Below are 144179 nucleotides of genomic sequence, written 5' to 3' on the forward strand. Positions count from 1 at the left end.
ACATCTTGCTCACCAGATGGTAGAGTTTTGTCAGGACTGGCTCTCCCACGGCCGTCAGTAGTTCCAATGGAATATTGTCTACTCCGGGGGCCTTGTTTCGACTCAGGTCTTTCAGTGCTCTGTCAAACTCTTCACGCAGTATCATATCTCCCATTTCATCTTCATCTACATCCTCTTCCATTTCCATAATATTGTCCTCAAGTACATCGCCCTTGTATAGACCCTCTATATACTCCTTCCACCCTTCTGCTTTCCCTTCTTTGCTTAGAATTGGGTTTCCATCTGAGCTCTTGATATTCATACAAGTCGTTCTCTTATCTCCAAAGGTCTCTTTAATTTTCCTGTAGGCGGTATCTATCTTACCCCTAGTGAGATAGGCCTCTACATCCTTACATTTGTCCTCTAGCCATCCCTGCTTAGCCATTTTGCACTTCCTGTCGATCTCATTTTTGTGACGTTTGTATTCCTTTTTGCCTGTTTCACTTACTGCATTTTTGTATTTTCTCCTTTCATCAATTAAATTCAATATTTCTTCTGTTACCCAAGGATTTCTACTAGCCCTCGTCTTTTTACCTACTTGATCCTCTGCTGCCTTCACTACTTCATCCCTCAAAGCTACCCATTCTTCTTCTACTGTATTTATTTCCCTCATTCCTGTCAATTGCTCCCTTATGCTCTCCCTGAATCTCTGTACAACCTCTGGTTCTTTTAGTTTATCCAGGTCCCATCTCCTTAAATTCCCACCTTTTTGCAGTTTCTTCAGTTTTAATCTACAGGTCATAACCAACCTATTACACATTACGACCCTCTTCAACTGTCGTTGATCTCTGCTAGTCAGCAGACGACGTCGGCCACGCTTTTGTGCTGTACGTGTCCCTTCACGTATCCACTTCACTATCGCATCACAAACAGTGGATCTAGGGATGTTTGGGAGTGTGGAAATCTCGCTTACAGACGTATGACATAAGTGACACCCAGTCACCTGACCATGATGAACTGTGATCATTCCACAAACGCATCGGTGAAGAGAACGTGTTGCCAAACCTGAGCGGTCCATTCGACATGTCGTTGGGCCCATCTGTACCGCGCTGCACGGTGTCGTGGTTGAAAAGATGGACATCGCCACGGACGTCGGGAGTGAAGCTACGCATCATGCAGCCTATTGCGCACACTTTGAGTCTTAACACGACGTCCTGTGGCTGCACGAAAAGCATTACTCAAGATGGTGGCGTTGCTGTCGAGGTTCCTCCGAGCCATAATCCGTAAGTAGCGGTCATCCAGTGCAGTAGTAGCCCTGGGGCGGACTGAGCGAGGCATGTCATCGACAGTTCCTGTCTCTCTGTATCTCCGAACAACATCGCTTTGGTTCACTCCGAGACGCCTGGACACTTCCCTGGTTGAGAGCCCTTCCTGGCACAAAGCAACAATGCGGACGTGTTCCAACCGTCTAGGCATGGTTGAACTACAGACAACACGAGCCGTGTACCTCCTTCCTGGTGGAGTGACTGGAAGTGGTCGGCTGTCGGACCCCCTCAATCTAGTAGACGCTGCTCATGCATGGTTGTTTACATCTCTGAACAGTCAAAGGGACTGTGTCTATGATCACAATATCCACAGTCCACGTCTGTCTTCAGGAGTTCTGGTAACTGGGGTGATGCAAAACTTTTTTTTATGTGTGTATATTCTTCTTCATTATTTGCAACAGTCTACCAAATCTAGAGTCGCTTCTCGATTTTACAACTATAGAAATCACGTGGTTTTGAGGCGAAGAACCTAACGAGGCACGTTCGGGGCGCGTTTTCATCAAGAAAGAAAGCTTTTCGACAGAAAGCAGGAAAAGATTAAAATCTGTAGACGCAAGATGAACAATGTGGGTGCGATATTGTACGACTTTACAACCCAACTCCGGTATAGTCGCAGATGTGTTTGGAGGCAAACAGATCAGGCTGAATGCCTTAGACACACTGTCCAGCGAGTGCAACAAGATGGAGGTTCCCTGCTGTTTCGGTGTGGCATTATGTGGGGCCGACGTACGCCGCTGGTGGTCATGGAAGACGCCGTAACGGCTGTACGATACGTGAATGCCATTCTCTGACTGATGCTGCAACCATACTGGCAGCATATTGGCGAGGCATTCCTCTTCATGGGCCGGCCGAAGTGGCCGTGCGGTTAAAGGCGCTGCAGTCTGGAACCGCAAGACCGCTACGGTCGCAGGTTCGAATCCTGCCTCGGGCATGGATGTTTGTGATGTCCTGAGGTTAGTTAGGTTTAACTAGTTCTAAGTTCTAGGGGACTAATGACCTCAGCAGTTGAGTCCCATAGTGCTCAGAGCCATTTGAGCCTCTTCATGGACGACAATTCGCGCCCCCATCGTGCACATCTTGTGAATGACTTCCTTCAGGACAATGACATCGCTCGGCGAGAGTGGCGAGCATGTTATCCTGACATGGACCCTATCGAACATGCCTGGGATAGATTGAAAAGGGCTGTTTACGGACGACATGACGCACGACCACTCTGAGGGATCTACGCTGAATCGCCGTTGAGGAGTGGGACAATCTGGACCAACAGTGCCTTGATGAACTTGTGGATAGTGTGCCACGACGAATACAGGCATGCATGAATGCAAGACGACGTGCTACTCGGTATTAGAGGTACCGGTGGGTACAGCAGTCTGGACCACCATCTCTGAAGGTATGGAGTTACAACATGCAGTGTGTGGTTTTCATGAGCAATAAAAAGGGCGGAAATGATGGTTATATTGATCTCTATTGCAATTTTCTGTACAGGTACCGGAACTCTTGGAACCGAGGCGACGCAGAACTCTTTTTGATGTGTGTATTTGTCGACAGCTGGTAAATTTGACTTCAACGACGTAATCAATCAGTTTGCTTCGCTCAAAACAAAGAAATGCAATTTTAAATTACAAGAAAAACATAGTTCCTGCAAAGATATATTTTTCTCAATTATGAAGTACGGCGCTTATCTTTTATTTATAATTCATAATTTGTAAGAAGGAAGTAGAATCTGTCATTTTTTTTATTTGTAGTTCACTGTTCATTTTGTCATCGGGAAGTAGTGAGTGTAGCTGTGGACGCTAGAAAATGGGAGTCCCAAATGTAGAAATCGAAACATTTTCGACGTATTCTTCTTCTTGTGTTCAGCAGAGAGGAGAGAGCAGCGGAGGAAGCCAGAAACATTTGCGCCGTGTATTCGGATATTGCCATCTGAAAGAGCACGACAAGAAAACGGGTTTCTCGTTTTTCAGGAGGATCGTTTTGACATTACTGACTCTCCACCTTCTGGGTCACCTTCGGGGTTTGGAAAAAATTGGTGGTAAGTTCCTATGGGACCAAGCTGCTGAGTTCATCGCTCCCTAGGCTTACTCACTACTTAACCTAACTTGAACCGTGGCAGGGGCCCATTAGACCGGGTAGCAACCCAGCGCGGTTTCTTCGGGGTTTGATGAAGACCGTTTAAATGTATTGATCCACAACGATTCACGTCAGTGGACTCGAGAGGTGGCAAATGTGATGAACTGTGATCATTCGACCATCGTCCGACGTTTGCATGCAGTGGAGAAAGTTCAAAAATCGGATGTATAGGTACCACATGCTTTAAGCGTGTGTGTGTCTGTGTGTGTGTGAAATCTTATAAGACTTACATGCTCTAAGCCAAAATCACGCAAATCAACAGGTGACTACACTACTGGCCATTAAAATTGCTACACCAAGAGGAAATGCAGATGATAAACGTGTATTCATTCGACTAGAACTGACATGTGATAACATTTTCTCGCAATTTGGGTGCATAGATCCTGAGAAATCAGTACCCAGAACAACCACCTCTGACCGTAATAACGGCCTTGATATGCCTGGGCATTGAGTCAAACAGAGCTTGGATGGCGTGTACAGGTACAGCTGCCCATGCAGCTTCAACACGACACCACAGTTCATCGAGAGTAGTGACTGGCGTATTGTGACGAGCCAGTTGCTCAGCCACCATTGACCAGACGTTTTCAGTTGGTGAGAGATCTGGAGAATGTGCTGTCCAGGGCAGCAGTCGAACATTTTATGTATCCAGAAAGGCCCGTAAAGGACCTGCAACATGCGGTCGTGCATTATCCTGCTGAAATGTAGGGTTTCGCAGGGATCGAATGAAGAGTAGAGCCACCGGTCGTAACACGTCTGAAATGTAACGTCCACTGTTCAAAGTGCCGTCAATGCGAACAAGAGGTGACCGAGACGTGTAACCGATGGCACCCCATACCATCACGCCGGGTGATACGCCAGTATGGCGATGACGAATATACGCTTCCAATGTGCGTTCACCGCGATGTCACCAAACACGGATGCGACCATCACGATGCTATAAACAGAACCTGGATTCATTCGAAAAAATGACGTTTTGCCATTCGTGCACCCAGGTTCGTCGTCGATTACACCATCGCAGGCACTCCTATCTGTGATGCAGCGTCAAGGGTAACCGCAGCCACGGTCTCCGAGCTGACAGTCCGTGCTGCTGCAAACGTCGTCGAAGTGTTCGTGCAGATGGTTGTTGCCTTGCAAACGTCCTCATCTGTTGACTCAGGGATCGAGACGTGGCTGCACGATCCGTTACAGCCATGGGGATAAGATGCCTGTCATCTCGACTGCTAGCGATACGAGGCCGTTGGCGCGGCGTTCCGTATTACCCTCCTGAACCCACCAATTCCATATTCTGCTAACAGTCATCGGATCTCGACCGACGCGAGCAGCAATGTCGCGTTACGATAAACCGCAATCGCGATAGGCTACAATCCGACCTTTATCAAAGTCGAAAGCGTGATGGTACGCATTTCTGCTCCTTACACGAGGCATCACAACAACGTTTCACCAGGCAACGCCGGTCAACTGCTGTTTGTGTACGAGAAATCGGTGGGATACTTTCCTCATGTGAGCACGTTGTAGGTGTCGCCACCGGCGCCAGCCTTGTGTGAATGCTCTGAAAAGCTAATCATTTGCATATCACAGCATCTTCTTCCTGTCGGTTAAATTTCGCATCTGTAGCACGTCATCTTCGTAGTGTAGCAATTTTAATGGCCAGTAGTGTATTTGGGCACCTCTGCTTGCTTGCCACCAAATGGCTCGTGAACAACACTTACCATTTCAATCCTTTTTGTTACTGGTGACGAGAAATAGTGTTTACTTTAACATTAGGAAAAGAAAAGAATGGTTCAACCCAAACAAAGCAGCAACTCCTGGTACGAGGTGCATTCAAGTTCTAAGGTCTCCGATTTTTTTTTTCTAATTAACTACTCACCCGAAATCGATGAAACTGGCGTTACTTCTCGATGTAATCGTCCTGCAGACGTACACATTTTTCACAACGCTGACGCCATGATTCCATGGCAGCGGCGAAGGCTTCTTTAGGAGTCTGTTTTGACCACTGGAAAATCGCTGAGGCAATAGCAGCACAGCTGGTGAATGTGTGGCCACGGAGAGTGTCTTTCATTGTTGGAAAAAGCCAAAAGTCACTAGGAGCCAGGTCAGGTGAGTAGGGAGCACGAGGAATCACTTCAAAGTTGTTATCACGAAGAAACTGTTGTGTAACGTTAGCTCGATGTACGGGTGCGTTGTCTCGGTGAAACAGCACACGCGCAGCCCTTCCCGGACGTTTTTGTTGCAGTGTAGGAAGGAATTTGTTCTTCAAAACATTTTCGTAGGATGCACCTGTTACCGTAGTGCCCTTTGGAACGCAATGGGTAAGGATTACGCCCTCGCTGTCCCAGAACATGGACACCATAATTTTTTCAGCACTGGCGGTTACACGAAATTTTTTTGGTGGCGGTGAATCTGTGTGCTTCCATTGAGCTGACTGGTGCTTTGTTTCTGGATTGAAAAATGGCATCCACGTCTCATCCATTGTCACAACCGACGAAAAGAAAGGCCCAGTCGTGCTGTCGTTGCGCGTCAACATTGCTCGGCAACATGCCACACGGGCAGCCGTGTGGTCGTCCGTCAGCATTCGTGGCACCCACCTGGATGACACTTTTCGCATTTTCAGGTCGTCGTGCAGGATCGTGTGCACAGAACCCACAGAAATGCCAACTCTGGAGGCGATCTGTTCGACAGTCATTCGGCGATCCCCCAAAACAATTCTCTTCACTTTCTCGATCGTGTCGTCAGACCGGCTTGTGCGAGCCCGAGGTTGTTTCGGTTTGTGGTCACACGATATTCTGCCTTCATTAAACTGTCGCACCCACAAACGCACTTTCGACACATCCATAACTCCATCACCACACGTCTCCTTCAACTGTCGATGAATTTCAATTGGTTTCACACCACGCAAATTCAGAAAACGAATGATTGCACACTGTTCAAGTAAGGAAAACGTCGCCATTTTAAGTATTTAAAACAGTTCTCATTCTCGCCGTTGGCGGTAAAATTCCATCTGCCGTACGGTGCTGCCATCTCTGGGACGTATTGACAATGAACGCGGCCTCATTTTAAAACAATGCGCATGTTTCTACCTCTTTCCAGTCCGGAGAAAAAAAATCGGAGGCCTTAGAACTTGAATGCACCTCGTACAAGACCTTTATGCACCCGCGAAAGATAATGCCATGCATCTTCTGGAACAGCGACGTGTAGTGCACTACGAATTGCGTCCCCGGGGTGTAAACATCACTGAGGCGTCGCCGGCCGGTGTGGCCGAGCGGTTCTAGGCGCTACAGTCTGGCACCGCGCGACCTCTACGGTCGCAGGTTCGACTCCTGCCTCGGGCATGGATGTGTGTGATGTCCTTGGGTTAGTTAAGTTTAAGTAGTTCTGAGTTCTAGGGGACTGATGACCTCTGCAGTTAATACCCTTAGTACTCAGAGCCATTTTTTGAACTGAGGCGTCTTGCAGACGCAGTCGGAGAACAACGATCAGGAAGATTGCCACAAGTGATGTTACTCCACGATAACGCCCGCTTGTATTCTGCTAGATTGACAGAAAACACTATACCGGAGTTGCGTTGGAAAGTCCTACAATATCGCACCCACATTATTCATTTTGCGCCATCAGATTTTCACCTTTTCCACTTTCTGTCGAACATCTTCCTTTCTGGATGAAAATGCGCTCCGAACGTGCCTCGTTACGTTCCTCGCCTCAAAACCTCGTGATTTATGAAGTTGAGAAATCAAGAAGTTACTCCAGCATTGGCAGACTTGTAAATAACGAAGAAGACTATTATTGCTGACTAAAGTGTCTGTTCAAATGGCTCTGAGCACTATCGGACTTAACTTCTGAGGTCATCAGTCCCCTAGAACTCAGAATTACTTAAACCTAACTAACCTAAGGACATCACACACATCCATGCCCGAGGCAGGATTCGAACCTGCGACCGTAGCGGTCGCGCTGTTCTGGACGGAAGCGCCTAGAACCGCTCGGCCACTCCGGCCAGCTGAAGTGTCTGTTACGTATATCTAATGTGTTTAATAAACTTACGAAAAAACACTATGAACTTACACAGCAACCTAATATATATCACAGTAAAACCAATACTATAAATAATAAGATATCGATTTTGTTTTACTATGAATTTTTTTAGGTAGTTGATATATTTTCTAAGAAACATTTAATCTGTTGTGAGCAATATATTTGTTAATTAGTAACACTTTCAAGAATGCTTAAGTTTTATTAATTATACGTACAAAATTCGCTAAACCAGCGCAGAAAAATATTCAGTGTATAGTTATAATCACGTGATACTGAGGGAACTAGATTAGGAAACGAGACACTTAAAGTAATAGATAGTTTTTACTATTTAGGCAGCTTTAATAACTGATTATGGCCGAAGTAAAGAGGATATAAAATGTGGACTTAGCAATGGCAAGACAAGGACTTCTGAAGAAGAGAAATTTGTTAACATCGAGTGTAGAGGTAAGTGTCAGGAAGTTTTTTTCTGAAAGTATTCGTATGGACTGTAGCCACCTATGGAAGTGAAACAAGGACGATAAACAGTTTATTCAAGAAGAGAATAGAAGCTTTTGAAATGATGATACAGAAGTTGAATGTGATGCTACAGAAGAATGCTGAAGATTACGTAACTAATGAGGAGGTACTGAATAAAATTGGGGAGAAAGAAATTTGTGGTGCGACCTGATTAGAAGAAGGGATCGATTAGTAGGACCCATTCTGAGACAAGGGATCACTGTAGGGGGTGACCAAAAGATAAATGCAGTAAGCAGATCTTGGGTGATGTAGGTTGCAGTAGTTGCTGGGAGATTAGGGCTCCACAGGAACGGGGAATATGGAGAGATGCAATAAACCAGTATTCGAACTGAAGACCACAACAACAGTTATAATGAGGGGTGGCACCTTTGACAGTTCTCCCAGTCGCTCAGAATTACTTCGGTACGGCTCTGATTGTGTGGCATGTGCCAGACCAAAATTAGAAAGCTCAGTGGACGAGAAAGGGAATTTTTTAAGGGCATGCAACCACCATCACTTGCTCATTGTGCACAGTCTTAACTATACCTCTGTTCATCGCTGGTGATAGCGTCAGACACGGCTAGGTCCGAAACTATATTACGTATATAGGGTAAACAAATCGTCCATTCAATAAAAGCGTAACTGATTGCAGTTTTCTTTCATTGATAGAACTCTATCTTTAGAGACAAACATGAAACGCCTGTTCGGTATTTACTGTAGTCACTGAATGCTACACGGAAAAGTGTTCTACAATAATCAGCCTATTGCGCAGTCTGACTTACGATCATCTCGTTTTCAATCGGATATCGGGCTGTGCAGTACGAAGTGCGAACATCCACCCATCCTTCCATTTACAAATTACGCAGCGAAACGACGCGAGATGGCACCACGAAGCAGGTAAACTAACGCCCCTAGCGGAGATCATGACAACTTGGTAAGATGCCATACTCCGGAAAGAGACGTTGAAGTTTGCGACAATTGCCGACCGATAAATTTAACACTTATCTCGGAATCTGCGAATTATTAACAGATGACTCGCTGGGTGGTTCAGTGCGCCGTTATGACGGATATATTATGGCGGTTACAATGTTTGTGTTGCAGTTGTTACCTACATACGACAATTAGTGTCTGCAGCAACAATTAAAAATCAAGAGCACGATAGTGTGTGCAAAGTGTTTATTATTCATACAAGGTAATTCCAGTGTGCATGAATATGTAGTGCTGAATATATTACCTGAAATATTCAATTGGATTCACAACTTATAATAGCAGTTCGAGCGTCAACCATCAGAATCTACACGATGCAGTGTAGAAAGGCAGGATTCGTAATTTGTAGAATTTGCACATGCGTTTAATGTTATTTTGGATGCGGTATGGGAAGAGGCGCTGTTAATTCGTCTTATGTGATGATCTTCAAATTATGGTCGGGCGACTTGTGACAGTTAGGCAATGCCGGTAAATATTGCTGCTGTCAGTTGTTCTGATTCACTCACATGTTTACATGTCGAGTCTTTGTTTTGGTACTTGAAGCCTGTTGGAGGCGTGTGTCTGAGAGGATTAATATTACTGAAATTTATCTGAAACAATGCATGTAAGTTCTCTCGGTGTTCGAAAGTAGCAGTTATCAGTTGTACTTTTCGAAATTTAGGAGAGTTTTAGCTGGAGAATATGTGTGCTGCAGATTTTGTTTGTCACTTTCTCACTGAAAGTACACAAACTGTTTACAATGGAATTGTTTAACAGTTGAAGAAAGTGTGCGTGTGTTTTTTATAGAATTACTCAATTCATATGTTGTAGCGAACTGCTCAGATGTGTTAATTTCTTTCTTCAATTTTTATAGCGCACAACGTTTCCATAAACATATAATTACTTAAGGATTGATCAATATACAGTGGCATCATGATACAGTTGTACAGCTGTGAATGTCCACAGTACAAAATTTTGTTCTTCCTTCATTTTTAAGTACTTTCAACAAACAGTACACACAGCTTCACACCTGTACAAAAATTTTCTCACTGACTCCTGCCACAAAATGAAGGAAGGAAAAAAGTGTATCACTTAATCGCTGTTCTAGCAGTACAGGTTCAACATCAGGCGTGATATTTTAATTTATTACGTATTAACTGTCGAGTGTATTCTCAGTGCATTTTGCAGACTGTATTTTCACATACTGGTGGATGTACCTGCAAATTTATATTATTTCACGACATGTCGTTCAGATGATATCAAATCATAAAGACTGAGATGCATGGAGAACTAGCTTTTGCTTCAAAGTCCAAATTACCAAGAATATACTCATCCAGTGTTTGATAATAATAGTAGAGCACTTTCTAACAGACTTTAAACATAATTTCAAACCTTCTCTAAAATGTTTCTCACTTGCATGATTAACATCAAATAATTAACACACAACTCATTTGTAATGTCATTAGAATTTTGGAACTGTTTCATATTTAACAGTTGGGTTTATTGGTGGATGTAGAATGCCATAGTTATGCAGAGATGAAGGGGGTTGCCCAGGATAAACTAGGTTGGAGGCCTGCATCAAACCTGTCTTCTAAGCGAGGACAGTAAGAACAACATCATATGCTATATGGTTATGTTTCTCCTTGTATTAAACTGAGATATCCAATATCAGTGTAAAATGATCCCCTTATGAATATGCTTTATTTCAATGCCAAGATCGCGTTCAGGTCAGTATGCCCAGCAACAGGTGACTGTACTTGCTTTATGTTTGCCAGAGTCAACAGCAATGTCTCACCTCTAGCGACCATTTTTTTCCGTCCTTTATCCATATGAATTTTTGAGAGGAAGCATGAAATGTTTGAATGGAAACTCTGAGCACCACCAATCACATCAAAACAAGACCTAAAAACTTGCCATTCTCACAAACTAAACTCCGTGCCGTCGTGACGTCACACACCACAACAGCCTTACGTCACGGGTCAAAGCTGACGAGTGGAATCGGACGCTTCCGTTGACCCAACACACTGTGGATGCCCACATATATTTGTCTAAGAGGGGGCAAGATTCCAAAAGTTCCATTTTTGATACAACTGTTTAATTGAATTTGGCAATATGTTGTGCCCCAAGAGATAAACTTGACATGAAGTTGATTGTATCTTGAATGTTAGAGAGCTATCCAGTGAAATTTTTTAAAGATACATTATTACTTCTTTTACTTATTTATTAATTAATTTATTTTTTTAACTTTACTTTATATGGGCCATCTCTTACATCAAACCTGAGTTTCGCACATATATTACCTTTATGTAATCATAGTTACCAAAAAATTAATTTTAATGTGAGAAATAGTATTTATTTGAATGTCTATAGAGACAGTGTGAGTAAATAATACTGACTGTGAACTAATAAAGTTGGGGCCGACAGAAGCGTCCAATCCCACGTATCGGCTTTGACCCGTGACGTAAGGGTGTTGTCGTGTGTGATGTCATGACGGCGCGGAGTTTGGTTTGTGAGTGGGTCCTAAAGTTAATACTGGCAGGACTTCTGCTGTCACTAATGGTGGTAATAGTAACATAAATAATAATAACAATAACAATAATGATAGTGGCAGATATAAAAAGAATTTATAGCTATACGAAACAAATGTTTTCTGATAAAGCAAGTTCTGGAGTAAGGAAATTTAAGGAGACTGCATCAGCATCAATGTTGGGAAATGAGGAAGATCTGATTGGAAAGAAGGATGTACATGGTTAATAGATATGTCATAAATTGTCTTCTGGGGCTGGACACGGTAATCAGTTCTCAAATACAATGCTGGAGGTTATTCGAGAGTCAGGTTCCTGCTACTGAGAAGGACTTCGAGAAAGTGGCTAAACAGTGGAGTGGGTTTGAAAGGATTTTGCTCTGATAGGAATGGGTGTTCCTGCCTTGTAGTTCGGATAAGAGTGTTAAGGTTGAGGAGAGAGATGACGGACAGTGGTTGTTGAAAATACAGTGGAGACGACAGAGGATATGGAAATATCTTATGTTATTTTTGAGATCAATAGGGAAGAGCTTTTTATATTTTTCTAGGGCGTGGAGAGACGCTGATACCCTCTTGCGTAATGCAGTTACATGCTCAGTACGATTTAGATTTTCATCTGTTGTTACTCCTAGATTCTTTGCCAAGAAAGGGAAGTTGATATTTGTCCCATTTAGGACTAAAGATGGGAGGGATTCCCAATATTTCGGACAAAGTAGCCTAGAATGACCAATCAGTACCACTTGGGTTTTGGATGGATTGAGCTTTAATCCTACCTTCTGCGCCCATTTTGATAGTCCACACAGTCCGGTATTGAGATTCGTGATAGCTGTCTTTAGGATAATTGGTTTTGCACTTAGATACAACTGGAGATCATCAATTTACATGTGGTATTGGCAGTAGGACAAAACTGACGACATATCATTTATGTATGGTGAAAAGAGTATAGGACCTCATACTGAATGCTGGGAGACACCTGATACTGTCTGCCTCCATTGTGACTCTGTGGTGCCGGACATGATGCAATGCTGGTGAGATGTCGGCTACGAGTGAAAATGTTGCACTGCACTTGGCAAGACGTTTAGGGTGCTAAGCTTGGCAAATAAAATGTCAAAGTCAGCAATTTCAAAGGCTTTGCTTAAGTCTAGAAAGCACATGATTGTGCATCCAAGGCAAGCTTCAGGCCAACTGTTACATTTATTAGAACAAATGGTGTGCTGCAGTGTTTGCAGAGACCTGATTGGTGTTAGTCTAAGTTGTTTCTAGTTAGGTAGTTTCTTAGCTGGTCATGGGCCATATATTCTAAGGCCTCGAACAGCACGGGAAGAATTCAGATAGATCAATAACCAAAAGGTGGTGTGGCAGCCTTTTATGTAGTGGCTTAGTTAGTCCCAGTTTTCAGGCCTCGGGGATAATGCTTGTAGTTAATGAGTGGTTGAAGATACCTGTTATAGTGGGCAGTAGTAAGTCAGTAATGAGCTTCATCATTTGGACTGTGATGCCATTGTGTCCAGTAGAGCTGATATAATATACATGATATGTTTTTTCATAGTGTTGCAAATAACAGAAATTACATTGAATTTTTTTATGTCTTCAGCCGTTTACTTCCATAAAGTAATCAGTGATGGCCCACAGCCTTCTAGACAGCCAAAGTTTGGCTGCTGTGTGGTGATACCTTAAACTTCCTGACACACTACCTCTGTCGCCAGCAGATGATGCCAAAGCGGCTGACCTGGTTTTATGTTTCACCCGCAGGTGCAGATGGCAGGTGCTCTATCCGACTGAGCCACCAAGGACACAGAGGATATTGCGAGTGCAGGGACTTATATCTGGCACACTCCCTCTGAGACCCACACTTCCAACTTATTGTCCACACGCTACATTTGTAATGCTCTTGCCCACTATACTCATTACTCACAGTAGTCAATCTATCGATTCCCATAAGAGTTTGAGCAATGTGAGTGTAACTGCACTAAAGAAGATCATTGGCCAGTAAGCCTTAGTATATGAAGATGGTATCTGTTCTATCGGACAAACTTCTTCAGTGTGAGAGGTACATTCACATTGTTCTAATTCTTACGGGAATTGGTAGATTGACTACTGTGAGTAATGAGTATAGTGGGCAGGGGCACTACAAATGTAGTGTGTGGACAATAATTTGGAAATGTGGGTCTCATGTGAAGCATGCCAGAGATAAGTCCCTGCAGTCGCACTATTCTCTGTGTCCTCGGTGGCTCAGTTAGGGTAGTGTGTCTGCCGTGTAAGCAGGAGATCCCGGGTTTGAGTTCCAGTCGGGGCACAAATATTCAACTGTCCCCGTTGATATTCATCAACGGCAGTAAGGAGCTAATGGTCTGAATGTCATTGTAATTTCATTCTTCGAGAGTTGCAAGATCACTAATGGTATCTATTTTTTTGCACATGTCTGAAAGAACGGATACCATTTTCATATATATAAGGCTTACTGGCCAATGGTCTTTTCCAGTGCAGATGCAGTCACATTGCTCAGTCTCTTACGGGAATCGGTAGATTGACGGCCGCGAGTAATGAGTACTACAACTTTAATTTGCGGACAATAAGATGGAAGTATGTCTCTCACAGGGAGCTTGCCAGAAGTAAGTCCCTGCAGTCGCACTATCCTCAGAGGCTCAGTCAGATAGTGTGTCTGCCATGTAAGCAGGAGATCCTGGGTTCGAGTCCTAGTCGGGTCACACATTTTCAAATCTCCCCGTTGATACTATCAACGCCTATAAGCAGCTAATGGTCTGGATTTCATTGTAAATTCAACCAAGTAATCAGTGAGTCTCTGTTTTGTTTGTGGTTAAATCGTGGTTATCGGTAATGTGAAGTACCGATTCAGTTCTTCAGTTGGGACAATGGGATCAACTTCAGCTTTTACTCTGCGTATATTGAATTTAATTGATGAAAGGAGAAAATATAAAAATGCAGTAAGTGAAACAGGCAAAAAGGAATACAAACGTCTCAAAAATGAGATCGTCAGGAAGTGCAAAATGGCTAAGCAGGGATGGCTAGAGGACAAATGTAAGGATGTAGAGGCCTATCTCACTAGGGGTAAGATAGATACCGCCTACAGGAAAATTAAAGAGACCTTTGGAGATAAGAGAACGACTTGTATGAATATCAAGAGCTCAGATGGAAACCCAGTTCTAAGCAAAGAAGGGAAAGCAGAAAGGTGGAAGGAGTATATAGAGGGTCTATACAAGGGCGATGTACTGGAGGACAATATTATGGAAATGGAAGAGGATGTAGATGAAGATGAAATGGGAGATATGATACTGCGTGAAGAGTTTGACAGAGCACTGAAAGACCTGAGTCGAAACAAGGCCCCCGGAGTAGACAATATTCCATTGGAACTACTGACGGCCGTGGGAGAGCCAGTCCTGACAAAACTCTACCATCTGGTGAGCAAGATGTATGAAACAGGCGAAATACCCTCAGACTTCAAGAAGAATATAATAATTCCAATCCCAAAGAAAGCAGGTGTTGACAGATGTGAAAATTACCGAACTATCAGCTTAATAAGTCACAGCTGCAAAATACTAACACGAATTCTTTACAGACGAATGGAAAAACTAGTAGAAGCCAACCTCGGGGAAGATCAGTTTGGATTCCGTAGAAACACTGGAACACGTGAGGCAATACTGACCTTAAGACTTATCTTAGAAGAAAGATTAAGGAAAGGCAAACCTACGTTTCTAGCATTTGTAGACTTAGAGAAAGCTTTTGACAATGTTGACTGGAATACTCTCTTTCAAATTCTAAAGGTGGCAGGGGTAAAATACAGGGAGCGAAAAGCTATTTACAATTTGTACAGAAACCAGATGGCAGTTATAAGAGTCGAGGGACATGAAAGGGAAGCAGTGGTTGGGAAGGGAGTAAGACAGGGTTGTAGCCTCTCCCCGATGTTGTTCAATCTGTATATTGAGCAAGCAGTAAAGGAAACAAAAGAAATATTTGGAGTAGGTATTAAAATTCATGGAGAAGAAATAAAAACTTTGAGGTTCGCCGATGACATTGTAATTCTGTCAGAGACAGCAAAGGACTTGGGAGAGCAGTTGAATGGAATGGACAGTGTCTTGAAAGGAGGATATAAGATGAACATCAACAAAAGCAAAACAAGGATAATGGAATGTAGTCTAATTAAGTCGGGTGATGCTGAGGGAATTAGATTAGGAAATGAGGCACTTAAAGTAGTAAAGGAGTTTTGCTATTTGGGGAGCAAAATAACTGATGATGGTCGAAGTAGAGAGGATATAAAATGTAGGCTGTCAATGGCAAGGAAAGCGTTTCTGAAGAAGAGAAATTTGTTAACATCCAGTATTGATTTAAGTGTCAGGAAGTCATTTCTGAAAGTATTCGTATGGAGTGTAGCCATGTATGGAAGTGAAACATGGACGATAAATAGTTTGGACAAGAAGAGAATAGAAGCTTTCGAAATGTGGTGCTACAGAAGAATGCTGAAGATTAGATGGGTAGATCACATAACTAATGAGGAAGTATTGAATAGGATCGGGGAGAAGAGAAGTTTGTGGCACAACTTGACCAGAAGAAGGGATCGGTTGGTAGGACATGTTCTGAGGCATCAAGGGATCACCAATTTAGTATTGGAGGGCAGCGTGGAGGGTAAAAATCGTAGAGGGAGACCAAGAGATGAATACACTAAGCAGATTCAGAAGGATGTAGGTTGCAGTAGGTACTGGGAGATGAAAAAGCTTGCACAGGATAGAGTAGCATGGAGAGCTGCATCAAACCAGTCTCAGGACTGAAGACCACAACAACAACACAACAACATATCAACACCATGCAGATTTTTCCATAGGGTAGCTGGTCTACTTCTCTTGACAATTAATGTATGGACATGCCTGAGTTTTACACCTCTCACAGCTTGACTGACTTTGGTCTACTTCTGTTTGTAAGCAGTACGATTTTCAGGAGTGGGGTGCCGTATGTATGCCTGATGTGCAGCATCTGTGATTCACAAGCTGTTTCAGTCCATCAGTTAGCCAAGGTGCAAGTTTCCTTCTTAGTTTTCTGGTCTTTAGGGGAGCATGTGTGTCATATGGTTGAGTAAGTTTGTTAGTAATTCCACAAAGGTGTTTGTTTATATCCGAGAAGGGAATAGAAGACATCCTCCCAAACTATTTCTTGTGCCGCAGTTGAAAATTCAGATAAATTAATGTTTGAAGTCATTGTATGGAGTCAGATGTGGTTTCTTCCTGGGACACTCTAGTGAGTATATTACGAAGATTTCGCCACGGGCATGTGGTTTCCTGCCCACTCGTGTCTAATAGGGTGCCTAGGAAGCTCTTTTCTTGTATAGCTAGACAACATACAAGCAAATCATATTAATGGAGTTTATTACAGTAAATGAATTGACAGTACTTAACTTTGTATTTACAACAAGTTGTCACAAGCGATGGGTGACATACGAATAATCAATGTCTTTCACTATACACAATGTTCGTGCAAGTAATGGATATGGATCACAAGTCATGACTCTTCTAGTCCGGGTCTACTAGTGCGCAGCCGAGGCTGGTGGAAGCGGCACTTATATTCTCTTCAGATAGAAACCGCTCCTGTCGTGCTGTGGTCCTAGTCAGCGTACTATTGGCTATCATCTTCTCACTGCCTTCCCTGTGGTTACATTTTCGATCTTCGTATCGGCGCTTGTCGTTACGCCGGAACAGGGCGGACGTGCCAAGTGCAGATATTTGAAAGGTATGAATTACTCTGTTTAAAGAGCCAGGTATAATTATATGCTCGTATGCCCTTCAAGACTTGGAAAAGCAGTTTCGAAGCAGGCAAACCCGCCTGCCTTAGGAGGTTCGTAGAGGACGTGTGTTGGGCACTATCTGTTAAGGGTCTTGATCTCTGTGAACATATATTCCACTTGTTTGTCTTCATTGCTGTTGGATATATGTAGCACACTAGGTGATAAAATCAGAGCATGTATACGCCCCTACTCCAATCCCCCTCATTTGTTATGTCTTACCTTAAAGGTAAGCATATTACACTAGTATATCCAAATTACATATTTTTATAATATGGAAATGGATACAGGAAATCTTTGAAAACAATTGTCAAATTGGTCAGTAGTACTCAACCAAAATGCCCTTTGTCTGCCTGGTTTGGTATATTATTGTGTAAACATGGCAACTGGACTAAAGAACTCGTAACTCTGTGGTGGATGTTGCACAGGGTTGCATCTCGTATACTTTAAGAACCTCATACACCGTTTTGCCCTCGATGTTTCACCATTTTTCCTTCTCATCGAGTGCAGAAATTTTATTTTTTTCTTTGTTTTTAGCCCGCAGGTGTAGTATAGGTAACTGCACCTACGGTATAGTGTGACTGTGTTCTTCATACACTACTACACTCACTCAGCTTTGTAAAACAGAGTGAAGTCTCAGCAAGCCTCGATGGATCAGCTGTCGAGATTAAGATATGTGTAAGCAAATGGGTTGTTCTTTTGGGAATTGGGAATGGTGTCAGGCCTGTTACAATGCAACCATGTTCATACTGTGCTAGATGTTGGAAGTGTCACGTTTTGTAGCTCATTAACAACCAAGTGACAGAGATGAGATCGGGTTCTCTGTTACAGGAGTGTTGTGTAAGGGTTAGCTTCCATCTTGACTGCAGAACAGTGCCAAAACTGAAGCCCTACCATATAACTGATATGATTTCACACAAACAGCTTGACAGCCTTAAAATCCAAGGCATATGGTGACTGCAAAAGTCACACTATATCGCATTGCAATCCTCAGCACCATTCAACTGGTCTCTCTTGTACAATACTCTTTAACACACAACGTGCTTCAGATAACTTAATCAAACATGGTTTTGCACTCCATCACTGAAGACACAAGTAACACCAACCATTTACTTCTGGACAATGAACATACCACTATGCCCCTTGCTCTATTTCCTGTCAGTTCTGAAAACTGACTCCAAGCCCATCAACATGCGACTTTAGGTATAATTTTATTTTTCATTTAATAATCAATCTACACAGAAGAAAGGTTAACGAAAAGTTGAGTGGAATTGGTCACTTCAATAAAGGTGTGTTTGTTTATTTCTTAACCAGAAATATATCATCTGAAAAAAATTAACAAATGCAAGAGGGAAGGAAATGAAACTTTGATTGGCTGGGTGGTATTTTATGTTAATAATATTGAACAAGTTAAACTTTTAGTTTTGGCTTGTAGTGAGGCACACATTCATTAACCTGGTAAAATACTGTTACTTGTAAAGTGTCAGACTATGGTTCCAAAGCTCCTGGGTTTGACCCCTGGTCAGTCCTGGTATTTTAATCCATCACTCTTCACTCTCTTTCACCTCTAGCAATGTTTGTTAATTTGGAAATTGCTGATTCCACTGTCGTTTGTTCCAGCATACAATAAACTGTAAGTGTCCCTATAACTGGATGGGAAAGTCAGTTTGAAGCTGGGAGAAAGAGAATGGCAGACCACCGTGTCTATAGAGGGTGTTTCAAAATTATCCTATAATGGTATGCCTGGAAACCAGTACTTGAGACTTGGGCCATTTTATTTGTTGTGGTGAGTAATTTGTGGTATTATTTGGTGTAGGCAGGACTCACAGGTTGAACTTGCAATTCAAAATCTGAAAAATCCATTCTCCATCTTCTGTCAATAGAACTGGTAGAAGTGCTATCTAAACCACATATTCAACTGAACTGACAGCCATTGACTGTTTTCCATGTGTTTAGTGACTTCCTCAAGTAGAATGGGATACAGATGGTCCTAGTTAGTTCAGAACCACTGTTCACAGGAGCAGACAAAAAATTTATCTCTACTGTATTAACAATAAACTAATTACTGTGCTACTAAATACTATTTGTACTTTTATCAGCCAAATGTAGAGGAATTAGAGGAAAATCTACTATCTTGTGAAAAAAATTGCTGCTTCCATATTTATTCATCCAGTAATTATCTCACATTGATATAGGATTTGTCATCACAATAAAATGAAAACAAATAGCTTAAAATGTATACCCACATAATATATAAATGTTTTTAAATGCAAATATTTTAGGTTTGCCTTTATTGTGACTGTTATTTACTCTAATTGAAACAACAAGTTTACTATTAAAAAATCATGATTTTTCTTTTCCACAATGCATTTAAAAGGTTGAAGCTTCTGTCATCAGGTAGATATTTTTGTGTGTGTGTGTGTGTGTGTGTGTGTGTGTGTGTGTGTGTGTGTGTGTGCATATATATATATAAAAAAAAACAAAGATGATGTGACTTACCAAATGAAAGTGCTGGCAGGTCGACAGACACACAAACATACACACAAAATTCAAGCTTTCGCAACAAACTGTTGCCTCATCAGGAAAGAGGGAAGGAGAGGGAAAGACGAAAGGAAGTGGGTTTTAAGGGAGAGGGTAAGGAGTCATTCCAATCCCGGGAGCGGAAAGACTTACCTTAGGGAGAAAAAAGTACGGGTATACACTCACACACACACACATATCCATCCACACATATACAGACACAAGCAGTTAAATATGTCTGCTTGTGTCTGTATATGTGTGGATGGATATGTGTGTGTGTGCGAGTGTATACCCGTCCTTTTTTCCCCCTAAGGTAAGTCTTTTCGCTCCCGGGATTGGAATGACTCCTTACCCTCTCCCTTAAAACCCACTTCCTTTCGTCTTTCCCTCTCCTTCCCTCTTTCCTGATGAGGCAACAGTTTGTTGCGAAAGCTTGAATTTTGTGTGTATGTTTGTGTGTAAGTCATAACACAACACACCCATGCCATAATATGCATAAATCCTTCAAATGAACGAGGTTTAAACCTTTTGAAATGCATTGTGAAGATAAAAACACAGTGACTGGTAACAGTAAACTTGTTGTTTTCATCCAATATATCAGTATGCTTTTAAGAGGATGTGGCAGATAATTTAATGTGGCGTTGGAGGAAATCGTGTGGACAGTAAATGAGCTAGGAAAATGATTGGAAACTAAAATCAGGATGCCCGGACAGAACAGACTCTTTTTGTATGTCTATCCTTTTGACTGGAGGTCTGGGGGACCACGGCCATTCACTATTGTAAGAAAAGGAAATGCCTGAAGCCGTCTCTATGATCTTACTTATTTTGTAGCAGAGGCAACGGAAAAAGCATGCGAAGTTCAGAAGAACGCGAAATCCCGAAGATTGGCTAAAATTTACAGACGCGCAAAATTTGGCACGGGCTTCAATGCGAGATGACTTTAATAGGTTCCGCAACGAAACATTGTCTCGAAATTTGGTAGAAAATCCGAAGAAATTCTGGTCGTATGTAAAGTACACAAGCGGCAAGATGTAGTTAATACCTTCTCTGCGCAGTGCCGATGGTACTGTTACCGACGACTGTGCTGCTAAAGTGGAGTTATTGAACGCAGTTTTCCGAAATTCCTTCACCAGGAAAGACGAACGGAATATTCCAGAATTTGAAACACGAACAGCTGCTAGCTTGAGTCTCTTAGAACTAGATACCTTAGGGGTTGCGAAGCAACTCAAATCGCTTGATACGGGCAAGCCTTCAGGTCCAGATTGTATACCGATTAGGTTCCTTTCAGATCACACTGATACAATAGCTCCCTACTTAGCAATCATATACAACCGCTCGCTCACCGATAGATCTGTACCTACAGATTGGAAAATTGCTCAGGTCGCACCAGTGTTTAAGAAGGGTAGTAGCAGTAATCTATCTAACTACAGACCTATATCATTGACGTCGGTTTGCAGTAGGGTTTTGGAGCATATACTGTATTCAAACATTATGAATCACCTCGAAGGGAACGATCTATTGATATGTAATCAGCACGGTTTCAGACAACATCGCTCTTGTGCAACGCAGCTAGCTCTTTATTTGCACAAAGTAATGGCCACTATCGACAGGGGATCTCAAGTTGATTCCATGTTTCTAGAAAGCTTTTGACACCGTTCCTCACAAGCGACTTCTAATCAAGCTGCGGGCCTATGGGGTATCGTCTCAGTTGTGCGACTGGATTCGTGATTTCCTGTCAGGAAGGTCGCAGTTCGTAGTAATAGACGGCAAGTCATCAAGTAAAACTGAAGTGATATCAGGTGTTCCCCAGGGAAGCGTCTTGGGACCTCTGCTGTTCCTGATCTATATAAATGACCTGGGTGACAATCTGAGCAGTTCTCTTAGGTTGTTCGCAGGCGATGTTGTAATTTACCTTCTAGTAAGGTCATCAGAAGACCAGTATCAGTTGCAAAGCGATTTAGAAAAGATTGCTGTATGGTGTGGCAGGTGGCAGTTGACGCTAAATAACGAAAAGTGTGAGGTGATCCACACGAGTTCCAAAAGAAATCCGTTGGAATTCGATTACTCGATAAATAGTACAATTCTCAAGGCTGTCAATTCAACTAAGTACCTGGGTGTTAAAATTACGAACAACTTCAGTTGCAAAGACCACATACATAATATTGTGGGGAAGGCGAGCCAAAGGTTGCGTTTCATTGGCAGGACACTTAGAAGATGCAACAAGTCCACTAAAGAGACAGCTTACACTACACTCGTTCATCCTCTGTTAGAATATTGCTGCGCGGTGTGAGATCCTTACCAGGTGGGATTGACGGAGGACATCGAAAGGGTGCAAAAAAGGGCAGCTTGTCTTGTATTATCACGTAATAGGGGAGAGAGTGTGGCAGATATGATACGCAAATTGGGATGGAAGTCATTAAAGCAAAGACGTTTTTCATCGCGGCGAGATCTATTTATGAAATTTCAGTCAGCAACTTTCTCTTCCGAATGCGAAAATATTTTGTTGAGCCCAACCTACATAGGTAGGGATGATCATCAAAATAAAATAAGAAAAATCAGAGCTCGAACAGAAAGGTTAAGGTGTTCGTTTTTCCCGCGCTGTTCGGGAGTGGAATGGTAGAGAGATAGTATGATTTTGGTTCGATGAACCCTCTGCCAAGCACTTAAATGTGAATTGCAGAGTAGTCATGTAGATGTAGATGTACAAGTCACGGCACTTCAATGTGCCATCTTTGGGCCTTAGATGATGCTGAAGGGGTTAACACAGTCCATATATACAATGCATCAGTGGCCAATTTAACTGGTTTACACAGACTGTAACTGTGATATTGTCTCGCCTGTCAGCTCAACTGTTGACAGTTGATGGTTGGTGAGACATCACAGATAGAGATAGAACCTGGTAGCTACACAATAAATAAAATAATAAGGGCACCTGTAGCAATTTCGTTTTCTTACAAGAACAAACTTGTATCTTCCCAAATATGAGGCCAGTGTCTTAACATCTGTACTGCCTCATTCCGTTGGTCCCAGTTGTACATTGTTCTTTGATTTACACACAATTTTGTCCAGGTAAGGTATAACTTCTATTGATGAGCTGCCGTTTGTTGTCCACTGGTAGTTTAACATTTACTCGATTGCGTTGGGATCTATGAAAATAGTAAATCCAGGGTGGAATAATGACAATATTATGAAAAGAACTGATTGCTACCCACTATTTAGTGGAACTGTTGAGTTGCAGATAGGCACAACACAAAGACTACTAAACACAAGCTTGTGGCCAGAATGCCTCACACGCACATGGGCACTGTGTTTGGCATCTGGGGCCAGATTGCAAGCAACTGCAAATGACGGGAGAAGCAGTCTGGGTGGTGGTGGTAAGGAGGGGGGTGACAATAAAACGCTGCTTGTGGGAGCACATAGGGAGGAGGTAAAGAGAAGGTAGGGCAGTTAAGTGTAGTTGGGAGGTTGACAGATGGCAAGGGGGTGGGGGCACTGGAAAAGGAGAGAAGTAAAAAGACTATGAGTGTACTCGTGGAATAGAAGGCTGTGGATTGAGAACAGGGAAGGGAATAGGTGAGCGAAGGACAATAATTAATGAAGATTAAGGCCAGGAGGGTTACAGGAATGTAAGATATAATGCAGGGAGAGTTCCCACCTGTGTAATTCTGAAAGGCAGGTGTGGCTGGGAAGGATCCAGGTGGCACAGGCTGTGAAGCAATCATTACCAACCTTTATGACTGTCAGCAATAAATTAAATTTTCAAAACAGCTGAAAATGCAACCATGCATCAGGAACACGTGTTCCAACGAGATCAGAAATAAAAAATCGAAAATAGGATGTATAAAGCACTTGAAATAAAGAAATTCCTGTTATTTTTTGATCACATTTGTGTACAGAGCACTCCCCAGATGTGTTGCATATACTGGAACAGTGTGTTTGTACTGCCTGTGACGTCATTCAGTTGCAGGATGGCACAATTGAATGCCTGCATAAGTCAGGCACACTCAGAGGCCCACGGGAGCCACACTGAGCACCTTGTCTAATGGCGATCCCGTCACAGCGTGTTGTGCACTGCATTGCACTGTACAGGTGTGATGAATTATTAATTGTGAGAGTCTTTTTGTTGTGCCTATCTGCGATAGAGCGTCTCCGCTATATGGTGAGTAGCAACTATCCTTCTCATAATATTGTTAAATTCCACCCTAGATTTCCCGTTGTTTGATAAATACCTTGTAGCTCCTGTCAGGTCACCAAATTTAAGCAGTATCTGGCTCGGCTAGAACTCAGATAGCCCGTCGTAACTTTTTTATTGTTTCACAGTACACGTCTTGATTAATGGTCGTACCACGTTCCATGAATTCAACCAACAACACCCCTTTGGCATCCCAAAACACCGTTGCCATCAGTTTTCTGGCAGAAAAATCTTGCGAGGCTTTTCTTGGTTTGGTAGGCGAATTTGAATGTGCCCACATCTTTGATTGTTCTTTTGTCTCAGGGTTCACGTACTTAATCCAGGTTTCGTCACCGGACACGATTCTGTTCAACAATGGTTCTCCTTCGTCCTCATAACGTGACAGAAAGTCTAATGCAGAGGCCATTCTTTGAGTTTTGTTGTGGTCGGTAAGAATTTTGGGCACCCATCGTGCACAGAACTTACGGTAACCCAATCTTGCTGTCACTATCTCGTACAAGAGAGTCTTAGAAATCTGTGGAAAACCAGTAGACAACTCCGACATTGAGAAACGTCGATTTTCACGAACTTTTGCATCAACTGTCTGAACGAGTTCGTCAGTCACCAATGATGGTCTACCACTCCTCTCTTCAGCATGAACGTTTTCTCGTCCACTTTTAAATACACGTACCCATTCACGGACAACTCCTTCACTCATAACTCTTGGTCCGTACACGGCACAAAGCTCACGATGAATAGCTGCTGCAGAATATCCTTTGGCTGTAAAAAAAGCTTATGACAGCACGCACTTCACATTTGGCGGGGTTTTCTATTTCAGCACACATTTCAAACTGCCACAAAAACTAAACTAGCGCAGGTACGATGTTCACTCGACCACGGCTTGATGCCGACTGACCTGTTGAGTGCGTGAACGCACAGATGGCGTCGCTACTCCCCCCACAACCCGCACTGTGACCAATCGGAGGTTACTTTCTGAACCGCCCTCGTAGAATGAGAAGTAGCTGTTCTGGTCAGAAAAACTGACAACGGCTGTGAGAGCAATATGCTGACCACACGCACCTCCGTATCTGCATCCAGTGACGCCTGTCGACTGATTGCGGTCATTCGATACCGAAGGCCCTTCTGAGGGTTGCTCAGATTTAAAGTTGTAGTATAGACAGTCTATCTGCGTAGCTAATGTCAGTGTAAATGGTTTCCATGCGGAGGACGTGGCTTAAGTTCCCAATATACCGTATTTACTCGAATCTAAGCCGTTTTCGAATCTAAGCCGGACCTGAAAAATGAGACTCGAAATCGAGGGAAAAAAATTTTCCCGAATTTAAGCCACACCTGAAATTTGAGACTCGAAATTCAAGAGGAGTGAAAAGTTTTAGGCCTCACCTCCAAATCAAAACAAAGTTGGTCTATTGTAATATGAGACACAATTTAGGTCGAATGAATGACGATACAGCTACAGTAGTTTGGTTCGAGTCGTAAGCTTAGCAGTTAAGCTTTACCAGGTAGCCGTTGCTGTGCATCAGGCGCTCCGTCCGTATTTATACGGGTACCCTTCCTTTTTCACGTGCTTCGTCTGGTCTGAATAGGTTGCTTATTTTTCTTTTATCTGATAAGTGCCGTTCTCTTTGTTATAGGTGTTTACGTCACTCTAAGCTGAAAAGGAATTATTGTACTGTGTCATGCACTGTTTGTCGCATTCTGATAATGAGTGTTTATGACCTGTCGCCACTTGCGGCACGGCTTGCTTTTGTGCGCGCTACCGCCGCTTACAATTAATAAACAAAAGAGAGGAATCGTCTCATTAGCGAAACAATGGCAAGAGACTGCTAATTGTTGTTACTTACACTGCTGCTTTCTTCGATAACCATCAACAAGAACCAAGTAATACACTGCGTATGATAGATGTTCTGAACGAGAGTTTAGCTGAAATTTTTCTCAGTTTGAAAATCTTTGCAGGCGCCTCTCATGTACATTACATTCTGCACAGAAATTAGTCATCTTAGATTTAAAAATCTAGTCAATTGCCGTGCTTCATTTCTGATTGTATCACTATTATGCATAAGAATAATATGAATATAAACATGACACGATATGTATGTTCTTCCGCATTTGCTCTTGTCTCACGCTAGTTTCGTAGGTTATTAGGCAGACAGGATTTAAATGAGATAGCAGCAAACATGAAAGAATACATGGCAAAATGTTTATATTCCTATTGTTCTTATGGTGAATAGAATACTGCATGTGATTCACAATTCATAAAAATTCCTATTAGCAACCATCTCTTCTCACAGGTAGGAAAAAATTCAGAATGTAGAGTTGGCTATATTGACAAACATCGCAAACAGTCTTGCCAGTCGGATTTTCGTAGTAAATTGAAGTGCTGCTACATTCAAAGATGAACAATGCGGAATTTGTATTTACTTCGTCGGGTAATGTATGAAAATGCAGTGGTCGAAATTCTGGGCTGAGAAAAAAAGCTCGTCTTCCACTTTTTTTTTAAATTCATTTACTAAAGCAGAGGTTTTGGTGCCAGTATTTACCTTTGTGCCTGCAAAGCATGCCTGTGTAGCGCTACATATATTCGACGGCAGAAGTTAGTTGTGGTGGCACCTACCAACATTTTTCAGAACTTCCGTTTACTTTGCACTCGATTCTAAGCCGCAGGCGGTTTTTTGGATTACAAAAACCGGAAAAAAAGTGCGGCTTAGATTCGAGTAAATACGGTAGCTGCTATCCGAGCCTGATAGTGCTTAAATTTGGTGACCTGACAGGAACCAGTGTTACCAGTGCAGCAAGGCCGCTGGCCTCTTTGCTACAAGGTATTTATCAAACATTGGGAAATCCAGGGTGGAATTTAACAATATTATGAGAAGGATAGTTGCTACTCACCATATAGCCGAGATGCTCTATCGCAGATAGGCACAATAAAGAAAAATTATCAGAAGTAGCAGCTCAGAGGTCTGCACAGCCGACAGTGGCCAGCAGAGCATTTTACTGGTCCCATTTACTTCTGTGCCGCATCCAAGTGATACCACTGGCTGAGGAAGACACAGTGGTCGGTCGGTCCAATTCACCATTCTGGGCAGAATGACAGAACTTTGCTTTCCTTGTAGCATAGACACTGTGCATTTCTGTCTGTATGACCTTTTTTGCTCTTTACATTCTCGTGAATAATTTCCTGCAGTTTGACCGTTGCAGAGAGACCCGTATGGACAACCTAGGAACAAGCATCACTGGTGTAGAGGAACTACTGAAGGAGTTGAAAACAAACAAGTTGCCAGGTCTGGGTGGAACCCCAACTCGATTTTTCAGAGGGTACTCTTTGGAATGGGCCCTTACTTAGCCTGCATTTGTTTTGAATCTCCCGCCAAGCACAAAATCCGTAGCAACTGGAAAAAAATGCAGTCGGCGTCTGTATACGAGAAGGGTAAAAGAACCGACCCGCAAAGTTGCAGACCGATATCCCTTACATTGATTTGCTGCAGACTTCTATTCTGAGTTTGAATATAATACAGGGTGATTCAAAAAGAATACCACCAACTTTAAAAATGTGTATTTAATGAAAGAAACATAATATAACCTTCTGTTATACATCATTACAAAGATTATTTAAAAAGGTTTTTTTTCACTCAAAAACAAGTTCAGAGATGTTCAATATGGCCCCCTCCAGACACTCGAACAATATCAAGCCGATACTCCAACTCGTTCCACACTCTCTGTAGCATATCAGGCGTAACAGTTTGGATAGCTGCTGTTATTTCTCGTTTCAAATCATCAATGGTGGCTGGGAGAGGTGGCCGAAACACCATATCCTTAACATACCCCCATAAGAAAAAATCGCAGGGGGTAAGATCAGGGCTTCTTGGAGGCCAGTGATGAAGTGCTCTGTCACGGGCTGCCTGGCGGCCGATCCATCGCCTCGGGTAGTTGACGTTCAGGTAGTTACGGACAGATAAGTGCCAATGTGGTGGTGCTCCATCCTGCTGAAATATGAATTGTTGTGCTTCTTGTTCGAGCTGAGTGAACAGCCAATTCTCTAACATCTCCAGATACTGTAGTCCAGTTACAGTAGCACCTTCGAAGAAAAAGGGACCAAAAACTTTATTGGCTGAAATGGCACAGAAAATGTTCACCTTAGGCGAGTCGCGTTCATACTGAGTTGTTTCCCGCGGATTCTCAGTGCCCCATATACAGACATTGTGACGGTTGACTTTCCCGTTAGTGTGGAAAGTTGCTTCATCACTAAACACAATCTTTGAAATGAAAGATTCATCTGTTTCCATTTGAGGAAGGATAAAATCACAGAAATCGATTCTTTTAATCTTATCAGCTGCAGACAGTGCTTGAACCAATTTCAGACGATAAGGTTTCATAACTAACCTTTTTCGTAGGACTCTCCATACAGTTGATTGTGGAATTTGCAGCTCTCTGCTAGCTCTGCGAGTCGATTTTCCTGGGCTGCAAACAAATGCTTGCTGGATGCGTGCTACATTTTTATCACTCGTTCTCGGCCGTCCACAACTTTTCCCTTTGTACAAACACGCATTCTCTGTAAACTGTTTATACCAACATTTAATACACCACCTATCAGGAGGTTTAACACCATACTTAGTTCGAAATGCACACTGAACAACTGTCGTTGATTCACTTCTGCCGTACTCAATAACACAAAAAGCTTTCTGTTGAGCGGTCGCCATCTTAGCATCAACTGACGCTGACGCCTAGTCAACAGCACCTCAAGCGAACAAATGTACAACTAAATGAAACTTTATAGCTCCCTTAATTCGCCAACAGATAGTGCTTAGCTCTGCCTTTTGTCGTTGCAGAGTTTTAAATTCCTAAAGTTGTGGTATTCTTTTTGAATCACCCTGTAAGTTTCGTAGAGACCGATGAGCTTATGTTTCGAAGCGTGGTTTTAGAAAGCACCCACTTACCATTTTGTCACGTGACATACTGTGAACTATGGGTGAAGGGCAAAAGGCAGATTACATATTCCTAGATTTCCGTAAAGCATTTGACACGGTGCTACACTGCGACTGTTAATGGAGCTACGACCGTACGGAATAAGTCCCCAGATATCTGAGTGGCTTTAACACTTCTTAAGTAACAGGACCCAGTATGTTGTCATTGACGGTGAGTGTTCACAGAGACAAGGGTATCGTCAGCAATGTCCCAGGGAAGTGTGATAGGACCACTGTTTCCAGAATGAGGTTTTCACTCTGCAGCAAAGTGTGTGCTGATATGAAACTTCCTGGCAGATTAAAACTGTGTGCCGGACCGAGACTCGAATTCGGGACCTTTGCCTTTCGCGGGCAAGTGCTCTACCATCTGAGCTACCGAAGCACGACTCACGCCCCGTCCTGGTTCGCAGGAGAGTTTCTATAAAGTTTGGAAGGTAGAAGTAAAGTTGTGAGGACGGGGCGTGAGTCGTGCATGGGTAGCTCAGTCGGTAGAGCACTTGCCCACGAAAGGCAAAGGTCCCGAGTTTGAGTCTCGGTCCAGCACACAGTTTTAATCTGCCAGGAAGTTTCAGGACCACTGTTCTATATGGGTAAATGACCTGGTAGACAGGGTGGGCAGAAATCCACGGTTGTTTTCAGGTTATGCTATGGTGTACGGGAAGGTGTCAAAAGATGTGTGACTGTAGGATGATATATGATGATTTGGACAAAATTTCTGGTATGATGAATGGTAGCTGGCTCTGGACCTAGAAAAGTGTAAGTTAATGTGGATAAGTAGGAAACACAAACCCATAATGTTTGGATACAGCTATACTAATGCCCTGCATGACACAGTCACGTTGTTTAATTATCTAGGCGTAATGTCACAAAACGATATGAAATGGAACGAGCGTGTGAGAATTGTGGCAGGGAAGGTGAATGGACGGTTTCACTTTGTTGGAGAATTTGAGGAAAGAGTGGTTCACTTGTAAAGGAGACCACATATAGGATGCTGGTGGGACGTATTCTTTAGTACTGCTAGAGTGTTCGGGATCCGTACCAGGTCAGATTGAAGGAAGACATGCAAGCAGTTCAGAGGCAAGCTGCTGGGTTTGTTATTGGTAGGTTCGAACGAGATGCAAGTTTTACGGAGATGCTTCGGGAACTCTAATGGGAATCACTGGAGGAAAGGCGATGTTCTTTTCTTGGAGCACTGCTGAGAAAATTTAGAGAACTGGCATTTGAGGCTGACTGCAGAACGATTCTACTGCCACCAGTGTACATTTTGCTTAAGGGCTGAGGAGGTACGATTAGAGAGATTAGGGCTTGTACGAAAGCATACAGCCAATCGTTTTTCCCACACCTTATCTGCGAGTGGAACAGGAAAAGAAAGGGCATCCTCCACCACACGCTTTATGGTGGGTTGTGGAGTATGTATGTAGATGTGACTGTAATAGTTGCTATTATTATTCCATCTCCATGGCGAACATCAGTATGGATATGAAATGCTTCTGATGTTTCTCCCGTGAATTTAACTTTGTAGGTTGTATCTGTTAATGCCTGTTGAATAACTGACCTTGTTTTCCTGTCAATCCTGAACTCCTCTTAAGTGTGGAATAATGTTTGTCTGTCGATTGAATCGTAAGCCTTTTTAAAATTGACAAAAGTTACCACAGTATTTCTACATCTTCTCATTTGCAAAATTGTTTTTAAGTTCCATACCTGTTCGATGCAAGATCGACCTCTGCGAAACCCTGCCTGATACTCCCCTATTAACTGCTGTATGGAGCTTCACAAACATGTCTTGTTGTTCTGTTTGGCTACAGAATGTGATGTATGTGTTATGAATTGCAGATGTTTGAGATGCTTCTGAAAGTGGCTGCGGTGTGCGTTGTCGCATCGGTTCAGTGGGGCAGTGTGTCTGCTACTAACAGTCTGCCCGGGTGCTACGTAGATTTGCCAGCAGACACAAACATCTCAACCTTTTCGGAGATAGTGGGACGCTGGTGAGTACGTTACACAGATAAGACATTGTTTTACTCTTTTATTCTAACTCTTTATTGTGCACATTACATTGTAACTGTTTAAAGTTGCATTCATTTAGGTAGAGTACTAATAAAGTATGAGACTTTTGACCATTAATTACCAGGAAGTGACACATATAGTACTGCCAATAGATACATAAAAGTATGTCACATAAAGAATGTAGCTTTTGAGTGCATAATAAGATAAAAATTTATCAGTGAAATTAAGTAATATCAAACAATGGAAACTCCAGGCTGGAATATCAACAATGTAGGTAAAGATAGATTGCTACTTACCAGAAGATGACACGATAAGTTGCTTAATGTGTCATCTTCATGGCAAGTAGTGATCTTTCACTTCCTGAATTAATTAATGTATTAGGTCGATGCATAAGTTTGTGGCATTTTTGTTTTGCATGTTGGTGTTCCAATTGCTATGGGTTTATTTATAGACTGTTATATTTTATTTGTAGTGTACTGTTGCTATTTGAGTTTACATATTCTCATTTGGAGGTAGTGAGTGAAGCTGTAGGTGCTAGAAAATGACTTGACAATCAGAGAAATCAGGAAATTTCTGACATTCTTCTGTTTGAGGTCAATAGAAAGGTGAAAGCTGCGGAGACAGCGAGAAATATTTGCATTGCGTGTGCAGATAATGCCACTGGACAGAGCACAGCAAGAAAATGGTTTTCTCGTTTTGACATGAGTGACTCTCCACATCTGGAAGATCGTACGAGTATGAAGAAGATTGTTTAAACGGATTAACCCACAATGATCCACTTTAGTGTACCGTATTTACTCGAATCTAAGCCGCACTTTTTTTCCGGTTTTTCTAATCCAAAAAACCGCCTGCGGCTTAGAATTGAGTGCAAAGCAAGTGCAAGTTCTGAAAAATGTTGATGGATGCCGCCACAACTAACTTCTGCCGTCGAATATATGTAGCGCTACACAGGCATGCTTTGTAGGCACAAAGATAAATACTGGCACCAAAACCTCTCCGTTAGTAAATAAATTTAAAAAAAGGTGGAAGACGAGCTTTTTTCCTCCGCCCCGAGTTTCCACCACTGCATTTTGGTACATTATCCAATGAAGTAAATACAAATTTCGTATTGTTCATCTTCGAATGTAGCAGCATTTCAGTGTGCTACGAAAATCCGACTGGCAAGACTGTTTGGCATGTTTGTCAATATGGCCAACTCTACGTTCTGAATTTTTTCCTACCTATGAGAAGAGATGGTTGCTAATAGGAACTTTTATGAATTGTGAATCACATGCAGTATTCTCTTCACCATAAGAATAATACGAATATAAACATTTTGCCATGTATTCTTTCGTGTTTGCTGCTATCTCGTTTAAATCCTGTCTGCCTAATAAACTACGAAACTAGAGAGAGACAACAGCAAACGCGGAAGAATATACATATCATGTCGTGTTTATATTCATATTATTCTTGTGCCTAATAGTGATACAGTCAGAAATGAAGCACGGCAATTGACTAGATTTTTAAATCCAAGAGGACTCTAATTTCTGTGCAGAAAGTAATGTACTAAAGAGGCGTCTGCAAAGATTTTCAAACGGAGAAAAATTTTCGCTAAACTCTCACTCAGAACATCTTCTATCATACGCAGTTTATTATTTGGTTCTTGTTGATCATTATCAAAGAAAAGCAGCAGTGTAAATAACAACAAATAGCAGTCTCTTGGCAGTGGTTCACTAATGAGACGATGCCTCTCTCTCTCTCTCTCTCTCTCTCTCTCTCTCTCTCTCTCTCTCTCTCTTTCTTTTTTAAATTGTAAGCGGCGGTAGTGCGCACAAAAGGAAGCCATGCCGCGAGCGGCGACAGGCCGTAAAGACACATTATCAGAATGCGACAAACAATGCATGACACGCACAGTAATGCATTTTCAGCTTAGAGTCACGTAAACACCTATAACAAAGAGAATGGCACTTATCAGATCAAAGAAAAATAAGCAATCAATTCAGACCAGACGAAGCATGTGAAAAAGGAAGGGTACCCGTATAAATACGGACAGAGCGCCTGACGCATAGCAATGGCTACATGGTAAATCTTAACTGCTAAGCTTACAACTCGAACCAAACTACTGTAGCTGTATCGTCATTCATTCGACCTAAATTGTGTCTCATATTACAATAGGCGAACTTGGAGGTGCGGCCTAAAGCTTTTCTCTCCCCTTGAATTTCATGTCTCAAATTTCAGGTGCGGCTTAGATTCGGGAAATTTTTTTTTCCTTGATTTCGAGTCTCATTTTTCAGGTGCGGCTTAGATTTGAGTAAATACGGTAAATCAGAGGGTGGTCATATGCGCATTTCTGCTTTCACATCATCAGGTGGCTCGTAATCAACACTGACCATTCCTATCTTGTATCGTTACTGGTGATGAGAAATGGTGCCTACATGCTGACATAAGAAAGAGATATGATTGAGCCCAAACAAAGGACTGACTCACCATATGAAGACCTGGGCACACCCTCAAAAGATAATGTTATGCATCTGGTGGAACAGGGACAGTGTGGTGTACTACGAATTGCTTCCCTTAGGTGTAACAGTCACAACTGACATTTATTGTCAACAAGTGAGACATCTTACAGACACAATCTGAGAACAGGAAGACTACAAGAAGTGATGCTATTCCATGATAACACCCACCTGTATTCTGCTAGACTGACAAAGTCACTATACGTGAGTTGGGTGGGGAAGTCATTCCGCATCCCCCTTATTCATTTGTTCTTGCCCTCTGAGATTTTCACTTTTCACACTCTCTCTCGAACAAATTCAAGGGTCTCCTTTTCTGGATGAAAATGTGCTCTGAACGCGGCTCGGTGAATTCTTCACGTAAAAACCAAGTGACTTCTTTAATTGGGGAATCAGGAAGTTACCCCGGCATTAGCACACTGTTGTAAATAGTGAAGGAGAACATATTGATGAATAAAGTCTCTTTTATGTGTATGTGTTGTGTTTATTAAACTTATGGAAAAACACTACGAACTTGTGCACCACCCTAATACACATCATTACACTGTATGCTGCTACCTGTGATTATGTTGTAGTACGATACTACTCAAATGCCCTTCACAATTCTGTGGCACACTCCTGTTCTTTTGGTGAAACTTTCTGTATTTCTTTTCAGCATATATACACCTCTAGTTATGAAATTACGAGGAGGGATCAAAACGGGATTTATGTTCCTGAACATAGGACTGGCCCCGCACTCGCGATATGCTTAGGCGAAACCGTTAGAAGTGAGGAGAGTGTGCTGTTAGATATTTCCTGCCATTTTGTCATTAACGCTCACAATGTCTGAGCAACAGGTGCACCCCTCCATTGCACAACGCGTAATTATCAAATTTCTTTTTCGTGAAGGAGTTACAGCAGTGGAAATATGTCAAAGATTGACTGCTCAGTTCGGTGATAAAATGTTATTAAGGGCACGTGTGATTGCCTCGCATAAAAAGTTCAAGGAAGGACAAGAATGTACGGAAAATCAGCAACACGATCGCCGTCTTCGGACAAGTATTATAGACAAAAACATTCGTGCGATTAAAGACATTATTGACGACGATCACCGGGTGATAGTATCAGAAATTGCACAAAAAGTCGCAATCAGTTATGGGAGCTGTCAAGCAATCATCACAAACGACCTACAGTTCCATAAAGTGTGTTTCAGGTGGGTCCTTAAACTTTTGACCAAAAATCTGAAGTTGAGACATTTGGAGGTTTGTCAGAGGCTTACAGCAAGGTTTGAGGAAGAAGGTGATGCATTGTTGAGTCACCTGCGACGAAACGTGGGTCCACCACTACACCCCAGAATCCAAAAAAGGCATTAAGGAGTGGCAAAGGAAAGGGGAGCAGCACCAGTGAAAGCCAAGACTCGACTGGCAGCTGGCAAGGTTCTTTCAACCCCCTTTTTTTTTTTTAAATCAGCGAAGGATTTTGCTGATTGATTTTTTGCATGAATGATGCAACTGTTGGACAAGGCGAGAGTTGCATATCGCCGCAAAAGACAAGACCAATGGATTCGACAGGTCATCCTCCTTCACGGCAATGCGCGAACCCATATGGCAGCTCTGTCTCCAAGCTACAGGAAATGTACTGGACTACACTTGATCATCCTCCTTACAGCCCAGACTTATCGCCCTGCGATTTCCATTTATTCGGACCACTTAAAGATACTCTAGGAGGGCGACAATTTGAAGATGACGAGAGTGCGGAAGACTTCATGCACGACTGGCTGGTGACACGACCCAGTTCTTTTTATGATGAGGGCATCAAAAAGCTGCCCATATGCTGGGACAAATGCATTTCCAAAGCAGGAGACTGTGGAAAAAAAATTATAATTGCCTTGAGTATTTCAATAAATGAATTTAAATAAAAAATAAAATCCCGTTTATATTTGATCCACCCTCGTACATACTGAATCTCAGCCTTGAGCTCCAGAAGTGGTTTGTTGGGGTACACATGAGGTTTCAAATACCCCTACAGAGAACAGCCACATGATGTCACATCACAAAATTGGTTGAGAAATCACCGCCAGGGAACTTAACACATAACAGGTCACTGTTACAATCAGTGTGTGACAGGTTGCACCAGCATGTTGAAACCAAACCTATTTGGCATCCACATATTCCAGTTTGTAACACAAAACTCTGTTAACGTGTAGTGGTAGCATCTACTGTTCACTGTTAATGCCTCCTACGAAGAAGTACAGCCCAGTTACATCCTCAGCTCAAATATCATAAAACACAGTCACTCATGAATATACTAGTGTCTCCATAATTAGTCAAGGATTTCTATGTCTCAAATCTTATAATTTTACCATCCACCAGAAAGTGCATCTCATCAGCGAACATTATGTTATCGATGAAAGTGTTGTCTTTATTTCTCAAACACCCATTTCGCAAATGCTTGGTGCTTTTCATGATTGTTTGGCTTCATTCCTAGTGTCATGTGGATATTACAGGACCAACGGTTCAGATCATCTTTCAGAATTCGTTGCATGCTGTTTCTGGGAATATCCAATTGTCGTGAATGTTGGCAATTAGATTTCATCAGCCTTAACAGCAACGTTACAGCTCATGATGGGGAATTTTTTGCAGAATGACTAATTCAAGGAGTCAGAGAGTTTAATGTCCACAGTTGAACCAGTTTTCTCAAATGAAGCAATCAGTTTCATGCTGTCTACTTATTCAATGCATTATTTCGGCCAAACACTCCACAAAATTTGTGAATAGTCTGTACGATATTCACCACATTTGTTATAAGTTTTCACTATCACAACATACTTTTCCATTGCGAATTGCTCTGTTACTAACCACAAAGGAGGTAAACGAAAATCGTGCAATGTTCGGTGTTGTAAATTTACTATAACAGAAATGGTAGGCTTTTTGTAAGTAGTGTTCTTTACGGGACACCCTTTATAAAACTAGGACTCCACACTCTAGCAAAGGATTGCAGCAATCAGTGGCAGGGGCAGTTGTGACCACTTCATAGATTTCACAAGTGTGGGCAAATAGCAGAGATCGGTTGCCGGTTGTGTGGGAATCCCAGGCAATCTGATGGATCGCATATGCAATTTGTGCGTGCAGTAAGATTGCTTGGTTGGTTAGCAGCAATGTGTGGCATTACTGTTGCCTGGCTGTGACTCGTTTGTCTAGTTATAAAGCGTGCTTGTGTAGTTTTGTGTTGTTTCGCTTTGCCCATATGGAGTAAGAACTTTGTTACAATTTGTAATTATTCTGAGGCCACAAACCACACTGAGAAGTGAAATGCCTTTTATATTAAGAAATAATAGAAAATAACCGTGATTTTGCAGTGATAAGCATTTTGAACCTCCTGTTGTAGATACGGAATTGATGGGAAGTTCATAGAATAGTCAAAATACACTGGGCTCTGTCTGATGGTTTTGAGTTATTTGTGAAACACTTACAGGCATTATTAAAGTTTTTGACTTCTAAATATAGTGGCATACCATAATATTAAGTGGATATTTTAATTCAAATGTGGGCAAGTCCCTTATACAGCTGTACTAGAGTCCGTTGTCGCTACAATTTGTAAGAGGAGTTATGGTAATTAGCAATGCTGCTATTGACAGTGTTCCTATAGACACATTGAGATTGGAAAACAAATTGTGTAAATATTTGCACAAATTGTGTAAATATTTGCAGTTAAACTATATGTCTAATGGATGAAAGAGGACTTGAGGACTAAGAAGTGGAAAAACAAACTGAATTAGCACACTGGAAAAAGTCCACAATCCACATGGCATTGAATGAAGAAGTGATATCTTCTGTAAAGTAATATAGAGTTTCCAGGAAAAACATTTCAAAACAAGTGTAGTAAATTAGAATTCTGATCTTTTGTATTTTGTAATTTATTTTTTGCTAGTACCTGCAGGGAAAGAGAGAGAAAATGCCACTGCTGCTAAATGTAGCAGTTCATTTTTCATAGCTAAACTTCTTGGTGTGAAATTTTGTTTGGATTTTTTGTAGTTTGAGTGTCACCTGACCCCATTTTAAATGCTGCACAGGGTAAGGACAGCAATGGGGCTGTCATCTTTTATCTTCCTTCCCAGCTGATTTTATTTCAGACTTGATCTGCCCTAAGCATATTGGCTTCTCAACTATTTTGATATATGGTCTCCCATTGTGTTAGTTTTGGTCCACACTACTTATTTTATATTGTGAGCATCCCCTATCCGTCACCTGCGATGTGTCTGAAGGGAAACTAGCCAACTCCACAGATAAAACAAAAGTGATGGCATTTTAAGCTTTGGAACCCATAGAAGCCAAAACGTTTCTAGATATTCAAATAATTGATCAATGAGAGTGTTTAAAAACATAGGGTACAGTTTTAAATTTCCCAGGTCAGATGATGTAGAGCTAAAATTAGACAGATTCAGAGGATCAAGTAGGTAAAAAGACGAGGGCTAGTAGAAATCCTTGGGTAACAAAAGAAATGTTGAATTTAATTGATGAAAGGAGAAAATATAAAAATGCAGTAAATGAAGCAGGCAAAAAGGAATACAAATGTCTCAAAAATGAGATCAACAGGAAGTGCAAAATGGCTAAGACTGTTCCTTAGAACTGTTCCTGTGGTGAACAGAAAAAGAAAGCAAGACTGAAGTGCTTACAGCAAAATACAAGATCACATCAGGCATTATATAACGGAAAGAGAACAGAGGCAGCAAGGGTGTGTAAGAAAAAAAGTGGAAGCCAAAAGGAGAAAGATAGAGATGGAAGAGCACTAGCAAGGAATGAGAGCAGAAAGTTTTATAAGAAAATTATAGTAGTAACTCAGGAATATGGACCGTATATAACAGCATGTAAGGGAAAGAGGAGAATTTGTTGACAGATAAACAAGATGATGTGGATAGATGGAGAGAGTACTTCTGGGCAATCCTAGCAGGAGTGTGCAGCCACTGTACTACACGGCAGATCCGGAGATAGAAGAACCCACATTAGTGGAGGTACAGAATGTAGTGTAACATTTAAAAAACTGCTTAGAGGAGATACAGAACATAGTGAAGTGTCTTAAAAAACTGCAAAGTACCAGAAACTGATGGAATAACAGCAGAACTGTTAAAAATGGTGAATTGGTCTCTCTAAGAAAAACAACAAACTTATTAAACTGATATGGAACCAGAGAAGAATCCCAGAAAAGTGGACCTTAGGGGGTAATCTTACTAACCCATAAGAAAGGAGACAAGACTTGTTCTTCAAATTACTGAGGAATTACCCTGCTGGATGTAACCTGTAAGATTCTTTCTAGTATTATTTACAACAGGCTAGTTCCATATGCAGAAGAGATTCTGGGAGAATATCAGTGTGGATTTCTCTCATAGGTCAACAACGTTCCCTTTTTAAAAGCAGTTGATTTATCCACTACTGGCTTGCTAGGCCTATCGCAACTTCACCAGAGCCCCGTTAGCCGTCACGTTTCAGGGTTCCTATAGGGCCTTCCCAGCTACCGTAGCAGTCCTGGGGCACACGAAGTCCCCGCTGTACATCGCCCCTATAGGCAGTCCCCTACTTTGTGCCGTTGCCCATCTCCCACGACTTGGACGAGGGGTTGGACTTATGGGATGCATTAGGGGGCTTATTTGGAGCAAGGAGGTGCCACAGAAATCCAAGGGAATTATATACCGAACCTACTTTGTCCCCATATTGGCATACAGAAGTGAGACATGGGTAATGCACAAAAGCGACAAAAGTAGAATACAGGCTAGTGAAATGAAGTTCCAGAGGAGCAGGTTGAGTGTAACAAGACGAGACAGATTGCGAAATGCGTATGTGAGGGAAAGACTAAAGGAGGAACCAGTACAGGACAGGATAGAAAAATCAAGACTGCAGTGGTATGGGCACATGAAGAGAATGGATGAGGGAAGAATTCCAAAGAGGATGTTTGATCTGCAACTGGAGGGGAAGAGGCCCAGAGGAAGACCAAGAGATAGATGGGTGAAGGGAGTGAAGGAATGTGCGACGAGAAGAGGAGAGAACTGGACGAAGGTGGAAGAGGGGGAATGGTGGAAAGACAGAACACGATGGAGAGGCTTGTGTTCCCGACAGACCCAGCCAGTGGCTGGAAACTGTCTAAGATGATGATGATGATGATGATGATGATGAGGTCAACAACGGATCACATATTTGCGCTGAGGGAAATAGATGAAAAGGCAAAAGAGTGTATTATTGAGCTTCATAACCTCTACGTAGACTCCAAGCAGGCCTTCGATAGTCTTGATAGGGCAGAAATGCTAAATGATTCCTACTGCTTGGTATACCATCTAAGTATGTTTCACTTATCCAGGCAACATTGGCAGGTGCCAAGGTTGCAGTATGAGTGGATGGGGAACTCGGCCGTTAGCATTAGTAAAGGAGACAGACAAGGTGATGTCCTTTCCACACTACTTTTTAATCTGACTCTTGAATAGTCATTCAATACCATCAAATACCTGGTTACACACACACACACACACACACACATACACACACAGTCAACCACGACACACTATGTGATCAAAACTATCCGAACACTTGGCTGCAAATGACTCACAAGTTAGTGGTGCCCTCCATAGGCAGTGCTGGAATTCAGTATGGTGTTGGCCCACCCTTAGCCTTGATGGCAGCTACCACTCTTGCAGGCATACTTTCAATGTTTCTTGAGGAATGGCAGTCCATTCTTCACAGAGTGCTGCACTGATGAGAGGTATCGATGTCGGCCGGTGAGGCGTGGCGCAAAGTCGGCATTCCAAAACATCCCGAATGTGTTCTATAGGATTCGGTGCAGGCCAGTCCATTACAGGGATGTTATTGTCGTGTAACCCTTCTGCCACAGGCCTTGCATTATGAACAGGTGCTCGGTCATGTTGAAAGATGCAGTCACCATCCCTGAATTAATCTTCAACAATGGGAAGCAAGAAGGTGCTTAAAACATCAATGTAGGCCTGTACTGTGATAGTGCCACGCAAAACAAGGGGTGCAAGCCCCCTCCATGAAAAACACGACCACACCGTAGCACCACTGCTTCCGAATTTTACTGTTGGTATTACACACAGACTGGCACATGACGTCCAGTGGGCGTTCGCCATACCCGCACCCTGCCATCGGATCGCCACGTTGGGTATTGTGATTCATCATTCCACACAACATTTTTCCACTGTTCAGTCGTCCAATGTTTACGCTCCGTACACCAAGCGAGGTGTTGTTGGCATTTACGGGCGTGATATGTGGCTTATGAGCAGCTGCTCTACCATGAAATCCAAGTTTTCTCACCTGCCACCTAACTGTCATAGTACTTGCAGTGGATCCTGATGCAGTTTGGAATTCCTGTGTGACAGACTGGATAGTTACACATTACGACCCTCTTCAACTGTCAGCAATCTCTTGTCAGTCAACAGACTTGGTTGGCCTGTACACTTTTGTGCTGTACACGTCCCTTCAAGTTTCCACTTCACCTAGGGACGTTTACGAGTGTGGAAATATTGCATACAAACGTATGATGCAAGTGACACCCAATCACTTGACCACATTCGAAGTCTGTGAGTTCCACAGAGTGCCCGATTATGCTTTCTCACAATGACTAATGACTACTGAGGTCGCTGATATGGAGCACCTGGCAGCAAAATGCACCTAATGTACCTAATGTGAAAAATGTATGTTTTTGGAGGTGTCTGGATACTTTTGATCACTTAGTGTATGTATGTGCCTGTGCTGATAATGCAGCAGTTATTATCAGAAGAAGAGCTTCACTAGAGAGAATAATATGTGAGCTGAAAGAAGTCTCACTATCTAGCGAAAATGGAAAGAAGACTAAATACATGAATCTTACCAATTTGAGAAATAACAACTTGAATAAACTATCAGCAGCTGGTTTCAATTTTTAATAAATGTGCAGAACTTTGATTATTGGGGATCTAATGTTAGTAGGACAAATTCCGTGCCAACTAAAATAAAACAACACATTCTGTGGCAATAGATGCTTCTGTGTGTTTAAGAAACTTTTGGCCTCTAGTTTTTTAAATAGACAACTGAAACTTCAAATTTATAAGGTCATGATCAGGCCAGTTGTAAACTGTGGATCTGATACATGAACACCTGAATGCTGATGAGCAGCAGCTCAGGATATTTGAATGCATGGTTCTGTGCAAGATCTTCGCGACAGTTCAGGATAACATTGTTTTCTGGAGATCTAGAACGAACACTGAGCTGGATCACCTCGTACAAGGAGCTGATGATGAGCAATAAATAATAGGAGAATAGCCTAACTTGGACACGTCCTCAGGATGGATGCTGGACAAACTACTAGGAGGCTTTTGAATGTAGGCCAACTGGAAGAAGACAGGGAGAAAGGCCACGAAAGCAGTGTATAGATGACGTGGAAGAAGATATTAATCTCTCAGAGTTAGGGGATGGTAGAGAACTCCATTATAGAGGGCATAATGAAGGAAAATCGTTGAAGAGGCTAAGATAGATGCAAGGTTGTAACACTGTGAGCAGATTAGTATAAGTACATAGTCCCAACTGGACTCATCACGTCAGATGTGGTATATCGAGAGGTTGTAGCAATGGAAACTTGTACTGAAATGCAGGAGGATCTGCAACGAATTGACGCATGGTGCAGGGAACGGCAATTGAATCTCAATGTAGACCAGTGTAATGTGCTGCGAATACATAGAAAGATAGATCCCTTATCATTTAGCTACAAAATAGCAGGTCAGCAGCTGGATGCAGTTAATTCCGTAAATTATCTGGGAGCACGCATTAGGAGTGATTTAAAATGGAATGATCATATAAAGTTGATCGTCGGTAAAGCAGATGCCACACTGAGATTCATTGGAAGAATCCTAAGGAAATGCAATCCGAAAACAAAGGAAGTAGGTTACAGTACGCTTGTTCACCCACTGCTCGAATACTGCTCAGCAGTGTGGGATCCGTACCAGATAGTGTTGATAGAAGAGATACAGAAGATCCAACAGAGAGCAGCGCGCTTCGTTACAGGATCATTTAGTAATCGCGAAAGCGTTATGGAAATGATAGATAAACTCCAGTGGAAGACTCTGCAGGAGAGACACTCAGTAGCTCGGTACGGGCTTTTGCCGAAGTTTCGAGAACATATCTTCACCGAGGAGTCAAGCAGTATATTGCTCCCTCCTACGTATATCTTGCGAAGAGACCGTGAGGATAAAATCAGAGAGATTAGAGCCCACACAGAGGCATACCGACAATCCTTCTTTCCACGAACAATACGAGACTGGAATAGAAGGGAGAACCGATAGAGGTACTCAGGGTACCCTCCGCCACACACCGTCAGGTGGTTTGCGGAGTATGGATGTAGATGTAGATGTACATGTAGGGGTAGAGTTCACACTAGATATGAAATAAACATTGTTGCGACTGATTGCGGCATCCTTTACTACTCAAAATGAATACAGTCGCTGGGCACAACTGTTTCCTTTCAGAATCAAATCTGATAAAAGACTAATTTATCATGTTTAATAACTTTAAGTAACTGTGCTATCTAGTAATGCAGCTATGAACAAAAACAAATCATGGGATGATAGCTTGTATGCTGGCTCCTTTCACATCATATTCAAGAAGTTGTACCTACAGTGTATAGCTTATGGAATGACCGTCTTCGTCTCCCCAATCTGATGTCCCATCTGTCTCGCCACAGGTATGCCATCACCCACGACAGTGTGAAGTACAGCATTTGTGTGTGCTGCAACGTGACACCGCGGGACTTAAACGCCAGTGTGGAGGCGACACCAGTCTCCGGCAGCAAGAAGGCAACCGTCTACGGGCGGAGGAATTGCAGCCACCTCGCGCTAACTGGTAAGTATCGTAGCTCCCTGTTGTGAATCTACATTGGGAGAGCTCCTACAGACAGGCTGTTTCAAAAACAGGTGTGTGTGTGTGTGTGTGTGTGTGTGTGTGAGAGAGAGAGAGAGAGAGAGAGAGAGAGAGAGAGAGAGAGAGATAGTGTGGGTGAGTGAGAAGTCCCCCGTATCCCCTAATATAAAATGCTAATTGATTTAATTTGTTTTAGCACAAGTACTTACTTACACATTGTGTGACCAGTATATCAGTATGTTTCCCATCATGCTGTAAACACATTTCCATATGCCTCCATGGTTTTCTTGACACATTTTTGAGCATGTCTGGTGTTATAGTGAGAAATACATCCTCGGCAGCATTGCACAGTTCTTTCATTTGTAGCGTGACGATGGCAGGCACGTGTGCTGTAATGACTTCCCATGATGAGTTGTCAGATGTGATGGTATTAGAATTTCTTGATGGCCATTTCAAGGGAGCTGGTGTTGCTGATGAACCACGATGCTGCAACTGTTTGCGTTCTGTGAGGGAGGCCGTTTTCCTCAAGCTGAGGTATTAACCACATTCATAAAACATGTAGACAATTTGCACTATGAACGATCCCTTCAGAAAAGTACAGTCCGTGCAGATATTGTGATGTCATCACTCCCCATTTCATGATGTGAGACGAGTTCTTTTCTAACTCGACTGTGTAATGGGAGTTCTCTTTGGTCTAAACGACCATATTTCTAGCACGTGAGGTGTGATAAATGGTACATTCATCTGAGAACATAACCTTGGCACAGCTTTGTGCGTTTGGAAATTGAGTTAACAAATCAAGGCATGATAAAATGTGCTCATTCTGGTCTGTATCTGTTAACTGATTGCAAAAGGGTCTAACCTTAGGGTCTTTCTTTGTGTGACCTCGTATTGTTGCCCTCAGTATGCTGAGTTCCGAAACACATTTGTATGTTAACTTCGTAGGGGATTGTTTATTCGAAGCAGAGATTCCGACACTTGTTCCTCCTCGTGTCTTCTTCCTTCCACTCTGCAGTTTGTCTTTAACACTGCCAAAACCAAAAGCACGTCTTTCCCAGTACAGAAGTATTGCTTTTTGTCGTGGAGTCTCATTAAATCTTTCCTAGAATATTCCCATAATCTGTCTTGTTGTGGGCTCTTCATGTTGTTGTTCGCGCATCCACACACTTTTCGCTAAGTGCTACTCAATAGTGTACTATGACTGCTCACATTTGCCATGGCTACTTATTAAAAGTCAACTGCAACTGTGAAAACATGTTTACATGAATTCCCACAATTGGTAAGAAGTAACATTTGATATTAAACAGGGTTTACGAGGGTGTGGGGATTTCTTTCCCATGCTGTACATATATCAAAGAGTGAAAAGTGTTGGAGAGAGGTTGTAACCGTGGCATTGTGTGTGTTGTGTATTGAACCGGGGACTTAGAAATGACAGGAAGGCTTTGTCCTGCTGTAGCCCACAGTGGTTCACTACCCCATAACAGGCCACAGCAGTCCACCCACCTCACTGCCACCCCACGCTGAACCCAGGGTTATTGTGCGGTACGGCCCCCATTGGACAACCCCCGCCCCCTCTGGGAACATCTCATACCAGATGAGTGTAACTCCGATGTTTGCGTGGTAGAGTAATTGTGGTGTAGGAGTAGGTGGAGACAGTGTTTGTGCAGCAGTCGCCGACATAATTTAACTGAAGCAGAATAAGGAGAAGCAGCTCGCATTCGCCAAGGCAGATGGAAAACCGCCTTAAAAACCATTCACAGGCTGGCCAGCACACCGGACCCCGACACTAATCCGCTGGGTGGGTTCGTGCTGGGGACTGGCATGCTAATCTTGGCATACTCATTGATTAATTATAATTTTTTCAATTAACTTATACTGCAGATCTAAAACAATTTTTGTCTTTACGTACATATCTTGGATCAAGTGTTTTGGGGTATCCATTCTTTTTGTTTATGATCCGTAACTGCTCCCTATCTACCACACCAAAAACTGTTACATAATCAACATTTTCTCCTCTCCAGTATCTGTTTTAAGCTAAGTATGTTATCTGTGCAAGATCTCCCCTTCCTGAACCCTAAATTTTTGAAACTAAAAGTGTACTGAGGCACCGGTAGTAAGATGCCAGTTCACAGAAGTGTCAGTAGGGGGTCTCTCTGGGGGAGCCTTGCTTATTCATTACCTAACTTGCAGCAGGCCAAGTTGTCTTTTCCATAGTTGTGACAGGGTGTAAGTTTTTAGGGTTCTGCAATTCTTTCAGTGTTCCACTTTTCAGTTTTTTGCAGGAACTGATACACCAACAAAATAATTTTACTTTAGCCCGTACTGCAGCAATAAGACATAAAGGAGAAAATAGCGTCAAAATAAAACCTTAGTTGCAAAGAAATTGCACCATTTACAACAACAAAACACATTGCACACACAAACATCTTTTGATAGCAAAATATGTCAAAGGTTTTGGGATAAAGACTGTGCAATACTTCATAACAACAAACTTCTTTTGATGAGCGTGACTTCACAACTGTTACACTTCTAATAGATCGTGGGAAAAATATTGTGAATGGTGGTTTGAGAAGCATTTCCTTTTAGGCAAGGTGAATTATGTTATGTGAGAGAGAATGTGGAGTGGATTTCGTAAATCACAGAGCTTATGACCTTTATTCAAAACATTAACACTTTGAGGACCAGTCATTTACACCATTATGTAAAGTTTTACTGGTAAGTTTGTGTTCAATATAACTTCAAGGGAAACACACTAAAAAAGACTGAGGTTCAAGTTAATTTACAAATTTATTTCAGTTATTTCATATATTACAAATTGTGCTGTAATGATGGCAAAAAGTGTAATTACCCTTTAAAAAAAGTGCGAGGTGAGTTCTTGAGCAATATCACACGTAATTGGCTTTTCTATTGAAAAGTCAAACTGTCATGGCATGCAAAGAGACATGTTGCAATCAGAGAAATGCCAATTTGCTTCTTTTCTGCTTGTTTGGCCTGTGAAGTGCCTCATCTTCTCCAAACTGTGACCCAAACGGCTCTAATGTTTGCTACTGCTTCTCTCAAAATAATTCTGTAACTAGACAACAGAAGGCAGCACCTGTATATTGATTTAAACCGATAACTTTCACGTTTGTGTGTTCGCGCTACTTGAGTGATGTTGCTATTGGCTGACTACATCATGTGTCCTGTGCCCTGAATATCTGCTGTCATTGGCTGGTGAAATCACGTGACGTGACCTGTGGTTGGCTGACAATAGAGCGCTGCACAGCACCATCTCGATTTCAGTGCTTCAGAAGCTTCTGTGCTACATTTGGTGGAAACGGTATTTATACTTTTGTGATATTGAAATATGCAGTGTTAATCAAATATCTTTCTAAAACACATTGTTTTTTTGCTGGGTTTTATCACCTCAAGTGCCGGAAGTTCTAAGTCAGTGTATAAAATCTTTACCATCCAAAGGATTGGTAAGTTTTACAGCTCCAAGAAAAAGTATATTATGAAAAAATGTACTTTCATCCATGATAAGTGTACGAGGGGGGACCCAAAAAAACCGGAATTTCTTTCTAGAAAGCATATACTTTAATGTTTTTCAAATACAACCTAATCTCCTTCGAAGCATTAATACACTTGTCCAAACATTCATTCCAGTGTTCGAAGCGCCTTTTAAATTCGTCCTCTTTGATACCTGCTAGCACTTTCATGACATTACTTTTTACGTCTTCCACATCCACAAAACGCTTTCCTCTCAAGTCTCTTTTCATCCTCGGGAATAGGAAGAATTCCGAGGGTGCTAAATCCGGCAAATAGGGCGCGTGGGTCAAGGTAGTCGTCTTCGTTGAGGCCAAAAACTGGTGAAAGCTGAGAGCCGTGTGCGCGGGAGCGTTGTCGTGATGCAGGAACCACACGCCGGAATCCCACAAAGCCGGACGTTTTTGCAACAAACTTCTGCTGAGCCATTTCATAACCTCCAAATAGAATTTTTTGTTTACTGTCTGGTTTTCAGGGACAAATTAAGAGTGTATGATCCCTTTGATGTAAAAAAAAAAAAAAAAGAAAAAAGAAAAAAAAAAAACCAGACCAATATGGTTTTCACATTCGATTTCACTTGTCGATCTTTTTTTGGTCAAGGTGAGCCAGGTGACTTCCATTGTGATGACTGTTGTTTACTTGTAGTAAAAAAGACTTGTCCATTTTATGTTCACACAGAGCGAAGCGCGGAGATAGTAAGCACGTCCATACTTTCTCATTCTGGAAACATCCCCTAGGCTGTGACTAAGCCATGTCTCCGCAATATCCTTTCTTTTAGGAGTGCTAGTTCTGCAAGGTTCGCAGGAGAGCTTCTGTAAAGTTTGGAAGGTAGCAGACGAGGTACTGGCAGAAGTAAAGCTGTGAGGACGGAGCGTGAGTCGTGCTTGGGTAGCTCAGTTGGTAGAGCACTTGCCCGCGAAAGGCAAAGGTCCCGGGTTCGAGTCGCGGTCCGGCACACAGTTTTAATCTGCCAGGTAGTTTCACATCCATACTTGCTGACGTACTTGGACAACTGATTGTTGTGACCGAAAATGCGCTGACCCCCTTCTCACCCCCATGCCTCTACTGCGGCAAAGAATATATCTCTGCCTGCGGAGTCTTTCACTTTGCACTTGATTTCTCGATCAGCATAGTATTGATAGAAAGGAAATAAAATACGTTGCCTTTGAAATTGCAGACACACTTTTATTATGCTTCCAGGGGTTGCCAGAATATTTTTACTTGGAAAGGGGTAGTGTACTCAAAAAGGTTGAAAAACACTGCTCTGAGAGATAGCACATCGGAGCTACAACACATGAAATATTAGTTTACTTAATTGCATGAATAATGAAAAGGTTTACAATCCTTTCCGACAGCAGTTCTTGATAATGTACTACTGTCATTGACTATTAAAGCATTGCACGATGCACTAATTGTCAAACTGTTCTCTTGAAGTACAATGTTAGCACTTACAGAAATACATTTCCTTTTGAGACTTGAATAATGCTTTAGTCCTACTCGATGATGACTGCTTCAGCTGTGGTCGAGAATTTAGCGCTTCCGTGCTCGGCTCTATGTTGGCCTCTATGGAGGGTGCAGCTGTGCTGAGAGAGATGGTTTTCATTAACCTCTCCCATTTATCATTGCGGATTGCAGTGACATATCACTAATGTTTGTGACATCCGTGTACACAACTGTGGTGTGGCACTGTCATCTTTGGTGGACAGTACCACACTTTGGAACTAGTGAGTGGTTTCTTCTGCTGCTTTTATGTGATTATTTTTTACAACTGCCCTCCACAATGCTAGTGTGTCCCTGTCCACGAGTACACGATGTCTGCCCGGTATTGATTTATCCGTGGTTATTCCTTCACATTTCCACATCACGACCACATTATAGTGCGTGCAAAATCCCGTTGCTGCTAGATGTGCAGAGGGCAGGACACACTTAGGGAGAGTGGTAGTGGTGGAGTTTACGGACAGGCGCTGTAGGAGAAATGCCTGGTGCTAGTGGGGAACTGCTGTTCTAAACTGAAGCCTAAGCTCACATTTTCTGTAAATACTAAGCGGGCCACACCCACACTTGCACGGTGGCCGTTCAAAAAGATATTTTTCGCTGAAAATGCAGTGATTTATTTTTGCCTGGCTTGTTAGCCATTTGTAACTTTCAGAGAAGCATCAGGAGTGGCGAATTTTTGAATAAAACGTACACATTTCTGTGGTTGCCACGTTAAAATTTGTTTCTTCTGCCAAAACAACAGTGGAGTTTACACTGTCTCACCTCATTAACATCTTGTGCAGACACAGTTGCAAAAGAATTCTGAAAAAGTGGTTTATTAAGCAAGGAACTGACAAAAAGTAAGGTCAGTAGCTTACAAAAATGCACATTCTCGGTACAAAATAAACACCTAATGTCTTCATTTATGTTGTTCCAAAACCCGTAGCATTTCTAATTTCATCAGCTATCGATGGCCCTCAAAAATTGCATACTTTCATCAAAAATGTCTGTAGTTAGTGCAATAACATGGTAGATATTGAAAATTCCAAAATCTCGTTTTTGTATCTCCCATCAATTATGAAATATGAGGAATGTTGTGTATATTTCACTCTGGCTTTATCAGTGGGATGGCGCGATTGCAAATGAGTGTGCTACTCTCCTCTTTGCATTCTGTTATTTTCCAAAATCTCGTTTCTGTATCTCCCATCAATTATGAAATATGAGGAATATTGTGTATATTTCACTCTGGCTTTATCAGCGGGATGGCGCGATTGCAAATGAATGTGCTACTTCAGATCAATTTTCTCGAGAATGGTGACAGACAGAGACCTCTAGCCAAGTCTAAAGAAAAATTTAGTATCAATATAATGGAAGGAAACATTCCACGTGGGAAAAATTATATATAAAAACAAAGATGAGGTGACTTACCGAACAAAAGCGCTGGCAGGTCGATAGACACACAAACAAACACAAACATACACACAAAATTCAAGCTTTCGCAACAAACTGTTGCCTCATCAGGAAAGAGGGAAGGAGAGGGGAAGACGAAAGGAAGTGGGTTTTAAGGGAGAGGGTAAGGAGTCATTCCAATCCCGGGAGCGGAAAGACTTACCTTAGGGGGAAAAAAGGACAGGTATACACTCGCACACACGCACATATCCATCCACACATACAGACTTATTTCCGAAATATGTCTGCTTGTGTCTGTATGTGTGGATCCAAAATTTCCATACACAAAGCAGTTATGGTGATCCTACGATTTTCTCTAACCATTCTGTCAACTCGTTCGACAAGGTCGGCTGTAACGACAGACTTGCGTCCTCGGCCCCCTTTATCGTGCACGTCATTTTGGCCATCTTTCAACTTTCAGCACCATTCACACACAACACCATCAGTCATGAAGTTATCAACTTACACTAGGCTCATTCTCCATTGAATTTCTGCTGCACTATTCCCTTATGTTTGAAGGAACCGAATTACACTTCGTAATTCACACTGGTGGGAGCAACAATGACGGCAGCCATTTTTACGTGGCTGTAGTGCAATGCAAACTGAGTCGTTGAGGACGGCAACGGCGGAGTGTGTAGTACGAGAGTTGCGCAGTAGCCGACAGTGCATGTCCACTTTCTGCCGCTCGCATAGCTTCTATACTAAGTGATCAGAGGTTGAAAAAGAAACGGCCCTCGTATTATAAACATAAAATCATAGTGACCTCTATTTTTCATTGCAGACTTTTTCAAATTACTTCCATGTAAATATCACAATCAGTATGACCAATAACAAAATGATGGGCACGCTGTCGTGAACCTGATGTATAAAGCTATAAACAAACTTTTTTTATGGAATACTTTCTGTACACTGCAGTGTAGTTTCAGCTCTCTGAGACTGCAGATGTGTGTGCAAGTTGCGCTTGCATGTGTGTGTGTGTGCGTGTGTGAATGTGTGTCTACTGCTGACAAAGGCCTTAATGGCTGAAAGCTATGATTGTGTGAATCTTTTTATTGTGCCTATCGCGGCTCAACATCTCCACTATATGGTGAGTAGCAACTTTCCTTCTCTTGTATTGTTTGTTGGTAATCATGTTTAAAACAATTGATCGGCATGTGAGCTGTGAAGTGAGAGATGTTATCAAGTTTCCTATTGCAAGAAATGTTGGAGCTAATGACATTATTGTCAGATAATTGAAACTTACAGAGAGAACGTGGTGAGTGAACATATGGTGAAAATGTGGTTTCAGGTGTTTAATGAAGGAAGGCAAAATATTCACACAACGAGGAACGCAGTGAACACCTGTCATTGATCACTAAAGAATTTGTGCTCTGTATCGATGAACAAATTTGTTCCAGTAGGTGAGTAATGATTTCTGATTTGTCAGTGCATTTTCAAAACATTTTTAATGATCCTCATTACATGAAATTGCAACTGGATGCTTGCAGTACAAAAAATTGTGAGCACGGTGTGTACCGAAAACACAAATTGTCATTCAAAAACGGAAATGCGTGGAACAGCCTTGGAGTTTCTGCGGCACTATGCAACAGAAGAAATTGATTTTTTGAAAAGGATTTTCACAGGCAATGAGAGATGCTTTCATTATGAGACACTTGAATCGAAAAGACAGCCATTGGAATGACAGCACACTGGTTCGCCGAAACCCGAGCGAGCAAGCCACCTCCTTCTCAAGAGAATCGTGTCCCTGTGATTAGGGATGCCCGGCAAATTTTGGGATTGGTTGGAACGAGGCACAACATCAACACTGCAGCTTACTATGAGACACGGAAGGAATTATGGTGCACGATACAGAACAAAAGATGTGGACTACTCACTTGTATTGTGATTGAGCATGACATTGAGTGACCACATACCGCAGGCGTAACAACAGCAATGCTTTGATTCATTTCACTAGGAAAAATTTTGTTACTGTACTTACAGTCTGGACATATCTCCAACTCACTTTTATTTTTTTTCTCTCTTCAAGAAATTTGTTATTGGTCAGCAGTTTGCAAGTGATGAGGAGATCAAGGTAAATGTTCAAAACTGTTTCAGTCTCTGTTGCTCCACCATGGATATGGGACAGTGGCCGGTCAGCTCCAAGGTGTACAATTTTGTTTCTGCCATTTGCCAATAGGTGGCGACAACAGTAAGTAGCAGTTGAAAGAAACAGATCGCAGACCTCAGGCAGTTAGCTTGGACCTCGGTCAACATAACCTCATTCAAACATTAGTCGATTTATGTCTGCATCATAAAGTTGTTCTTGATTGAAAATGTCAGTTAATGAGCCTTAATTCTCGTCATTTGTGGGAGGTGTTACTGTTTTGTTTCAGTATGAAGAAAACAGCAGCTGAGTGTCATCGAATGCTCACGAGTACGTATGGTAAAGATGCTATTAGTGAAAGAACATGTCGTGAGTGGTTTAAAAGCTTCAAGAAGAGAGACGTTGAATGGCGTTTGTGTGTTTCTGAACAGTTGCTTCAGAGGCAAAAACGGAAGGGATTTCTGCATCGCATTGTGACTGGGGACGAAAAATGGGTTCATTACGATAACCCTAAATGCCAAAAATCGTGAGGATATCCTTGCCATGCTACCACGTCAACGGCCAGACCGAATATTCATGGCTCCAAGATCGTGCTCTGCATTTGGTGAGACCAGCTCGATGTCGTGTACTGTGAGGTTTAAAACCAAGTGAAACAATCACAGGTGCTCGTTGTCAAACGCAATTAATGCATTTGAGCAGAGCATTAAAAGACAAACGGCTGCAATACAGTGAGAGCCACAGTAAAGTGATTTTGCAGCACGACAATGCTGGACCCCACGTTGCAAAAGAGGTCAAAACGTACGTGGAAACGTTAAAATGGGAAGTCCTACACCATCCATCGTATTCTCCACACATTGCTCCTTCTGACTATCACCTGTTTAGATCAATGACGCATGGCCTGGCTGACCAACACTTACGATCTTATGAAGAAGTCACAAATTGGATCGATTCGTGGATCACTTCAAAAGGTGAACAATTTTTTCGATGCAGGATTCGTACACTGCCCGAAAGATGGGGGAAAGTAGTGGCCAGCGATGGAAAATGCTTTGAATGATACTTGTGTAACCAATCTGTTTCATTAAAGTCTCAAGTTTTGGGAAAAAAACGGTGGAAGCAAAGTTGTACACCTTGTATTTACCAAAGAAAAATCACAAAACAGCCATATGTTTTCAGAAGTTGTTATTCTAGGTATTGATGGTTCAAATTATGCATGCATCGATTTATCCGATTCTCTGTATGTGGAGTGCATAGGGACCTGAAGATGGCAATAATGAGAAGCTGAAACTGGTTGTCTACATAAAACACCTACATCTGGAAACATAAAACTGTTTGGTGATTTTCTAAAAACTGTTTCACGTCGCAAGTGACCAAATTCTACAAAGTGGGTATGTTACTATTAGTGCTGAGATATGACTTGTGCCTTAATTCTCTTGGTGAACATGTCAAAAGAAGTTTAAGGTGTGTAGATTTTTCTGTAATAAAATACAAATAAAAACAAATTGCTGATATTTTTTAACTTCTGAACACTACTTACTTTTTGGAAAAAATAACCTGGGAAGAAATTTTGGTATTTAAGAGGTAGTCATTTTCCAAAAGCGAATTGTGAAAATGATAAATAATAGCACTTATTTTCTGTAGGAGTGGTAGCAGAGCAAGTGTTAAGACTCTCCAAACTGCTTTGTTTGAAGTTACATGTGCATACTGAGATGTACTGTTGACAGAGCACTGGACGCTGCTGCAGTACCACGGAGGGGACAGCTACATGCCCAACGTGAGCTGCGCCAACGGCGCTTCGGGAAGCCGCAGTACTTCACTCGTCATTGTGTGCGACACTCAGGTGAGGCTGCCATCCTGGAACCCACTACCAGAGAAGTAACTTTTCTGCACTCACTATGGCGTATCAACTATCTCAGTATGGCATCTGTTCAGAAAATAACTGAACATTTTGAATTACACATAAATGGAAATATTTAGTGATATAGAGTTGGCAGCACTACCGTACGCATTACCTCCTTTTTAGTCATGTGGTTTTCAATTGTTGGTATGTTGCTCACTTTTTGTGATGTTATTTGAGTACAATGTGTTTAAGTGTTAGTAGTGATTTTTGATATGTACAATTTTCTGGAGCAATGATGCTACAAAAAATTTTGTGTGAAACTGGGTAAAACTTTATAGAAATGTTTCAGCTTTTGAAACAAGTTTATGCAAATGTGGTCAACAATCAGTGGAAGATCAGCCTCGGCCGGGAATGTCGTCCACTTTAACTTACGACTCACATATTTAGGAAAACAATAATCTGATGCACACAGGTCATCACACTGGACTCGCATTCGGGAGGACAACGGTTCAATCCCGTCTCCATCCATCCTGATTTAGGTTTTCCGTGATTTCCCTAAATCATTTCAGGCAAATGCCAGGATGGTTCCTTTGAAAGGGCACGGCTGGTATCCTTCCCCATCCTTCCCTAACCCGAGCTTGCGCTCCGTCTCTAATGACCTCGTTGTCGACAGGACGTTAAACACAACTAACCTAACCTAACCCACACAGGTCATCGATTTACCATTTTGCGATGATAATGTTAAAAATCTGCTAAAAGGGGCCAAAATTGTGATGACACAACTTGTGACTTTTGCACCCCGACAATGTGCAATATGTCTGCATGCTCAAGTCTGTCAGTTTGGTGCTAAAAATCAGGCGACTGTCCTCCCACCACCTCCTTACTCACCAGACGTGGCTCCTTGCAATTTCTTCTCATTCCTGAAATTAAAATCTGTGATGAAAGGATGCCATGTTCAGAATATTGATGACATCAAAGCAAATTTGTCACAGACATTAAAGGCGCCCTTGACTTAAGTTATCCAGGACTGCCTGCAAAATGGAAACAGTGGTGGGAAAGGTCTGGGAACAGGGTGAGGGTGCAGAACCTAAAATCAATAATAGATTTAAAAATAATGACGTTTGGTTATTTTCTGAACAGACTTGTGTATACAGCAAAACTATTCCTAAAAAGTTTAGGAGTAAAGGAGACAACTCACTGAGGTGTGTCAAAAAGTAATGCCTCTGAATTTTCTGTATGAAAACTCAAACTTTATTAATGTTGTACATCTTTGTTCCTCATATCTACATTTTTATTTCTCGACATAGTCACCATGGTGAGAAACAAATTTCTCCCAGCAAGATACTAGTCTGTTGATATCATCACTGTAGGATGTTTGACTTAATTGACGGAGCCACAACCTCATATCTGCTTGCACCTGTTCATCACTATCAGATGAAAATCAGATGTGGTCAAGTCGGGCCTGTATGGAGGAAGATCGACGACAATGAACCCCAGGTGTCGGGTTGTTGCAGGTGTCACAGTGCTCGTTTGTGGTCTGGCTGTATCATTGTGAAGGAGAGGGTGCTCAATGTATAGACGAACTCCTTGAATTTGTATTTTGAGTTTTCTGAGGGTCTCACAGTAAACAGTAATAGTTACGTTACACAACACCATGTTCCACGCTACAATTCGGATCCCTCTAACAGCAGAGGGTTGTAACTTCCGTCAACGGAGCAGGGAAGCTGACTGAGTAATATGCATGACATACAATACCTCAGTCGATATTGAGACCAGAAAGCCACGCAGAGTAGCTGCGCAGTTTGAGGTGCCATGTCATGTATTGCACCGCCCCTCTCACCGGAGGTTCAAGTCCTCCCTCGTGTGTGTGTGTGTGTGTGTGTGTGTGTGTGTGTGTGTGTGTGTGTGTGTGTTATCCTTAGCATAAGTTAGTTTTAAGTGGTGTGTAAGTGTAGGGACTGATGACCTCAGCAGTTTGGTCCCTTAGTCATTCACACACATTTGAACATCTAGTGAGAACAGAATAAAAAATTCGAGGGCATTAATTTCCAGCACACTCTCGTGGAACCTCTGAGTTCTCAACAGGCCAGCAAAAAATGAAATCTTTAGTTTTGGGCGGACGGAACACACACACACACACACACACACACACACACACACACACTTGTGTGTTTCCATCTGTCCAAAAGCAAAGATTTCATTCTTTTCCATGTGCCTGTCAACAACTTAATGCCTCTAATATTTGGTGGGTTTCTCCTGTACTCCTAAATTATTTATAGACTTGCATAAATTTCCTTACCTTATTTGCATAAATGTTTTATCGCATAAGATCAGCGAGGCTATAAGATTGTTCATTGATGGTGCCATAGCTTACAGGAAAAGATTGCCATTGGACGATGGATGGATGCCAAGGAAATGCTGAAGGATTTTATAGGGCCCTTATGGATGGCTTCCCCGTCCCCCAACACCTAGCATCTCTCTCCCTCTCCCCCCCCCCCCCCCCTCCTCTCTCTCTCTCTCTGTCTGTGTGTGTGTGTGGCGGCGCGTGCGCGCATGTCCAAACCCCCACCCCTCTCCCCGCAAATCAGTACAGTGCAATTTTATTTCTAGAGATTGATCAGAATTATTTATGTAAATTTTTTTGCATGTCTGTATCAAGTTTTAATTTACATTTCCACAACCCAAAAAAAAAAAAAAAAAAGAAATCTGAAGTCACACTGCCTGAGAAAACAACTAAAGCTTCCCGTATTCTCTCCCGGAGCTCTGCTACATCACGTGGTAGAGACAGTACATACACTGGATCTTTAATGTGTCCCCACAGAAAGGAGTCACCCGGAGTGAGATCTGGTGATCGGGGGGCCCATTTCGTGAAACAGCTGTCCCCTTCTGTAGCACGGCTGATGCGGCAGCTCCTTGTTCAGGTACCCATGAACTTCACGATGAAAATGGGGTGGATCCCCACCTTTCTGAAAGATGAATGGAGATTCCGATTGCATTTGAGGCATCAGCCATTACTGCAACATGTCCAAGTATGAATATCCAGCGACAGTGCTCTCGCCAAAGAAGAATGGCCCGTACAGTTTTTGACATGACAAGGCACAAAAAAAAACATTTACGTTTGGGGAATCTCACTCAAATTCAATGCATTTCTGTGGATGCTTTGTATGCCAGATTCGACAACTGTGCCTGTTCACTCTCCTGTTAGTGTGAAAAGTGGCTTAATCGCTTAAAATCAAGCGATCAACAATGCCATCACCATCTTCATTCAGTTGCTGCAACTGCAGACAAAACTCAGAACGCTCGTCTTTGTCATTGTCATTGATCTTCTGCACTAGCTCCAATTTGAATGGTTTCATAGACAGCTTTTGTTGCAGAACTTTCCACGCTGTCGTCGGAACCATTTCGAGTTCACGGGATCCACGAAGCACCAATTTCTTTGCACTCCTTACAAATGTCTCTCATACGTGCTCCACATTCACTTCACTCACACTGGGATGTCCATTTCTCTTTACCGGTCACGAGCAACCCGTCGTAACGAATTTATCGTACCAGTGGTTAATGACCTTCCTTGTTGGTGGCTTCTTACCATACTTGGTTCTAAAGATCTGTCGAATAGATGTAGCACACTTGTGTTTGTCGAACTCCAACTCACAGAAAGCTCACTCTGCACCTGAACTCACCATGTTTGCGACTAGCGCTGACTATCGGCAAATTACCAAACTATGCTGTGGCGGTATACGCGAAAATAAACTTTCAGGGTTTCTTTTCAAAATGACATTATGTATGATATCTGTACAATGTTTGAGTCTTGTGCAAGAAATAATTGAAAGTGATTCCGTACTTTGTGTACACCCTGTATTGTCATTTTCCATAGACATAAATAGTTCAGCCTGCTGGAAGCCTTGAAAGAGCTCCTGTCTGTGATGCAGTGTCAAGGGTAACCGCAGCCACAGTCTCCTTGCTGATAGTCCATGCTGCTGCAAACGTCGTCGAACTGTTTGTGCAGATGGTTGTCGTCTTGCAGACGTCCCCATTTGTTGACTCAGGGATCGAGACGTGGCTGCACGATCCGTTACAGCCGTATGGATAAGATGGCTGTCATCTCGACTGCTAGTGATACGAGGCCGTTGGGATCCAGCACGGCATTCCGTATTACCCTCATGAACCCACTGATTCCATATTCTGCTAACAGTCATTGGATCTCGACCAACGCGAGCAGCAATGTCGCGATACGATAAACCGCGATCGCGATTGGCTACAATCCTACCTTTATCGAAGTCGGAAACGTGATAGTACGCGTTTCTCCTCCTTACACTAGGCATCACAATAACATTTCACCAGGCAATGCCGGTCAACTGCTGTTTGTGTATGAGAAATCGGTGAGAAACTTCCCTCACGTCAGCGCGTTGCAGGTGTCGCCACTGGCGCCAACCTTGTGTGAATGCTCTGAAAAGCTAATCATTTGCATATCACAGCATCTTCTTCCTGTCGGTTAAATTTCGCGTCTGTAGCACGTCCTCTTTGTAGTGTAGCAATTTTAATGGCCAGTAGTGTAATTAAGATGTTGGTTGGTGTGCATTTTCAGAACATGAATTTAAAAATGATATTCTATTAACTATTTCTTTTGATTGATCTTGAATTGTAGTTTAATAATGTAATGATGATCTCTAAAATTTTGACAGAAGCTTGTTTTTTTCCCGGGTTCGATTCCCGGCGGGGTCAGGGATTTTCTCTGCCTCATGATGACTGGGTGTTGTGTGATGTCCTTAGGTTAGTTAGGTTTAAGTAGTTCTAAGTTCTAGGTGACTGATGATCATAGATGTTAAGTCCCATTGTGCTCAGAGCCATTTGAACCTTTTTTTTTTTTTTTTTTTTTTTTTTTTTTTTTTTTTTTTTTTTTTTTTAAAAAAAAAAAAGCTTGTTTAGGTATTTAACATTTTACAGTGGTTGCTATCGAAATACAGTTTGAATACATTATCAAACAGTTTTCCAGAGTGATTAATTCATATCACAAGTTTTAAATAATAATAATAATAATATTAATAATATATACTTCTGAGCCTGATAATGTGTACTTTCACATCACATTGAATAATGAATGACAAAATGTTAGCAGTCGTTATGAAACATTTCCATACTTGCCACATGGTATCAACTACTTCCCTAGTTGGAAGTATTGGTTGCTACACTATAAGGACTGAAGCAATGGTCGTAGTGAAGGGTAAATTGTTCTGTGCAGGAATCCCTGAGTGTGGTGCAGGCCGATAACTGCACGCTGACGATGGAGTTACGGACGCCGCAGTCTTGCGTGTCATCGCACCAGCAAATCGTGCCCGGGCTCAGCCACGGCTCCGTCTTCTGCATACTGTGAGTATCCTCGAGTATCAGGGCTGTGGCCAGAAGAAAAATTTATGAGGGGTATTCTTCAAAATGTGGACCTCCAGCATTACATCAATAATTTCATCTAATTAAATTTAATTATTTCCAGTATCCACAGTCTGATATTGTAGTTCTTGCAAAATGATAAATTGAACTTTGGAGTGGGAAAGAGTTACTAATACTCTGATACTCATCTGATTGAATAAGAGGTTTTGAGAATTATCAGACGTATTTAAACATTAATTACTTCTGCTGTAGAAGTCCCGTCTATACCTTGGAGTGATTCATATCCTTGTTTGATTTTGAGGATTTTGTGTAACGGAAAGTAATGAATCAGCTCATTTTAAAGTTATCCTTTTTTTATGAAACTGAATAGCATGTCCGCTGCCTCAAAGTTCGACTCTTATTAGTGAATACCCAAAAAGCCATTCAGTTACTTATAGAAGATTATGACATTATCATTAATAAACTTGGGTATTATTTGAATCTGCTTTTTAGATTAATGCAAATAATTTTGCATATGACACCAAGAGCAAGAAGAGATTCAGTTACAAGATAAATCAGTCTTAATTTAAAAGCCGTAAATTCAACTAAATACCTAGGTATTACAATTATGAACAACTTAAATTGGAAGGAACACATAGAAAATGTTGGGGGAAGGCTAACCAAAGACTGCCTTTTATTGGCAGGACACTTAGAAAATGTAACATACCTACTAAGGAGACTGCCTACACTACGCTTGTCCGTCCTCTTTTAGAATACTGCTGTGCGGTGTGGGATCCTTACTAGATAGGACTGACAGAGTACATCGAAAAAGTTCAGTGAGAGGCAGCACGTTTTGTATTATTGTGAAATATGGGAGAGAGTGTTACAGAAATGATACAGGATTTGGGCTTGGACATCATTAAAAGGAAGGTGTTTTTCGTTACGACGGAATCTTCTCACGAAATTCCAATCACCAACTTTCTCCTTTGAATGCGAAAATATTTTGTTGACACCGACCTACATAGGGAGAAATGATCACCACGATAAAATAAGGGAAATCAGAGCTCGCACACTATATGAGATGGGAATAATAGAGAATTGTGATGAACCCTCTGCTGGGCACTTAAATGTGATTTGCAGAGTATCCATGTAGATGTAGATATAAGTATGTTTTCAAGTAATAGTTTTGTTAAGTAATTTTTTGTACTGAATTTTGTAAAATAAATCTAACAATTTCTATATAAATATGCAAATTGATGCTAATGTGCTTAATTATTTTAAGTGCTGTCATTTCCAAATATGTCAATGCTGAAGTTATATTATTTGGTAGAACCAATTATTTTATGAACATGTTAAATATTGTTATGTACTGAAGTATTTAGTTTTAGTAATGCCTCATAACATTACATAGTAGTTTTATAGAACTTTCCATTAATTAATTTTACAAAAGTGTGTCCCTTGTATGATTAGACATTAATTTTTTAATAAATTACGGATGTTGCATACATGAAATTCCAAACTGCCATAACTTCATAAATGAAATAGTGTAACAAACTTGTTATTTAAATGAATTTAGTTATTCTAAATAGCACTAGACAATGGATAATAACTGTGGTAGGAATTAGCACAAAGGTAGATATAAAATGGCACAATGAAAGATATTACGTATTGTGAAGTATACAAAAAGGATGCGTTGTGCACTAGTATTGGGGATCTCATTCTATTACATTACAGTACATACCCTTGAAGCAGGTGCAGAATTAGAGTTTGGTTCTGCTTATGGCCAACTTGTTACTTTCTGTTACTTTCAGCCCCCCACCACATCCCCAAATATAACTTTGTCACGCCCACTTTCAATGTGACAGTAATAATTTGCTTGCATCAGTACTTAGTAAATAGATGTAGCACAGCTTACTAGAAATGGCAGTTCAGTGAAGTACTTCATTTGCCTGAAAATTTGCAAGTTACATATGATGTTAAAATATATTTTTATTGGAACTCTACTTCTTCCCAAAAATTACTTATATTGATGGTACAAAGGCGGTGCAGCCACTTGCTTTAAACATAGGGATTAGTGGTGAATAATTTAGGTGAGACAACCTCACCCATCCCCACCACACCCTCTCCACCAGTCAAAAAGTCCCTCCCACCCAGAGAAAGCCAGGGATAAAAATTTCTTCATAAAAAAATTATGTCAGTGACAAACTGAGTACCTAATAACCAATCCATTCCTGCCATCAAGAGCGGAGGCGTATGAGATATTGCAGGGTCCTCGATGCTTTTATAGCTGCCTCACAAGTTAGACCCTAATGTAGCTGTATTTGTATGCTTTAATTGATGTCCTTTTGTCGCAATTTACCATATTTCACATGAAGAGTATGTGTTACAACATCAATACCAGGTGGGTGGAGCCACTCACTTTAAAAGAATGAAAAAACCTGAATGTGACATTTTTTTCTGTCATCTAGTGAGATATAAGTGTATGTAGTTAAGGAGAACATTTTGCGACCCCCCACCCCCACCCCGTGGGTCTGGGGGTTAGAATAGGCCCGAGGTATTCCTGCCTGTTGTACGAGGCGACTAAAAGGAGTTTCACAAGTTTCGGCCTTTATGTGATGGTCCCCTGGAGGGTTTTACCTCCATTCTTCAAAATTTCCCCAAAGAGCGAGCCAATTGGGAAAGGGCACCTTACAAGATGCATCGTGTCCATTGCGCATTGAGATCTTTAGCCCAGTTGCTCGTCATCACATTGCATTCTCCATCTCTCGGGCGAGGACACCTTCCCGGGTGCGTTTTCCACCGTGCACTATGCAGTGTCGATTTCTGCATCGACGATGACCGTGGACTTGTTTGCACCTGATATCCGGCACAGTAGCCAGTCAGTTGTGTTGGGGGCGCCATGCACCCTGTTGGTTGTAGGCTCCTGTACACAAATGGATCGTTCTGCTGATGCCTGCGCCGTTAACTCCCCGCGTGTACCAAAGGGTAGATGCCCATCCCTCACTGGGGTATCGGAACTCCCGGCAGTGGCCATCCTGCCAGATGGCCTTTGCTGCGGCTGGATGGCGCCCGTGGGGAGAGCCCCTGGTCGGAGTGGGTGGCATCAGGGAGGATGACACGCGATGAAGCGTAGTCCGTCATCTCTTGCTGGTGGTGAAACACCAGCAGTCTCTAAGCGATCACGGGCTCAATTCAATGCACAGAAGTACGACCCCAAATCGTTCCCCTCCCTTGCGGCCACACCGTGGGAGGAACGTCAGGCTAAGGATGGTAGCAGATCTTATTCACCCCGGTACCTTGTATGTTCGAAAGCTGATGGGGAATCTTTCGTGACGATGAAGCCTTAGTTTTTTGTTCAGCATTTAGAGGACAAGTTCGGGCAGGTGGAGGGTTCGTCCAAAATGATATCTGGGTCAGTTTTGATCAAAACAGCATCCTCTGCCCAGTTACGGGAGTTACTCGCTTAAGTTGGGGGATGTTTCTGTAACCATCACACCCCATAAGAGCTTAAATACAGTCCAGGGTATCATATTTCACAGAGACCTTTTTTTGCAGTCGGCGATGAGCAGCATGCCAATTTAGAGCGGAGAGGTGTACATTTCGTCCGGCATGTCCACCGGGGTCCGAAGTATAATCGGGTTGCCACCGGTGCCTTCATCTCGGCCTTGGAAGTTCAGCCATATGTCTTCCCACTGTACTTCCAGCGTCACATGCCGAGATTGCGGACACCCATCACTCCCAATACTCTATGTTCCCCGCCTCCCATCTGTGTCAACTGCAAAGTGCACCATTCGCCTTGTTCACCTGACTGCAGGTTTCTCCAGAAAGAAAGAAAAATCGTGGAAAGACTGACCTACACTGAGGCTAAGAGAAAATTCGAATACCTGCATTTTGTGCGTATGACATCGTCTTAAGTCGCTGCTATAACAGTTCTGGCACCATCAGCTTCACCAACCAAGGTCACCTCTCAGAGCCGAAAGACTACACCTGCCCCCATGGCGGTGGGGGGGCATTTCCCTCCCTATTGCTCCTGCACCACCTACTTTGGGAGCAGCAACCCCCCCACCCCTGCACCCCCCCCTGCCCCCCCCCCCCTGCCCCCCCTCCCCTCCTCCCCTCCCCCTCCCCCCACAAACATTGGGGACATCCGTCCCCACTTCTAAGCCAGAGAAGTGTAAGTCTTATTCAGCTTCTCTTGCTAGGAAGGAGTCCCTTGGGTCACTCCCTTTCCAGGTTTCTTCTAGTGGGAAAAACGACACCCGCCAGTGGCTGAAGAGCAGCTGGCTGTAGGGCTTCGCGCTCATCCTCAGTCCCGGAGACTGAGCCAGTGAAGTCCTCCCAGCCAGGGAAACCCAACGAGCAGCGAGAGAAATCCAAAAATAAAACTCTTAAGACCAAGGAAATTGCGGTGGCACCCACACCACTGTTACCTGCAAGCAATGTGGCTGAGGATGGGGTGGGGTTCGCTGAGGACCTAGATCTAACTAGACCCTCAGACACAATGGATATAGACTGCTCAGGCAATAAATCGGTGGCAGCAGGTGACTCTGAGGCATAAACTGCCTCACTGAATGTTCCATGCCTTCCCAGTCCCACGATGTCATCTTCCAGTGGAATTGCGGCGGTTTTTTCCACCGCCTGGCTGAGCTACAGCAACTGTTAAGCTTTACACCTGCTATCTGCATGGCCCTCCAGGAAACCTGGTTCTCAGCAATGCGGACCCCTGCCCTCCGTGGCTATAAGGGATATTACAGGAACCGTTACGACTACAATCGAGTGTCAGGGGGGAGTTTGCGTTTATGTCCCAAACTCGATCTGTAGTGAACATGTGTGCCCCTTCAAACCCCTCTTGAAGCTGCGGCTGTCAGAATAAGGACAACACAGGAAATAACTGTCTGCAATGTATATCTTCCTCCAGATGGTGCAGTACCCCTGAATGTATTGTCTGCACTGATTGATCAACTCCCTAAACCTTTCCTACTTCTGGGAGATTTTAGTGCCCATAACCCCTTGCGGGGTGGTACCACGCTTACTGGCCGAGGCAGAGATGTCGAAACTTTACTGTCGCAATTTGACCTCTGCCTCTTAAATACTGGGGCCGCGACACATTTCGGCCATCGATTTATCAATTTGCAGCCCAGGACGTCTCCCATCTATCCATTTGAGAGCACATGACGACCTGTGTGGTAGTGAACAGTTCCCCATCTTCCTGTCACTGCCCCAGCATCAAGCACACAGACGCCTGCCCAGATGGGCTTTGAACATGGCGGACTGGGGATCTTTCACCTCTGCTGTCACCGCTGAATCTCCCCCACACGGTACGATCGCTGTGATGGTTGAGCAGGTGACTAGCAAAATTGTTTCTGCAGCAGAAAACGCGATCCCTTGCTCTTTAGGGTGTCCGAGGCGTAAGGCAGTCCCTTGGTGGTCACCTGAAGTCTCAGAAGCAATTGAGGAGCGTCGACGAGCTCTACAGTGGCATAAGCCCCCTCCCCTGGAGCCCCTCATAGCCTTTAAACGGCTCCGCACCTGTGTTCACTACCTTATCAAACAACGAAAGGAGGAGTGTTGGGAGAGAAACATCTCCACCATTGGGTGCCACACATCACTTTCCCAAGTCTGGGCAAAGATCAAATGTCTTTTCGGGCACCAGGCCCCAACAGCTGTCCCCGGTGTTACCATAAATGGTGAGTTATGTAACGACGCAAACGCGATTGCCGAGTACTTTGCTGAGCCCTTTGCTCAAGCCTCTGCATCGGAGAATCACCCACCAGCCTTTCGCACACTCAAACAGCAGCTGAAAGGGTATGTCCTCTCATTCACTACACGCTGAAGTGCCCATTTACAGAGTGCGAGCTCCTCAGTGCCCTTGAACATTGCCCCGACACACCTCCTGGGCCTGATCGCATCCACAGCCAGATGATTAACCATCTCTCATCTGACTGCAAGTGACATCTTCCCGTCATTTTCAGCCGGATCTGGTGCGATGGTGTCTTTCCATCGCAATGGCGGGAGAGCACCATTGTTTCGTTGCTCAGACGCGGTAAAAACCCACTTTATGTGGATAGCTATCGGCCCATCAACCTCACCAATGTTCTTTGTAAGCTGCTGGAATGTGTGGTATGACGGCAGTTGGTTTGGGTCCTGGAGTCACGTGGCTTGCTGGCTCAGGGCAGCTTCCGCCAGGGTCGCTCTACCACTGATAATCTTGTGTCCATCGAGTCTGCCATGCGAACAGCCTTTTCTAGACACCAACACCTGATTGCTATCTTTTTTGACTTACGTAAAGCATACGACACGACTTGGCGACATCATATCCTTGCCACATTGTACGAGTGGGGTCTCCGGGGACCACTCTCGATTTTTATCCAAAACTTCCTGTCGCTCCGTACTTTCCGTGTCCAAGTTGGTGACTCCCATAGTTCCATTCATATCCAGGAGAATGGAGTCCCGCAGGGCTCTGTATTGAGTGTCTCTCAAATTTTAGTGGCCATTAACGGACTAGCAGCAGCTGTCGGCCCTCCATCTCACCTTCTCTGTATGCAGACAACTTCTGCTGTACTGTTGTTGCTGAGCGGCGCCTCCAGGGAGCCATCCACAAGGTGCAGTCATGGGCTCTAGCCCACGGCTTCCAGTTTTCAGCCGCAAAGTCTTGTGTCGTGCACTTCTGTCAGCGTCGTAACGTTCATCCGGAAACCACACTTTACGTTAATCACGATCCACTCACTGTAGTGGAGACATATCAGTTCCTAGGACTGGTTTTCGACGCTCGATTGACTTGGCTCCCCCATCTTCGTCAGCTTAAGCAGAAGTGCTGGCAGCACCTCAGTGCCCTCCGTTGCCTGAGCAACACCTATTGGGGTGCAGATCGCTGTACGCTGCTGCAGCTCTACAGAGCCCTTCTCCAATCCCAAACTTACTATAGGAGTGTGGTTTATGGTTTGGCAGTGCATTCAACATTGCATTTACTCAGCCGTGTGCACCACTGTGGGGTTCGATTAGCGACAGGAACTTTTAGGACGAGTCTGGTGACTGGCGTACTGGTGGAGGCTGGTGTCCCTCCACTGCAGATCAGACGTGCGCAACTGCTCGCCAGTTACACGGCACACATTCGTAGTTTTCCTGAGCATCCGAATTACCGTCTCCTTTTCCCGCCCACGGCAGTCCATCTCCCGTATCGGTGGCCCAGATCTGCGCTAACGATTGCGGTTCGCGTGCGGTTCCTTCTCTCCGAACTGGAGTCCTTCACTTTACCACTTCTACTTCCGGTCCATTCACGTACGCCTCCACGGTGTACACCTTGGCCACAGCCTCAGCTTCCTCTGGACCTTTCGCACGGCCCTAAAGACTCCGTTAACCCTGCTGCTCTCAGCTGTCACTTCCTCTCGATTCTTGACGTGTTCCGGGGCTCTGAAATGGTTTACACCGACGGCTCGATGACTGATGGTCACGTACGTAGGCTTCGCGTATGTTAATGGAGGACATATTGAGCAGCACTCCTTGCCAGTTGGCTGCAGTGTTTTCACTGCAGAGCTGATGGCCATATCTCTTGCTCTCGAGTACATCCGCTCGTGCCCTGACGAGTCATTTCTCCTGTGTACTGACTCAGTGAGCAGCCGACAAGCTATCGACCAGTGCTACCCTCGCCACCCTGTGGTAGTGTCTATTCAGGAGTCCATCTATTCCCTGGAAAAGTCCCGCTGTCGTTCCATGATATTTGTGTGGACCCCAGGACACGTCGGAATCCCCGGCAATGAACTTGGCGACAGGCTGGCCAAACAGGCGACGTGGAAACCACTTCTGGAGATAGGCACTTTGAAGCTGACCTGCATTCTTCCTTACACCACAGGGTTTTCCAGCTTGGGGAGACGGAATGGCATAACAGCACAAACAACAAACTGTGTGTCATTAAGGAGACTATGAATGTGTGGATGTCTTCCATGCAGGCCTCTCGCAGGGAATCAGTTGTTTTCTGCCGGCTCCACATTGGTCATACGTGGCAAACGCGTGATTACCTACTCCGTCGTGAGGACCCACCTCTGTGTCGCTGTGGCTCCCAAATGACAGTCGTCCACCTCTTGCCGGACTGCCCACTTTTAGCCACTTTGCGTCAGACTTTTAACTTTCCCAGCACCCTGCCTTCAGTGTTGGGTGGCAGTGCCTCCTTAGCAGCTTTAGTTTTACGTTTTTTCCGAGAGAGTGGGTTTATGCTTCTATTTAGGTTTTAGCGCGTGTCCTTTGTTCCTCTGTGTTCGCCACCCTAGTGCTTTTAGGGTGGAGGTTTTAAATGTGTTGCAGAGTGGCTGGCTTTTTCTCGTGGTTGGTCAGCCACTGTTATCTGCTTTCATGTTTTACTCTCTTCTGTTTCTAACGTCTCTCTGTTATTTTTCTGTCCTTCTGTTCCTTTTAGTGTTCGTTGCCTTCCCTTCGTTCTTGTGGCTTTTCCTTTCGTTCCATTTTGTGTTATATGTTTCGTCCGTTTTATTCTCACACTTGTGGCATTGTTTTATTAGGAACAAGGGACTGATGACCTCGTAGCTTAGTCCCTTCTCCCGCCTTTAAACCAACCAACCAACCAACATTTTGCAAGCAGTATGTATAAAAAGAAAACAACAATAAAAATGGGTGAGTTACAAAGGGTAGTCTTGACTAAATTATTCACCAATAATATAAAAATTGTTTTTGTCTAAAGTGAGCAGTTCCCCCCACCCCTATTATTGACAGTGTAACATTTTTCAAGGAGAAAATCATATTATAATTAAAATATGTTACCGTGTGCAATAGGCTTAAGGGGAGTTGGAACGGCCTATCCTGACAATGCTAAATTTAATGACTTGGCTTCCCTGCATTTCAGGAACCACTGTAGCCATTGACATGAAACTTTTACAGGACAAACTGTATGTTTTAACTTTACTGAACTAAAATAATTACATTTCTGCCACTGCTTTCGGAAATACAATTTTGCAATTACACAAAGAAAATTTTGTGTGCTTTTTTTGTACATCATCCAAAATAATTTTCATTATACATAACATTATGTTCTTCAAACAATGGAAAATCCAGGATTGCATGTAACACTACCAGAGAAGGAAAGTTGCTACTCACCATATAGCGGAGATGCTGAGTCTTGATAGGCACAACAAAAAGATTCACACAGTTATAGCTTTCGGCCATTAAGGCCTTTGTCAGCAGCACACACACACGCGCGCGTGCACACACACACACACACACACACACACACACACACACAAACTCAACTTGCACACACGTCTGCAGTCTCAGAGAACTGAAACTAATATTGTGTTGTTCTTTTAATTCAATAGACTCAGTATACAGGGTGGTCCATTGATCATGACCGGGCCAAGTATCTCATGAAATAAGTGTCAAATGAAAAAACTACAAAGAACGAAACTTGTCTAGCTTGAAAGGGGAAACCAGACGGCACTATGGTTGACCCGCTAGATGGCACTGTCATAGGTCAAACGGAATTCAGCTGCTTTTTTTTTTTTTTTTTTTAAATAGGAACCTCCATTTTTTATTACAGATTCATGTAGTACGTAAAGAAATATGAATGTTTTAGTTGGACCACTTTTTTCGCTTTGTGAGAAATGGCACTGTAATAGTCACAATCATATGGCTCACAATTTTAGACAAACAGTTGGTAACAGATAGGTTTTTTAAATTAAAATACAGAACGCAGGTACATTTCAACATTTTATTTTGGTTGTTCCAATGTGAGACGTGTACCTTTGTGAACTTATCATAGCGTGATTACCTGTAAATACCAGATTAATGTAATAAATGCTCAAAACGATGTCCGTCGACCTCAATGCATTTGGCAATACGTGCAATGACATTCCTCTCAACAGCGAGTAGTTCGCCTTCTGTAATGTTCGCACACGTCATTGACAATGCGCTGACGCATGTTGTCAGGCGTTGTCGGTGGATCCCGGTAGCAAATATCCTACAACTTTGCTCACAGAAAGAAATCCGGGGATGTCAGATCCAGTGAATGTACAGCCCACGGTATGGTGCTTCGACGACCAATCCACCTGTCATGAAATATGCTATTCAATACCACTTCAACCGCACGCGATCTATGTGCCAGACACCCATCATGTTGGAAGTACATCGCCATTCTGTCATGCAGTGAAACATCTTGTAGTAACATCGGTAGAACATTACGTAGAAAATCAGCATACATTGCACCATTTAGGTTGCCATTGATAAAATGGGGGCCAATTATCCTTCCTTCCATAATGCTTCACCATACATTAACCTGCCAAGGTCGCTGATGTTCCACTTGTCGCAGCCATCGTGGATTTTCCATTGCCCAGTAGTGCATATTACACCGGTTTACGTTACCGCTATTGGTGAATGACGCTTCCTCGCTAAATAGAACACATTCAAAAAATCTGTCATCGTCCCGTAATTTCTCTTGTGCCCAGTGGCTGAACTACACACGACATTCAGAGTCATCACCATGCAATTCCTGGTGCATAGCAATATGGTACGAGTGCAATCGATATTGATGTAGTATTCTCAACACCGATCTTTTTGAGATTTCCGATTCTCACGCAATTTGTCTGCTACTGATGTGTGGATTAGCCGTGACAGCAGCTTAAACACCTACTCGGGCATCATCATTTGTTGCAGGTTGTGGTTGACGTTTCACATGTGGCTGAACACTTCCTGTTTACTTAAATAAAGTAACTATCAGGTGAAAGGTCCAGATGCTTGGATGACGTCATCCAGGAAGCTGAGCAGCATACATAGCACGCGCCCGTTGGGCATTTTGATCACAGTAGCCATACATCAACAAGATACCGACCTTTTCCGCAATTGGTAAACGGTACATTTTAACACAGGTAATGTATCACGAAGCAAATACCGTCCACACTGGCAGAATGTTACGTGATACCACATACTTATACTTTTTGACTATTACAGTGCCATCCATCACAAAGCGAAAAAAGTGGTCCAACTAAAACATTCATATTTCTTTACGTACTACACGAATATGTAATTAAAAATTGGGGTTCCTGTTTTTAAGAAAATGCAGTTGATATCCGTTTACATGGCAGCGCCATCTAGTGGACCAACCCTAGCACCATCTGGTTTCCCCCTTCAAGCTAGACGAGTTTCGTTCTTTGTAGTTTTTTCGTTTGGTGCTTATTTCGTGAGATATTTGGCCCAGTCACCATCAATGGACCACTTTGTATGTATGTTATTACTCCCTGAAAATTAGAATAATCTGCTATAAATGGTTTCAGAGCTTTTGGGGAAAAATGCAACAGAAAATGTAAATTTTCAGGAACGGCTTCTAAAGTTTCAAAAGACTGTAACCCACATAATATATGTTTTTTTTTTTTTTTTTACGTCACTCAGAAGCACCCTGCACCGTACTGTATATCATCCTGCGGATCTTTTTCCAAGTTTTTCTTCTTTCTGGACTTCTTAGTGGCCAACTGTGCTGCATACTCTACTTTATCAATGTGAACCTTGTCCATCCTTTTGAGTTTCCTGATGCAATTTGCTCCAGGATTAATTCCCATATGCTGTAGCACTTTCACCCTACCAATGTTGTTGTCATTAAAAGCAATAACAGCATAACTGCCCCCCCCCCCCCCTGCCCTTAGTGTCTTGATTCCAACAAAAACAGTTTTTGGTAAGCGAGTCCGTATAAGAGTATTGAACGACTCATTGGGATTTTGAGTCTGACCATGCAGACACTTCTTAAGTAATTCAGGATTTGCCAAGTCTCTGTAAATAGGTTTTATGATATCCACAACTGCTGCTGGAATTGAATGATTATGGCTGTATGAACAGTTTGAGTACTGGGCATTGCAGTAATCGAACCATGAATCAGGTCCAGGAGGGTAAAGTTGGTGTACTGGTTTTTCATCAGTTGACAGTCCATGGAAGAAGGTAACCCATACTGTCTGCTTCATTTTCAACAAATCCTCAGTATTATTTCTAATGGCCATCCCATAGTACTGGCAGTTCATCTGTCATTTTGTCTTTCAGCCTGCCGCTTATGGTTTTACCGTTAGAAAGTATCTTGTCTCTCAAACTTTGTTTCGACTTCCTCAGCCTGGTGCCCGGCACATTACAGTTTTGTGATAATATTCTTACCATAAGGCTGAGCAGCTACTACACTGTTATATGCTTTTGAGTTTCTTTCACCTAAGAACTCTTGTAACACACTCCCCTTTCGTTCACAGATTGAAATTTCAGTAACTGCAGAGTCCTCCGTACCACCACTTGCTCCTTCATAATTTGTGTCACAAATATGCCATTCTTCATTCCCTGATTAACACTTATAACAATGTTTGGTTAAAATCTGGAAGTCTGTTACCTTTCCAGTATCCACACTGATCACCACAGCAACAGAATTCTTACAACTATAGCTGCGCTTCTGCCAAGTGTAATCAAAAACTGCTGGTATATCAGTCATACCATCAATTATTTCAACAGCTTTGGTTGCAGCACACTTCATTGACTCACATGCAACAGATTCCACAGCAGCTACAAGAAATTCTGCATACTTGGCGATTTTACAAGGTGGGAGTGGCATATTCATCACGGCACACATTGTTTCTGCTGCAGTGCGTCCTTTGCCAATAGCTCTCAAGCCATAAAACCATCTAACATTTACTTCAAAATAATTACCTGTACACTTATCAGAATTTCTTAATGAATGAGTATATTTACAACTGGCACAATTAATGATAAGTTTCCTGTCTAGTCCAATTGATACCTCACTGTCTTCATGTAAACTAACAGGCCCTCCACATATTTTACAACACACGCATTCACCTAACGCCCTTGTTAGGATGTGTAAATCTGTCAGAATATAACCTAATCTACCATTTACATCACTTTGGTTTTGAGAAAACTGTGTATACAACGTTTTATTTTAATCTTTGAAGCCCTAATTGGTGTTTCTCTAGATACTGACGAGTTTGCCTGTACACTAAACTCTCTCTGATATGGCCCTCAGTAGTCCGGCCTCTCAGTAATACGGTACATTTCCCATTTCTAGTTGTTCAACCTGAAATGACGCCTGCAATAATGAAATTTCATCTGTGTGTGTGTGTGTGTGTGTGTGTGTGTGTGTGTGTGTGTGTGTGTGTGTGAATTCGTAAGGGACCAAACTGTTGAGATCATCGGTCCCCAGACTTACACACTACTTAAGCTAACTTATGTTAAGAACAACACACACACCAATGCCCGAGGGAGGACTCGAACCTCCGGAGGGGAGGGGCCGCGCAATCCGTGACATGGCACCTCAAACCGCATGGCCGCTCCGTGCAGCAAATTTCATTTGCAACAGTGTTGTTAGTTAATTATAATGTTCAACATTCCTGTATACTTTGAAATTGTGGCTTTCCTTACGGATCATTATCATGGCTTGTAAAGGGAAACACATTATGCTAGACCTCAAGCAGAAACTCAAAATTACAGTGGAAACTCGATTAACCGTCATCTTTGGGTCCGTGGTCGTGACGGTTGAGTGAATAGACGGATAACAGAAACACTGTATTCCTCCAAAACATAACCTCAGTCAATTATTTTATGTATAGACACATATCACTCCCACAGTAATATAATAATATTTTGGAGCGAAAACAAATTAAACACGATTGTAATAGCAAATAAAACTATTTGTTACATGATAAAAACATTCGTACAGTAGTTACAAAAGTTGCAAAATACGCAATGTACAGTACTGTACTGTACTATAAACTTACAGGTGAAGTAGTTTATCTAGCTTGGAAATAGTCAATTTCTTCTGCCTTTTTGATGTTCGAGCTTTCACCGCGGCAATATTTCGTGTTTTTCGGAGCAGTAGTGCCTGCATTGCATTAGCCTCTTCTTGACTTTCAAACCATTCTATACACTTGGACAGCTTTGTTTCGGCCTCTGAATGGCTAATAGTTTGTTTTTCTTCATGGTTTGAACACTCGTCTTCATCAGCCCCTTCTTCTTCTTTGGTGGCACTTACGCTGGCAGCAATTTCGTCTTCACTCAAAATTTGAAAACCCCCGCCCACTTTGTCACACTCTAACTGCTCTGATACTTCTTCTGATGTCAAATTTGTGCTGATTTGTAAATTATTGCACAAATTGACTGTCTCTTCAACTGTCACACACTCAGGTTGCTCCGATTCTTCACCTCTAGGTTGAGGCCAAAGTTTATTCGAGCCGTTCTTCAGATTTGACACTGACAAATCACTCCATGCACTGGCAACATTGAAAATGGCATCTTTAATACCGTAAGATCTCCAAAACTGTTTTACAGATGTTGATTCATCAGATGAGAGCAAACTTTCGATAAATATTTTTCTATAACGACGTTTCCTTTTTTCGATGATTCCCTGATCCGTGGCCTGTATAAGTGAAGTTGTGTTTGCTGGAAGGAAGAGACATGTTATGTTGCCGTCATCACTTTTCATTTCACAAGTAGGGTGCGTTGGGGCATTGTCTAATAGCAATAGCGCTTTTTGTGGCAACTTTTTTTCAGCCAAATGTGCTCTAACTTGAGGTACAAATTGTTTGTGAAACCAGTCAGAAAAAATTGATTGATCCATCCAAGCACTCTTCGGGCGTAGTATTGTGCAGGGAGAGCATTCAAATTCAAATTCTTGAATGCACGAGGTTTTCTTGATTTCACAATCACAAGTAGGGGTAGCCTATGATTGCCAGTTGCATTTGCGCAAACCATAGCAGTGATGCGATCTTTTTGTACTTTGAAACCTGGAGCAGCTTTTTCAGAGAGTGATGCTAATGTCTTTTGTGGTAAAGCCTTCCAATGAAGCCCAGTTTCATCACAATTGTAAACTTGCTCCCTAACAACATTCAATTCAGCAATTCGGCAATTACAGAGCTTTCCGCGCTGAGTTTTTCTCCACTGATATCAAGTTGGCGAATGCCATGACGAAATTTAAACTTGTCGAGCCATCCGATACTTGCTTTAAAAGACGAGTCACCATAAAGTTTGTTGTTCATTTCAATAGCCTTGGCCATTATTATAGGCCCTGAAAGTGGAATCCCCTGACTTCTTGCTTGTACAAACCATTGGTACATTGCAGTGTCCAATTCATCATATTTTGCAGGTTTCATTGTCTTTCTTGTTCGCACATCTCCATCCATGCTCTGCATTGTTGACACATGTTGTTCTATTTTATCAGTGTCACGTTTTATATCGTTAACTGTTGTTCTTCCAATACCATAAATCAGCGCTACACTTGTCGCAGTTTCGCCCTTTCTTAAGTGTTTTATAATTTCAAGTTTTTGATTAAGTCCTAAAACAACATGTTTCGTTTTTCAGACATTTTATCAAGTCAATTCAAGTGGAAAACACGTAACACGGCACAGCCCGCTAGATACACTGCGACAATTACAGTCTTCTCACCACAACGGGAAACCGATCCAGTGGTGATTGTTGACTCACAAGTGAGACGAAGACAAGAAAAGGGGGAGATGTGTTAGCACGTCAACTGAAGCTCATGTTTTATGTATCATTCTACGGCAGGCGGGTACATTCACTTCCCACTAAAATAGAGTAAATAAACAAAGCAAACGCGCCACTGCACCTTAGAGCATTCTGTTATTACAGTGTTATTATGCTGTTACAGCAGTGACGGTTAACAGAAACTGACGGTTTAAAGAGTGACGGTTAATCGAGTTTTTACTGTAGATATAAACTGAACAGAGGTTCTTGGCAGATAACCATTGTTGCTGGCAACAGTATTGGACGAGCAACTAGTTATGACTAAAACTCAGCATAAAAGAGGTAAGCATAAGCTCACAGGACAGTTACAATGAAACTGATGAAGAGGAGGACGTAGGAGGAGAGAACATGAAGATATCTCAAACTGCTGGTGCTGAAACTGATGTCATCCTGGAGTACATTATGCAACAACCAGAAACATGGCAGGACCTGTGAAATGCTTGTAAAGTCATTGTGTGAAAAAGCATACTACCGTTGCATATCATCATGGTGACAACTAAAACTTTGGGACATGTTTCATAGTGAATGTCGAGTGATACTAATATGCATGTACACACTCGAGGACTGTAAAAATGAATGTATCTTTTGATTTGATAAAGTACAGTCCCTATGTGTTTAAACTAAATTTTAGACACTCTCAACAATCTGGCACTTCCACTAATCTGGCACCCATATGTGCGAGGAATGACCGGTTTAGTGAGAGTCCAGTGTATTTCATTGTCTGTAACTTCACACGCCACATGTTGAACACAGTGTTTCCCTTTATTAGAAAATCTATTACCATGAAACCCACGTTTCTTAAAAACACTTCGTTTTGGCGTCATACTTTACTTTTTGAGAGATTTACCAATCTATTTGTCACTTTTCCTCAGAAAAATGTCAGCACTTCAACATAAAACGCATGCTTATACTATGAAATGATATGATACTGTTTTGGACAGTTCTACCGATACAAACATGTAATTTAATCTTTATAACACAGCAATCCACAGCCTTCTATATAAAAAATTACCGATTTTATTAGATCTTGAAGTAATGTACGTAAAAAATTTAATATTTTCAACTGGTATAGATTATACTTAAAAAAATAAAATAAAATACTTCCCATGTGAGTTTATAAGTGATACATATATATCATTTTAGAATGAAATTTTCATTCCACACCAGAGTGTGTGCTGATATGAAACTTCCTGGCAGACTAAAACTGTGTGCCGGATCGAGACTCGAGCTCGGGACCTTTGCCTTTCGCGGGCAAGTGCTCAACCAACTGAGCTACCCAAGCACGACTCACGCCCGGTACTCACAGCTGTACTTCTGCCAGTATCTCGTCTCCTACCTTCCAAACTTTACAGAAGCTCTCCTGCGAACCTTGCAGAACTAGCACTCCTGAAAGAAAGGATATAGCGGAGACATGGCTTAGCCACAGCCTGGGGGATGTTTCCAGAATGAGATTTTCACTCTGCAGCGGAGTGTGCGCTGATATGAAACTTCCTGGCAGATTAAAACTGTGTGCCTGACCGAGACTCGAACTCGGGACCTTTGCCTTTCGCGGGCAAGTGCTCTACCAACTGAGCTACCCAAGCACGATTCACGCCCCGTCCTCACAGTTTCAGTTCTGCCAGTACCTCATCTCCTACCTACCAAACTTCACAGAAGCTCGCAGGAGAGCTTCTGTGAAGTTTGGAAGGTAGGAAATGAAGTACTGGTGGAATTGGAGCTATGAGGACGGGGCGTGAGTCGTGCTTGGGTAGCTCAGTTGGTAGAGCACTTGCCCGCGAAAGGCAAAGGTCCCGAGCTCGAGTCTCGGTCCGGCACACAGTTTTCGTCTACCAGGAAGTTTTTATATCATTTTATTCAGAAAATTGCAAATCTGCAAATGTGAAAATAAAATTTTTCCATTATAACTCCCCTTAAGAACAATGATAGCAACAAGTTCTCACATCTTTGACATTATAATATACACGATATAAAATCAAACTGTACATTCACAATTATCGGTATTTCAAGAAGCAGTGAAGTCCACAGATTTTGGTATGCAAGAGTGTAAATGGCAAGAATGCTGTTTCTTTCTGCCATTTCCACCTACGAGTGGGGAACCCAAATGTAATGAAAATTTTTCCACCTGTCAGTAGAACATCAGTTCTGAATTCTCCCACTAGGTTGCTTCATTAGACGCCATTTCGGAGCAGTCGCCCTAGTGGCATGGTTGTGGAGATGTTATTGTGGCCAGTGTGACTATTTTTGTAAGCACTGTTCGACATGTTCGGCAATTTTTCAGTGCAGGCAATAAAAACCAGTGTGCTAACATCAGGCTCTGTTTCCTGTTATGGGCTGGAAGCTTTGATGCAGGTAAGGTTTTAAGAGTGATTTTATCTTTTTAAAAGTGTTCAGATGTCAATTCAAAATGAATAACAACTTGGACGTCCCTCAAATTACGGAGATGAAAACATTGAAAAACGGTGTATTGTGGTCGTATTTGGTTGTTGTAAAACAGTTGATGAATTGGTGGAAATGACTGAAATATCCTAGAGTTCGTACCGTGAATTTGACTGGCGATCTGAAGATGAAATGTGTTGCAGCAAAATTCATCTTGCATGTGATTTCTGATGACCAGTCCTTTGCACATGTGCCTGGAATTGAAAGAACAATTAGAAATTGATCCAGATTTTGATGCAAGAGTCATCACAGGTGACGAGTCGTTGTGTTACGGATATAGCTCAGAAACTGAGGGAGAACCCAGCCTTCACCACCAAGATGTAAGAAAGCGAGACAGTGAGATCCCACATCAAGGCAGTGTCAGTTTGTTTTTACGACATCGAGGGGGTTGTCATCCCCACTTCTGTCCCTCAGGGTACCACAGTTAACCACCATTACTACCTCTAAATAAAGTAGTGAGAGAAAAAGATCCGAATTGTGGCAATCAGGAGATCAGCTTTTTCACCACGACAACAGACAGTTTTTGACCAAAAACAAAATGACAACAGTTTCTCACCCACCCTGCTCGCCAGACCTTGCCCCCTTCTGACTTTTTTATTGCCACTGATGAAAAGAAACTTGAAAGGGAAGTATTTTCTATCTTCAAGACATAGAAGAAGTGGCAAAAAAAAAAGTTAAATTATGCTGGAGGCACTAAGCAGCATAATTTCAGACATATTTAAAAACTGTTTCCACCACTGGAAAAAACATTGGGACAAGTATATTGTATCTGATGGGCAATATTATGAAAAGGATAGGTGTGTGTGTGTGTGTGTGTGTGTGTGTGTGTGTGTGTGTGTGTGTGTGGATTATATTTTTTTCAACAAACGGCCTTGTTGGCCATTTGGTGACAGTCTTCTTGTTGTGCCTATCTGTGACTCAGCATCTCCGCTGGTCGTATGTAAAGTACACAAGTGGCAAGACGCAGTCAGTACCTTCGCTGCACAGTGCCGATGGTATTGTTACCGACGACTGTGCCGCTAAAGCGGAGTTATCAAACGCAGTTTTCCGAAATTCCTTCACCAGGGAAGATGGATGGAATATTCCAGAATTTGAAACACGAACAGCTGCTAGCAAGAGTTTCTTAGAAGTAGATACCTTAGGGATTGCGAAGCAACTCAAATCGCTTGATACGGGCAAGTCTTCAGGCCCAGATTGTATACTGATTAGGTTCCTTTGAGATTACGCTGATACAATAGCACCCTACTTAGCACTCATACAACCGCTTGCTCACCGATAGATCTGTACCTGCAGATTGGAAAATTGCGCATGTCACACCAGTGTTTAAGAAGGGTAGTAGAGGTAATCCGTCAAACTACAGACCTATATCATTGACGTCGGTTTGCAGTAGGGTTTTGGAGCATATACTGTACTCAAACATCATGAATCACCTCGAAGGGAACAATCTATTGATACGTAATCAGCACGATTTCAGAAAACATCGTTCTTGTGCAACGCACGAAGTAATGGCCGCTATCGACAGGGGATCTCAATTTGATTCCGTATTTCTAGATTTCCGGAAAGCTTTTGACACCATTGCTCACAAGCGACTTCTAATCAAGCTGCGGGCCTATGCGGTATCGTCTCACTTGTGCGACTGGATTCGTGATTTCCTGTCAGGAAGGTCGCAGTTCGTAGTAATAGACAGCAAATCGTCGAGTAAAACTGAAGTGATATCAGGTGTTCCTCAGGGAAGCGTCCTGGGACCTCTGCTGTTCCTGATCTATATGAATGACCTGGGTGACAATCTGAGCAGTTCTCTTAGGTTGTTCGCAGATGCTGCTGTAATTTACCGTCTAGTAAGGTCATCCGAAGACCAGTATCAGTTGCAAAGCGATTTAGAAAAGATTGCTGTATGGTGTGGCAGGTGGCAGTTGACGCTAAATAACGAAAAGTGTGAGGCGATCCACACGAGTTCCAAAAGAAATCCTTTGGAATTCGATTACTCGATAAATAGTACAATTCTCAAGGCTGTCAATTCAACTAAGTACCTGGGTGTTAAAATTGCGAACAACTTCAGTTGGAAAGACCACATAGATAATATTGTGGGCAAGGCGAACCAAAGGTTGCATTTCATTGGCAGGACACTTAGAAGATGCAACAAGTCCACTAAAGAGACAGCTTACACTACACTCGTTTGCCCTCTGTTAGAATATTGCTGCGCGGTGTGGGATCCTTAGCGGGTGGGATTGACGGAGGACATCGAAAGGGTGCAAAAAAGTGCAGCTTGTTTTGTATTATCACGTAATAGGGGAGAGAGTGTGGCAGATATGATACGCAAGTTTGGATGGAAGTCATTAAAGCAAAGACGTTTTTCGTCGCGGCGAGATCTACGTACGAAATTTCAGTCAGCAACTTTCTCTTCCGAATGCAAAAATTTTGTTGAGCCCAACCTACATAGGTAGGAATGATCATCAAAATAAAATAAGAGAAATCAGAGCTCGAACAGAAAGGTTTAGGTGTTGGTTTTTCCCGCGCGCTGTTCGGGAGTGGAATGGTAGAGAGATAGTATGACCATGGTTCGATGAACCCTCTGCCAAGCACTTAAATGTGAATTGCAGAGTAGTCATGTAGATGTAGATATGGTGAGTGGCAACTATCCTTTTCATAAAACTGTTACATTCCATCCTGGATTTTCTGTTGTTTAATATCTGACGGATACTGTTTTGAAGGTGTTTAGGTTTTAAAAATGTTCTGTCAAATATACAATTTTTTGTACAACAGTTCTCCTTATTTTGAGGTGCACACTTGAATGTTTGGGAAAGGCACTCTTTGTTACGCGTTTCTTAATGTATTTCTGCCTTGGCTTACGTAACTTGACACGGTTTGCCAGTGCCACCTGTGGACTCGTAAACAGTGTCAGATGTGTTGCAGGGAGTTGGTGTGGCCAGCAGATTAATAGTTCTCCCTAGCAGGACTGTTCTCAACAAGTGATCAGGATGCAAGCCCTTCCACCTGAAGTATCACTTGGGCTGAAAATATCCTATTGTGAGGGACCAGTATTGTCCACTGACAGTTATATTATGTTTTTATTTTTTTATGCTAACAAGCTGTAGTTTTCCCTCCCCACCAGTTAAGGTCAAATTTTTTTATATGTAGTTAATGTCTTTTATTTCACGAAAATACAAGATCGTGCTAGACCTGCGACATTCTTGTGGTGCCTCGTGTAGGCAGTGATTGGAACTGCGACTATAAGCTTGAGGATACATTTTCAGGTTTATGGCAGTATGTGAGGTGCAATGTTAAGCAGTGATATAAAGAAATGTTAAAAGAAATAAACTGTGATAAAAAGAATAATATATCTTTGGTACACACCATTTGGCAAAAAAGAAAGAAATGACTTCTTTAAAAAATAATCTACATTCGAAGACTTTGCCGTTTGTTAATTTAGGAGGAATAATTTAATGTTTAATGTAAAAGAAAAATTTGTTTCTGTCATTGGCTCTTTCATTTAGTGTTATGTAAGGAGGTAGTTGTATGTGATTGTGTTTTGCATGAGGCAAATGTAAAAGATGTAATTGGATAGTATTGTGTTTTTTAAATATATACTTCTGCTATATAGTGTTCGTAACAGTATCCGAGTGTAACATGTAGTAAGCTGAGTAGAAATTACGCTTCTGAAGTTAATTAGCTGTAATGCCCTTGCAGGCATAATTTGAATAGGGTTAAAAATTAAGACAGATAACTGAAAATTTATAATGTAGCAGTACACAGCTTCTTCGTGTACATCAACTTTATTAGCCATGTCAATGGTAAAAGGAATATGTAGTTGTTGAGAAAAAGCATTTCACCGGAAGCACTTTTTCCTTTGTATAGCTAGATAAAACTGCTCTTGAAAAAAGTAAATATAGCAGAATGTCACTTTTTTTTGCTCTATTGTTACACACCTGCTGGAGCTGAGGATCAAATCTAAAACTGCAGACTACCATACCACAGAATTAGTACACGTTTTGACTTCCAGTAAAAATACAGTAGATAACCAGTTTTATGATACTAAATTGATACTGCTGTTGTCATATGATTTGTTTATTACATAAAATTTTGTGTGAACCTTCTGTAGATAGTGTGAAAATGATAAAGGGTATTAATACAAATTTGATATTAAAATAGCAAGTGGTTGTTGCAAGCCCTTGAATAATAAATAAAGGGCTATTTGAGAGAGAGTGCGAGTGAGAGCACGCGAGAGAGAGAGAGAGAGAGAGAGAGAGAGAGAGAGAGAGTGTTTTGTTTTACTTATTTATTTATTTGCATTTGTTTATACACATCTGTACTCCAATGGATTTGTATTTTGTTGTCCTATGCAGTCCACTATGTCCAGCACGAACTTTTCAAAATTTTCGTTTCACATTTTGTGGTTTTGCAGGTTTGCCGCAGTTGCTGGAACATATCTGCTTATCGGTGTCGGTTATCGACGGCTGGTGTGTGGTGCCAAAGGCTTTGACCAGATTCCCAACAAAGACTTCTGGATTAACTTAGGCCATCTGCAAGCTGTGAGTAATAGTAATGTGCCCAGTAGAGGGCTCTCACTAATAATACAACTGTAGTATTGGTCGGTGTTGGTTCCACAATCTACGGATAGTTTGTTTGATACGGGGAGACTTCAGAAAGAAAGTTAAACATTGTCGCGGCAGGCCATATAACTGTTGTTAAATCCTGCACTACACTTCAAAGTGACAAAGACACTGCTATTTTCCAGCATATAGTCACCGAGCCTCTCTAAACTGTGCTCTGAACATTCTATCACTTGTTCAGTTTGTCGACAATAGAAATCTGCTTTTTGGTCGTGCAGCCATTTGAGAACCGCTGTGTGGACGTCCTCTTTGATGGAAAATCTGCAATTGCTACGAATTAGTTCCTTGATTGCCTGGACATTTCACCTGTGGGTGTGGCCTTGATAAAATTGGTGACACTGTTTCACTATCACTGTGTATACGCCCCAGGACAACCGGGAAATCTGGGAAAAATCCAGGAATTTTTTCCAGGACAAAACCCAGAAATTTTTTAGAAGTCCAGAAATTTTTCATTGTGGTAGTTTTCAGTTAAATTTTTGTAATTTTGACTGTAAAAGCTGGTACTCTAACAAAGAATTTTACTTTAGCCCACTACTGCAAAATAATACTGCAACAATAAAACATAAATGAGGGAAAGATAACCACAATAAACTTAAGTTGCTAAGGAAATGTGCCATTTCCAACAACAAAACACGGTGCACACACAAGCATCTGCCAACACCAAAATGTGTTAAAGGCTTTAGGACGAAGACTATGCAATACAAACTGATTCCTATGACCGTGACACCACAACGGTTTACACTAGGTTCTCAGTACCGCCATTAGATTGTTTTTTATTTGCAGTGATACATTTACACGATCGTGAGTTCGGCTTCAAAGTGCCATTATCAAGTGTTTTAAGTGTTGTACAGAGCCTAAGATGACATACTGCTGTATTTAAAATACACTATTAGACACATTGTCTAAGGTTCAATATTTATAGTAAAGCCTACTGCTTTGTTTTATCAATGAGTATACCATCTTGACTGAATGACAGATGGCTTAGTCAACTGTTGTTCAGTCAAGATGGTATACTCAGTGATGAAACAAAGCAGTAAAGAAAACACTTGATAATGGCACTTTGAAGCCGAAATCGTGATCCTGTAAATGTAACACTGCAAATAAAAAATCTAATGGCGGTACTGACTTTAAAGAAATATATTATGACTGTGGCCCCACATTATGAAAAAATTATTACACCAGGTTCGTTTGAGCAGTTGCCAGCGGGCTCTTGCACATGCACAGTTGAGTCACGTATGAGCAGTACCTGCTCCCACTTATGGCTAGTTGAAGTACGGCTGTTAGCTGTAGCAGGAGTAGCAACAAGCAGCCAGACACTAGCTGGAAAAATTCTTCTGGCGAGCCCAAGCTGGCAGATTCGCGCATGCACCGAGCAATGTAAGTGGAGAGGGTGGTAGTCTCCACATGACGCATGTTAGGTTTAGTGATTCTGCTGTTTCTTCTTCCTTAACTACTCTCACGTCAAATGAAAACAGAATGGATTTCTGTGACCGAGAGCTAGCAAGTTAATTAAAATATATTTACATACTTATGGAAGGCTAACATATGTTATTAGTTTTAGTTTCGTGATTGTATTTTATTTCCAGGTTTTTGGCAGTCGCATTAATTGCTTTGCAGAACACTGAAATTATTTCTGTTGATTTGCTAAAGGAATTTGGGTCTTTTTATCTTTTCTGCTGAGGCAGTCAATTTATTTGAAACAAAGTGTTTCATTCCACAGTATTGGCTAGAGTCAACCGTGTGCTGAATTACAAGTGCTGGTTCTTGTCTCCTGGCACATGACGATATACCCAAACATGAAATAATATAGTACCAATACTCCCAAGAAAATTTGCAACACGAAAACCACAATGAAAAGCTTAATATCAGGTTGGAGCTTGCCTCCTTGTGAATCTGGAAATACGAATGTGCACTTTCAGCTGAATTATGCATTTTAGTCTGGTTTACGAAATTCCGATGTCCTTTGAGTACCCTCTGATGTTGTGTTTTGTTTACGACTTGATGTAAGAACTCTTAATGCTATCTAGGTATGAACACGTGGGCTTCCTACATCACCGTAGCTGCGCACGCACAGTAACGCCGTTTTGTGGTGGTCTCTGACAAATGCTGAAACGAATTGTAGCAGGTCACAGGAAAATATTGCAAACGGTAGTTGAAAAGCATTACTGTCAAAGTAAATTACATTTTATGCAAGATGAATTGGGTTACGTGTGCGAATGTGCTTTGAATTTCTTAAATCACAGAGTGTTTGATTCTCATTTAAAGCTTAACATTCTTAGGGCCAACCACTTAGAAGAATTTCAAGCCCAGATGTTTATGTATTATTTAAAATTTTACTAGCACATTTGTGTGATGTATATTAAGATGTAACACATGCAAAAAAGACTAATGTTATACGTGTGAAAGCCTTGTGTGTCTTGCAGCTGCACTATGTATATTAATTTAAACCATTAACTTTTCCTATTTATGTGTTTACGCTACTGAACAGTGATGTTGGTTGCTATTGGTTGACTGTCACGTGTCCTATGCCCTGAATATCTGCTGGCGAGATCACATGACATCAGCTGTGATTGGCTTATTAAAGCGCATCGCAGTCTCTGTTTCAGTGCTTCAGAAACCAACGTGCAATGTTTGGTACAATTCAAATATATACTTTTGTAATATGAAATATGCAGCGTACATGCTGCTGCACACCAAAGATCTTCTTCTTCTTCTTCTTCTTCTTTTTTTGGGGGGGGTTGGGGGGGATGCTCGTTTTCTAAAGTGCCAGGAGTTATATGTCAGTGTATAAAACCTTAAGCATTCAAAGGGTTAATAAGCTTTACACAGAGAAGGTGTATTTTCGTCCCGGGTAAAAGTGTATTTTTAACCGGGACATCCGGGAAAAATACAGGAATTTTTTTTCCTTGTCCACGTGTATACCCTGTCTATGGCTGAGTGTATCATTGCATTTAGAACTACACCACCAGAATTGGACGGTTAATCTGTTTGCAATTTAGATATTTTGCTCACAAGAATCGTACTGCCCACATACTTCAGCTTTGGATCACATTTACAGTTGCTCTGCGCTATTTCATTCGCACACTGTGGTGCACCTGTTATCCGTACCACAACAGAACTGTGTCTGCAGGAAACCCGGAATATGTACTATTGCTAGTTTGACTAACTTGTAAGTCAGTGCTAGGCGTTCACGTGCATAGAGGCATTCTGTAATTCATTACTTTAAGTTCCTATGCTTTCTTTGTTGCTCCCAATCTTATTTCTTCTTCCTTGAAAGCCTTGTGAGTTTAATATTTTGTTCTTAAAGGGTTTATTCCTGTTATTTTTGATTCTTTGATGCTGTTTTGTTCTTGTTTCTGTAATCCTGGCTATTGTGAATATCTTCTTCCAGAAATACAGTAATATTAGCCTGTTCTCATTCATTTGGTAGAGTTGTCGAAAGAAGATTAATCTTCACTTTGCCATTACTTCTGATATTTTCTCTCTATTTTCATAGATCTTCTGATTACTTCCCATTTCCAAACCACCCATTATTATCCTAACAATCTGTCTGCATACACCTCTATTCTTATCAGCTTAAAGTTCATCACTAAGCATTCATACGCTTATAAACATTCTAGTCTTGCCACTGTGGTATAGTGTTTTAGTTTTGTTTTTCTAGATATGCATTTCTTATTGTAAATATTTTTTGTCAAACCATATGCTCATTCCATTGTAATAATGCTTATATATATTGTAAAGTTTTCTAATACAGTCTGCTGTATAGTTTCCCCAAAATATTTACGAACTCCTGTCTTACCTTTTTGTGCTTGTATCTTGGTGCATTTTTTATATTTGTCATGAATTTTGTTGCTTTCTGGTGCAATTTTGCGACTAGTTCCTATTCGCCATTTTTTGCAGAAGATTTGAGTACCGTATTTACTTGAATCTAAGCCACACTCGAATCTAAGCCGCACTTGAAAAATGAGACTCGAAATTGAGGAAAATAAATTTTTCCCGTATCTAAGCCGCACCTGAAATTTGAGGCTCGAAATTCAAGGGGAGAGAAAAGTTTTAGACCGCACTTCCAAATCGAAACAAAGTTGGTCCATTGTAACATGAGACACAGTTGTGGTCAAATGGATGAAGATGCAGCTATAGTAGTTTGGTTCGAATCGTAAGCTTAAGCGTTAAGCTTTATCCAGTAGCCATTGCTATGTGCCAGGCGCTCCATCCGTATTTATACGGGTACCCTTCCTTTATCACGTGCTTCGTCTGGTTTGAATCGATTGCTTATTTTGCTTTGATCTGACAAGTGCCGTTCTCTTTGTTATTGGTGTTTACGTCACTCTAAGCTGAAAATGTGTTATTGTACTGTGTCATGCATTGTTTGTCGTATTCTGATAATGAGTGTTTACGACCTTTTACCACTTGCGGCATGGCTCGCTTTAGTGCACGCTACCACCGCTTACAATAAAAAAAAGAGAGGAATTGTCTCATTAGTGAAATAATGGCAGGAGGTTGGTTTGAGGGACTAAGGGGACCAGACTGCAACGGTCATCAGTCCCTTGTTACAAAACTTAAAAACACCCACACAGAGTAAAAAACGGATAAGGGACACAACAGACCACACAGGACAAGAGAAACTCAGACAAAGAACAGACAAAACGAATTACAATCACACAGTGTGTGACGGTGGTTGGTCGAGCAAATGATAAAAGCCCCCTGCCTGAATAAAACGCAATACTAAGCCTGTCATGGCAGTGTCATCATGTAAAAGAGCAGGGAGTGTATCAGGCAGCGCAAATGTCTGCCTGACCACAGATAAAAGGGGGCAGGCCAACAAAATGTGGGCCACTGTCAAAGCCGCCGCGCAGCGACAGAGAGGAGGGTCCTCCCAGCGCAGTAAGTAACTGTGCGTCAGCCGGGAGTGACCAATGCGGAGCCGACAAAGGCCAACTGAGTCTCTGCGATTGGCTCGCATGGATGACCGCCATACAGTCGTCGTCTCCTTGATGGCACGGAGTTTATTAGGGATGGTTACTTACACTGCAGCTTTCTTTGATAGCAAGGAACCAAATAATAGACTGCGTATGATAGATGTTCTGAACGAGAGTTTAGCAAAAATTTTTCTCTGTTTGAAAATCTTTGCAGACGCCTCTTTACTACATTATATTCTGCACAAAAATTAGATTTAAAAATCTAGTCAGTTGCCGTGCTTCATTCCTGACTGTATCACTATTCAGCATAAGAATAATACGAATATAAACATGACATGATATATATATTCTTCCGTGTTTGCTCTTGTCTCACTCCAGTTTCGTAGTTCATTAGGCAGCAAACACGAAAGAATACTTGGCATAATGTTTACATTCTTCTACCTTTTCTTTTAATTTATTTACTGCCGCAGAGTTTTTGGTGCCAGTATTTATCTTTGTGCCTGCTAAGCATGCCTGTGTAGCGCTACATGTATTCGATGACAGAAGTTAGTTGTGGCGGCACCTACCAACATTTTTCAGAACTTCCGCTTACTTTGCACTCAATTCTGAGCTGCAGGCGGTTTTTTGGATTACAAAAACTGGAAAAAAAGTGCGGCTTAGATTCGAGTAAATACGGTAACTGCATCTGTCTGATTTTCTGAAAGTATCGAAAATCACCTTGTTTTGCCTCCCCAGTATTATCGGTTCAGTTTTGTGACTTTTTAGCTCGAAATTACAGATTCGTACAGTTAAAATAAATACATAACCAAATAAATAAAACAATTGAACAATAAATTTGACAAGCTGTCCCTTTGTCTAACACCAGTTTTTATTTCAAATTGCTGAGAGGCTTCCCCATAAATTTAACAGCAGATTTTCTATTGATGTTGTCTATCGTATTTGGGACTATCGAATGTAATGCTTCCTTGAAATCAATAAAGGATACTATTATAGGCTTGCTGGTTAACATTGCAGCAATTTATTGATTTTAAGATAAAATCTGTTCCGTGCATGAGCTGTCCTTTTGAAAACCGTGCAGGTATTCAACCAGTTTTTTGTCTAAATCCTCAACTCTGTTCAGAAGAATTTTTAATAATATTTTGTACACCACTGCCAGTTGTGGCACTCTTCTGTAATTGATATCATTTTGTTTGTGTCCTTTTTATGTTGTTGTTGTGGTCTTCAGTCCTGAGATTGGTTTGATGTAGCTCTCCATGCTACTCTATCCTCTGCAAGCTTCGTCATCTCCGAGTACGTACTGCAACCTACATCCTTCTGAATCTGCTTAGTGTATTCATCTCCTGGTCTCCCTCTACTACGATTTTTACCTTCCACACCGCCCTCCAATACCGAATTGGTGATCCCTTGATGCCTCAGAACATGTCCTACCAACCGATCCCTTCTTCTGGTCAAGTTGTGCCACAAACTCTTCTTCTCCCCAATTCTATTCAATACCAGCTCATTAGTTATGTGATCTACCCATCTAATCTTCACCATTCTTCTGTAGCACCACATTTCTAAAGCTTATATTCTCTTCTTGTCCAAACTATTTATTGTCCATGTTTCACTTCCGTACACGGCTACACTCCATACAAATACTTCCAGAAACAACTTCCTGACACTTAAATCTATACTCGGTGTTAACAAATTTCTCTTGTTCAGAAACGCTTCCCTTGCCATCGCCAGTCTACATTTTATATCCTTTCTACTTCAACCATCATCAGTTATTTTGCTCCCCAAATAGCAAAACTCCTTCACTACTTTAAGTGTCTCATATCCTAATCTAATACCCTCAGCATCAACCGACTTGAATTCGACTACATTCCATTATCCTCATTTTGCTTTTGTTGATGTTCATCTTATATCATCCTTTCAAGGCACTGTCTATTCCGTTCAACTACTCATCCAAGTCCTTTGCTGTCTCTGACAGAATTACAATGTCATTGGCGAACCTCAAAGTTTTTATTTCTTCTCCATGGATTTTAATACCTACTCCGAATTTTTCTTTTGTTTCCTTCACTGCTTGCTCAATATAGAGATTGAATAACATCGGGGAGAGGCTACAACCCTGTCTCACTCCCTTCCCAACCACTGCTTCCCTTTCATGCCCCTCTACTCTTATAACTGCCATCTGGTTTCTGAACAAATTGTAAACAGCCTTTCGCTCCCTGTAATTTACTCCTGCCACCTTCAGAATTTGAAAGAGAGTATGCCAGTCAACATTGTCAAAAGCTTTCTCTAAGTCTACAAATGCTAGAAACGTAGGTTTCCCTTTCCTTAATCTAGCTTCTAAGATAAGTCGTAGGGTCAGTATTGCCTCACGTGTTCCAATATTTCTACGGAATCCAAACTGATCTTCCCCGAACTCGGCTTCTACCAGTTTTTCCATTCGTCTGTAAAGAATTCGTGTTAGTATTTTGCAACCATGTCTTATTAATCTGATAGTTTGGTGATTTTCACATCTGTCAACACCTGCTTTTATTGGGATTTATGTAACAAGTGAATGAATAATATTTCCCATTGTATTAGAATCTTTTGTGTTTTCCAGATATTTTCAAGAAGCAATTGTAGATCACTTACAATTTTGATTCTGTCAATTCCATTTGTTTATTGGTGTTAATAATAATAATAATTATTATTATTAGGACGGGTGCAACCTGGTGTGCCGGCGTGGTGACTTTGCAGACGGCCGCAGCCTGTCTCGCTCAGACGGCTGGCAACAGATCGCCGGCGGCAGCTTCACTGACTCGGACAGGGACGACGCGCCGCTCCAACCATGACAGTTGCTGTGCCTGTCTGTCTAGTCCTGTGTTCTCTGCCAGGTCACCTGGCGGATCCACTGCTACGCCGCCCTCAGTTTCTTCTTTTACAGCTTACTGCTAATGGAAGGGAAACCTGGCCGTGTCCCAAATATCTCATTCTTAGTATTCCTATCATATGGGTGTCTTAAGAGTGGCAGAAATACAGATTCTCTGTCCACCTTTTTAGCTTCAGTATTTAGATCTAAATTTTGTGGTTGGACATGTGTCTGAGGTGAAGAATGCTGTAACTTTTTCTGCTTACAATTCCATATATGTGATTTTTTTTATACAAAACATTTGACAGTAATTTCAGAGTACCTCATATTTTTCACACTTTGCTTCATAATTATTGCTTGCTTGTAATTAGTAGCTATTGCTCTGTTGGAAAGAAATGTCTCTTGAGAAAAATATTTTCAGTTGTATTGCTATTTGTCTGTACATTAATGATCTCATAATTCACTGATAAGTGTGTGTGTGTGTGTGTGTGTGTGTGTGTGTGTGTGTGTGTGTGTTTTGCGTGCATCTGCATGCTTGATGTTCCTTTCAATAATTGTGCTAGTGTGAAAGATGAGTTTGGGTTTATCCTGCCAAATTGAGGCTTAATTTAAATTCTGGAGTCTGTGCACATTGCAGATTTGTTGTTCAGGATTACTTAAGTGCGAGAATAAAATAATGAGCTGTTATTTATGTTACCAAAATTTTCTGCATTACATTTAGAGTGGAACATGTTTTTCTGTGTGTAGTGTGTGAATAGCAAATCAGTTGATAAGTCTCATTTTCAAACCTATGAAGCATTTATTGTTTTGGTTTTGTACTGGTCTTTGTACAATTTGTAAGATTTTAAAGTTTGACGTTATTTATCGAGCCTGTGCGTACAATTCCGCCCGTTTAAAATTTACATGCCTGTGCACAAGGAAACATATTAATATATCGTGTTCTTTTTCCAATTAATATCACACTGCACGTGTTGAACCTGATTTTGCGTTGTACAAATACAAATAAATTGTATGTTATTGATGTGTACTTTTCAATAAAGCGTAAAATGTTGAATCGAGGGATTTACTGTGCATTACCTGCCGTTGTGTGGCGACATCTTTTAATCTGAGGACTCCTTAGAGAAATGTCCCGATACACTCTCTGTTCAAAAGCTTCCAAGCCGCTATCAGTGGAAATTAATGTGGGTGTGTCCACCCGTCACCTCTAAGATGATTTCGCTGAGGTGTCCAAATGTCTCTGGCGGAATGACGGCCCATTCTTCCAGAAGTGCCAAAACCAGATGAGAGTGTGATGTTGTACACTGGTATGTAGAGCGAAATAGTGTTGTAACTCATCCCAGAGATGTTCCATTGGGGTCAGGTCGGGACTCGGGGCAAGCCAGTCTATTTCAGGGACGTCGTCCACAAACCATTGCCTCATAGATCCTGTTTCACGATGGAGTGCATTGCCATGCCAATACAATCGGTCATTTTCTACAAAGTTTTTCTCTACAGTACATCCTTCTGGATGAGGGTACCACATGCTCACTGTGAGAAACACCACCACCCCGTACTATGTTGTCAACATTGTACATGGTGGGGGATAACGTTCTCCAGACGTTCGCCAAACTCAAAACCTTCCAATACATACACAAAGTGTATAGCATGAATCATTACTCCAAATCACTGATTTCCAGTACTGTACTGTCCGGCCTCTTACAACACCTGAAATGGCACTTACTTACTTATTGTATTCTACTTCCATCATTTTAACGTAGCCTCAGGCAGTGACGCGAGCAGTTAGGTAAACTACTCTGCAGTGCGTCTGGCCGGCTACTACGCTGAGCTACGAACGCCACCGCAGTATTGCCGAGTGAGAGACACCAACTTTCTGCCACAAACCCGCCAAGGGGAGGACCGGGTGCCATCACGTGAGGTACGCGAGAGGATCGGTGAGGCAGTGGCCCCGATGGCAGGTCGCTCTCTCGTCTGCCAGCTTGTTTACTCTCTGAACATGACCATCAGTCCTTCCTACTGAGAGCGAAATGCTCTTTCTGTACCCGTGCGGTTCATTCCCCGGCTGTAGCCAGTTTTCACGAATATTGTCTCCCGTACTGGTAGTTCTTCAGAATAAAACCCATTTTTTCCCTGAATCCTGGCATTGTCACTTCATGTGTAGGGAAAACACCTCGGATGCCCACCTACTACCATCCTGACATGCACAGCTTATGAGGAGCTGCTGAAGCATTGTACCCTATTCTTCTTAACTCCCTGTGCCCAGTCATTTTTTTCACAGTCATTGTGCTAGCTCGACTGGTGGTGTTGTTGTTGTTGTTGTGGTCTTCAGTCCTGAGACTGGTTTGATGCAGCTCTCCATGCTACTCTATCCTGTGCAAGCTTCTTCATCTCCCAGTACCTACTGCAACCTACATCCTTCTGAATCTGCTTAGCGTATTCATCTCTTGGTCTCCCTCTACGATTTTTACCCTCCACGCTGCCCTCCAATGCTAAATTTGTGATCCCTTGATGCCTCAAAACATGTCCTACCAACCGATCCCTTCTTCTAGTCAAGTTGTGCCACAAACTTCTCTTCTCCCCAATCCTATTCAATACCTTCTCATTAGTTACATGATCTACCCACCTTATCTTCAGCATTCTTCTGTAGCACCACATTTCGAAAGCTTCTATTCTCTTCTTGTCCAAACTGGTTATCGTCCATGTTTCACTTCCATACATGGCTACACTCCATACAAATACTTTCAGAAACGACTTCCTGACACTTAAATCTATACTCGATGTTAACAAATTTCTCTTCTTCAGAAACGATTTCCTTGCCATTGCCAGTCTACATTTTATATCCTCTCTACTTCGACCATCATCAGTTATTTTGCTCCCCAAATAGCAAAACTCCTTCACTACTTTAAGTGTCTCATTTCCTAATCTAATCCCCTCAGCATCACCCGATTTAATTTGACTACATTCCATTATCCTCGTTTTGCTTTTGTTGATGTTCATCTTATATCCTCCTTTCAAGACACTGTCCATTATGTTCAACTGCTCGACTGGTAGCACTTTGAAACTCTCACATATTCCCTTCCACTGAATTCTCTCTCTCTCTCTCTCTCTCTCTCTCTCTCTCTCTCTCTCTCTCTCTCTCTCTCTCCCTCCTTTAAAAAAAAAGATTACCCACCCTCTTTCCGTCAACACATGTGGTCTGCCAGGTCTCATTTCAGCTGTGGTTGTTCTTTCATGATTGACAGTTGCATCATCAGTGGTAGAGTTGGGCAGTTCTGGGAGGGTTGAAATGTCCCTGATGGATCTGTTACTGAGCTGCCATCCATTGACTAGTCGATATTCATTGTCACTTAGTGCTCCTGTTTTGCTGCTACTGCTTGTCAACTGACAACACAATACTCCCAGCCTCCTTTCATACTGGCGGGTCTGCCACTCATAACCTCTAGTGGTCAGCTCTGCACTACATAGGGTGTCTGCATATTTTTGATAGGGTAGATAGTGTACGAGGGTTGAATGAAAAGTAGTGCCTCCACCTTCGTTAATTGGGTTTGGATGAGAATTCTTTAATAAATCAAACATAGAAATAATCCTTAGAATGTGATCTTTAACTACCAGAATTCACTTTTCCACATAATCACCAGCCAATTGGATACATTTCTGCCAACAATGAACAAGTTTCCTGAAGCCGTCACAAAAGAAGTCGTCACTCTGTTTCTGCAGCCACAGTCTCACAGTTCTCTCAGCGTCTTCATCAGAAGCATAATGGTATCCCCGCAGATCGTCTTTCATTATCGGGAACAGATGGAAGTCGGATGGCGCTAAATCTGGACTATTTGGAGGATACCGTGCGGTGGTGAAATTCAGTCTATGCAGTTCTGATGTGGCGGCATGTAAAGTGTGTAGTTTGGCATTGACATACTGCAGGAAAACATTTCCCTTTTCCTTTCGGACCCCTGTTAGCCATCATTTCAGAGTTCACAGCGTTGTAATGCTCTGAATTTATTGTGTTCCACGATCGAGGAAATCAACATTGATAACACCATCTGCTACCTAGAACACTGTGGCCGTGAGTTTTCCAGCTGAGAGGTGCATCTTGAATTTCTTTTTCTGGGGCGAGTCTTTGTGTCGATATTCCATAGACTGACGTTTCGTCTCTGGGTCGTAATGGTGTACCCACGTTTTGTCTCCTGTCACAATTGAATGGAGGAAGGTGTCACCTTCATTCTTGTAATGCGAGAGGAGTTCCTGGCAAATTTCAAGTCTGTGCGCTTTCATTTCAGGAGTCAGCATCCGGGCTACCCATCGTGCACAGATCTTCAGATATCCAAGCAAAGCAATAATGCGACCCACGCGTTCTTGTGATATGCCGATTGTGCTTGCAATTTCTCTCTGAGGGATACGATGATCCTCCTGAATCGATCTGTCAACATTTTGCTTGTGAAACTCAGTGGTTGCTGTCACACGATGTCCAACTCTTCGTTAGGGACACAGGTCAGATATTCCCATCACAACATCTTTAAAATTACTCGCCTAATGACGCACAGTACTCACATCAACACAATCACCATAAACTGCTTTTATTCTCTGATGAATCTCCTTTTGGGTGACACCTTCTGCTGTCAAGAATTCAATGACTGTGCATTGCTTAAGTTGCATTGATCAACCGTCTGTAACAACACAGCCATTCAATGCTTAGGCTTCCCGTCAAACTTATATCTGCAAACAAATATCTGCATTGCATACGCATGCCTATACTAGTTTCTTTGTTGCTTCAGTGTATGTTTGTTGTTTTCATGTGGTGGGTCATCTTGGGGGACAATGTGTATCTTCAAGGGGGGACAACGACTGTACTAACTTTGCAGGTGGAAATTCCTTTTGGGGATTTTTGTTCACGTTGCATGGATAATCACCACAAGTCAAAGGAGTTCTGGAGCCAGAGTCACTGTCAACAGTATGGAAAGTTGTTGAAGCAAAGAGCTGGAAATCAGCTAACTACAAAAAATTACACACTCTCTCTCTCTCTCTCTCTCTCTCTCTCTCTCTCTCTCTCTCTCTATGCTATATCGGCACATATCCAGCCCACTACCTTTCCTTTTCCTCTTTACACTTTTTATTATTAATTAGGGAAAATACCCTCAGCACTATACATTTTTCAGATGTCTAAAACTTCATCAAGGAGTTTGTCAAACGATCCTTTCACACTAGTTGTTTCTAACAGCACACTTAGAGGTTATATGCAATTGCATGTCCTTACTTTCAGACTGCATAATCTTTGATGTTGTTGTTTGTTGTTGTTGTTGTTGTGGTCTTCAGTCCTGAGACTGGTTTGATGCAGCTCTCCATGCTATTCTATCCTGTGCAAGCTTTTTCATCTCCCAGTACCTACTGCAACCTACATCCTTCTGAATCTGCTTAGTGTATTCATCTCTTGGTCTCCCTCTACGATTTTTACCCTACACGCTGCCCTCCAATACTAAATTGGTGATCCCTTGATGCCTCAGAACATGTCCTACCAACCGATCCCTTCTTCTGGTCAAGTTGTGCCACAAACTTCTCTTCTCCCCAATCCTATTCAATACTTCCTCATTAGTTATGTGATCTACCCATCTAATCTTCAGCATTCTTCTGTAGCACCACATTTCGAAAGCTTCTATTCTCTTCTTGTCCAAACTATTTATCGTCCATGTTTCACTTCCATATATGGCTACACTCCATACAAATACTTTCAGAAATGACTTCCTGACACTTAAATCAATACTGGATGTTAACAAATTTCTCTTCTTCAGAAACGCTTTCCTTGCCATTGCCAGCCTACATTTTATATCCTCTCTACTTCGACCATCATCAGTTATTTTGCTCCCCAAATAGCAAAACTCCTTTACTACTTTAAGTGCCTCATTTCCTAATCTAATTCCCTCAGCATCACCCGACTTAATTAGACTACATTCCATTATCCTTGTTTTGCTTTTGTTGATGTTCATCTTATATCCTCCTTTCAAGACACTGTCCATTCCATTCAACTGCATTCCAAGTCCTTTGCTGTCTCTGACAGAATTACAATGTCATCGGCGAACCTCAAATTTTAATACCTACTCCGAATTTTTCTTTTGTTTCCTTTACTGCTTGCTCAATATACAGATTGAACAACATCGGGGAGAGGCTACAACCCTGTCTTACTCCCTTCCCAACCACTGCTTCCCTTTCATGTCCCTCGACTCTTATAACTGCCATCTGGTTTCTGTACAAATTGTAAATAGCCTTTCGCTCCCTGTAATTTACCCCTGCCACCTTTAGAATTTGAGAGAGAGTATTCCAGTCAACATTGTCAAAAGCTTTCTCTAAGTCTACAAATGCTAGAAACGTAGGTTTGCCTTTCCTTAATCTTTCTTCTGAGATAAGTCATAAGGTCAGTATTGCCTCACGTGTTCCAGTGTTTCTACGGAATCCAAACCGATCTTCCCCGAGGTTGGCTTCTACTAGTTTTTCCATTCGTCTGTAAAGAATTCGTGTTAGTATTTTGCAGCTGTGACTTATTAAGCTGATAGTTCGGTAATTTTCACATCTGTCAACACCTGCTTTCTTTGGGATTGGAATTATTATATTCTTCTTGAAGTCTGAGGGTATTTCGCCTGTTTCATACATCTTGCTCACCAGATGGTAGAGTTTTGTTAGGACTGGCTCTCCCACGGCCGTCAGTAGTTCCAATGGAATATTGTCTACTCCGGGGGCCTTGTTTCGACTCAGGTCTTTCAGTGCTCTGTCAAACTCTTCACGCAGTATCATATCTCCCATTTCATCTTCATCTACATCCTCTTCCATTTCCATAATATTGTCCTCAAGTACATCGCCCTTGTATAGACCCTCTATATACTCCTTCCACCTTTCTGCTTTCCCTTCTTTGCTTAGAACTGGGTTTCCATCTGAGCTCTTGATATTCATACAAGTCGTTCTCTTATCTCCAAACGTCCCTTTAATTTTCCTGTAGGCGGTATCTATCTTACCCCTAGTGAGATAGGCCTCTACATCCTTACATTTGTCCTCTAGCCATCCCTGCTTAGCCATTTTGCACTTCCTGACGATCTCGTTTTTGAGACGTTTGTATTCCTTTTTGCCTGTTTCACTTACTGCATTTTTATATTTTCTCCTTTCATCAATTAAATTCAGTATTTCTTCTGTTACCCAAGGATTTCTACTAGCCCTCGTCTTTTTACCTACTTGATCCTCTGCTGCCTTCACTACTTCATCCCTCAAAGCTACCCATTCTTCTTCTACTGTATTTCTTTCCCCCATTCCTGTCAATTGCTCCCTTATGCTCTCCCTGAATCTCTGTACAACCTCTGGTTCTTTTAGTTTATCCAGGTCCCATCTCCTTAAATTCCCACCTTTTTGCAGTTTCTTCAGTTTTAATCTACAGGTCATAACCAATAGATTGTGGTCAGAGTCCACATCTGCCCCTGGAAATGTCTTACAATTTAAAACCTGGTTCCTAAATCTCTGTCTTACCATTATATAATCTATCTGATACCTTTTAGTATCTCCAGGGTTCTTCCATGTATACAACCTTCTTTCATGATTCTTAAACCAAGTGTTAGTTATGATTATGTTGTGCTCTGTGCAAAATTCTACCAGGCGGCTTCCTCTTTCATTTCTGTCCCCCAATCCATATTCACCTACTATGTTTCCTTCTCTCCCTTTTCCTACACTCGAATTCCAGTCACCCATGACTATTAAATTTTCGTCTCCCTTCACAATCTGAATAATTTCTTTTATTTCATCATACATTTCTTCAATTTCTTCGTCATCTGCAGATACTACTGATTTTTTCTAGTGCTTTACACTGAAATATTAAAAGAGTAACAAAGCTCTACAATTTTATTTTCTTTCGGGACAGACTTTGTTCATTACATTTCTCACTCATAACAATTATATTTACTAGACTCGTAAGAAGTCAACAAATCTTTCTTTAAGCACATTGATGATATATCCCAGGCTGATATATTAGATTTACTGGCTTTAACATTACCTTTAAAGTAACAGCACAAGTTTTTGAAGCCTGTCATAGTAGCATGCTGTGGTCAATCAAGTTCTGTATAATCTTCATTGATCCATTATGGACTGTGGGACAATGGCTGGTATGTATTTCTTGATGCAATAATTTACCAACAGCCGTATGTATTGTAGAAATTTATTTTACGAAATTCTTATGTGCCAGCAGCTGTTGCATAACGATTTGATGCACAGATCCAGTTATAAGGCTCCTTCCGTGTATAGCAATTTTACGACTATGACGTGTGCGGCTTGAAGTATCAATGTAATGCCAAAACTGGTAGCACTTAAGAAGTTCATAAAATAAATTCATACAATACATACGGCTGTTGGTAAATTATTGCATCAAGAAAAGAGTTCTGTATATTCTCACCATTGGTGCATTCCCTCTTTGTAACAAAAAACCAGTTATCGCTGAGGCTGCCACATTCCTATTTCAGAATAAAATGGTTTACTTGAGTAGTAACCTCTGTCTGTTCAACATACTGCAGTACCTGCCTGTGGTAGCCAGATCCTAGGTCTTGTCCTGACAGAATGTTGTGGTTTTCCACTGCAAGGGGGTCCCATTACAACTGATTTATCTATTCCTTCCTTGGCAGTTGTTCCTCTGTTCATTTTTCCCCACACTGTCTTTCTATTTTTTCCCAGTAAATTATTGATTGGAATATCTAAGGTAAGTAGAGAATGCCCGCCAAACATAGGTGTACAGAATACTTAATTGTGGCCAGGTGAAAATGAGTGCTGTGAAGAGAATGATAGAAAAACAAATTTTAATGCTTCTTCATTTTTTTCCATTTCACTGCCAGGGAGCCCTCATCTCAAGGTCTCTGGGGCACTACCCCGTTTGCCCCGGTCTCATTATGCCTCTGATGTGATGTGAGAAACAACTGTCTGTGACTTCAGTCCATGTCTGTTAATGACTTCGGAAGCTCTGTGAGCATAGCAGTACATCACAGACATCCTCTGTCCTCGTGTGTTACTTGTCCGCCCCTGGTAGTTGAGTGGTCAGTGCGACGGACTGTCGCACCTAACGGCCTGGGTTCGATTCCTGGCTGGGTCAGAGACTTTCTCTGCTCAGGGACTGGGTGTTGTGTTGTACTTATCATCATCAGTTCATCCCCATCAACACGCAAGTCGCCGAAGTGGCGTCAACTTGAAAGACTTGCACCGGGCGAATGGTCTATCCGACGGAAGGCCCTAGCCACACGGCATTTCCATTTTCCACGAGTTACTTCTCACGAGACATTCAACCACACAAAACACCTGTGTTACTTTGAGTTACTCCTTCAGCCAGTGAGAGCCCCCTACTTCCCCTGACAGAATATATACAGATCGTCTCGGATGTTGGCACTGTCCCAGTGCCAATATCCAGAATACCAGCAGTCACCTTAGACAATTGTTGGCTGACTTATCTCAGGTGGTGATACACCCAAATCAGTGCATGTTTTAAGGCCCAGGGGAGCAGGGAGATGTACAACACCCTACCAATAGCTGGCCATATACACGTGGGTTGTAAAGACAGGTCACAGATATTGGCGACAGATTCTTGACAACCTATAGGCCCTACCTCTGCACTAGTGGAAACACAACCATCAGGCTGGAACTGGCAGTTCCACCACACCAGCTGTCCACACACAAGTGAGTTTCTTTGATGGGCCACATTCAGAGAGTCCATGAGCTTTCCTGTTGTTTTTGCTTGACAGTAAGTGTCATTTATTTCAAGCATGGTGAAGGTGTGGACCTGTGACCTTGTCAAATAATTTATCTAGTTGTGCTGCAAAAGATTTCGGTTTTGGAAACTGACCAATGAACTTCCCATGAACAAGAATGTAAGTAGGGCATATGAAGAGATGGTTGAAACACACGTATATGGTATTCCAACTGTGGACCAATGTGTTATAAAAACTAAGCCACAAAATTTTAAATAGATTTCAGGAAGATGAAGGCCTCTGAAAGAAGTGGAAAGCAGACAGGAGGCTGAAATGTATAAACCAACACTATGGTGAGTGGCAGTAAAAAGTTGACTGTACTGTGTTCATTGTTGTGTAATCCATAATGATGTTACATCCATTATTTTATAGGTAATACAAATCATTGTACATTACAAAGGATCAAGCACATCCTTTTCCTAGCACATCAAACCTTCATGATTCTCAGAGGAGTGTGCATAGTTCTCAACCAGAGCCATACAGCTGAAATGTTGCCTTTTGGGAATCCATTCTTTGGCCCATCTTGTGCAATTTTTGTTTCAAGAAAAATATGAATACACAGCATACAGACCACCGACGGCCTACACAATTTTTCTCTTACTATCATCCATACTAACTTTCTCTTGACAATATAAATGAGTATCAAAACCCAAAAATATACTACAGTAAAATTATGCTTAAAAACACTGCACTGTGCTATATGATTTTGTTGAGACACAGTCACAACTCCTGAAATCTGACATCTGCAGCTTGTGGCCTGTTGAGCATGCACTGCAGTCCTGGGATGAAGGGATCCAGCCACTGTGCAGATTTGAGAGACCACGTCTGATGGTTACTAAACAACATTTTTTACTTATTCACAAATAAAAAATTTAACTCATCCACTATAAGAAGGCTGCAAGAGACCTTGGTTACAGAACATTTGTAGATTTGATGGATTGTGCATGCACATTAGTGGAAAATGTCAGGTGTGAGATCGGCAGGCTGGATCAGTCACATCCACAGAATCGGCTCACGGTTCTGGCCTGTTGCGAAAATCTGCTTTTATGTGGCCAGCTAGCAATGTGATTGTACCACCAGTTTCATTGCTCATTTAACTTGATTTTGTAATCATTTAAATAAAATCACAAAACCTCTCAATGCATGAAAGTCCTTTCCAGCTCCTGAGCTCTCTTTCTAGGAGATGAACTTTATGTCAGTGAATGTAGTTAAGGGGCATTTGTGGTAACCACAGTGGTAAGCAATTAGTGACCTCTGCACAGTGGGCTCTAGATAACTCTGATAAATTGCATTAACATTTAAAGTGTATTACAATGTACATCATCATGGAGTAATTCCATACAGTAGCACCAGAACATCTGTTATGTTTAAGTTCCACCTTGCCAATCAAGGAAATGGACTGAAGGATGTGAAGGCTTCGGCTCTTTCAAAAAAACATTGGCATAGGAATATACATTAACATTCTCTCTTCCTATCACACTTAAGATCCACACAACTCCAATTTCGTAAGTGCAGCTGAAGCTGTCAGAATAGCAATAAGTCAGCAAAACAACTGTTTACACACATTCAAAATAGCAGTCATATTTTGTGATTCCATAGCAGCAATATCAGCATTTATCAACACACAAGACCTAAAATTCATTCAAGTTGTCCAGGAAGTAATTACACCACTACAGCAGAAGAACAAGAAAACTCTAAATCATTGGCTACCATCTCACTGTCTCTTGGATGGTAATGAAAAAGCTGCACATAAATTAAACACATTAAAAAAAATCCTAATGTGTTATGTTTTACAGTGAAATGCATTATTGACAAGGTACTTTAAGAATAATTGAAAAGATCCAACAAAATTCCATATGAGGGAAAGATCTGAAAAAACATCATGGACAACTCAGCAGCACCTGATGGACCAAGAAGAGAAGCAGTAGCCATATTCCAATTGGCTACAAGGGGCAGCCCACCTGCATAAGATCTTCATATTATTGTCTCCAGAACATGTACTGTGTCACAGAATTGGTGCACTCATGAAAAAAGAACTTTTAAAATTGTATCAAAAATTGTTTGTAATTCAGACTAACATAATTGTAGTGGGAAGCAAGAAGGTATTTGATGATAAACCAAGTGCAGGACATTAAATTAATAATAATAATATCAGTGATCGCCAAACGTACACTCAATTTCTATATCTTTTGCTTACTGAAGGGAAGCCGCAGTGACCCTCCAATAAGCTGCATGGTGTCAACATGAGAGCTTTAACATTTGCAAAATAAGAATCCTCAGATTATTTATACAGTAGTACATACGATTGGACAGCAAGGTTTTGGAATTAAATATCCTTTGTGTCGTATGTAAATGCCTCTACAGTGACAGTGCCTGCAGACTAGGTCATTAGTACATCCTTTCCCCCTACCATCCACCCAAATACAATTTTATGTGAAACTGAGTGTATTTCATTTTGTTACAACTGAGTCGTTCTTTCCGCTGTGGGACAGCTAGCCTATTCGTTTCTAACATGAGGTATATGTGTAACATCAATATATACAGTAGTAGGCCCTACTTTTGTTTGACAGCACATATATATTTTGTTGCTGCCAGATATGATCTACAATCAAACTGTTTGTGTTTCTGTTACCTGTAAAGCTTTATTTTCCCCATTGCAGTCTATATCATCGCGTTAGGAACAAAAATTCTACCACTCTGCTCTACACATCTAAATGAACTCAGTGAATCACTAGTTATACACGTAATTCTATTGAAATAATGGTTCACAAACTTCCAACGTATCTTAGTAGCACGTTTTTATGATTTATTCTAATTTTCTTGGTGTAGGAGGAGCCGTATGTTCGATTGATAATGTATGAGACAGAAGTTCGCGACTTTGCAGCGAAATATTAATCCAGTTGACCGCTTAATGCTTCAATATCATACTGATAACATTATTTTCATCTGTAATGGGGGGGGGAAAAGAAGGCATTTCTCGAACGCAGACGCCAATCCCTCGGCTATCTGCAACATGCCACGCAATAGCAGAACAACGCAGCGGCCCAAAGAAGACAGCATTACAGTAAACAACTTCAGCTTCGATATCGCTTACTGCTTTCCTCCGATAAGTAATTTTACCCAACATTTGAAATTGTTTCAATTAAACTTTATGAATTATCTAACAATAAATTAATAGATAAAGAAATAATCTAGTAAAAGCTGATACTGGATCACTCTACAGCACTTCTTTCCCCCTGTCAGTAAATATTTGCTTTTGTAAACACATATCTGAATTTCAGACTAAATTTTTTGTTGAACATAAACACAATTTTGCAATTTGAAAGGTGTGAAATTTTGTATTGTATAAATTTTCTATGGTATAAACTCGATTTGAAATTCTTAATCGATTATTTTTCGACAGAGTAACCATGATAATATCTTTGTTTAAGGTGCTTGTGTCCAAAGACAGGGTCCTTCCGGAGTTGCCATTGGATTGGGAATACACGTGCGCGTATTTAGGCGAAAATGAAAGCCAAAGGAGAGGTAATAATGACATTTTTACAATTATTTATGACTGTTTCAACAGTATGTTGAAAAATTCGTTTGTGAGATTGACGAGGTACATGTAATGTGATGGTTAATTTGCGAACCTAATATTGGTATCAGTCATAGTAACACGTCTGTTAAGTGAATATAACGCCGGCAGCAGTGTCAACATGTGGAAGAAGTTATTATGATATACACTTGAATCTATAGAACACGATCCATCAGTGAAAAAATATTTTTAACCTATTTAATAGACATGCAGTTTGTGTTGATTGTGTAAATGTTTTTTTGGTGACTGCAACTTTGTTAATGTTATTCAGTATTTCAGTAATCTACCTACTAAAACAAAAATTGTTTGGTGTTTACAGTTGAAGGAATTTGAGGTTATAGGCCGGAAGTTACCATCAGAAAAACAGAAGGTGACTCCACTATACAAAATGAGAATATTTGCACCAGATTCCATTGTCGCAAAATCCCGCTTCTGGTATTTCCTGCGGCAACTAAAGAAGTTCAAGAAGACCACTGGGGAAATTGTATCAATCAAGCAGGTGAGATGGAACTCCGCTAGCTCCTTGCAAAGTGTTGCTTGTGTGGGCGAACAGTAATAGGTGTTGTTTTACAAGTGGTCCTTACTGTTTAAAGCAGGATATCCCAGATTAATACTTTCATGCTGTTACTGCCAGTCAAACATTTAAAGGTTTTTGATGAATAGTGTGTTTGCAGCAAGGCATTTGCGAGGAAATTAGGTCAGAAAAGGATTACCCATTTCTGCCATGTTATGGAGATAACACTCTAAAGTGAAGTTTGTATTCTGTGAGAAATATGAAGTGCAAGACAAGAATGTGTATGCTCTTGTTTGCACCCATTGATAAATGATGTACATCTATGCACCACTTCTTAAGATGAGTTAATCCATAACATTTATGTAATTGGAAACTTGGTCCTGTAATTTTATGATCAGACACGTGTCATAACTTTTTTTTTCTCTAAAATAACAGTGATTGACAGTTAATGATGGGAGTGAGTGGTGTGTCTGCACATAATATTGCTGAGGCAGCAACAGCTAAGCGTTTCCCTTCAGGATATGATCACACACTGCCCATTAACATTCTTTATTGGGTGTGCTTAGCAGGGTGGTAAGACATTACTTTTTGTGCACTTTCCCAACTAGTTACAGGGCAGTGTCACAAAATAAACACGCTGCACCAAGAGTAAATGAAAGCCAATAACCATTGTCATATTACAGAGTAATGGTTGGTGCCCAGTATAGCAGAGCAGTGGCCTATGCTGATAGTGAATAGAATGTAAAGTGTGACCAAGCTCATTTTTGCTTGTTGCTCTGGTAGCTGTCCTGCAAACAATTATGACAATCTGCTATTTACTTTGATTGTTGCATAGTCAAGTATTGCCATTTGGGATTCTTGTTTATTTTTGTTTTGATTTTACTATTCGACATGAATTTGCATGTATTAATGACTCATTTTCCTACAGATTCCTGAGAAGTCCCCAATTAAGATCAAGAACTTTGGTATCTGGTTACGCTATGACTCCCGGTCTGGCACCCACAACATGTACCGTGAGTACAGGGACCTGAGTGTCTCTGGTGCAGTCACTCAGTGCTATCGGGATATGGGCGCTCGCCACAGAGCGAGAGCGCATTCCATTCAGGTGAGGATACTTGTATAATTTTATTGGGTTGATTGTCAGCTTTTAGAATCCTTTGATTGCCAGAGAGCAGTAGTAGTCCTTTCGGCAGAGCACCACCTAACAACCATTTGTTACTAATCATGCTATGAAACATTTGAGTAATATTGTCATTACTAATGCTGTGATGTTACAGAAGTCAAAGCTTGTGTTAAAAGATCAAAGATCTCTGCAAAATCTTGTATAAAAAATTAGAATAACACTCCAACTTTCATAAAAGTTCCCCAGTACTGTCAGATTTTTATATATAAAAAAAAATTGACAGATTGTTTGCAACGTTAGTGTTCAATACCTGTGGCTCTTTCATTGTGTGCTGATGTTGACAGCCAACTGGGTGTTGTATATGATAGTCAGTGAGAACCACTAGTCCTGATGCTTTGTTTTGATGGAAGATACAAATTGATTACATTGCTTTACAGTGTGAATGGAAAGAACTAGTTGTTCTGGAAGCCAGAAGCCTGGGTTAGGTTCTAATGTGACAGTTTGAGGTGCCAAAGCTGGCAAATGCTCAGCATAAAAATACCATTGCTGTAATAGGTTGATGTTTAGATTATCCTATATATATATATATATATATATAATCTAAACAGAAAGGATATATATTTAGATTTTACCAAAAATTCTGATGTTGCTAAATTGTAACACAATAGAACCAAATACCAGATTTGATGTATTCAGTTCCAGTTTTTCATCATGCAAGTCATTACTAACATTGGCACTCAATGCAGCTGCTGTGGATACTGTTGAGTGCACCTTTACTTGCACCTACAGTGCAGTGGAGCTATGATTTAGGGTCTACTAGAATTCAGAGGCAAAAAGTTTTGTTGTTTGAAATGATCTTGGTAAGAATTTGGTTCTGAATTTTCTGAAACTACATTAATTTGTGAAGTAACCTCTTCTTTTCTCCTCCTGCAGCTTATTTGCCTCTAGAAGCTATATGCTTCCTCTTTCTCACTGATATCTTCATGTTACACTCCAAGAAGACCTGTAGAAGGTAATACAGCTCTGAAGTAACAACTTAATAATTTGTGCACATTGTTGTATTTCAGTGATTGCCTTCATTTATTTGAATTTGCGAGCCTGGTCTGAGTTGCCACTCTGTCAGCCTTGCAAATTAAAGTACGGGGAATAAGCCATAATTTTTATGACTATTGTGTAGTTGGTACACAGGTACTTTTTCTCCCCACAGTATAAATTTTTTGGCATACACAGATACAGAGGATATTCTTGTTTAATAAGAATGTCCTGTAGGAAGAATCTTTTGGCCATATCAAAGGTCTTCTTGTAATCAGTTTTGTGTCTCAAGGTTAAACCTAATTGTGTAAGGCAACCTAATTACGTAATTATGTAAGGGAATCTTGAACATTGGAGTCTGTTTAAATAAATCTTTGCTTTCAATAAGTCATTTTCCTTCCTGTGTTTTGAAACACAACATGGTGTAATACCCCTCAAAGTCAAACTTCTCCTGTTTATTTTATTTCTCCACTTAGTGCAGCTTCACTTTGGTTCTGGCTGGTTGGCTATGTGACTCATCTCCTGCCTGTCCTCTAAGCTGGGAATGATTTACTTGCAGCTCTTACAAAATAGATACGTGTTTCAAACTTTTGCTGCCCTTCAAAGTAGTCACCAATATTGTGTAAAACCTGTTGCCAGCGATGTGTGTTGACAGTTCGAGCAGTGCGGTCTATTGCCTGATGAATTTGTATCAGTTCTGAAGCGGATGCTGTGAAGTGTTTCCTTCAGTTTAGAAATCGAGTTGAACTCACGAGGGCTTAAGTCAGGGGAGTGCAGTAGGTGGTATAGCACTTACCATCCCCATCAGTCAAACAAATCAGTAAAAGCTTCCACTGTACGTGCTTGAGTTTTGTCCTGCAAAATGATGGTCAGGTCCTACAGATAGTGTTGTCTCTTCTGTCTCTATGCTGTTCATTTTTGGAACACAACCTACGACCAGCTTAGAGACAGAAGTGATGACACTTTCTGCAGGACCTAACCATTTTGCAGGGCAATGCTCAAGCACGTACAGTGCAAGCTGTTACTGATTTGTTTGACTGATGGGTCTGCTAAGTGCTATACCACCTACTGCACTCCCCGACTTAAGCCCTCGTGAGTTCAGCTCGATTTCTAAACTGAAGGAAACACTTCACGGCATCCGCTTCAGAACTGCCACAAATTCTTCAGGCAATAGACCACACTGCTCAAACTGTCAACATAACTGACAGTGCTAAGATTATCCTATGACTTCCACGTCGCTGGTGGCTACTATGAAGGCCAGTAAAACTTTGAAAAACCTACCTATTTTGTAGGAGCTGTAAATAAATAGTTGCCACTGTTAAGGTTCCAAGCTTCGTATTTTCAGTTCATGCTGGTTACCTGCTGTATCAATTTACGTATGCTGGTTATATATCTACATTATGTCTCGGTAAAAGTGCACTTATTGTGTACCACGGGTTCTCTGTTGCATGGTATTGTTATTAATGGTGTGCATGATGAATGACTGGAAGTGAACACAGGGGACCGTGAATCAGGTGTGGGTAGCCAATGACATTGCTCACTAGTAATTTCTTACGATTAATAGATGAAATTAAGGGTGTTTTGTTTCACTCGCTGCAGTTGAAGCTGAGCTATTTGCCCCCAAACTAACGACCACCACGAAATTTTGCATAGTTGGAAAAACAAATATTTGTGACAACCAACATTATAAGATGGAGTGATTCCCATTGGCTACAAATGATAGTAATGAATTATCCACAGCGGTTAATGATGAAAAAGCTGCATCATAAGTTCACTTTAGCCTATTGCATTTCTCTAATGGCTAATTTCCTGTTCTCAGATAATCAAGGTGGAGCAGGTAAAGGCTTCAAACTGCCGGCGACCTCAGGTGAAGCAGTTCCACGACTCAAAGATCCGCTTCCCACTGCCCAAGAGGATCCAGCAGCGTCACCTCATGAACAAGTTTTCAGTCCGCAAACCCAGGACCTTCTATATGTAAACATATTGTGGACATTTGTTGTGGGTTTCCGAGTTTTGGATGTGAAACAATAAAGTTGTACTGTAAGAATAAATGGTGTAATTTTTACTACCTTTTAATGAAGCAGAATGTGCATGTTATGTGTGAGATTCAGTGAGCTACTGTGATATTAGCCCCCCCCCCCCCCCCCCATCAAAATCTTGGTTGTGAACACACTGATCTGCAGCATAATGCAAGCTCTGTCAGATTTAAATAGAAAATTCAGTTTAGAGTTGAAACCAACAAATACGAATACCATATAAAGGTTCATGGTAACTGTGATCTGTAGTGTAGCCTAAATTCCCCCCCACCGTGTTTTAATGCAGTTGACCATATTTAATGCACTTTTCGTCGTAAATATTGAAAGTGCGAGGTATAGTCAGTAAAGTAACTTAGATAATGCGCAGGTCTCCAACAAACGTGATGCTGTGAAAATATTTTATGCTTGGTGCTCCACAGCTCGTGTAAGTATTTAAGAGGTCTTAAAAATCACAATGTATATTTCCTTCAAAGGCATCTAGCATTCCAGTGTCTTTTGGTGTTAATGATAAAAATATTAAAAATCACAATGTATATTTCCTTCAAAGGCATCCAGCATTCCAGTGCCTTCTGATGTTATTGATAAAATTTTCAGGCATATATAAGTACTAGTGTTAATTTACAAAACAATACTTTAGCCATAAGAGCTAAGTGTTCAGAAAAATAGTTTAATACAAAATAAGCTCTTTTGGCTGCTATTACTCTGATTTCATGAGTAGTAATTTTGAGTGATTGACTATTGATACCAGATACTTGAACTGCTCAATTCTCTACAAAACATGCTTCTCAAAGTTACTGAGGGTGGCATTTCTTACAGCACTCATATATTTTCCTTCTTTTGGTGGTCCTGGCCTGCTGAAGTGTGATTATCTCCTTCATAGCTTTCACAGTTCTTGCAACTATGTTTTCCAAGGCAACAGGAGACACACCACCTTGCTTTCAATGAGCTTGTATGTCTATTGGATCAGACACCTTTCCTTCCAGCCTGATAATACCCTGTAACTAATTCATTCTCTCTCTAACAAGTCTTAACAATTTTCCAGGTGTTACTAGTTCAGTCAAAGCGCAGTACAGTTGCTCTCTGTCTATGCTATAATTTAGTGGCCTGTACTCGACAAAAAGGTGATGCAAACTAACCCCAAATTCAATTATTTTTTCTAAAATTTGCATTTGGGTAAAATTGTTAGCTATTGGGAGAAATCTACATTAGTGTGAGCCAGTCTCTCTGAACAATTGATAGAAAATAAAATAGTATGTTGGATAATACTGTGCTTCCCAAGTTTAGCAGTTTAATTGCGCAAATGTGGAACTCGAAAACATATCGTCTTTCATTATACAGGGCATATAATTCCATCTCTCCACTGCTGGGCATTGTCTTCTCATCCCACATTGAAACGAACAGCTTTAGGAGAATCTATTGCCACCTTGCATGAACAGTTATGTTGGACTATTATCTGTTCCTGGTGACCTACAGATTTTCAGTTTCTTCAGAGCAGTTATCTCTCCTGGAATCATTTAATCCTTGTGTGTCAATTGGATCTCTTGGTATCCTTCTGGTACACTGACTTTATAAAAATGTCAGTGCCATCGCTCACAGATCATCCCCTCACTTTTCCTGTTTCATCTGTCACCAGGCTAGTTCTTCCACTAAAGGCAAAAGGGCAGCAGTTACCTTATTACAAAATTTCCTCAGCTCAGTATGGCTCTCCATAAGCTCCAATTCTTTGATGTTTGGTTTCATTCACACACACTCTTTGTTGGTGAATGTGCTTTTCAATCTTTTTTTTTTTTTTTCTTCATAAAGTCCCACACTACTATTGTGCAATTTGATTGGAATGTTCTACATGCTTTGCTCTTCACTGTTACTATATCTTTCAATGTCAAACTATGGAGATCTTATGTACCTTGCTTCAGTTCCCTGTGTTTCTTTTGTGGCATCTCCAGTGCACAATTTATAATTTCCCATTGATCCTCAATGTTGTTAGACTGTTCCTCGTTCAAGGATCTTTGATATCTTTTCTTGGTATTGACAATTAATTGCAGATGATTGTGGAGCTGTTATTTATGTTTTCCCTTCGTAGAGCTGTTATTTATGTTTTCCCTTCATAGAGCTGTTAGTTATGTTTTCCCAAGTGGGAACAGTCACTGGTATCTTTGGATGTGTCAAAGATATTTGTGGTTTTAAGCAATATGCCTCTCCATGTATGCTGTGAATGTCAAGAGCCGTATTAGTGAGGAGCACTGTTAATAATGTTAGTGAAAAGTTTTGTCAGTGAATAACCAAAGGAGTTGTGGTGTAGTGATAGTCAGCTCCCCCCTCGTTATTGACATAATCAGCAGTCAGAATTGAAAGCATTCATTAGCTCTAGCCTTCTCCATTTGGGGTTATGTCGCTTATACACACAGAAACGAGAAAACCAAATTATCTCCCTTTCTCTCAAATAAAATTCAAGTATTTAACACATACTCTTTGGGCATCAGTGCGTGTCACTAACCCACAAGGTGGAAGCTGGTAAGCAGTGATACCTGAAGCAAAATCATTATCTTGAAGTTCCTATTATGTATTTATGTAATCTTAGTGAACCTGCAATTGGTAAATGTGTAGGAATTGGCTACACATCGTAATCACCTCCTCCCCTTATCTGCCCCCCCCCCCCTCCTACACACACACACACCTCTCTCTCTCTCTCTCTCTCTCTCTCTCTCTCTCTCTCTCTCTCTCTCTCTCTCTCTCTCTCTCTCTCTCTCTGCCCCCCCTTCCCCCCTCAATCTCCTCCATTGTTACTTAAATTTATAAGATCTGATGTGCAGTACACAGTTAATACCTTGTGCAAGTTTTCAGATAAAGATGATGTGCTCTCGTTCAGAGCCTTGTACGTTGGAAGGGAAACTTCATTCTACTTTAGCTGACACTGTTGTACTGTATAAAGCTTTCCTTAACAGCTTTCACCATATAATGTGCAGCATTCATGATGAATAATTGGGATAGGACCTTTGTGAAATTTCAGTTGCAATCACATTGTCTTTAGAGTGTGAAAATATTTTGTTGGTGCCCACACACAGAGAGAAAAATGATCGTAATAAAATAAGAGAAACGGGAGCACTTTTGGAAAAGTTCACGTATTCACTTTTCCCGTGTGCTGCTAAGGGTGGAACAGTAGAGAAGTAGCTTCAAGTGGGTTTGATGAACCCTCTGCCAGGCACTTAATTGAGAATTGGAGTGTAGATGTAGAAGAGTAGTGTATTGTCATGCTTAATGCCTTGGTCATGTGGCAACCATAGACCCGTCAAACAATTTACTAATAGTGGAAAAATTTAATTTTTCTAAATATTCAGTGTAGTAGAAACTTTTCACCTGAAGCATCTCCTTCCAAAGTTCCTATATGCAATACATCTTCCCATGAACTACGTGGTTTCATTAGTTGATGTCCATATTCTTTTATTTGCAACCTGTTGTTTGAGTTGTTTCATTGCTTTTTTTGTAGCTTGAGGGAGATTTTCATATGTATTTACCTAAGAATACATGAAATGTTTGATGGTTCAGTCTGTGTATGTTAGCGCTAACTAAAGCTGCATAAAGTTCTTAACTTTATGTTGAATAAGACTGGTGAGATTCCCCTAAAAGCATTTCCTGTTGTTTTTCCATTTTCGATCCATTGTACTCCATGTTTGTTTTCTGTTGCCCAGTGCTTCTGAATATTGACTGACTTCCTTGTAGTTACTATTACGTTGTGTAGTTTACATCATCTGTCAGCTCAAAATACTTTCTTACTACATTGAGATATGAACTGTTGTAATTTCACTTGAATACTTTTTCACTGTAGGCAGTTTTTCTGAAATATATTGCACACAGATAACTTCAACAAGACTGAATAACACAAGAAACTTGTTTGTTGTTCACAGGCAAGAATGGCTTGAGCTACTACCTGCTCATAGTTTAAAAATAGGCTACACAGCCACTGCTGGGTAAGGTTGAAGTACATATGTGAATTCAAACAAAACAGGGGAGGAAGATATATGTTCACCATTTTTAAGGAAATGAAATGAGATGTGCAACTCTGAGGAATATAACACAGAAGTAAGTGCATGAGAAAAGTTAGTTACTTCTTGAAAAAGTGAAAACATTACAAATATGGCCATTTACTGACTGAAGTACACTCTGAGAGACACGGCTGCATGTGCATAAATTTAGTTTTTTCATAACACAGGAGTGTTTGGTGATCACTGATATTATTATTATTAATTTAATGTCCTGCACTTGGTTTTCATAACACAGGAGTATGTTAAGTCTCACAGGAAATATATGCCCTACCATACACATATACAGATGCCAGTAGTATCGCATACACACGGCACAAAAGAGCAGTGTGTTGGCGGAGCTGCCATTTGTGGTGATGACTTACATGAAAGGACTTCCGGTGTGATTATGGCCGTACTATGGGAATTGAGATTGTGCACATGGAATGGTAGTTGGAGGTAGATGCATCAGAATTTCATTTTGGGAATTGTTAGGGGAATCAGTATTGTTTCTATCCGTAATCCAGTGGGACCAATGACCTCGCTGTTTGGACCCCTCCCTCCAAATTGACCAACCCACCCAGAGTAGAGTAGCACTTTCCACAGTGTCGAGTGTGCCGAGACTACCAAATTTCGGGTGTTAAATATCGCCGTGGACAATGACAGTGGCCGACAGCCTTCACTTAACGACCGAGAATAGCGACATTTGCATAGAATTGACAGTGCTAACAGACAAGAAACTGCGTGAAATAATCACAGAAGTGAATGTGAGACACAGTGAATGTCCCACAGTGTGGCGATATTTGGCATTACTGAGCTATGGCAGCAGAAGACATACAAGTGCTGTTCTAACAGCAAAGCAACATCTCTCCTGAGCCCGTGACTATATCGTTTGGATCCTACATGACTGGGAAGCTGTGCCCTGGTTAGATGAGCCCTGATTTCAGTTGGTAAGAGCTGACAATAGGGTTTGAGTCTGGTGAAGAACCCTGGGCTCAGGTTGTCAACAAGATGCTGTGCAAGCAGGTGGTGACTCCATAATGCTGTGGACTATGTGTACATGGAATGGAGCGCATCCTCTTTTTCAACCGAACTGATCATTGACTGGAAATTGTAATTTTGGCTTGTTGGAGACCATTTGTGGAGTTCATGTTCCCAAACAACAATGGAATTTTTGTGGGTGACAGTGTGCCATGTCACTGGGGCGCAATTATTCACGACTGGTTTGAAGAACATCGTGGGCAATTCGTGTGAATGATTTGGCCACCCAGATTGTTTGACATGGATCCCATCAAACATTTGTGGGACGAGGGGTTGTGACAAAGCAAGCTGGGATATTTTTTACTTTCCCTTTTGTTTTGCCATTTGCCTCCTTAAATTTGGTTGTTTTTTTCACTAATTACTATTAACATGCGTGTGTATAATCTTCAGTTTCGAGAAAGAGAAAGGTTGGCCCTCAGTTTTAAAGAATATAGCACCAGATCTAATTTTGTGCTTAGTTTTGTGTGTAATTTCCTAATTCATTTTGACCATTCCTAGTTAGCATCTTTTGTTATAGATTGAAATTAGTAATTGTTTTGTAACTTAAATTCTTTAGTTGACTTATAAACAAATATAAATTCTGTACTAATTATAAATATTTGGAAATTGAAACACTAGCATTCTTTAAATACTTCTTTGGCTCTATTCAAAAACATGTTAGCAAATCCAGCTGTTAATTAATTCCAAAGTAATTAACAGTTTTGTCAAAAGTGTTGTTTACATCACTATATGTTAGTTTCATCATTTAAACAAATAATTCGGCTTAACCCGTGAAGTAGAAGAAACTGTTAAAAAGAACCAATATTTTGATGTATTCAGTTAATTTAAGGAGTTAAGTTTTAATTGTAATTTCTGTAAATTTAGCTTCGAACAATGTGTAGTTTCAGTACCTATTATTGTGAGGATATATAAGGACCTGATTTTTGGTCCCGAGACAGTCAGTCCCCGGCCAAGTTTCAGACCAGAAACCTGTGTTGGTTAGAGCAACAACACTGCTTCATCTTAACTGTGAAATAAAGGTTACACGATTAGCCCATGTGTTAAAACAATGACAGTGTCTGCCCCATACGCACCTTTCCATTCATCAAGAACTTTGAACTTTATGGTTAGATTTTTACTGCTAGCAGATGTACAACACTTAACTATTCAAACAGTATGTGGATGTTTGGCTGCAAATTATTAATAAGGCTTATGGAAAGTTTAAACAACAGTGCACTGGCCATATATAACTGTGTGTATTGAGGGGTTGTGAACAGTGAAAGTAAAAGACTGTGAGACGCAACTGTGCACCTGTTGGCTACATCATTTACAGTAGACAGTAGTTGCACTTCCACCCCCTATTTTTTCAGCCAGTACATCGATACCAAGGACAACAAGTGAAGAATTAAAGCGGTCGAACTGTCACAGGGTCAGTTCCTGCACAAACTCTTGCATTATGAACACGTTTGTAGTTATGGATGGTCATAGAGACAGCACGCCGGCCGTGGTGACCGAGTAGTTCTAGGCGCTTCAGTCCGGAACCGCACTGCTTCTGCTACGGTCACAGGTTCGAATCCTGCCTCAGGCATGGATATGTGTGATCTCCTTAGGTTAGTTAGGTTTAAGTAGTTCTAAGTTCTAGGGGACTGATGGCCTCAGACGTTAAGTCCCATAGTGCTCAGAGCCATTTTTTAGAGATAGTATGGCTTATTATTTTTGCAGGGGGCTTCCAATGACTCGAGTCTCTGCCACATCGCGTTGCGCTACACTGGGTGAAAGGAGGTCCAGCACAATGTTAGGAGGTATTCCATGACTTCTGTCACCACAGTGCGTACGTCCTAGTCCTAGTTATTTGCAGTATGTTTCATGGATCGTAATAGCCATGTTTTGTTACGACATGGAATGAGGCAGTTTTACAGTTAGTGGAAAATAAGGCAATGTGCTGACCATTTACGTGATTTCTTAAGGTTTATCGCCATTTGTACAGTGATTTGGCAGGTATGTATATGATTAATACTGCAGTTTTCTGAAACATGTAGTGCACCAGGGTGTGCTAGTCTTGTTCACGTCTAGTGTTGTTACCAGGTGTGGTAGGATATACAGGATGTACGTAAAGTCCAAGAACACTTTCAATTATTTATTGCACAAGAACTAAACATTTTACAGATGTCATACATATCGCACTTTGAAGAGAAACTCTGAAAGTTTTTTTTTGCAAATATGTGAACCATGAGTGACCTGGTAGACGTCAATATGGTAATCAAATTGTTGCCATATCTGTCCCAGCATGGCATCGTCGATTGTGGCATTCACATGCCTTGTTCTCTCCCGGAGCTCTGCTACATTACATAGTAGAGGCGGTACATACACCAGATCTTTAATGTGTCCCCACAGACAAAAACTCACAGAGTGAGATCTGGTGATCAGGGAGGCCATTTCACAAAACAGCTGTCCCCTTCTGTAGCACGGCCGCCATGTTTGCGACTAGCACTGAGTTGGCAAATTACCAGACTATGCTGTTGCAGTATACATGAAAAACCTGTCAGGGTTTCACTTAAAAAATGACATATGTTTGATATTTGTACAATGTTTGGTTCTTGGGCAATAAATAATTGAAAGGGGTTTCCTAACTTTATGTACACCCTGTATAAGAGGCACCTGGAGCATCAGATGCGTACTTGGGTGAGACAGCATTGTCAGCAACTGACAGTTTGAAAGAGGCCTCATCATTGGTCTCCATTTGGCCAGGTCATCGAATTGTGCAAGATCCGTTTTTGTAGGCCGCTCAGATGTGACAGTGGCCTGATGTTGGACAGCATGGGAATGTGGGTGCTGGTGTACTTGTCAAAGTTCTGATTGGCTGTGTCTAACCACCACCAGGAAGGCTGGCAGTGTGTCAACCACAGTATGTTGTTGTTGTGGTCTTCAGTCCTGAGACTGGTTTGATGCAGCTCTCCATGCTACTCTATCGTGTGCAAGCTTCTTCATCTCCCAGTGCCTACTGCAACCTACATCCTTCTGAATCTGCTTAGTGTATTCATCTCTTGGTCTCCCTCTACGATATTTACCCTCCACACTGCCCTCCAATGCTAAATTTGTGATCCCTTGATGCCTCAAAACATGTCCTACCAACCGATCCCTTCTTCTAGTCAAGTTGTGCCACAAACTTCTCTTCTCCCCAATCCTATTCAATACTTCCTCATTAGTTACCTGATCTACCCATCTAATCGTCAGCATTCTTCTGTAGCACCACATTTCGAAAGCTTCTATTCTCTTCTTGTCCAAACTAGTTATCGTCCATGTTTCACTTCCATACATGGCCACACTCCATACAAAGACTTTCAGAAAGGACTTCCTGACACTTCAATCTATACTCGATGTTAACAAATTTCTCTTCTTCAGAAACGATTTCCTTGCCATTGCCAGTCTACATTTTATATCCTCTCTACTTCGACCATCATCAGTTATTTTACTCCCTAAATAGCAAAACTCCTTTACTACTTTAAGTGTCTCATTTCCTAATCTAATCCCCTCAGCATCACCCGATTTAATTTGACTACATTCGATTATCCTCGTTTTGCTTTTGTTGATGTTCATCTTATATCCTCGTTTCAAGACACTGTCCATTCCGTTCAACTGCTCTTCCAAGTCCTTTGCTGTCTCTGACAGAATTACAATGTCATTGGCGAACCTCAAAGTTTTTACTTCTTCTCCATGAATTTTAATACCTACTCCGAATTTTTCTTTTGTTTCCTTTACTGCTTGCTCAATATACAGATTGAATAACATCGGGGAGAGGCTACAACCCTGTCTCACTCCTTTCCCAACCACTGCTTCCCTTTCATGCCCCTCGACTCTTATAACTGCCATCTGGTTTCTGTACAAATTGTAAATAGCCTTTCGCTCCCTGTATTTTACCCCTGCCACCTTCAGAATTTGAAAGAGAGTATTCCAGTTAACGTTGTCAAAAGCTTTCTCTAAGTCTACAAATGCTAGAAACGTAGGTTTGCCTTTCCTTAATCTTTCTTCTAAGATAAGTCGTAAGGTTAGTATTGCCTCACGTGTTCCAACATTTCTATGGAATCCAAACTGATCTTCCCCGAGGTCCGCTTCTACCAGTTTTTCCATTCTTCTGTAAAGAATTCGCGGTAGTATTTTGCAGCTGTGACTTATTAAACTGATAGTTCGGTAATTTTCACATCTGTCAACACCTGCTTTCTTTGGGATTGGAATTATTATATTCTTCTTGAAGTCTGTGGGTATTTCGCCTGTCTCATACATCTTGCTCACCAGATGGTAGAGTTTTGTCATGACTGGCTCTCCCGAGGCCATCAGTAGTTCTAATGGAATGTTGTCTACTCCCGGGGCCTTGTTTCGACTCAGGTCTTTCAGTGCTCTGTCAAACTCTTCACGCAGTATCTTATCCCCCTTCAAATCTGTATCTGTCCTCTGAAAACAAGCAATGGACTGCCTCGAACATTCTATCACACCATCAGTTGGAGACAAGCGGCAGCTGAAATGGAGGTTTACCGTCCTAAGCGTAGCACGTCATTAACATCGCAACACAAATAGCTGTGTCTGGAGTGGTGCAGTGACTGGGAAGTACAGATTCATTATGAATGATGTCACATTCCGTTCAGGGAGGAATTGCCATTCTGCCCTATTTCAGATGACCACTGATGGCTAGTACGTTGGCAACCCGGCTAGAGAATCCCGTTCTTCCAATGTTTCGGAGAGACAGAGCAGTGGTTGGGTTGGGTTGTTTGGGAGAGGAGACCAGACAGCAAGGACATTGGTCCCATCGGATTAGGGAAGGACGGGGATGGAAGTCAGCCGTGCCCTTTCAAAGAAACCGTCCTGGCATTTGCGTGGAGTGATTTAGGGAAATCACAGAAAACCTAAATCAGGATGGCCGGATGCGGGATCGAACCGTCGTCCTCCCGAACGCGAGTCCAGTGTGCTAGCCACTGCGTCACCTTGCTCGGTCAGCAATAGTACTCCAGCTGTCACGGCGTGGGGAGCTGTCAGGTACGACTTTGGGACAGTGCTGGTAGTGACTGAGGGAACTTTGACAGCACAGTGCTAATCACAGATGTTGTGCATCCTCGTGTGTTACCTCTCTCGAGACCATACGGTGGTGCCATTTTCCAGCAGGACAACGTTCACCTTCACATGGCACATGTCTCTATGAACAGTCTGTGTGTTGTTGAGGTATTCCTGTGGGGAGCAAGTGCCACAGATCTGTCCCTCGTAGAATACGTGTGGGACCGGCTCGGATGTAAACTCCTTCCAGTGGTGATATCCAGGATATTGAGGACCACTTACGACAGTTGTGGACCAGCTTGCCTCAGGAGAAGATACAACAGCCATGTGACACTTTTCCCAACCGAATGAGTGCATGCATGCAGTGCAGACACGCTGATAAATGGGCTCATACTGGCAAATTCTTTGTAAATTTGACTCAATTTTTGTAGTGAACAAAGCGGAATAGTGCAGTAGTTAGCACACTGGACTGGCATTCAGGACGACGATTTAGGTTCTGTGTCATTTCCCTAAATCGCTTAAGGCAAATTCGGGATAGTCCCTTCGAAAGAGCACAGCTGCTGTCCTTCACCGTCCTTCCCGAATCTGAGCTTTTGCTCCGTTTCTAATGACCTCATTCTCGCCAAGACATTAAATGATAATCTCCTCCTCCTCAATTTGGTGGTTACTGAAATAACATCACATACCCTCTGAACCTGTGAAGTTTCGTTCTGTTTCCTCTTCCCTTTCTGGATGCTTCACTTTTTTTTAATCAGGCAGTGTACTTCATTGTTACACATTCAGAAATTCCGTGGACTAGGAGGAGCTGTGAAGCAGTTATGATTCCTGTTTTTATTACATCCTTTACTCCATTAGTAACTGGTCAAAGATTTTTATGGTTGAATACCTGACTCCTCTCCGCACCATACAGGGGCTGAGTGGTAGGTAGTGTAAATCATTTCTCCCTCTGATGTGACATTTGCCAGTGTTGCTGTTGTTTTAAAACAGTAGTTGAATGTTGACAGTAAGCTCCAAAAGGAAGTAAATGTTTCTGAGGCTGTTGTTGTTATGCCCAACTGTTTAAAGAGCTGTGTACTAGAGGTTCTTCTCTGGGTGTGAATCATTGCAAATCATTTGGAGAGCCAAATCAATAAGTCAACACACACTGAAGTGCCAAAGAAACTGGTATAGGCATGCATATTCAAATACAGTGATGGTTAAACAGGCAGAATGTGGCACTGTGATCGGCAACACCTATATGAGACAATAAAATAAATACACTCCTGGAAATGGAAAAAAGAACATATTGACACCGGTGTGTCAGACCCACCATACTTGCTCCGGACACTGCGAGAGGGCTGTACAAGCAATGATCACACGCACGGCACAGCGGACACACCAGGAACTGCAGTGTTGGCCGTCGAATGGCGTTAGCTGCGCAGCATTTGTGCACCGCCGCCGTCAGTGTCAGCCAGTTTGCCGTGGCATACGGAGCTCCATCGCAGTCTTTAACACTGGTAGCATGCCGCGACAGTGTGGACGTGAACCGTATGTGCAGTTGACGGACTTTGAGCGAGGGCGTATAGTGGGCATGCGGGAGGCCGGGTGGACGTACCGCCGAATTGCTCAACACGTGGGGCGTGAGGTCTCCACAGTACATCGATGTTGTCGCCAGTGGTCGGCGGAAGGTGCACATGCCCGTCGACCTGGGACCGGACCGCAGCGACGCACGGATGCACGCCAAGACCGTAGGATCCTACGCAGTGCCGTAGGGGACCGCACCGCCACTTCCCTAAGACACTGTTGCTCCTGGGGTATCGGCGAGGACCATTCGCAACCGTCTTCCATGAAGCTGGGCTACAGTCCCGCACACCGTTAGGCCGTCTTCCGCTCACGCTCAAACATCGTGCAGCCCGCCTCCAGTGGTGTCTCGACAGGCGTGAATGGAGGGACGAATGGAGACGTGTCGTCTTCAGCAATGAGAGTCGCTTCTGCCTTGGTGCCAATGATGGTCGTATGCGTGTTTGGCGCCGTGCAGGTGAGCGCCACAATCAGGACTGCATACGACCGAGGCACACAGGGCCAACACCCGGCATCATGGTGTGGGGAGCGATCTCCTACACTGGCTGTACACCACTGGTGATCGTTGAGGGGACACTGAATAGTGCACGGTACATCCAAACCGTCATCGAACCCATTGTTCTACCATTCCTAGACCGGCAAGGGAACTTGCTGTTCCAACAGGACAATGCACGTCCGCATGTATCCCGTGCCACCCAACGTGCTCTAGAAGGTGTAAGTCAACTACCCTGGCCAGCAAGATCTCCGGATCTGTCCCCCATTGAGCATGTTTGGGACTGGATGAAGCGTCGTCTCACGCGGTCTGCACGTCCAGCACGAACGCTGGTCCAACTGAGGCGCCAGGTGGAAATGGCATGGCAAGCCGTTCCACAGGACTACATCCAGCATCTCTACGATCGTCTCCATGGGAGAATAGCAGCCTGCATTGCTGCGAAAGGTGGATATACACTGTGCTAGTGCCGACATTGTGCATGCTCTGTTGCCTGTGTCTATGTGCCTGTGGTTCTGTTAGTGTGATCATGTGATGTATCTGACCCCAGGAATGTGTCAATAAAGTTTCCCCTTCCTGGGACAATGAATTCACGGTGTTCTTATTTCAATTTCCAGGAGTGTAAATAAATAAAACAACTGTCTGGCACAGTTGTTAGATTGGTTACTGCTGCTACAATGACAGGTTATCAAGATTTGAGTGATTTTCAATGTGGTGTTATAGTCAGTGCACTAGTGATGGGACACAGTATCTCCAAGGTAGCGATGAAGTGGGGATTTTTCCGTACGACCATTTCACCAGTATACCAGGAATATCATGGATCCAGTAAAACATCAAATTCGACATCGCTGCGGCCGGAAGAAGATCCTGCAAGAACAGAACTAACGACAACTGAAGAGAATTGTCCAACGTGACAAAAGTGCAACCCTTCCGCAAATTGCTGCAGATTTCAATGCTGGCCCATCAACAAGTGTCAGCGTGCAATGCACTCAATGAAACATCATCAATATGGGCTTTCAGAGCCAAAGGCCTACCGCGTACCCTAGATGACTGCAAGACACAAAGCTTTACACCTCGCCTGGACCCGTCAACACCGACATTGGATTATTGATGACTGGAAGCATGTTGCGTGGTCAGACGAGTCTCATTTCAAATTGTAACAAGCAGATGAACATGTACGGGTGTTGGGACAGTCTCATAAATCCAAGGACTCTGCATGTCAGCAGGGGACTGTTGAAGCTTGTGGAGGCTCTGTAATGGTGTGGGGAACTCTACCTGTGAAGGGGACAGTGAAATATCTAGGGGTAACCTTGAATGAGAAGCTAACTTGGAGCTCTCATATTAAGAGTATCTGCTCCAAGGCAAAAAGTACTTTAGTGAGTACTAGGAGGGCTTGTGGCAAAAACTAGAGCCTAAGCCCCAGGGGTATGCACTGGATATACACCACAGTGGTTAGACCTAGGTTTTGCTATGGGGCCGTAGTGTGCTGGAAGAAGGTAGAACAGCGAGTTGCTGCTAAAGAGGTTGCTAAGGTGCAGAGATTGGCCTGCTTAGCCATAACGGGTGGAATTAGCAGCACACCAACAACTGGAATGGAAGCTGTGCTCGATATGCCTCCACTTCACCTTTGGGTTAAGATGGAGGCAGCAGCTGGGGCACACAGACTTAAAACTGGGTCTCATTCGGATATCCAGAATCATACACTAACATAGGTATGGCTGGGGAAATGCCTGCCGACTACATAACAACTCCCAACTACTTCAACAAGCCTTACAACATAATAATTGGAAGTAGGGAGCAGTGGGAGAAAACAGTTCGACACCGTACGGGGGACACCGTTTGGTTCACCGATGGGTCAAAAACAGACCAAGGCATTGGGGCAGGGTTGTATGGGGTTCAACCAAGACTGGAGGGCATCATCTCTCTAGGGAAACTGGTCTCTGTATTCCAAGCCGAAATTGCTGTAATCGGGGCATGTGTGGAGGAAAATATGCATAGGTGCTACAATGACCGTAGCTACATCTATTCAGACAGCCAGGCAGCCCTGAAATCATTGGCAGCTCTTGCAACAAGATCTAAGATTGTTGCAGATTGCCACAGGGCTCTGGTTGAGCTAGTGTGGGCCCCTGGCCACTCAGGGATCTGTGGCAATGAGCAAGCTGATAAATTCGCTAGGATGGGGGCAACAACTCCATTTAGTGGACCGGAACCTGTCTTGGCAATCACCAAGACTATGATCAAATTAGAACTACAGAATTGGCTTAGGAAACAGCACATAGGATATTCAACCGAGGTCCATAAACAAAAACATGGTAAGGTAATGATGCCCAAACCATGTTTTAAAAGAAGCTCTGTAATCCTGGGATTGAACAGCAAAGACATCAAACTCGTGACTGGACTGATGACCGGCCATGGGAATTTCAAAAAACACCTACACGCGATGGGTATAACGGAATGTAGGATCTGTGATGAGGGTGAAGAAACTGCATCACACCTAATGTTTGAATGCACGGCATTGGAGAGTAAAAGATACAGAATCTTCGGGACAACTAGACCTGAAGAAATTGTGTCTAACAAAAAACTGGTAGAGGGACTCCTTGCACTGTTTAAGGACACTGGTTGGCTTTACTAGATATACAGGGAGTGATACCGCACAATAAACCTAGTTTTGGTGCAGGCAGTGGTGGGTCAGACCTAAGCTGTTCTAGCTCTCCTTTTGAAATCAATCAATCAATCAATGGTGTGGGGTGTGTCCCATTGGACTGATATGGGACCCCTTATACATCTAGATACGATTCCGACAGGTGAAACATACATAAGCATCCTCTCTGACCACCTGCATCCATTCATGTCCATTGTGCATTCTGACGGACGTGGGCAGTTCCAGCAGAACAGTGCAACACCCCACATATCCAGAATTGCTACAGAGTGGCTCCAGGAACACTCTTCAGAGTTTAAACACTTCTCTGGCTACCAAACTCCCCAGACATGAATATTATTGAGCATATCTGGGATGCTTTGCAACATGCTGTTCAAAAGAGATCTCCACCCCCTCGAATTCTTATGGATTTATGGACAGGCCTGCAGGATTCATGGTGGAAATTCCCACCAGCACTACTTCAGACATTTGTCTAATCCATGGCACATCGTGTCATGGCACTTCTGTGCGCTTGCGGGGGCCCTACACGATATTAGGCGGGTGTACCGGTTTCTTTGGCTCTTCAGTGTATAATAATAAATGCAAAATTAAATTTTTAGGTGAGAACAGAACTGGGGTAAGACAAGTTGTCCTCATTCCTGTTCAGTTGTTTGCTAGAAAAGATAGTCAGGAAATAGAGGAATAGAATAGAAAAAGAAGGAATTTAAAAAAAAATCATAGTTGAGAGGAAAGGGGATAATATGAATTTTGATTGATTGGTCTTTGCAGACAGTGTTGCCATCTTAGCTGAATCTACAGAAGATGCAGTAATTCAGATAAATGTCATACAAGAGACAGCTTCAAAGGCAGGCTTATATGTACGTTTTGAAAAAACAAGTGTATGCAAATGTGAAGCAGCTAACAAAATACATGGAGTGCTGTGATGCACGTGTTGTGTTGCACATCAGTTTTATTGTGGGACAACATGTGTACTTACTTACTGGAGTCTCTACATACTTTTCACTAGCCCATGTTCTTTCCACAAACAAGAGAAAACTGCCTTATCATTAGGAAAATCATAATATCTATTCATCTTTATACAGTTTAGGGTAGTATATGTTCACCAATGTTGTAGTACAATTTATTTAAAAGATAGATTTTTAGAACCAACTTAAAATGTCATACTTTTTTTTAATGTAATGTGGTAATTTGTAACATTTTCCCTTGCTAGTAGAGGCCCATCTTGTGTTAGTTTTGTTTTTGCATATTCACTATGCAGTACCATTTTGTCTTGTAGTATATTTATGAAATTTTCATTTTTATACACTACTTGGTATTCAGTGTCCATTATTTTCTTAATGAAACATGTAACTTCCACAATACATAACCAAAATAATGGTGGAATTTGCAAGAAAGTGTAACCATTTGCAGAAAACTGCTCAGTAATACTTTTGAGAGCATTGTTTACTATTTCTTCTGTTTATGCACGTATGTTTGGATTGATTATAATACTAGTGTCTCTGCATAAAGAACAAATTCTGCTTATTGTATATGTATGAGAAACAATATTGGAGCTAAGTTGCCAGGACTCAAGTACTCTGTCTTCTGTTTGCTTTTCATTCATTACTGGCCATGTAGTGGTGTAGGCAGTGACCTGTCAACAGGGTCATATCTGTTAGGTTATCACAACCAAGATAAACAAATATTTGTGCTATTCACTGTAGCAGAGGGAAGCTGGGTCAAAGCTGCCTGAGTCAATAGCTTAAGAGACTGTAAAGATTATTGCTCCTACAATCTTCAAACAGTGTAATTAAAATCACAGAATACTACCTTCAGGTTAATAGAGGTAAGTAATGTGCCTTCAGGATCATACAGATAAAATGCAACTAAATGGAGTATCTCCACTTACTTTGGCATGACTTCCAGAGTAAACAAATGCTACTTTGTTTCTTTCATGCAATTTATTTTAGGACAACTTTCTAATCAATATCCAAATTTTACAGTCTTTGTTTCCCAGATTCTTAATATTCAAGCAGTAATTTACTTTTTTTTTGCTAGTTCCTATAGTGCAGTCAGTTTACAAAACAACCTGCACTTTAAAATTTCATAGTAGAATGTCCTCTAAAAGTTTTGATTCCACTATTTAACTTTTTCTGGAGCACTGACCTTTACTAATGTTAAGTCCCATTACTAAGTTTCCTATTACAGAAATGCAATTAATTTTATCTAATATGCAATAGTTTAGAAGTTATTTTAATTTGAAGATTTTGTTGTGTATATAAATACCACTACATAATATATGTTAATTATATCCATTTTCTAACAAAGTTGATGCCCACATGAGATCATGTAAATCAGTTCATATTTATTTAATCCTCCCAGGTAGAGAATTGGCTATTTCACACCTGTGCTTTTCATAACGTTTTCATTCTTTTTAACCTGGGTGCCCTTTCTTTCAGTTATGTGAATCATTTTTGTTTAAATGTTTTTAGCTTCAAGTCTAGCATCACTGTTCATGGGAATGATTTTTTCTTCTGTGTTTTCAGTTTGTTGCATTGTCGTATTTAACTATTCTGAAACATTCTGGGCCTCTCCAAACCAATTATTCTTGGTTTTATTTTTCCAAAATCACTTGAAGAGTTTTTTCAATAGCCTGTTTTCTGCTCATCTTAATTCCGTATATAGCAGAAAATGGCAATATTCTCCTTTTACATCATATCTGTTACCAACTCAGTTTTCTGTTACACCACTTCGTTGTGCATCAATCTCCATTGTCTGCCCATTTGGTGTTTTTTGTTGTTATTTGTTGTGACAATTCTTCTGTCTGCATGTTTTAGTTTATCTGTTGCCAATCTAGCGTTCAGTTTGAATAGTGTTTCACGTGCATGTATTGTTTTAGGATTAACAATGGAGCGGTAGAGTTCACATTTGGTGCTCACTGAGAGGGATTTCTTCTCATCGATTGCCCAGGTGTTTTATTGTGCTTGCTTCAATTTAGTTGTTCTTATACATTTTTTATTTTGTTTCTGGACAAAAAGTTACTTGGTGTGATCACAATAAACAGTACGACAGTTTGACAAAAAAGGTTATAAAATTCACTCAATTGAGTATTTGAACCTCTTTTTTTGTATAAGAGGACCAGCAGTACATCTTGTGCCCCCCCCCCCCCCCCCCTCCCCATTGCTCATTTGTCAATGGTGTAGGGGAAGTGTTCCCAAGCACATGTTTGCAGAAGTCTGAATCTATTTAATTTTCTGATGATCATCGTGCAAGATTTATGTGGAAGGGTTAACATATTTACTAACTTGTCATACATCAGCAACTCAGAATTCTGACAGTTACCTGTCTTGGAGGCACAATGTATGCTTTGAATTGGTAAACATCTTTTTCCAACAGCCTCAATTGGTAAAGTTTTCACTTTACTATCTAGCTGGTTTCGGGCTGCAAAATTTACTGAATGCTGCCATTTGACAGAAGTGTTACTTCAAGTCCTGATACTATCTGTCAGATATCTGACCTCTGTCCATTCAGCCAGCAGTGGCATATGAATAGCCCGACAGAGAGATTTTTCTTGTGTGTGTGTGTGTGTGTGTGTGTGTGTGTGTGTGTGTGTGTGTGTGTGTAAACAATTGAATAATGTCAAAAGTCTAAATATGGGCCCACTTACATAATAATTAGAAATAATTTTGTTCCTTTTGACTCTACGACTATTGTTAGAAGAAAGATTAAGGAAAGGCAAACCTACGTTTCTAGCGTTTGTAGACTTAGAGAAAGTTTTTGACAATGTTGATTGGAATACTCTCTTTCATGTTCTGAAGATGGCAGGTGTGAAACACAAGGAGCAAAAGCCTATTTACAATTTGTACAGACACCAGATGGCTGTTATAAGAGTCGAGGGGTATGAAAGGGAGCAGTGGTTGGGAAGGGAGTGAGACAGGGTTGTAGCCTATCCCTGATTTTATTCAATCTGTATATTGAGCAAGCAGTAAAGGTAATAAAAGAAAAATTCAGAGTAGGTATTAAAATCCATGGAGAAGAAATAAAAGCTTTGAGGTCCGCCGATGACATTGTAATTCTGTCAGGGAGAGCAAAGGACCTGGAGGAGCAATTTAACAGAATGGACAGTGTCTTGAAAGGATGATATAAGATGAACAACAACAAAAGCAAAACGAGGATAATAGAATGTAGTCGAATTAAATCGGGTGATGCTGCGGGAATTAGATTAGGAAATGAGACACTTAATGTGGTAAAGGAGTTTTGCTATTTGGGGAGCAAAATAACTGATGGTGGTCGAAGTAGAGAGGATATGAAATGTAGACTGGCAATGGCAAGGAGAGTGTTTCTGAAGAAGAGAAATTTGTTAACATCGAGTATAGATTTACGTGTCAGGAAGTCGTTTCCGAAAGTATTTGTATGGAGTGTAGCCATATATGGAAGTGAAACATGGACAATAAATAGTTTAGACAAGAAGAGAATAGAAGCTTTCAAAATGTGGCGCTACAGAAGAATGCTGAAGATTAGATGGGTAGATCACGTAACTAATGAGGAGTAACTGAATAGAATTGGGGAGAAGAGGAGTTTGTGGCACAACTTGACTAGAAGAAGGGATTGGTTGGTAGAACATATTCTGAGGCATCAAAGGATCACCAATTTCATATTGGAGGGCAGCAAGGAAGGTAAAAATTGTAGAGGGAGACCAAGAGATGAATACACTAAACAGATTCAGAAGGATGTTGGTTGCAGTAGGTACTTGGAGATGAAGAAGCTTGCACAGGATAGAGTAGCATGGAAAGCTGCATCAAACCAGTCTCAGGACTGAAGGCCACAACAACAACAACAACAATTTTGAGATAGACATTATATAAATGGAAGACGTTATTTCTACTTTGCTCTGAGACCACTTATGAACAGGAATTACGATTTCACTGGAGACCACATTATCATTATTATCGTTTTACAGACAGCGTGCATTGCATCATACTGGAAAATAAATTCTTTGAAGAAGATTTAATATCTTCCCTTTAGGCACCATAAATTTTACATACAAGTTTTAAACATAATTTCCTTTGCAGAGTTCAGTAAACAATTAATTCTTTCACTATGTCCATAAGATTAATTTTGCCAGCCCTGTCTCGAAGACATGTAGGGTAATAGATGAGTGAGTCTTGACTGTGTCAATGTTGATCTGAGGAAAGTTTAAAGTCCTCGCAAGGTGCTGAATGACTTCTCAGAAAATGCTGATGATACTGGAACTGCTATATTCAGAATTATCAACCACATTTTGGAATAAACTGTCTCACAATATAGACTATATTATGTAGTAGCCATAATAGTTTGCAACGTTGCCAGCTGTGGATGAAGCCCATATGAATTAAAGTCTGCTGTGTACTCTAAGCAACTCTTCCAAACACCATGTAGATGGGGGGACATATTTTATTTTATTTACACGCCAGGTTCCGTAGGACCAAATTGAGGACCAAATCTTCAAGGTCATGGAATGTGTCAGTACATGAAATAACAATATAAAAGTAATAACAGATAAAAATAAAATGTTTATGAACCTGAAAAAAGTCAAGCCATAAGTTTAAGTAAACACAATCAACAATACAACAAGAATCAACTTAATTTCTCAAGGAACTCCCTTAACAGACTTAACAGAATAAAAGGAGTGACCCATGAGGAAACTCTTCAGCTTTGATTTGAAAGTGCGTAGATTACTGCTAAGATTTTTGAATTCTTGAGTTAGCTTATTGAAAAAGGATGCAGCAGTATATTGCACACCTTTCTGCATAAGAACTAAGGAAGTCTGATCCATATGTAGATTTGATTTCTGCCGAGTATTAACTGAGTGAAAGCTGCTTATTCTTGGGAATGCTAATATTGTTAACAAGAAATATGAGTAAGGAATATATATATAGAGAGGCCAATGTCAAAATACTGAGACTCTTGAACAGGGATCGACAAGAGATTTGTGAACTTATACTACTTATTGCCCAAACTGCCCGTTTCTGAGCCAAAAATATCATTTAGAATGGAAAGAGTTATCCCAAAATATAATACCATAAGACATAAGCGAATGAAAATAAGCAACGTAGACTAATTTTCGTGTCGAACGATCACTCACTTCAGATAGGCTCGAACAGTAAAAATGGCAGCATGAAGTCTTTGAACAAGATCCTGAACATGGGCTTTCCATGACACTTTATTATCTATCTAAACACCTAGAAATTTGAATTGTTCAGTTTCACTAATAATATGCCCATTCTGTGAAATTAAGTCAGGTCTTGTTGATTTGTGTGTTAGAAACTGTAAAAACTGATTTAGCATTAGTTTACTTTCTACAAGCCATGAACTTATCTCATGAACTGCACTATTTGAAACCGAGCCAATGTTGCACCCACTATCGAGCTAGTGTTATCAGCAAACAGAAATATTTTAGAGATATCTGTAATAGTAGAGGGTATATCATTTATATAAATAAGGAACAGGAGTGGCCCCAACACTGATCCCTGGGGCACCCTCTGCTTGACAGTACCCCACTCAGATCCCACATCACAGCCATTCTCAACACTGTGAATAATGAATGATCTTTTGCTGTCTGTTGTTAAAGAAAGGGGTGAAAAAATTGTGAGCTACTCTCTGTATTCCGTAATGGTTCAACTTATGGAGCAATATTTTGTGATCAACACAATCAAGAGGCTCATTTAAACCAAAAAATATGCGAAGCATTCGAAACCTTTTGTTTAACCCATCCAGTACCTCTCAGAGAAATAGCGTTTACAGTTGTTAAGCTAAAGCCAAACTGTACATTCGATAGCAAATCGTGTGATATAAAATGATCAATTATCCTTACATACGCAGCCTTTTCAATAACTTAAGCAAACACTGGTGGCATAGAAATAGGTCTAAAATTGTCTACATTATCCCTTTCTCCCTTTTTATAAAGCAGCTTTACTACTGAGTACTTTAATCGTTCAGGAAGCTGACCATTCCTAAAGGAAAAATTACACATATGGCTTTACAGGGCTAACTGTGCAGCACAGTATTTTAATATTCTGCTAGGTACCCCACGAGAGTTCTTAGTCTTCAATGACTCAATCTTATTGACTCAATCCCCCCCCCCCCCCCCCTTGTCTGTATCACAGAGGAGTATTTCTGACATCAATTTCAGAAAGGCATTTGCCAAGAGAGTTATATGATTTCCTTTTGAAGCTAAATTTCCATTTAACTCACCAACAATGCCCAGAAAATGATTGTTAAATACTGTACATATATCTGATTTATCAGTAGCAGAAATATTTTTACTACGAACTGACATTGTATCGTTGACCTTGTGCTGCTGACCAGACACTTCCGTCACAACTGACCATATAGTTTTAATTTTATCCCGTGTATTAGCTATTCTATTTGTGTATCACATTCTCTTTGCTTTCCTAATAACATTTTTAAGCACCTTACAGTACTGTTTGTAATGGGCTACTACAGCTTGATTGTGACTGCTTCTAAAAAATGATATCCTTATCGCCCAAGTCAGCCACCCAGGCTGCCTTTTACTGCTAGTACCCCATTTAGAACGTGCTAATGGAAAGCAACGCTGAAAGAGCATGAGAAATGTGTTAAGGAAAGCATTATATTTGGCATCTATGTTATCAGCACCATAAACATCCTACCACTCATGTTCCTTGACGAGGTTTAAAAAACTCTCTATTGCTGTTGGATTAACTTTCCTACATGGTTTGTAATTACACGTGACATTTGTTTGAGTAAAAAAGCCTTTTAGTGTTAAAATTTGTGCATCATGGTCTGAAAGGCCAGTCATCCTTTTACGAACAGAATGTTCATCTAGTAATGAAGAATGAATAAAAATATTGTCTATGGGTGTGCTACTGTTCCTCTGCACCCTAGTTTGAAAAAAACACAATCTGCATCAGATCACATGAATTTAGGAGATCTACCAACATCCTTTTTCTTGCACCATCATATACAAAATTAATATTGAAGTCACCACATGTAACTAATTTCTAATACTTCCTATAAAGTGTATCAAGAACTGTCTCTAGTTTGAGCAGAAATGCTCTGAAGTCAGAGTTATGGGACCTATAAACAACAAAAATTAGAAGATTACTTTCACTAAATTCAAATGCCCCTGCACAACATTCAAATATCTGTTCAGTGCAGTGATGTGATACGTCTATGGACTCAAATGGAATACTGTTTTTTACGTACATAGCCACTCCCCCACCCCGCAAGGAACACCTCGAAAAACAGCCAGCTAATCTGCATCCTGGTAAAGGAAGCCTCTGAACTGTAAAATTATTTAAGTGGTACTCCGACATACCAGTAATTTCAGAGTCAACGTCTGTAAGCAGTTCACTAATTTTATCTCTAATACCTCTTATATTTTGATGAAATATGCTAATTCTTTCTCTACGTGGAAATATGACATCCTCTGAAAGTGAGCCCTTAGTTAGAGGGACTTCCTTTAAGCAGGTATACCTATCAGCTGACTTCAGCCTAAAAGAGGTGCAGCTCTAACATGAGTCTTGTGTCTTAGGCAGTGCCCAGCCACCGCATCTCCTCAGAACCCTCTTCTTCAGAACTCTCTTCCGAAAGCGAAACACATACCTCTGCGCTCGTGTCGAGGGCTTCAGCCTCGTCCTCAACCTGAACGGGACCAATAGGCTTACAATGTATAATGTGACAATCAGCACTGACACCTTTAAGCCGAGATATTAAAGCTTCGTCACCAATGCTGTATTCATTACTAGCAAAAATGACAAGTCCTCGATGCTCAACATCCATCGGAGGCTTGTTCTTCACATTAACACTAACAACACAGCCTTCGACAATCCTCTTCAAAATAGGGTAGAGGGAGGGATGTTCGCCAGAGAGGGAAGTTCGCCGCATTTGCCTTTCTATTGCAAACAAATCTGTTAGCACTCACTGCCATCTGTTGGCGATTATGAGAAAAACTGATTCAAAGCATGCCCATTCTATGTTGCCATCTGGTGGTAGCGCAGAAAATTATGTATTGTCCTCACAATTAGTAGTGAAATACATTTCGTGAGAAGACTAGCACTGGGACAGGGGACATTTTTTCCATCTCCACCATTTGAGATCCATTTTTGTTACTGTAAGTATAAATAAATTATTATTTTGACTGTTAAAGTAAATAAATGTGTGCTGCAAGTGAAATGATAAAGAATTAATTTTAAATTACTTAACAATGCTGTGATATATTATTGTATAATAAAGCATGCTTCTGGAGGGAATTTCGCCATTAGTGTGGCAAATTTCCCCCCCGTTCTCGTCTGATGACATACATCGATATTTATTAGACTAGACTCGTGAACAATAAAAGAGATTATTGTAGAAGAGCTACCTTACATAATATTTTGAGAATTTTTCCTTTAATTGACCACTTAATTAATGATTATTAATATTCATCGATTTTAATGTTGACAATAATTTTGGGGGAAATTAGAAGTTGATGAACATTTCATATTCTGTTACCCAGTTTAAAATTAGCTAAATTGGCGTTCTCTACTGACTTTTCAGGCAATATGGTTAGACAATTGAAGGGTCTGTACAGTAAATGGAAAAAGAGGATTTACAAAGTGCTGTTACAGCTGTACACAATGGACAATCTGCGTATGCTGCTGCTAATTTGTATGGGATTCTGAGGAAAACTCTTGAAGGCCACGTAAAAAGTGCTGGTAACAGATCACCAAGAAAGATGTTTGGCAGGCCAACAACTCTTTCAGTGGATCAAGAAAATGAACTTGGTACCTGCATCATCAGACTCCAGTCTGTGGGATTTGGGATTACAAAAGAAAAACTACAGACAATGGTATTTGGATGTTGTGCAAAGAGAAGTATCCCAAACATGTTTAGAAATGACCATGCAGGGAAATTTTGGTTTCAAGGATTTCGTGCACGCCACCCTGAAATAGTTTACAGAAAAGGAGAAAGTTTGAGTTACAGAAGATTGATGCGTTTTAATGCTGAAAGAGCATCTCAGTTTTATAATCTTCTAGGAAAAGTTTATGATGCCATGAATCTTTCATCTACCCCACAGCTGATCTACAATGTGGATGAAACAGGATTGCAACTCTCTCTTAATCCACAGGAGAAAATTTTAGCTTTGAAAGGTTCAAAGCATGTTCAACTGGCAACACACAGGGAAAAGGGAGAAACTGTGACAGTCTTGGCTTGTGTCAATGCCACTGGAACAAATATCATCATCATCCCCCCCCCCCCCCCCCATGATTCTACACAAGGGAAAGAACAGGAAGGATATTTGGAGTGTTGGGTTGCCACCAGGCTCGATATTTGAAATGACTCCTAAAGGGTACATCACTGTCGATTCATTCTGCAGATTCATGGAACATTTTAAGCGCCACAGACTGCCAGGAAAAGCACTGCTCATTCTGGATGGACACAAAAGCCATTTGGACAAAGCAGTCTTGAATATAGCGGAAAGATCCAACATCGAAATTCTCTGTCTGCCTGCTCATTGCTCTCATGAGCTGCAATCCCTGTATAAAAGTTAATTCCGAGCACTCAAAGTTTACTGGAACAAAGCTGTAGACAATTTAGATGGCGATACCCAGGACACCCTGTGTCGAAGATCTATTTTCCTACAATATTTACAGAGGCTTGGTTGAAGACAGCAGTCCCAAGCAATACTAGTTCTGGTTTTAAGGCAACCAGGATTCACCTGTTCAAAGAAAAAGCAGACACAGCAAAAACAAACAGCTGCAGCCTGAGTGCAGTGGAGTAACACAGAATCCCAAGAAACGTAAATATGCCACATCATCTACCTGCAAAGACTGTGGAGAAGATTATTACGATCCAAGAGCAAGGCAAGTGGAGTGGTACCAGTGTGTAAGTTGCCAGAACTGGTTTTACGAAGACTGTGACAATCAGTCTGTGAAGAAGTGTGGCTTTTGTACTGTTTGTAATGACTTGGACTCTGATACAGATTAACGTGCACGGAAATGTCACAAAAATTATCTAAAATTGTATTTGTATGTCCTGTAGAATTTTCAAGTGTCTTTTATAAACAGCAGAATTTAAAGTATACAAAATATGATTTCAGGCGAAATTCTCTACCTGGGAGGGAAGTTCGCCAGTTGGCTACATTGCATGGAAAAAAATTCCCATCATTTAATATGTCACTTTCAGTTGTTAATGGAGTTTTTATTTCATATATAGAAGTAAACTTATCATATTAAAAAATATTTCATTATTTTTTCATGAATGAAGACAATTTAAAATATTATTTTGTAAATTGGCGGCAAACATCCCTCCCTGTACCCTATATGCAAATGAACACCATGGCGAGGAGGACTTACCAAGTATCTCTTTAGTTTTAGTTACATTCATGTTCCATCAGTCATTTATAAGGTTAATTGTAATGATGCACATTCATTCCCCTCAGAATAGAAAGGCGTGTCAAGGAGAAACTTTTTGAGTTTCTTTTCAGATTTAACATTGCTGTCTGTCAGACATTTTATATCACTGGATAAATGACGGAATTTTTGTGACAGCACCATTATCCCATTATGTTTATTAAAGACAGCCTTAGTGTGGAGTATTGAATGTCATTTTTTTCTGGTCTTGTATTTATGTACGTGGGTGTCCCTTTTGAACTGCAGTGGACTATTTACAACAAACTTGGTGAGGGAATAAATTACTGTGAAGCAACAGTCGAAAATGCTGAACTCCTTAAACAAACAATGGAAATCCCAGGATGGAATAATGATAATATTATGAAAGGGATAAACTGCTGCTTACCTTAAAGAAGAGATGATGAGCTGAAGACAGGCACAATGAAAAGAACACCATTCAAATTGAGCTTTCAGCCGGAAGGCCTTTTTCTAAAGTAGAAAACACACACACAAGCACAGCTCTCACACGGATGACTTATGTCCACCTCAATGGCCAGAGACTGTCATTGAGACTCGTAAGTATGTGATTTACCGTTTCTACTGTTACTATATGTATGTTTAGTCTGATTACAATACTATTGTCATCTGCAAAATAACTAATTCTGTGAATTAGACGGATGGTGGGATACCCACTTTAGATCCACCATCTCCCATTAGCATTTCTATATGCACAAAGTTAAGGGGCAAAGACTGAAAAATGGGCCAAAGGGAGAGGGACAGCACAGAATGTAGTCGTAGTTACAAGACATTTAACATTGTCTGACAGAGCCAAAGAAACTGCTGCACCTGCCTAATATCATGTAGGGGCACCACAAAACACAGAAGTGCCACAACACGATGCGGCATGACCTCGACTAATGTCTGAAGTAGTGCTGAAGGGAATTGGACACCATGAATCCTGCAGGGCTTTCCATAAATCCGTAAGAGTAGGAGTGGGTGGAGATCTCTTCTGAACAGCACGTTGCAAGGTATCCCAGATGTGCTCAGTAATGTTCAAGTCTGGGGAGTTTGGTGGCCAGTGGAAGTGTTTAAACTCAGAAGAGTGTTCCTGGAGCCATTCTGTAGCAATTCTGGATGTCTGGGGTGTCACATTGTCCTGCTGGAATTGCCTAAGTCCGTCCGAATGCACAATGGGCATGAGAGGAGGCAGGTGACCAGACAGGACACTTACGTATGTGTCACCTGTCAGAGTCGTATGTAGACGTATCATGGGTCCCACATCACTCCAACTGTTCATACCCCACACCATTACAGAGCCTCCACCAGCTTAAAGTGTCCCCTGCTGACATGCAGAGTCCATGGATTCATGAGTTTGTCTCCATAGCCATACACATCCATCCAGTTGATACAATTTTAAACGAGACCTGTCTGACCAGGCAATGTATTTCCAGTCGTCAACAGTCCAATGTCGGTGTTGATGGGTCCAGGCGAGGTGTAAAGTTTGTGTTGTGCAGTCATCAAGAGTACACAAGTGTGCCTTCAGCTCCAAAAGCTCATATCGATGACTTTTCATTAAATGGTTCGCACGCTGACACTTGTCGATGGCCCAGCACTGAAACCTGCAGCAATTTGTGGAAGCGTTGCACTTCTGTCACATTGAATGATTCTCTTCAGCTGTCATTGGTCCCATTTTTGCAGGCTCTTTTTCTGGCCACAGCGATGTCAGAGATTTGATGTTTTACCAGATACCTGGTATTCACCATACACTCGTGAAATGGTTGTATGGGAAAATCCCCACATCGTCGCTACCTTGGGGATGCTGCATCCCATCACTCGTGGGCCAACTACAACACTACATTCAAACCCACTTAAATCTCGATAACCTGCCATTGTAACAGCAGTAACTGCTCTAATAACTGTGCCAGACACTTTTTGTCTCATACAGGCGATGCCGATCGCAGCGCCATATTCTGCCTCTTTACATATCACTGTATTTGAATATGCATGCCTATACCAGTTTCTTGAGCCCTTCAGTGTAGTTTGAAGGATGTAGCAGTTTCATTCAGTCATAAGCAAAAACTGACAACGGCCTTACGACAGTGGTATTACGGGTTCTCACCAGGTCACTGCAGTTAAGTGCTGTTGGGTTTGGCTAGCACTTGGAGCGGCCACCGTCCTGGTCTGCTGGGTGCTGTTGGTAAGCACGGTGCACTCGGCCCTTTGGAGGTTAATTGAGGACCAATTTGATTGAGAAGTAGTGACACCTGTCACGAATACTGACAACAGCCCGGAGAGTGGTGTGCCATTCTGTATCTGCATCCAATGACATTAAGGGCTGAGAATGACACGGCGGCCAGTCTGCACTGTTGGGCCTTCAAGTTCTGCCAGATGTTGATATCTGCGCAGTTAAGTGCCCCACAAACCAAATATCATCATCATGTTTAGATGGTGTTTGTTTTGTTTGTATAACCAAACACTACTGTGAGCCAAAATACTAATCACACATTTGCTGATGTGCAGCAAGCATAATCTTTATTGGTCAGCCTGCCTGTTGATCATATGCATCCAGAAGTGAATTTGTGGGTAGGGAGGGGGGGGGGGGGGGGGGCAGGGAGGAGCAAAAGGCAAAACCATATCGTCAGTCAAAATGGAGTCAGCTAATATCGAGTTATACAACACGAGTGCTACACTTTTGCGCTGAGTGTGGATCTGTCACTAATTAGGCACCACACTTTACTCGAGTTATATTTCCTACCAGAAGATTTCAGTATGTGTCCTCTGTGGGCAGGAGGGGGGGGAGGGGGATGGAGGAATAAAACACACCAATCACCGTTGATGCTCAGTGTTCGCTGTAGTTGTTTGCCAGTTTACATACTCTATCTGATCAAACCTGCTACCACGGCTGAGAATCACCAATGCACATTTGTGAGGTGGTGTTTGAGAAGACGGTAAGCCAGTTTGAATCCTGGAGTTGGGAAAAATTTTCTCTGGCATTATTTGGCTGGCAAGGGGAGGAGAGGAGGCAGCATAAAGTTCCTGATCACCAGACTTTGCACCAATGTCCTGGATTAAATTCCAAACCTCTCCATTTCTCATATCTCATGGGTACGTGACACTGTGGATGGTGATCTGTCTTTCGGAAGGGGGACATTATGCTCGGTGGCCCCATTGGTGCTATGTATCAGCACTGGGTTTCACCCTCTGCCTTCTCTCATCATCATTATCATATAAAACACACCCACACACACACACACACACACACACACACACAGTATTTGCAATTTGCAAATTAATAAAAAAAAAAAACTATCTGACCAAAGGCATCCGACCATTTGTTCTTATAATGGCTTGAACTCCGCCGGGACACTTTCAATGAGGTTTCTGAATGTCTTCCTTAAGAGCCGAAGCCAGAAAAGGTAGTGAAATTGACATTCTGACTCATCCCAAATGCATTCGACTGGGTTCAGGTCAGGATTCTGGGCAAGTCGGTCCATTTCAGGAGCGTTATTTTAAAGAAGTCATTGCCTTGCAGACGCTGTTTTGTGACAGGGTGACTTGTCATGCTGGTGCAATCTACTGTAACTTCCAAACTATTGCTCCACAGTACATAATGGTCATACCCTTCGCATTTAGCTTTTGCTTGAGCGCAATAAATGGACCACACCCTAACCGTAAAAAACACCCTGTACCGTTACACCACCACCTCCATACTTCACTGCTGGCACTATGCACGATGACAGGTAACATTCTCTACAATCCGTTCATTGTAAGAATTAACCTGATGCAAACATTGCACTATGTATTCTTCCGTATTTGCTGGAACCTCATTGGATGTCCGTTTCATGTAGGACTGCAGCCAAGCTGTCTCGAATACTGTCACCTATGATAATAAGGGTACATTTTGTGCTGTGCGTTACGCACACATTGACTTAGCGATAATACGGGACAACAGCTTTACTGGTGCATTTAACTTGGACAGCACCGGCTGGTACAGCTAGCCTCCAGTGACGCAGCCAGCTGCAGTTCACACATAAAAAGAGATGAGCAGAGGAACAATACAGCATTGAATGTCATTTAATTTTTAAGCAGAATGAAATAATACACTGCAAATCTCCCACAATACGCTTCTTAGACAACTAGATGAAAACTACAACATGATATCATTTTTAGCTAATGTACTATTGCAATCACAAACAAGAATGATGAAAATTTATTACTTAACTACAGGGTAATTTTTCTGCGTAAGCCGTGTGTAACATAAGAGAGTATTGAAGGATTTCACCATACTGTTGAATACTGAAGCCACTGAAGGTATTAATTACAGTCAGTCATCTGGTTAACTCTTAGCTCCTTCCTTATCCGAATCTGAGAAATACATTTCAGCTCTGGAAGTGTTACTTGCTATATTGATAACAAGCCAATCAACAAGAGAATCCACTAAGCCAACCAGGCACTGCATTTTCTCTTTTTCTTTCATGATGAGCTGTTGTACATCCCGTGAGCATTCACCACTGATGTAACTTAGTAATAATATATCCAATACATAACTAGGACCTACTTCCAAGAGCGTAACAACGCCAGTGTACGTGTGCCATGGCTTCTGACCAATCATCGCGTTTGTGTTTGTTTACATCAGGTTTATTGTTATGGTGAACAGATTATAGACATGAAACTTCCTGGCAGGTTAAAACTGTGTGGCGGACCGAGACTCGAACTCGGGACCTTTGCCTTTCGTGGACAAGTGCTCTACCGAGTGAGCTACCGAAGCACAATTCACGCCTCGTCCTGGTTTGCAGGAGAGTTTCTGTAAAGTTTGTAAGGTAGGAGACAAGGTATTGGCAGAAGTAAAGCTGTGAGGATGGGGCATGAGTCGTGCTTGGGTAGCTCAGTCGGTAGAGCACTTGCCCGCGAAAGGCAAAGGTCCCGAGTTCGAGTATCAGTCCAGCACACAGTTTTAATCTGCCAGGAAGTTTCATATCAGCACACACTGCACGACACGGTGAAAATCTCATTCTAGATTATAGACATTAACCAAATCCAAAGCCTTCCATCAGGCTGTCAGGGTATAGAGAGATTCGTCACTCCATTTCAGTAATGCACTGTCCAGTGCAATTGCTCGTTCCATCACCTCATGTGTCATTTAGCACTGACTACACAAATGTGTGGTTTGTGAGGAGCTTCTTGACCACTGTACCACATTCTTTTTAGCTCCTCACATACAGTCATTGTGCTGTCTCAACTGGTGGTAGCACCATGGAACTCACAATTGATTCCTTCCATTGATTTCATGTGATTTTTTTACAACCACCCTCTACAACACTTGACACTCAACACGTCAATTCTGCCTGGCCTCAGTTTGTCTGTGGCTGTTCCTTCATGTCCTCACCGCACAATCACATCGCCAATAGCCAACTAGGGCACCTTTAAAATTGTTAAAATGTCCCCGATGGATCTCTTACTCTTTTTGACATCCACTGACTAGTGCACATTCGAAGTCACCGACCTCAACTGGCCGACCCATTCTGCTGTTACCAGTACTCACCACCTACTTTTAGGCATTCGGCATTCAAAGAAAATTCCGTGCTGGTCGTATGAATGATTTTTATTAAATCTGCAACCGGTTTCGCACCACTTACCGGTGCATCCTCAGGCAATATACGCTATTTATAACATAGTAATGTTGAACATTGACCTGTAGCCACTCCTCACCATTGCACGATCATCACTTAAAAAAAAAAAAAAAAAAATTTAATTACCGCTTTCACCAGATGAAAGTATATTGGACATGAATGGTGGGCGGTGGCTCCAGGGTAATGTTCAATGTTACTATGCTATAAATAGCATATATTGCCTGAGGATGCACCAATAAGTGGTGCAAAACTGGTTGCAGATTTAATAAAAATCATTCATACAGCCAGTGCGGAATTTTCTTTGGAAAAATGTCAAAGTTTGGCTGTGGTTGCCCGCCCTACAAAACAACACGATTCAGCATTCATTTGCCGAGTATGGGCCTGGCCACCCCGGGGTTCCTGAACTGGGGACTCGTAAGCGCCCCCAGTCCCTGTCACCGTAAGCTCTGAGCATTCTTCAGCGACCACTGTGCGGGACGCCAGTGGAACGTTGTGTGTCACAGAAACAGGGATCTAGGCTGGACCACCCAGATCATGAGGATGGAACAAACCTCTATTAAAAAAAAAAAAAAAAATAATAATAATAATAATCTCTGAATCTCATGGTGTGCGGCGTGCTGATGAGATGCTTCACTGTTGAGGTGGAACAGTCATTGGTGGGCAACCTCTGGGGAACCTGCCGCACCTCAGTGTATAAGACTTACTCAGGCACGCGAGGCTCTGTCTGAGTGGACCCTTATTTCCCTAGCTGCTCGTGGGACCAAAATGGAGTCTCTGAAATTTTCTTTTCCTCCTCCCAGCATAAAGGGTGGACCGCTTGTAGGTACTAATACTTAGTCTAACGAGAGGGCTCATGTACGCAGTCCTCCCAACTCAGGGAGTTGTATAGAGTTCTCCAGTATACTGTAACAGAATGCTTGCCGCTGGTAAAAAAGCATTTTTGATTGTGAAGTGAAAAAAAGGGCAGCTTTGAGAGGGTTTCACCTTTTTATGAGAGCTATTCAGAAAGTAGGGTAAGTTTCCATCTGATGCTGCTAGGTGTGTGCCGATCACGTATATTTTGGTATGTGCGTGCTCGGCAGCTCAGGCAACATCCATCCGTGACAGTGGGAATGTGCGCATCTGGTTTTTTTTCTATATTCAAATGAAAATCCCGCCTGTTGTCAGGTGTGGTCTGTGATATGGTTTTTGTTCACAAAAAACCTAAAACCTATAGAAATTTATCGTGAACTGTGTGAAGTGTTTGGAAACAACATAATGAGTGAATGTTCCATCCAGAAATGGTGCATTCGGTTTAAAAATGGCCGAACCAACGTTCATGATGAAGAGAAGAGTGGATGCCTGAGCACTGTGACTGACAATCTTGTCGCTAAAGTTGATGAAACGATTCGTGAAAACTGTCACTTCACAATAACGGAGCTTTTGATTTCTTTTTCACGAGTTTCACAGACTTTGTTGTTTGAAATTGTCACTCTAAAACTAGACTACCACAATTTTGTGCACAGTGGGTGCCCAAAATGCTTACAGAGCTCCATAATGAACAGCGAATGGAGGCAATGTTGACATTTTTGGAGGCGTACCGCAAACATGGTGATTCGTTACTGGATCGAATTGTAACCAGTAATGGGACTTGGGTGAAACACGTCAATTGCTAGAAAAAATTACAGTCTGTGGAGTGGGGGCACTCAAGGTCCTCCCAGAAACCAAGAAAATGTATGCAAACCTTGTCAGTAAGGAAGCTGATGGCGACAGTGTTTTGGGACAGGCAAAGTGTGCTTGTTATCGATTTTCTCGAATGTGGAGCAACCGTAAATTCTGCCCGGTACTGTCAAACTTTGCACAGCCTTAGAAGAGCAGTTCAAAACAAATGCCGAGGAAAGCTGACGTCCAAAATTTTGTTTTTGCACGACAATGCCTGACCTCACATGGCAAACCACACTAAAGAACTCCTTAATCAATTCAAATCGGAAATATTCCCTCATCTGCCCCACAGCCCGAGTCTTGCACCAAGCGACTTCCACTTGTTTCCCAAGATGAAGAACTGGCTTGCAACGCAGCACTTTGATGATGACGAGAAACTTCAGGTGGGCTCGACTCACTGGCTGAAGTCTCAGGCGGCAGAATTTTATGACGAAGGTTTTCAAAGATTGTCCACTGCTATTATAAGTGCCTCAATGTGTTTGGTGACTATCTGGAAAAGTAGTATGTCGGTCGCTCTTTCAGATGTATATAATACAATGTATTTCTTGTACTTAGTTTTTTTAATGCCAAAAGGTTTCCTACCTTCTGAATAGCCCTCGTATATTCAGAAAGGTTTAGAGGGCATTGCAGGTACTCTGAAATCTGTCAAGTGATTGTGTAATGGAACGATGTTGGTTGAAACTGCTAGTTGCCAATAAGTTACCAACCTCTGGAAAGCTACACTACTGTCCATTAAAATTGCTACACCATGATGATGACGTGCTACAGATGCGAAATTTAACCGACAGGAAGAACATGCTCCGATATGGAAATGATTAGCTTTTCAGAGCATTCACAAAAGGTTGGCACCAGTGACGACACCTACAACGTGCTGACATGAGGAAAGTTTCCAACCAATTTCTCATACACAAACAGCAGTTGACCGGCGTTGCCTGGTGAAACATTGTTGTGATGCTTCGTGTAAGGAGGAGAAATGCATACCATCACGTTTCCAACTTTGATGAAGGTCGGATTGTAGCCAATTGCAATTTTGGTTTATCGTATCGCGACACTGCTGCTCGCGTTGGTCGAGATCCAATGACTGTTAGCAGAATATGGAATCGGTGGGTTCGGGAGGGTAATATGGAATGCCGTGCTGGATCCCAACAGCCTCGTATCATTAGCAGTCGAGGTGACAGGCATCTTATCCACATGGCTGTAACAGATTGTGCAGCCATGTCTTGATCCCTGAGTCAACAGAAGGGGATGTTTGCAAGACAACAACCATCTGCACCAACAGTTTGATGACATTTGTAGCAGCACGGACTATCAGCTCAGAGACCGTGGCTGCGGTTACTCTTGACGCTCCATCATCGACAGGAGTGCCTACAATGGTGTACTCGACGACGAATCTGGGTGCACGAATGGTAAAACGTCATTTTTTTGGACGAATCCAGGTTCTGTTTACAGCATCATGATGCTCGCATCTGTGTTGGTGACATCGCGGTGAACGTAAGTTGGAAGCGTGTATTCATCATCGCCATACTGGCATATCACCAGGCATGATGGTATTGGGTGCCATTGGTTACACGTCTCGGTCACCTCTCGTTCGCATTGATGGCACTTTGAACAGTGGACATTACATTTCAGATGTGTTACGGCCTCTACCCTTCATTTGATCCCTGTGAAACCATACATTTCAGCGGAATAATGCATGACTGCATGTTGCAGGTCCTGTACGGGCCTTTCTGGATATACAAAATGCTTGACTGCTGCCCTGGCCAGCACATTCCCCAGATGTCTCATCAATTGAAAACGTCTGGTCAATGGTGGCCGAGCAACTGGCTTGTCACAATATGCCAGTCACTACTCTCAATGAACTGTGGTATCATGTTGAAGCTGCATGGGCAGCTGTACCTGTACACGCCATCCAAGCTGTGTTTGACTCAATGCCCAGGCGTATCGAGGCCGTTATTATGGCCAGAGGTGGTTGTTCTGGGTACTGATTTCTCAGGATCTATGCACGCAAATTGTGTGAAAATGTAGTCACGTCAGTTCTACTATAATATATTTGTCCAATGAATACCCGTTTATCATCTGCATTTCTTATTGGTGTAGCAATTTTAATGGCCAGTCGTGTAAGTGCCTTGGGGGAAATGCCATAGAAATGGAGCTCCACTATAGCAAAGGTGTTGTGACCTGTAGAGAGATTGTCGACATTCCCGAGGAGGAGTTGAAGGATGAGTAGGCTCAGGAAGGGATAGCTGACGTGCAAAATATATTGAAAAAGGTGGATGGGGATCTCATAAAATCTGACTCCTTCATCTTTACCTTCAGTAGCAGAAAACACCCACAGCATATCAAGGCAGGTTTCCTTTGTCTAAGTGTACAGCCATATGTCCCTAACCCAATATTCTGTTTAAAATGCCGACACTTTGGGCTCGTCACCTTGGAACGTAAGGGTGAAGCCACATGTGGCAAGGACACCCATGACAGCACTGGCTGCTCCTCCCCTTCAAAGTGTGTGAACTGCTCCTGGGATCACCCTATTTGCAGTAGGCATTGCGGTGTCTTTCTCAAAGGAGGAGATTACGACACTGAAATGCATCCCGTATAGAGGTCAAGATCTTTAAGGCCATGCCTCTCACATGCACTACATCTTTTTACTTCAGCCCTTAAAATGCCTATTTTGACTGCCAACTTTTGTACATAAACAGAGGCTGCTAGTATCAGCACTAGTACTGCATTCGTCAGTGAACATGTCGAGCTGCAGTTGTCTCAGAGCCGATAGCCCTCCTGCGAAAGTCAGATAAAGTAAAAGTTGCCACCACTGCGGACCTTCCAGTACCTCTGAAGGCAGAGCTGGGTAAAAAATCTGGTACCAGCTCCACCAGTGCTGCGATAGCTCCTCCGAAACCCTCCCAGTCTAAAACAGCAAATGGGAAGCTTCCACCACAGGCAAAAACATGCAGTAAATTATCAGGTACTGCCAATGTCATTCTGCTTTGTAGCCAATGAACTGTGAAGTCTATCTGGAGTAACCATCTTATCCTGAGGCTGAAACACCACCCGTTGTGGGTTCCATACCCTGATGGAAAGTACAGACCTTCTGACAGATGGCTCCCATCTGTAGAACGTGAATGGGTTCACAACTCATGTGGAGCAACTGAAACTCCACACAGGCACGACCCTTATGCTTGTGTTTTCAGGAAATACATTTAAAAGCTACCGATGCCCTTGTGCTATCGAGCTATGCCCTCCACTGAAAGGATGACGCGACTGGGGACAGAGCCGAGGGAGGTGTTGATGTGTTTGTCAATAACACACACCACTACTCTGCTCTCTCTCCTTGGATACTG

The 144179-nt window shown here is 41.8% G+C and overlaps 2 protein-coding genes across 3 annotated transcripts; both read left to right on the top strand.

The window, feature by feature from the left end:
* Positions 1-8901: 8901 nt before the first annotated feature.
* On the top strand, positions 8902-90377 carry LOC124720037 (cation-dependent mannose-6-phosphate receptor-like). 2 transcript variants are annotated; one of them, XM_047245292.1, is made up of 8 exons: positions 8902-9147; positions 18854-19019; positions 30737-30888; positions 43093-43250; positions 53523-53638; positions 58878-59005; positions 81357-81483; positions 89168-90377. In XM_047245292.1, exons 3-8 carry the CDS (start codon positions 30737-30739, stop codon positions 89300-89302), a joined length of 816 nt encoding a protein of 271 aa, XP_047101248.1. In that variant the 5' UTR covers positions 8902-9147; positions 18854-19019; the 3' UTR covers positions 89303-90377. The 2 variants fall into 2 exon arrangements, with proteins under 2 accessions (XP_047101248.1, XP_047101247.1); XM_047245291.1 differs by lacking the exon at positions 18854-19019.
* Positions 90378-102481: 12104 nt separating this feature from the next.
* LOC124720066 (60S ribosomal protein L18a) lies at positions 102482-107365 on the top strand. The gene is made up of 4 exons (XM_047245333.1): positions 102482-102593; positions 102965-103144; positions 104088-104264; positions 107134-107365. Exons 1-4 carry the CDS (start codon positions 102576-102578, stop codon positions 107290-107292), a joined length of 534 nt encoding a protein of 177 aa, XP_047101289.1. The 5' UTR covers positions 102482-102575; the 3' UTR covers positions 107293-107365.
* Positions 107366-144179: the final 36814 nt, after the last annotated feature.

Source organism: Schistocerca piceifrons, chromosome 11, assembly GCF_021461385.2.
Source record: "Schistocerca piceifrons isolate TAMUIC-IGC-003096 chromosome 11, iqSchPice1.1, whole genome shotgun sequence".
NCBI classification, from domain to species: Eukaryota; Metazoa; Arthropoda; class Insecta; order Orthoptera; family Acrididae; genus Schistocerca; species Schistocerca piceifrons.

Bases quoted from the DNA above. Each gene is read 5' to 3' on its own strand.
- LOC124720037 (XM_047245292.1), top strand. From the start codon at position 30,737: ATGTTTGAGATGCTTCTGAAAGTGGCTGCGGTGTGCGTTGTCGCATCG. The intron at 53,639-58,877 runs GTGAGGCTGCCA...TGTTCTGTGCAG, and splicing joins TCATTGTGTGCGACACTCAG to GAATCCCTGAGTGTGGTGCA. The intron at 59,006-81,356 runs GTGAGTATCCTC...GTGGTTTTGCAG, and splicing joins GGCTCCGTCTTCTGCATACT to GTTTGCCGCAGTTGCTGGAA.
- LOC124720066 (XM_047245333.1), top strand. The intron at 103,145-104,087 runs GTGAGATGGAAC...ATTTTCCTACAG, and splicing joins AAATTGTATCAATCAAGCAG to ATTCCTGAGAAGTCCCCAAT. The intron at 104,265-107,133 runs GTGAGGATACTT...TCCTGTTCTCAG, and splicing joins CGAGAGCGCATTCCATTCAG to ATAATCAAGGTGGAGCAGGT.